The sequence below is a fragment of the Numenius arquata genome, chromosome 4, assembly GCF_964106895.1.
Source record: "Numenius arquata chromosome 4, bNumArq3.hap1.1, whole genome shotgun sequence".
In the NCBI taxonomy this organism is placed as follows: Eukaryota; Metazoa; Chordata; class Aves; order Charadriiformes; family Scolopacidae; genus Numenius; species Numenius arquata.
The window spans coordinates 20427753-20571931 of NC_133579.1; the positions used below are offsets into that span (position 1 = coordinate 20427753).

The 144179-nt window shown below is 41.5% G+C and overlaps 4 protein-coding genes across 4 annotated transcripts in view; 2 read left to right on the top strand and 2 right to left on the bottom strand.

The window, feature by feature from the left end:
• Positions 1 to 6181, top strand: part of TYMS (thymidylate synthetase) — a 9789-nt gene extending 3608 nt beyond the window's left edge. Inside the window, exons 4-7 of the mRNA XM_074146552.1 lie at positions 822 to 923; positions 2092 to 2267; positions 3775 to 3846; positions 4877 to 6181. Coding sequence (XP_074002653.1) covers positions 822 to 923; positions 2092 to 2267; positions 3775 to 3846; positions 4877 to 5014 — 488 coding nt within the window. The 3' untranslated portion in view covers positions 5015 to 6181. The remainder of the gene's footprint in view (positions 1 to 821; positions 924 to 2091; positions 2268 to 3774; positions 3847 to 4876) is intronic.
• A 967-nt stretch (positions 6182 to 7148) lies between these two features.
• ENOSF1 (enolase superfamily member 1) lies at positions 7149 to 22057 on the bottom strand. The gene is given in 14 exon segments (XM_074146794.1): positions 7149 to 7252; positions 7441 to 7602; positions 11953 to 11994; positions 12643 to 12787; positions 13876 to 13963; positions 14070 to 14122; positions 15531 to 15613; positions 16045 to 16083; positions 16286 to 16358; positions 17372 to 17397; positions 19817 to 19895; positions 20262 to 20392; positions 21008 to 21026; positions 21992 to 22057. Coding segments are annotated over 14 exon segments (1110 nt in total).
• Positions 22058 to 25403: 3346 nt separating this feature from the next.
• YES1 (YES proto-oncogene 1, Src family tyrosine kinase) lies at positions 25404 to 116666 on the bottom strand. Its single transcript, XM_074146795.1, is given in 18 exon segments — positions 25404 to 28639; positions 29369 to 29500; positions 30081 to 30234; positions 30589 to 30665; positions 32980 to 33159; positions 33437 to 33592; positions 33814 to 33963; positions 34152 to 34255; positions 36949 to 37047; positions 38206 to 38305; positions 42531 to 42803; positions 75447 to 75488; positions 75491 to 75559; positions 75562 to 75817; positions 75819 to 75884; positions 75886 to 76060; positions 76062 to 76265; positions 116572 to 116666. Coding segments are annotated over 18 exon segments (2541 nt in total). The 3' UTR covers positions 25404 to 28430.
• A 1507-nt stretch (positions 116667 to 118173) lies between these two features.
• On the top strand, positions 118174 to 123293 carry ADCYAP1 (adenylate cyclase activating polypeptide 1). Its single transcript, XM_074146721.1, has 5 exons — positions 118174 to 118232; positions 119186 to 119293; positions 121313 to 121447; positions 121956 to 122051; positions 122894 to 123293. Exons 1-5 carry the CDS (start codon positions 118174 to 118176, stop codon positions 123078 to 123080), a joined length of 585 nt encoding a protein of 194 aa, XP_074002822.1. The 3' UTR covers positions 123081 to 123293.
• Positions 123294 to 144179: the final 20886 nt, after the last annotated feature.

Sequence of the window (144179 nt, forward strand, 5' to 3'; positions counted from 1 at the left end):
CGTTGGGTGAAGTGTAATATCCTGTGCTATAAACGATTAAAGTTCCCTTCTGGCACCAAATCCTATGGAAATTTAGTTTTCATACATGGCCTTGTGAGTGCTAGATGGATGCATTTATTCATCTGTCAAAAGCTTTCTCCTTTTGAGCACGCAAAGAATGCCAGCACCCCGTGGTACTGGTGTGTGTGGGGGTGTGGTATTTTTAAAAATTTTTATTTATTTATTTTTTTAGAAGGAGCACTCTAGCATGCAAGTGTAACATCTAGAAAAGCATCTTAATCCGGAAGCACAATGAGCAAATTAGTTTAAATACCATGAATGACTAAATGGTAATATCTTGCCTGTTCCAGTACAGCTTTTGTTCTGTTTAGGTAACAAGTCATCATGAATGACAAAGTAACACGCTTTGTCCAACTAATTTTTTTGTATTGCAACTTTTGTCTCCTGGGATGTAGTGTTTATACAGACTTCTTATTTGGTCTTAAAAAACGTCTAGTTGTTGAGGCTTGGAATAAAGCTTTCTAAATGGTCCTATTGCAGTGGGTGCTGAAGGTACTCAAAGTACATTAAAAGAGGAGGGGGGGCATACAAAAATACCATTGTGAGAATTTCATAAGCCTTAGAGCACTCTAAGGAAGACCAAGAATAGCCTGCATTTGGAGGGTGCTAACTGATAAAGTTAATCACTTTCAAAGTTACAATAAAATCATCAGAGGTTGTCATTTGGGTATCGCTTTTCAGTGGGATGTGGGCTGGGCTGTAGAAAACTTATCACGACTTGAATCTGTGTGGCTTAGATCTTATTTGTTATCTTTCTTCAGATTACTCCAACCAAGGAGTTGATCAGTTGCAAAAAGTGATTGAAATGATCAAAACCAATCCAGATGACAGAAGAATCATTATGTGTGCTTGGAATCCCAAAGGTATTGGACAGCAGACTTTAAGTGAATGCAGTTGCACGTTTTCTTGTTGTATGCTAAACTATGTTCTAATCCTGTGTCAACAGTCAGTTCCATTGGATAACCTTGCTTATTCTACATATAATTACCAGGAATGCAGTAAAAATGGCCAGGGGTTATAAGCTTGTTTCTCTTCCCACTTCATTCTCATGTTCAGACCTCAAAATTTTTGAACCTTTACTTCAATTTTTTTCTCTCCAGGTTAAAGTGAGGGATATACCTGGCTACCAGTGACTTTGAACAAAGACAGCAACTCTTATTTTAAAAAGGTTAAAAAAACAAAACCAAAAAAGAGTGTACCAAAGCGATATGTCTGTTTTTTAGCCATATAATAAATTGTAAAGTTCACAAAAAGCTTAAAACTAGAGAACAAAAATATTATTTGTGTTGTAATCATTGCCTTGAACATAAGTTGTCTAGATATCCATTCGCTCTGTAGGGCTACTTCTAAGTCAGAGCTAGTGCCAAAGAATGTGTAGCTTCAGCATCAGTAGATCTGTGCACACAAAAAATCACCCAGCAGTTTCCACTCGTGTCTCTGAAAGGGGATGCCATATGCTGTTGCTGTAACTTTAAAGGTTAAACATTCTCAGATATCAGGAGATGCCTGGTTAAAGTTTTCCTTAATTGCACTATCTGCACTTTTAAGTGTAGATAAGCACTCAAAAGATCTTTTGTTTTCTCATTTTATTTTTTTATTGATGATTGCTTTTATATCTCAACAAGCAGTAGAGGCATGTTGCAATGGGAAGAGAGTAAGATGAAGCAGTTGGAAGTCGCTTTGGGGTACATGCTTGATTTTGCTCTTAATGTCTTCCTTTAGGGAGATCAACTGTCTCGCTGAGGTGAGTAAAACTAAACTGCTGTGCAGCATTATGGCATAAATCTGGTCTGTGGAATATTTGTTTATGACTTTTCTGGTCATACAGCCCAGGAGACAGCTTGTCATGACCCAGACTTAATTGCTTAGGCAGCAGGTGCTTTTCAAAAGAGAGAAAGCAACAGAATGATAGTTGCAGTTGGATACTGTATCTCATTAAATGCTGTTCAGATTTTGCATCTTCTATATTTATAACACAGTAATGCTGTTACATTTTTTCCCCCCCACTCCCTCCTGTACTGCAATTCCTAGATATTTCTCTGATGGCTTTGCCTCCATGCCATGCCCTTTGCCAGTTCTATGTTCTAAATGGTGAACTGTCTTGCCAACTCTATCAGAGATCCGGAGATATGGGACTAGGAGTGCCTTTCAATATTGCCAGCTATTCACTGCTCACGTACATGATTGCCCACGTCACAGGGCTGAAGGTATGCTATTTAATCATTTTACTTAATCTTGTCTGAGAAGTGGGGAGTTGGACTAGATGATCTCTAGAGGTCCCTTCCAACTCTGACAATTCCATGAAGTGAGGGTCTAAAAGATAAGACTCTTCATGTCGTGTCCAAGAAAAACTGCAATGAACATGCTGTTCAAAATCTTGCTGAAATATATGTAAGAAAGGGCCCCATGAATTTAATGTGAATTGTTTCTGGTCTGTATGGGCAGTTAGGATCAGCAGTGTAAGAACTCTTAAATTCAGGTCAGTCAGACAGAAGATCCTCCAGGTCTTTTTAACTGAACATGTCAAAACTGACCTGTTGCGCTAGTCTACTTGTTAGAAATCTGAACTTAGCACTTGTCCTTACGGGATAAGAACATACAAGTGATTAAATTTTGTAGCATGTGTTTTTTATTGGAAGTGAACAGTAGCTCAGTGGTTGCTGTCAAGGTTCCAGTTTGGATATTCTGCCCACCTAATTTCCAGCTATGATTTCAACTGGGTGGTTTTTTCATTTCCTACTGTAGATGACTCTGTAGAGTGGCAGTATGTGCTCAAATAGGTACTGCTCTGACTCCAGAGCTGTATTTTGCAATTTGGCAGAGTAATTTAAACATACCACAGTCTTGTACAAGTGGAATCCCCCCTTTCTTTACAGCATGTAAAAAATTGTACTAGCAAGGCCATTTGGGCCTGAGTTCATGCTACCAGCAACATGAAGGGGAGCTTAGAATAGGGAAAAAGGGAAGAATTGGACTTCACAGCAATTGCAGGCGTACGTAAGAAATTAGGCCAAAGTACTAGAAAAAGTTAAATTTGATGTTATGTCCGTAAAGCAGCTGTTGTCCTTCAGCAGCTTCCTCTCACAGCTTTGGTGGTTTTTAGCGTAATATATTATGCTAAAATGTCCGAGGCCCAATCAGTGAGAAGCCAGAAAAATACCTGATAAAACTTACCTAAGTTACATTAGATTGCTCAGGGGCTGCTAAATCACAGAACTTGCAAGATGGCAAAACCCATCTGGATGCTTGATAAGTGCTTTGGGGTTTAGCCTGTGACTGACACCTCCACTGCCGCAAACTGCATCGTTTAGTAGTGGCTATGGCAACTAGTCTGGAACCAACTTTGGCAAATCCTATTTATTAGAAGTGCAGTGGAAAAGCTGTATGTCACTTCCCATCTGTTTCCATCTTGGTGAGCAGATGAGTAGTGCTCCATTCATTTACCGAAGCTATTATCCTAGCAGGATTTCAAAGATAACTTTTTTTTTGTAAGCTAGTGAAAATTTCATTATACTTTTCATTAATTATGCATTAGTCTGGGAAGACAGTGTCCTTCAAGGCGTGCAAGGATGTCTTGATGATCCAATCTAGTACAGAAGCTGCAATTCTACACTAGATGTAAGATGCTAAGAGTCAGGACTGTAAGCATTGTAATGTTGTGCTTTCTTGAAACCTGACTATTTGAAAACCACATGTATTGTCCTTTCTCTTCAGCCTGGAGAGTTCATACACACGTTAGGAGATGCTCACGTATATCTGAATCATGTGGAACCTCTGAAAGTTCAAGTAAGTACTTACTCTATATTCTTGTTTCCTTTTGTCTTCTGCAATGCTTATCCAATACAAAGTTAGCTTGGTATTATAAATATCCTTTTGCAAATACTAGTTTGTGTGGCTTTTTTTTCCTCATTTCTACCCTAATAATTGTAGTACCTTAACTTGTGTTCAACTTGGGTCGCAAACAGAAATACAATACAAACATGATTAAAATGTACATCAGTGAACTATTCCAGAACCAAGTTGGAAATCCAGAATCTGTACCACTACTTTTGATTTCTTCATCCCAAAACATGAGCAACCCGGTCTTCTGAGTGGTGTCCCTGCTTCCTGGCAGGAGAGTTGGAACTGGATGATCTTTAAGGTCCTTTCCAACCTAAACCATTCTATGATTCTAAAAATTAGAAAACCGTTTCACCTAATACAGATAAAAACAAAATAAAATGTCTTTGTAGTATATCAGAAAAGGATAACTTATCAATTCATAGAGATAATCAGTATTGCTATTTGGCTGGAAAAAGCTATGTTTTCTTCAGGAAGTAATTTGTTGCAGTAGGAGCAAATAATAATAATTTTATTTCATTAGACTTAGCTTGGACTTAATGTCCTGACCATTCGTATGGTTCAAAACCAGTCAGAGAACTAGTTATTGGTTTGGACACAAATGTTCTGTGAGAAACTGCAGCATATTTGATGCTCATCGGGGTCAGAATTTCCAACTTAGTTTCCTGTGGAAGGAGTGTAATTTGTAACCACCAGAATTGCTCTGCAAACTGGAAATGCTTGCAGTGCATTTGGATGATCAGTGAATTCACTTTAAAATTATGCTGCTGCTCCCTATCAAAATACTAAAGTAGATTCCACCTAACTGGATTACAATTTTCTTTTTTTCTTTTTTTTTTTTGAGAATAAGTCTTCTTGGGGAGGAGGGAAAATCTACATAGTGTAATCTGAACTGAGATTTATGAGATCTAATTTTTAATGCAAAATCTCTGCCTTCAAGTATTAGCTTTATACAATAAGCTTGCTTTTATTTCAGCTTCAGAGGGAGCCAAGACCTTTCCCCAAACTCAGAATTCTTCGTAAGGTTGAAGACATCTGTGACTTTAAGGCAGAGGACTTTCAGATTGAAGATTATAATCCCCATCCACCTATTAAAATGGAGATGGCTGTTTAATGCTATTAACCAGCTTCTATTAATGTGGAAATGTACCTAAGCTACTTAGCTGTCCTTAAAGTTACGGGGTTTTTGTATACTTCAAAAGATACATACTTTGTTATTGAAAAAGAAGCTGATATTAGTAGACCGGTACTGCCTTCAAGTACTAATCTGAGGTCGTACAGAACAGATGATTATTTACTCCTGCTGTACTATGCAGATGCTAACCCAGTTTTAAGTTGTTACTGAGATAGTTTTCGACACCCTGTTTCAGTTACCAGTGGCCACTTCTGTTACCGTTCAGTTATTATGTGTGAGTAGCACTTGCGTACATGCTTTATTTAGTAGTGAAAATAAGAACTTCTATGCACGCCAGAGGGTTCCTTCAAGGTTGTAGAAGGCTTTAAATATGTTCTAAAGAGTATTTGTTTAATAAAGCTTTTTTAAAAAAAATCCTTTGGAAGGGACGGTGCGTATTTAATTTTAGTATGTTTGCTTATACTTAGTAGTAAATAAGAGTTGGAAAGCAAAGGTAAATTCTGTTTCACTTTAGGATCTTGGAGGGTGAGATCTAGCAAGGAAAAACAAACTCAAGCTTCCCATGGTCTTCATATATGAACCAGGCAAGATGACAAAAGATGTTGATGGAGCCTTGTCTGAAATGCAGTCTCTGCATAACATCTCTATATCAGCATTTGTTTTGTTCCACAGCCCTACGTGAATGATGATGCAAATCAAAAAGAGCTGTGGTTAAGCAGAGGTTACCAGGTAGTACTAGTAACAATCTGTTTGTCATCATTTAAGACCAGATCCCACAGAGATACAGACTAATTTTGCAGCCTGGAGTAGTAAAAGGTAGAGACAGTAATATTTATAGGATTGGAGCTTATTAATTAAATCTTAGCAGAATTGAGCTTTCATCTCTCCTTATCCTTGCAAATTCTGCAGTAACTTCAGTCCTTTTAAAAGTCCTTTTTAAGAATTCAGCTATGTATAGATCTACAGTTAATATTCAGCCACAGCATATTCAATACATATTTGAACACATGGAGAAATGCATAGTAATTTTTATTTGAAATGTCTTGATTAACTTTTAAATTCAGTAAACAATGGTAAATATCATTGTGAAATGGTACAATTTGAGATAAATCTAAGACTTTAATAAACCGTGCTTTGATTCCATTCATTCACAGGCCTGCATAAGAGGACTTGCATCTTTTTTTAAACCAACTGATCATAACTTTCAGAAGCACATTTTGCATCAAAGCAAGGCCTGCTGAGAGAAGGGGGCGTTCTTGGACTTACTTCCGGACGAATAAACTGTCCCAGCAGCTCCCTGTCCCTCGCACTCCCCAGCTGATGACTTAAGGAACTGTACAGGTGGCATTAGAAGTCAGTTCCTTACCAGCTCTGCATATACATGGCATTTCTGAGTCCTTGCCATTTGCCCTGACTGCTATGCTCATTCTGCCTCACAATTTGGCCTTGAAGAGTGTCCTTTCTTCTGTTACTCCTCCGAATGCATCCTTTCATCATTCCCCCACTTTCCAAGGTCAATTCGATCAACTTGGAGATGGCAAAGAAATTTCTTACCACATTGCTCAAATACCAGCTCCCTCTATATTCTACCTTCTTAGACAAGCTTTTCTAACCCACTTTATTTCTGACATGTTGTGATACATTGCAAAATTGGCCGTACTGCAATACCAGAAAGAATATTAGTTATCTGGTCATGATAGATGAGGGGTCAGAAAAGAAGGAACTGTATTTGAATTTTGAGACAAACACCTACCTGAAGAGCCATCAAAATCAATAGCTGTTAATAAGTCTGACTTGGCGAGTTTGCCACTACAGTTACTGGCATCTGTGAAGTGTTTGGGACGTGCCTCTGCCAATGGCAGGGGCGTTAGAACTCGATGATCTTTAAGGTCCCTTCCAACTATGATTCTATGAATATGGAATACAGCTCAGGTTTCAAGTACCTTTTTCAAAACCACCAGCTGTTGACTTTCACCTGCTTGAAGTTTAGTTCACATTTCTAACTTCCTTTTGTAGCCCACAGGTAAGTGGGCTTGTGGGATAACAAGACAAATGCATCCTGTGACCACCATGTAGCAACATTTTTTAAGAAAAAAAACAATCATCACTGTAGTCAATATATTGCTGGAGTATTTTGCATAACTAACTTGCTTTCAAGGCTTTCGGATACTGGGCTATAATCAAATATTATCAAGTGCTGGACTAATTCACAGAGATCCCCCAAGTCCATACTAGAGAAAGTGTCCAGTACCAACACATGGAAAGCCCTTTGGGGCAGCCCTACAGCATGACATGAAACAAAGACAATTACAGCAGTGCATGCAAGCTTACGCTCATAAATCACAAGCATAACAGCTGAAGAAACTAATCAGAGTATCTTGGAGGGTGGGGAGAGAAAGATTTTCTCAATGCTGCTGCATTTTGCAGAGCCTTACGCTGGAACATTTTGGCCATCAGCAGCACAGACAAGTTTTCATTCACACTTCCCAGCCTGCAGCTGTCAATTTGGAGATAATTTGAGGCCTTAGCTTGCAGAAACTGTTTAAATATCGCTCTGGTGTGGCAGCATATGGGAGAAAACAAAAAGTTAAGACCTGAAGTCTCCCAGATTAACATATTAAAAGAGCTGCTAGCAGCTCATATAAAAACATTTATACAGTGTCCCTCCTGTGTGTCTCAATAAACCCAAATTATTTTAATTTGGGTTTAAATGAGAGCTCACATGAGAATTTGAATGAAGTGAAGTTCAAGGATGTTGCCAATATTAAAAATAATCAGCCAATATTAAAAATAAACTTGTAATGTGAAGAGAGCCTCAAACTGCGACAACCTAACACAATGAACTGAGGTACGCTGAAAAAAAAATCACTGCGTGCCAAAGGGTAGAGTTGTACTGGAATGAGTTTGGAAATTACTGCCCCTTAACTGGATGTTGAACCAGATAAGTGAAAGTGAAGCAAAAATGCCAGGTGAAAATGGCTCTTCCATTCCAGGACAAAGACAGGGGCTTAACACCTTAAAAAGGTGGCTGAGTTTGTAGTGAAACCACCGTGAACGCTGGTACGAACTGATCAGGCAGCTCTGCCAGATAATTGCCTCACAGACTGGCTCAAAATCTCCTGAAGATTTAGGCTCCTTTAGGAGCCAGCTCACCTGTCTCTGGTCACACAACCGTGTCCCCAGGCTTGGGATACACTGGGACTGGACTGTCTTAGCCCAACTTCAGCATGGTCATGACTGCACAGCTTTGGGATGTGCTTGCCTATGTGAATGAGCAGATATTCCCATTTTGAGACAGCTGAAGAGAATATAGCAGTGATTCTGCTGTAAGAAACCATTCCTCTTCTGGAGACCAGTTCAGCCAGATGATAGATGGCCTTGTAGACAACATACACTTGGATAAGGGTCAGGATTCAATTTCTAGCTGTGCTACAGATTTCCTCTCTGGAGCTTGTCTAAGTTGTTCAGTCAGTTCAGGCCTCACATTAATTTCCCGTGTTTGTAATACAGATAATAGTACTCCCCTCATTCACAGGGAAATTCTGTGGATAAATACATTAAATGCTTATGTGGTTCTCAGATGTTATAGTGAGAAGAAGAAAATGGTTACACAAACCATGAAGTAAAGCCAGTATTCAGGACTGGGCTTTCCTTTGTAAAGCAAGGCTATACTAATGAGCAATTCAAACCCATCCTAATAGATGTTCATTATGAAACAACCCTCTCTCCAAATTAAGTGTCCAATCTACTGGTAGAGAACAGCTGAGAGCAAGAAGCTCAATGAAATATGTTAACAGCAGGGCTTGGCACCGGAAACAGTCAGCAGAGAAACTACGCTAATGTAGTCACTGTTGTCTCCAGTTGCTGCTGAGAACTGGGAATTTGTTAATTCACATTAATGAATGTGAATGTGTAGGTTTGGTGCAAGATTTGGCAAAAAGATGGGTGCAATGAAGAACAATTTACTTTAGGTTGCAGACTGGTATTCTAAAAGGTACCAGTTTGTCTACTGACACCTCGCTATTTATGATATATCGGGGAATTAGTTCTGGTCTTTGGACTCATTAAGAATATTTCATGTGAAAAGTATTTAAATACAGCTTAACGCAGTGACTTACTACTAATGCTAGCAACAAGTTTCCTTGGGGGAAAGGAAAAGTTTCAACCTTATGAAATAGCTGCATATATACCGGCCAAATTCCTCCCAAGGCCAGACAGGGCAGTGAGTGCACTGACAGGCCTCTTGTGACCTGTCTCACCTGGGGCCCACACCCTTGGCCCGTGGGCCTTAGTTTCTGCCTGGGCTGCATTGCAGGTGTACCTGCTTCCAGCTGCAGTACAGCTGTGGACGTGTCTGGCCATGGACCAACACCCTGGCCTGGCCTCCTGACCATGGCCTTGCTCTGCCATGGCCCTGCCTGGCCACACCTTGAGCTCTGTCTGACCTTGGTTCCCCTCACCAGGCCTGATCCTCCAAGCACAGCTGGCCTGGCCTGGCCGCAGCCCATCCCTATCCTTGTCCCCAGGAAGGTGCCCAGTGCTTGGAGCTGGGGCTACCCAACTCCCACCCACTGACCCTGCTCCTGACTGGAGGTGGGCCGGGCTGGGCTGGGAGGCCTCTGACCTGCTGCCCCCATGGGGACACCCGGAGGCTCGAGCTCCCCTGGGAGTAACTGGTCCCTGGGGCACCCTGCCAGTTCTCTCAGGCTGTCTCAGGCCCTAAGCCAGCACCACAGAGCCAGACCCATGGCTGCTCTGAGCTTTGCCCTACAAACCTGGCCTGGCTCTGGTCCCTGACCTTCCCACAGCACTGTCCCCTGCCCAAACCTAAGCTGGGGAGTAAACCCCTCTTCTGAAGGGCTTCGGGGCTCTTCAGGGGCCATCTGAGAATCATAAAATAGTTTGGGTTGGAAGGGACCTGCAAGAGCATCTGGTTCCAACCACCCTGCCATGGGCAGGGACAACTCCCACTAGAGCAGGTTGCTCAAAGCTCCATCCAGCCTCGCCTTGAACACTTCCAGGGATGGGGCATCCACAACTTCTCTGGGCAACCTGTTCCAGGGTGTCACCACCCTCATAGTGAAAAATTTAGTCCTAATATCTAGTCTAAATCTACCCTCTTTTAGTTTAAAACCATTATCCTTCGTCCTATCACTCCACTCCCTGATAAAGAGTCCCTCCCCATCTCTCCTGTAGGCCCCCTTCAGGTATTGGAAGGTCACTATAAGGTCTCCCCGGAGCCTTCTCTTCTTCAGGCTGAACAACCCCAACTCTCTCAGCCTGTCTTCATAGGAGAGGTGCTCCATCCCTCTGATCATCTTTGTGGCCCTGCTCTGGACCCGTTCCAACAGGTCCATGTCCTTGTGCTGAGGACTCCAGAGCTGGACGCAGTACTCCAGGTGGGGTCTCACGAGAGCAGAGTAGAGGGGCAGAATCACCTCCCTCGACCTTCTGGCCACACTTCATTTGATGCAGCCCAGGATGTGATTGGCTTTCTGGGCCCTTTGCCCCCACCCTGATAAGCCTTCCAAGCCTCTGGGGCTACTCAGGGTCTGCCTGAGCCCCCCACCTGGTTCCAGTCCCCCCTACCATGTCCCTTTCCCATTTCCCTGTCCCTGCCCTGGCTCTGTGTCCCCTGAAGTGCCCCTCACACCCCACAGCAATTAAATCTCTCTTCAACAAGTTCCATCTGAGCCCAGACCTCTGTTGGGTGGGAGGACACATGGCTCTGGGGGGTGGCTGCCAGCAGGGCACTGAGGGCAGGAGTGGCCTTGCTGGCCCTTTCCAGCCTCACTGGATGCCTCCTCCCCTCCACACCTGCCCTTGGGACTCATCTCAGCTCAGGCCATGGGCCTCAGTCCCTGGCTGAGTTACCCCCAGCTGTGACTGTCTCCCTTTGCACTGCAGCTGTGCCAAGCCATGGACTTCACTGATCCAGACCCTGAACTGTGGGCTGACAGCCCAGGTATAACTGGGTCCGACTTCATCACCATGGGCAGGCTGGCAGCCACAGGGCTGTGTCTGACTCTGGTCCCTGTCCCTGGGCCAGACCCCGCCCTCAGAGCTGTCTTCTCACCATGACCTTGTCTGGCAACCTTCTCAGTTGACTCTGGCTGCTACCCCCAGATCTGCCCTGCCAGACGTGCCATCGGCTCCTGGCTCCCCAGCCCTTCCTGCACCCCTGACAGTGCCCCTGGTGTCACCAAGAGGGTGAACTACAGCTTGCTAAAACATGATTTTCTAGGATCTTGGTCTTTACAGTTGAGCTAGTGCAGCATAAATAGAGTTGATACAAGAAGAGAAGGCAGGAGCCTCTCGACTCTAAAAACTACTCCTTCATATAACCCCTGCAAGGTCATGTCTACACATGCACTGGCGTGCTGAGCAAAACACTCACTTAGGCACTGAACGGCAGAGCAAACTGGGAGCTGTGATAATTATCCTTGGGCTACAGGGAGTATCAGCTTCAGCAGCCCTGCAGCTCCCTACAGACCACATTGTCCAGCCTACACTGTTGTGCACAGATGTTATCCATGTTGTCTCATGGAGCTGCAGTGTGCTCCACAGAGCAGCATGGACTTACTCTCTGTACACTTGCTTCTCTGCCTTTCACATGGGCAATCATGATCATGGATGCATTCTTCCCTATTTCTCACTAATGTGAGAATTTGAAATTTTGGCTGTTATTCTCGTAACAGAAATCATGTGTGGGAAGAATGAAATGGAGATAAGGCGAAGGGAGGCAACCTTGGCAGGGAATAGCTGAAATAGATACCAAGTAATTTTCAGCTGTAGTGTTTAACTCTAGTGAGAAATGTAAAGGAGTTTTGGCACCAGCTCCAAAGGTTATGCAGTAGTTACATTAAACAAGTAGTAATTAGGAAAAAAGCCCAAAGCACTTACACATACACTCACATGTTCTCTGGTTGCCACACCAATTCCTAGCAGTTCTAAGGCCTGCAAGGAAATAACAAACATTCAAGACTTGCTTCTGGTTTTTAATTCCCTGCAGAGTTACTCAGTAGCATAAAGGATGGAATAAGAGTTGATTCAGCATACTGTTTTCTACTCATTTTATAGAAAATGTAACACATGTTATAAAACTTTTTATTGATTTCTTTTTTCTGCTTTCTCTGCTCCACAAGCAATGTAAAGAATTACAGAGAAGGGTGTGCAGAGCAGTAAAGAAACACACATACTGTACATCTGGGGTTTTAACAGTGCTGCTAAGTATAGTGTGTTGGGAGCACAAATTCTGAACCGAACTTCCAATTTCACTGGAAACCACACTTTTTTTTTTTAAAAAAAAGTCCATTCACATTTCATGCTAAGTATTGGCTGCCTTCCTCATGCAGGCATTACAGTCCTTTTATGTATTTTTTTTTTAGAAGCAAACTATTTCTTAAAACTTAAGGGAATACAGGTGCAGAATGTGTGTCAAGGTCCTGTAGCAAATACATTTAATGGCACCTGAATAACTAGTTCAACCCGAACTTTGAATATATGAAGGAACAGTATCAACATTACACTACAGTATTGACTGAAGTCACCATATTATTATTTAAATAAATAAAAAAAAAAACACCAACACCAAAACTCTCCAAACTTTGAAATGGTTGCATGTTCCATCTGGATGTGCATATCCTCATCTGGAAAAGTTGGCTCCTTAATCCACAAGGGTTTCAACTCACCTGGTTTAGTGACCCATTCTATTACTTCCTTTATTTCCCGTTGTTGGTTTGCATCCAGCTTCTGGGAATAAGGAAAATAAGAGTTAAATACACTGAAGGATTCTATTGACTTTTTTTTCTGTCAAACTCTCAAAAGAGCTGCAAAATTGACATGAAGTGATAGAAATTCAGGAAATAGAAAGGAAATGAAAAGCTGGAATTGCCATTCTGTCTGTATTGTGCTTTTGGCCACACTTGCACTGAGTTGCAATGACTACAGCAATATCCAGACTAGGTTTGAACCAAACGGATCAGGAGCTGTAGGAAGTAGAACAGTCTTCTGTGGGAATGAGTATATCTTGGCAGCATATACTTGAGTAAAGCCCCCTAAAACATGAACATGACTGCCTGAAATTTTCAGCAGAAAAGCTTCTTGACAGAAAAATGCAGTAGTTTAAATAAGGTGAGTTTCTCAAACAGCACTTCTCTCCCACACAAGGGAGAATTTTTCTCCCTACCAAAAGGGAAACACCTGAAAACGACACCACAGTTCCTTTTCAGCCTCTTCACGTCCTTGCCATCCTGTATTCACAGAGTTCCTGGTTCGGCTTTTCATGATATATGGCATCCCACTTCATCCTACTGCAGCAACCAGAGTAGGCTGGTAGCTGTGGTGTGTCATGGAACACATGGGGCAAAGAATCCAGCCCATAGCAGTCAACAGAGTAACATTTCCAAATCAAAATGTGTGACTTCCATCTAATTATTCCCTTTTATCCAAATATTTTAGTTTGAAAAACTTATTTTCCGGTTTATTCTTGGCCAAACATTGCTGAAAAAATATTAACAGGCTTTTCTCTGGAGGCCACCCTGGATATAAAAGGCACTTTAAATCTTCTAGAAGACAGTCCTGGAAGTGGGATTCCCCCACAGACTTGACTGGAAGTTCTGGCACAGAAATACAGGATGAAATTCTTAGTGATACATCTTCTTTGGTCATGTTCAATACTGCTCTTTGTTGATATATATCAACATTTGTTGCCATCATTATTCAGGATTTGAAGAAGGAAGAAAAAAATATTCCTCAAGGACCTTATATAATGAGAGATATTTCGTCTAATGGTTTGAAATAGAAAATAACATCGTTTAGTAGCAAAAAGTGATATTCACCATTATTTTGTTTGGGCCAATATTTTTACGTACAAATCTGCATCTGCAGATATCATCCTGCAGATCTGCACCCACCTTTACTTTGAACCTAGATGCATATTTGGAACAAGCTATAGATCACTTCTGAATGATTAATGCAGCTGTAAACTGGAATCCATAAACGAGAATTTACAATTTCAGCATCACTGTCTTACAGAAATAACTTTCTTATTACTTCTCTTCCCTTGTGAATAAGCTTCATCCTACTCTGAAAATAAAACAGCAATGTTTTTTTCATAAATCAATGGAAACACGTTTATCTTCATTTGTGATCAGCCCTCAGCTTTGCCATACCATTACTGCTTTCCCTGCAATGCAGCATTATGCAGTAGTAGAAAGGGGAAGTGTCTGAGAGAGATATGGAAGCAAAGTCATCACTGCTAACTGAAAGAGTTAGACCGGGTCTAGTCCATCTGTTCAAAGTATAAAACACAGAAGAATAACAATGAATACAAGTGTTTACTATATGTTGTCCAGCCTTCTCTCAAGGCCCGTGTACGTAACTGCAAGCAAAGTTACATCAATTATACACAGAATCATAGAACATCTTGAGCTGGAAGGGACCCATAAGGATCATCGAGTCCAATTCCGTGCTTCTTGCACGACTACCTAACACTAAATCATATGACAAAGAGCATCCTCCAAATAACTCTACCACACTGCATCTAGAACAATACTAATTTACTCATTTTCAGAATAAGAATAAGCTTTTTATTTCTTGCCAGGAGGTAGCAGAAAACCATCAGAAAATGAGATCAGATATATGAAAAACATCCAGCTGAACCAAACTCCTCAGCCCAGTTAAGTGTAACATATGACAAATTTTTCTAAACCAGGTAAGAACATCCCATGACTTGGCATCACTATTCCTAGATACACCAAGGTGTTTATTTCCCAGAATATAAATCCCAGCTGTATTAACTAAATCCGACACCAATAAACTGTCAAAAGCTTTCACAGAAAGCCAAGCGCATGCAATTCTCTCTGGCAAAAAGGATGCTGCTTTACGAAGGAAGCTAAGGACAATTTCAGAGTATTCCTCAAAGCCAAGGCAACCAGAAGTTCTAGAAGAAACCAGCAATTAACAAACTTTTGGGGCTCATGTTGTCTATGGAGGAGACATCCCCATTTTTCATCTATGAAGTTACTGCAGGTTAGGGCACTGTGCTTCTGAACACAGCTGTCCAAGCATAGACTTCATGTGTCTTCATTAACACTCTTAATGACCACACTTTTGGTTAATTCATATCACTCTCCTGAGTATCCCTATGTGCATAAGCTCCTTGCTTAAACCAACACAGCTGCACCCATGCAAACTCCCTGTTATGCACAATATACTAACATAAAGAGACTTCCATTTCTATCTTAATCCCTTATTCTCAATACTCATATTCCTTAGGTATATCCTTGATCATAGACAGGACTGCCTTACTAGCAAAATTGCTTAAATGGCATTGGGCCTGCTTTTTACCTGCCAAAATAGGTCTGCAATGTTACATTTTTACTGTGTCAGCCAAACTCCTAGCATTTAGAAGCAAGCAGTGAGAATTGTCCATCATCTGTTAGCGTTTCCCCACTTCACGTAATCTTACTATTGTAAAATCAAACATTCAAACCTGTTTTAACTGCTGATCTGAGTAGCCCAGCCAGGATCAGGATCTTGTATACGCCAGATATCCATGCTTCAACATTTGCTGTTCTGAAGCAGATGAGGATGGTTTCAAGTCAAGCTGTGTTTTAGTAAACAGAGGATTATTTTGTTAAATAGTGCAGCAAAGAATGTTCTGTGGGGAAACTGAAGGATTGGAGGTGTTTTGACTTCTTTTTTTCCTTGAAAGCCATAATTTTAATCAAATAGATCAATTTTGGTGAATAAGCCCTTCCTTTTTCTCCGTAGCCATTTCATTGCAAGAGAATTGCAAACCAGAAGAAGCAGAGAACAGCTTGATTTCCTTGCTAACCCAACACAAAGAGTTTTATAGCAAAAAGTTACCCCTGTAGCACAAACCAAATGTCTGACTTTGCACTCCTGGTACACATGAGAAGATGTTAGCAAACAACAGGCTTCATCTCACACAGTTCCCTTCCCATTCTCTAAGAGATGCAGAGTACAGATCTGTTTAAGCTCACCCCTTTCCTTTTTCCCAAGCAGGCCATTTTAGAGTATTTCTGGAGGGGAAGAAGCATAAATATTAAATTACACCGAACAACAACTTTTTCTTACCCTCCAGTTTTCATCGTTACCTGTCCTAGTCTCACAGGCTGGTAGTGTATTCCTGAGTGAGCTACTCCCACCAAAGCTGATGAGACAACTGAAGGATGAGGAAGGTGGAGGGTATCAAAGTCCAGCTTTGAAGGAAAGATGGTTTACCGTAAGCTTCTTCATCTGTTAGCACATCGGTAATATATCTGAAACCCATGCAGAATAGCAATTGTTTGGCAACCTGATTGAAGGATGACATGGAAAATCAAAAAGCATAACATAATAAAACAGTATGATGAAAAAGAGATTAAGTAATGCTATTTGAGGAATGACTGTCAGTCTTTCCCCTAATTCTCTGAAGCAAGCGGGAAGTTGAGACAGCAGATATTCTAAACCTTCTCCCCAACAGCCTCATCAGCCTGTGTTGCACTGCCAAACGTGAAGTGTGTGCCTAATTTCATGGCTGTGAGTAGTTGAAAATAAGCCCTTTTCAGCTTCCTTTTAAACTCTGTCCAAGCAAGAGTGAAAAATTAAACAGGAAAGCCAAGTCACACTTCTCAGCTGTCAAATTAAGTCAGAAAAGCACCCCAGTTGTCACACCTTCTGCTCTCAGGGGAAAAATAAACAGATTCTTTTAGAACAGGCTCTTTTAGATCTTAAAACTGAACAGAATTGCCCCCAAATGACTTCAGAAAACAGATCAACACACAAGGTCCAAGCATTTGCTCGCAGACAATGGTAGCATATACAGTTCAATTTTAGTTTTTAATTTTCGGTAGTTCATTTAGTTTTCACTAAGGAGTTAATTTTTTGGGGAAAAAAAGCCCCCAGCAATTAAAAAAACAGTAAATCAACCCCCCAATTATCCAGACTTGAATAAAAGCAGTTCCTCTGCCAAATCTTAAACAAAGACCTACAGATTAAAGCACAATCTTTAAGTACACAGCTTCCTATTAGCAGTAGGCATCAGTTCCCAGTGCCAGCTATGACGCTAGAGCCGGACAAGACAAGCTGTACAGCTTCCCTGGAGGAGGGGCTGGTGTGCATAAGGGTAGACATGTGAAGAGCAAGTTGGGAGGGAAGGACACCTCTGAGCAGAAATTTACACCCACCCCCAGGGAAACAGCTTCTGTCTGAAATGAGCTGTTAAGATTACTTCAGTTTGGACACCAACTAAAACATTTACTTTTCTGATAGTTAAAAACAATAGGGCACAGTTGCCTTTGGACTGGAAATATAACAAGATTTCCTTACCATGTTGACTAGTAACTTCCACATAAACTAGAAAACAAAACAAATTAAATAACTGGAACCACACGGATGCCATAAAATAGATAACACACAGATGTTTTTTCTTTATGAGGAAGTGTCATGAAGTGCAAGTATGTTTACATTTGTCATACAGAATTAATTACTGACACCAGAGCAATGTGGTTCTCAACCCCAGGCAAGAACACTTGACACTTTTCCCTGTAAGTCATTAAGGATTGAGCATCCTTCTTAAACCTGATTTCATTATGGAAGCAATATTGGTGGAGTGATTATTAGAAAAAAAAAGCGCCCCATACCAGCTATCTGAAATGGTGACCTTCTCTCCAGCCCCTTCACTTGCTGGAAATCGTCATCGTACAAATTACTCTTTCAACATATAAGATGTCTCTTTGTGAATTTTTTGATGAGCCTCTTTTTGGGCTGTATTAAGGTCTTGGACTTTGGCAAGCTGAAGGTTGCTTGTTGCTTTCACAAGCAATGATACGTGAGGGCTCAATCCAGGGGAGTAGAAGTGAGGAAAGGAATGGATGCTGGCAGGCCCGAGCTGGTGGGACTCAAGCCTACTGTCCCCTGCAAGCTCTACAGACATGTCCCAAGCCACATGGTACTTGAGTGTGCACAGCGGCGACTCCAGTCAGTGCTTAGCTACAGCTTTTTGCTGTTCCTGTCCTCTTAAATCAGAAGGTCTGCAAACAGCAAGCATGTCCAACTGTGCCTCTCAGGATATGGCGACAGCAACATTGTACCAGGTATTATTTGTCCTTCTGCAGGGATCTGAAATGTTAGTTCTGAACTAAGACTCCACCATACCAAGGATTTTAAATTCACAGAGCAAAAGGCCAATTTCTGACTGTCACAACTTAAAGCGTTACCTGGCCTACAGGTGTGGAGAGATCCCAACCATGAGTTTGTAGGATTCTGTACTGTGTAAGGACACGGAAGCTTTATTTTCTATATTTCTCTAACACAAATAACACAAAAATCACCACAAGCAAGTATACCACCAGAAAAATAGCCACTAGCAAACACACTTATGATTCATAAAATGAATATGAATGAATAGATATCAAGCTATTACAAATTACTACAAGCAATCTATATATAGTATCAATCAATAGTATGGTATCAATCAATAGTGTGGTATCAAACAGTATGGTAGTAGAAGCCAAGTAGCTATATACTATTATAGAATACTACAGCTTATCATTAATGAACCAAATTTATCAACAATATAACAGCAGATATATTTATGATATATTACTTATATGAATATATATAATATCGATATGAAGTGAATTAGACAGATTTCAGAAGGGGCCAAACCATCCCAAAAGTGAGGAACAAACAGATCCCAGAGGGGGACCAACCATCCCCAAAAGAGGGGAGGACAGAGCCAATAAGACAGTAAGCAGAGTCCCACTTCCAAAATGATCTGCATCACAGCTGCTGGTTTCAGCTAGGCATCACTGGGAAGAGACCAAGAGTTCATAGAAAGTTTGTGTGGGATTCAACTGGGAAGTTCTCAGAAAAAGAGAAGCTTTTTTTAATATTTCAGAGACATAAGAGGGAGTAGGACATTGAGCAGCCAATAGATGCTGTTAATTTCTATTTTTCATCTGTAACAGCCAATAGATGATGTTGGTTTCTGTTCCTTCCTTCAGAGCAATTTTATTTTTCAGACTATTTTCCACCTTCTCAGATGAAAAATTGCCGTTACAGTCCCTTATTTTGCACTTATCGGTGGTATCTGTGGATGTCTCTGGTTTCTAGGTACCCTGGCTACACTTCAAAGAAGCCAGCTGCACTTTTGAAGGATGGTTTTTTTATGGTTCATAGGGTTAGTCCCTAGGCTTGCAGTTCCAGGCTGGCAGCCCTTTGTCTGTCAGTATTTTTGAGTAGACGATATCTTTTGTTCGGTAATTTCCGCTTCTAACCAGGCCACCTTTATGGCTGCTCACTTCACTGCCTTAATAGGCTATTTTTAATATCCAGTAACATGCTAAGTATACAAGATTTGGCTCCCAGATCAACAGCATATTCAGTAGGGAAGTGGCTAAAGGATTAAAATCTCCAAGTACGAAGGATGAAATCAAGAGAAAGGCAACAGAGAAACATCTAATAAGCAGGGCTAGGCAAAAATCTTTTCTTTCAGAAACGTCAGAGCTCCAACGAAATGACTCTGAAATGTTCTGACCAATTCCACCACTAAGCAACGTGCAGTTGCTACAATTTTCCATCCTGCAAAAATTAGGTATGTGCAGAGTCACCAAGAACTTGGCAATGCCTGTACTTTATTTGACATTTTAAAGCTAAACATATGTATAAATTACTGCAAAATCATGACCAGATGTGCAAATGAGGGCAACCAGGAGCAGGGAATCTCTCTGAATTAATGAGCGTTCCTATATTGAGATCCCATGAGCGTTATCTTTCCCTCTCACTTGGCCCACAGAGCATCCAGGACAGCCCCTATGGCCAAGTGCACAGCTCCCTTCTCTGGTCCAATCTGTTGAGCAAACAAACGTACAGCCACCAGTGTCACCCACAGTGGTTTGATACTCACCAATGTCTCAGTTTCTGTTAAGTGGTATTTTGTTCGCCAGAGACTGAAAGATCACACGCCTGATAACACAGCAAGGGGAGAAGTCACTGGTACTGGAGAAAAGGAGGAATCTATATTGGTTAAAAGTTACAAAAGAAGTAGATGCTAAAATGTAAGATGTGTATCAAATACCCACCTGGAAATCTCTGAGTGGTCACTTTCACACTGACTTGCCTTAGCACCAGATAGATATATTCCCAATTTTCAAGATGAAAAATGGAAATATTCTGCGAAAATGCACGTTTGTTACTATCCTTTTCACAACACCACCCCGATGGGTCTTAACCAGCAGAGCTGCCTTTCACCAGTGAGCGCTCTGTAGAAGCCTCCAAAGTTGTTGACAATTCCTCCCATGTCTCTATTGACCATGTGAATAAAGAAAGCCTCGAGAGCACATATGACTGCAAAGCACAGCAGAATTTACTGCCTCATTACAGCCAAATGCCTGTAACAAAATGACTGTGGGCCCTTTCCTCAGCTGATATTTTGAGAAGTAATCTTTTCTGACAGTCTGTGGATCTGAAGTATCAGCGTGGAACCATTCACTTTGCACCCAGATCTGGGTGGCCACTGTCAATTTAGTTGCATCGCCATGTTTTATACTTGCCTGTTTCCAGATGCTGACCCCTTAATCAAAAAAAAAAAAAAAAAATTTACAAAGGGTTTTTAAGATGAAGAGTTTCTCCTGCATCACCTCCCACTCCACAGAGGAAGAAAACAGCTACCCTAGACTGACAGCCCAGAGCACTGTTAAAAAGGCAGAGGCCATCAGATCACATCTCCTCTGAGGAAAACAGCATTTCTGTAAATGAGAGAGCCTTCGTATACGCTCCCTTTCAAGCAACTGCTGCATCTAAGAGACTTATTTTGGTAATTGCAGTCATGTTCAAGTTCTCATTTCCTCATAAGGCATTCTGTTTCTGGCAGTGGGATAATGGCAGTTGTGGTCCAGCTGTTTCAAGTTCCCAAGACTAAGGGCTGAGGCTGAATTCTGATTTTTTTCCAGTCCCACATACCACTATTCAACGTCAACATCTATTCCCAGCAAGGGTTTTTGTTAGGGTAAACCACAGGCAAATCATGTCTAGCAAACTGCAGAGTGTCAGAGAAAGGACAGACACAGTGTGAAGCCTCGTGCCAACCATCCTTTTGTTTAGCAGCATGGAATAAAGAGAGTCTTAAGAAATGTGACACCGTGACTCCAATTCTGCGAGGTCTCCCCTGTTCAGGGTATTTGCCTGAGATCTGAGAAACCAGTGTCTGAACCTCAGTTTTGTAAGAACCTTTTTGTGTGATTCTGGGCAAGACACTTTACTTGCCTGTGTCTCAGTTCCTCTGCTGTTCCTACCTGCAGTGTGGGAAGAACATCCCATCCCACTTTTCTTGGATGTGATGAATCATGTACTACAGTGGCTGAGGTCATTTATGTATCTAGGCAGGTTATACCAAGCACATTTCACTCATGGTGACAGAAGGCTTATATCTTATATTATAACAGACCAGGTGATACACAGACTCCAATCTTAGGCTGACTAAAGATAATGGTTTATCCTTAAAGAAGCTTAAAATAACTGAGGATGTACTTGCCAGATTGCTAAGTGATTTTTAAAAAAATGTAGATGTTTCTGTAAGAAACAATTTTAAAGGTAGATTGAAAGAGGAAAAAGCTTGATATCATCAAGTCACAGGTTTTGTGGGTGTTCGGCTGATTGCTTAAGGGGTTTTGACACATTCAGCAGTGTCAGTGAAACACCAGACTCGAGTGGCAAAGAAGGAATTGCTCATTCTATGGTCTAGGGCACCGACTGGATTAAAGGGCACTAGAAAGCCCTTCTAAAGCACTGCTGCAAACCAATTACATGTGGAAGTTACATCTCATATGAGAAGGGAGCAATGAGTACTGCAGAGAAACTCGCTCATGTGCTTACATCTCAGCTGCATCCTGTCGTAACAAACTGCTTTGCCTAACAAAAGCCTCCTGCCTGCCTGGCCGTGCTTACCATGGTGTCCAAGATGCGGCAGCCCAGTGAGCTGGGGAAGCAGATGCCGCTGGTGGTCACTGCCATGGTCCCCAGACCTTGAAGGCCGAGGTCAAGTGCTTACCCATCCATGGGCTGTCTGCGTGGTGGCTAGCTGCTCCCCAGGGCCACTTGGGCTAGCCCCAGGCTGAGCATGCCAGGCACTGGCATGGTTTTCCACCACAAGCTCCATGCTGTCCTCACATAATGATTGATATGACGGCTCTGTGGCTGCCAAGTTGCTGTGTGGGGCTCACAGGCTTTACCCAGGTTTTTCCATTTTTTTTGGAGTAGCTCAGGTGTCCCTCATGGTGCATAATGGGAAATTACAGCAGGCTTTTCTTAGAAAATCATCTCTCCAAGCTGAAGACCAGGAGTCAAGGTTGGTAGGTGATGCTAAAACCTGCCTATCTGAAGGGAAATTCCCAGTAGACCAAACGCTGTATCCTGTCTGCTGCTCCGTCGCGGTTTTCAACTTGATCCTGGATGAATCAAAATACCGCTTCTTCCCTTGCCTTAATTTGCCACCCAGAGATACTAAAGCTGATCTCATTTGTGAAGTGTTTGAGAGTGAGGAATGCTATATGTTAGGTAATAAGGGTTGTTGGGTAAGATGGCAGATGCCTTGGAAACCCCGAAGAGAGATGCTGCCTATCAGTAGGTTTCTGCCTATTTCCTGGTGTAACAGCGTCTGTTTTGGGTTGAAGAACAAACGCGGGTTGTCCTATTTTGCCGATAAACCAAGAGCATTTGCACAAGGCAGGCTGGCCTGTCAAGGTCGGTGTGTATCCTGCTATCTTCCTGAATGCCATTTGTCCTCCCCAGGCTGCAGAGAGGATCATTCCTTCTCACCTTAATGATCAATTGAACTCAGGGGGCATATCTATTGCTAAGTACACACCCACTTGCTCTTCAAAACACTTAGTAGCAGTCTCAAAAGGCTGGGGCCGTTCTAATGATGGTGGTGCCAGATATTATATTTAGCCTATTAGCAATTTATTTATTATAACCTTAAACCCACTGAAGGTATTGATTGAACTTTAGTTTCCTATGGAAAAAAATTTCCCTTGCAAATGGTAGTCCTTTGATACAGGGAGCAAGATTTGAAGCACGGATTTGGATGCACTAAACACTAAATCAAAATGTAAATACAGAAACTATTCCTATTGCACTTGCAGTCTTTTAGCACAAAGAAAAGTATATATATTTATGCTAGTCATAGGCCAATTTGAAAGATGAAGCCATTCCAGAAGTGAAGAGGGTAATGTAGAACGAAATCAAAGCTCCAGTGAAACTGATACAGATCTGACAGTGCTATAATAACACTGCTCAATTTGCCAGGCACCTTCCATTTAAAAAAGAAAATAAAAAAAAAAGATGGTACATAAGGCTGCTAGAGGCTTCTAATCTTTAGTTCTGGCATTCTCATATGTGTTAATGAGAATGATTAGTCACATGATGGAGAAATAATAAACATCAGTTGTGGTGAAAAGCAGGCACCTAGGCTAGAACTGAGAGGAGAAGAAGGTGGGTAGAGGGATGTAAGTCAACTAGTCGCCAGCTTCTACTCTTAGAAATGTGAGCCAATGCTCCTGCCTTTTCTTGGGAACTCTTCAGAAGGACAGAACTACAGACCTGGCCTCCTTGCTAGGACTGAGCAGGGGTTGCCGTCCAGCACAGTCATTCACTGTTTGACAACACACCTTGCGCATCTCTGTCAGTGGCGTATTCCACAGTTGCTGGAAGAGCAGGGAGCCATCCTCACTGTTTTCATAATGAAACAGTCAAATGATTAGATGTTCTCCTTATTTGCGCCACTTTTATCACAGGAGTCATGCTGAACTGAGATTTACCCTTTTTTGGTTTGGAAAGAGCAGAAATGCCTCCTTACCCAGCAAATACAACCCTGGTTCTTCCAAACACTGAAGCCAAGAGAAGGATCATCAGCCACGGAGCCCCTGGGAGGCTGCCCCAAATGTGAATAAATGTGGAGGTACTGAATGAACGGTGAACACAGCGGCTGGCACCTGTTGAGGTTCAGGAACGAAGTGAGCTGTTAGTAGGCATAGGGTGGATTTTCAGGCACAGATCTACCCGTTTCCCAGTATGTACTTATCAGTAGCCTCAGCTAAGAGCTCAATAACCTAGCAGCAGGGCACAAAGGAGGGGTGTGAGGTGCTCCTACTGGGAGTAGGTTTTGGATAAAAAAGGGAATGCTTCCACAGCAGCTTCAGTGTTGTTACATGACTGATTCATCAAGAGTGCTTGTATTCAGGTTTCCCTTTTAAATTTCCAGTCTGTTCCTCAGACCCTGATGAGTTTAACTAGGTAACTGTCCCCTCTCCTTTAAGAACAACAAATCAAAAGCAACACGATGGCTAACACACGTTCTACTCACTTGAGGTAAATGAAATACTAAGAGGAGATGGACAATATTCTGTAAAAGTACACAGTGTTATGAGTACTTTAATCCCCCAACAATAGTGGTTATTACAATTTCACAAAAAAAAATATGCCTTGAAATTAAAAGAGAATGTTAAAAAAAAACAAAACCAAAAGAACATGTTACCTCCAAGAAGCACGTTTGCATGTAGAACTGACAGGGAAAAGAAGCTCAAAGAGTAAGACCAGTAAAGAACACAGGTCCCCTGGGTAATGCTTGAACTCTGTTCAGTTCCTAGGCATGCCATACCCACATGGAACGGAGGGAAACCCAACACAAAATCCTGCATCCACATACACCCACTAGGAAAGAAATACCAAGCTACTTGCCAGAGTGTCTGAAATGCCACCACTCTGGGGCTGAGCTCCAGAGGCAAGCACCCCCCGTCAGTTTGGGATCCAAGGATCAGTGTCCATCCCAAATCAGTTATTCAAATTTAGTCTTAAATTCCTTAGCAAGGTGTGAGAATTTGAATCTCCTCTGTTGCAATGAAGTGCTTACCCCAAGTGCTCCTGTGCTTTAAACCCAACATAACTGGGTAGCTCCGAGTCCTGTGTGTTGGGGGAAAGTTGGCACAAATACAAACATTTACAGCATCTTCGCAGAAAATTTAAAAACTGAGTTTATTGGATTGAATAGATCAAAATAAATAACAGAAGTGGGGGCTTATGAATTTTAGTTGTTTTATATTCATTTATACTCATTCCAGTTGTGGATAATGTGTTTTAGAAGAAGCAGTATTGTAGATGACTATGTGTAAGATAGCATTCTGGCTTGTTTCTACCCATCAGCAAACTCCAAGAGGCTTTTTTTTTTTTGTTAAGGAAAAAAAAAACCCACAAAACACACCTTTCCAAGGCTACCTTTTGGTGGTAAGAACTACTCACAACCCTAGTGAAATGACAGTTCAGTGGTTACAAGGATAAGAACACACAAGGTTCTTTTCATAACGCTTTATGCCAAAATAGGGATGTATTTTACCTAAATAGTAGGATTGCACACATTTTTATGTTTGGAAGTTAACTCAGAAATATTATGAAAATATTCTTAAAATACTACAGTTTGAAACAATGCATGACAGAGACAGTCTGCAGGCCTGGCATGCAGAATGGGTATCACAAGATTCTGATGGACAATGGGGAGAGCACAGATCAGCAGAAATTACATGATTGTTTGTCATTAAAAATAGTAAAACATCAATTACATTACAGGAAATACTAAAAATACAGTAATCTTTGCAGTTCGTAGGTTCTGTAAGAATGGTTTTTAGTGCTGTATTAGTTATTATTGAAACTCAAAACAGTCCCAGCTCCTTTAATCTACAGCGGCACTGTACATACATGTCAGGATTTGTGGTTTGAGTTGTAGTGGTCACCGAGACAGGTAACATTCAATGTAATTGAGATAAACCATCAGCTGTCACAGGAACAAACGTTTGAAATTCCCTGAAAAATTGCACGGAAGTCAACAGTGGCTGGAAATACCAGATAAAGCAAAAGAGAGGAAATGCGTTTGCCCTACAGCGTGGCAGTGAGCACCAGCTGAGAGCCTACGTTGGATTTGCTCTCACAAGAATCCCAAGTCTGTCTGTCTGTCCATCACAGGGGTTAGTTTTAAGTCTAAACAGAACTGTCCTAGCCTACTCCTGCCAAGGACTTCTGAACTGCTCGAGAAAATGACTCCCTTTTCACAGCAATAATGCACCATGAACTCAGCGTCTTGTATGAAAGTACATTAAAATAGTTTACAGAGGATAAAGATACACCCAAAACTCAGGAAGGTTTTATTACCCTCCTTTTCCCCTCAATATGGAGGCTACTCTGCTTTTGTCCCCCTCCCGCCTTCCCCCCCGGCCCCCTCAAATAAGCAGATGCAATCAAGGAGAAATTTATTTTGAACCAATTCTGCAAAACAGTTCAACAATGCCATACTTTATAAAAATACTTAGTTACATAATTAAACTTATTACTATTTATATAAAAAGTGTGAATGTGAATTTTAAACTCTGTTAGGGTAAGAACCACATCAAGGTCTTCAGGTGAAACAAATAAATTTTCATAAACATACAAACTCTTTTGGAGAAGTCTTATAATACACAACCATTTACAATGAACACGTTCATTAAGTTAGTGTTTTATTCCTTTACTATACAAGTGTTATTACAATGAACTGTTCCATTCAGTAATTAAAAATCCAAACAATGCCAGTGTCAGTTTTGGCATTTTTTGTTATAACTTTTAATACATAAACTCATATGATTGTGTTATTAATTTTAAAATATTTAGAAAAATTAAAATGCCATTGTATTTTTGGGGTTTTTTGATTTTTTTATGTGTTTTTTTTTTTGTTTTATTTTTGTTTTTCTTACATAAAGCCCTTTTAAAATTTGATAACCACAGATGTATAGGTGATGAACAATGATGAGGGAAAAGGAAAGATGATGGCACTGTTTTTACAAAGATCTGTTTGGTAGTTGGATTCAATGTAGTGTAAACCCATGAAGAATGTTAAGTTTAGTACCAGAACTACATTACCAGCTTTTCTGAAACTCACTTGTTGGCTAGCTTTACAATGATAATATGAATTCCAACCTGGTAGCTAAGTAAGAGTTTAGTGTTTCAAAATTAAAGTACATAAGCTTGATCAGAAATTCAAGAACCTCATGCAAATTGTTGAGTAAAAGACATGATGTTATTGCTTGATATGTCAGTAGCCAAAGAAAATAAATCTAGATGTAGTGTCAGCTGGGCTGAATGCCAGCAAATTTCAATGTCACTATATTCGGACAATATTAAATATATTTTATCCTTTTAGTTTTTAAACTTTCACATTTTCGTTTGTTTAAATAGTTCTGAAGGAAGGGCAGAAATGGGAAGAGTAACTGCGTGTAAGTGTGTCTTAATAGTCAAGAAAAGCAAAAGTGCAATCAAATCCCTGAACTAGTGACAGCTAGCATTGGTGGCACCCACCCTTGTTAACACATACAAAGCCACATACACCAGTACCAAACCTGTCTCTGAAAAAGGACTAAAAAGCGGCCAATTACCAGCTTCAGTCTTGCTTTCCTGGTGAGCTTTGTTCAGGTAGTCTTCCCATACAAAAGCTCGCTGTTGGATTGGAGCTTAAAACATTAAAGGCTTTCCCCCCCGATTGTATTACATAGCTTCAAGTTCAAATATCACCATACTTTATCAACACAATTTTATAAAATATTACCTCATTTTCTAGTTACCTTCATTATTCTTAATTAGCTATGCAGAAAGAAAAAAGAAAAATCTCTCATGCTACTTTCCAGTTACATTAATACAAGTATTAACACAGTGCATTACGCTCTCTAATTTCACTATTGAGGTCTACCATTTAGATCAAGTTTGTCATTCACTGTTCCAATTTCTCTTTTAACCTGCCTACCCTAATTAAGTCCATGCAAGAGGAAGCTTAAAGATCAAAGCTATATATCAAATACAGTTGTACCATCTTTTTTTTTTGGGAGGGTGGGAGGGGGCCACACATGTATTTTTGATCACAGAGAGTTTTACAGAACTGGAATAGAATTGCTTGGTCCCACAAAGTTGTTCTTCTTTTAAAAATGTCTTACCCCAAGATCACTAATTCCAGACAATTCCCTCTTTAGTAGAATGATTATCAAATGTTGGGAATATTAAGGATTTGAAACATTGGTTTTTCTGCTATTGTTCACACCAACACTCATTTTTCTACCCCGTATTTTCAGTAAGCTTCCTTTGGACCCTGAAAATAAGTTGGGAAAGAGGAAAAAAATAAAAACATGTCATTGGTAAATTAGATTATAACACTTGAAAAGTGGTTTTGTGCAACTGCATTATGAAATTCCAGTTTGCCATTAAGAGCATGCAAAGTAGCGAAGATTTTCTTTCCTTTGATTCCTTATAGACGTCAGGAATTCTTTGCAAGTCTTTTACATTTGGCAGAATTGTGCACATTATATAGACTGTTGGCTTATAAATTATCTCCAGGCTGGTACTGTGGTTCTGTAGCAGTAAAGTAGTCCTCCAAGAAAGACTGTATATATTCAAATGTTGGTCTCTCATCAGGGTCCTTCTTCCAACACAGTTTCATTAACTCATGGAGAGACTCTGGGCAGCCTTGTGGGCAAGGCATCCTATATCCACGTTCCACTTGTTCCAGAACTTCCCGATTCACCATCCCTAAAAGGAAAGCATGTCAGCTCTGAATAACATTATGCAAAGAACAGATTCCCAAATCTCTCCAGCCACAACACACATGAATCTACCATAGCAGAACCTTTAATGAACACATTTTATAATGAATGAACTTTTTACATTTTGCATTAAATACATTTTCTGAAAATTATTTCATTACATCATTAATTCCTCAATATTTGGTCCTTCTTCCCGTTGTATACCTTCTAATTTGTATATTTTCCCCACTGCCTTGGAACGGTCCTTTCAAAAAAGAGACTCGAGCACAAATATTTTCTGCCTGCCTTCGGTTCCATTCAAGGACCACTGGATTTGAAATCAGGCCAAGAAAAAGGCATTTTATACCTAACAGAACTGCCTTAGAAATGCCAGTCACAGCAGAATATCTGACAAAATGTTACATATGTTTAGTTTCAAAAACTGGTCTAGCAGGTTCACTCTACCGATGCTCACTGTAGCCTGAGAAAATGTCAAAAGCAGACATTTCAGGAACAGACAGATAGGAAAACACAAGGATACCCACTAATCTGAAATGAACTATCAGTCGCATTTACAAATGTAGCTTTGTGAACAAAGGAACCGGTGAAGCATGACTAAGTTTTTGTCTCTGCTTGTCAACTGTGGGCTCTGAATGAAGGCAAAAAGTACACAAGGTAACTTCAGAAGAACAAAACACCGCAAGGAAAAGAAAAACCTATTACATTCTCCTCTTACCTGGATATGGCACTCTCCCCTTTGTTACCAGCTCTGTCAGTAAAATTCCAAATGACCACACATCCGACTTGATTGTAAACCGACCATACAACGCTGCTTCCGGAGCGGTCCATTTAATTGGAAATTTAGCTCCTGCAAACGTTGGAAATATAGATGCTCAATTTTCCCTCGCTTATGCATAATTTCCTTACACTTTGAAGTATTTTAAGAAGAATACTGCACTCAAAAATTTTTTACATTTTGCTTTGTTGACAAAATTCGATGTGGTTTAGTCTTTTAATATTTCAAACTGGAAAACAGTTTCAAACTAGGGCAGAAACTACTGGCTACAATTTCTGGAAGCACTTAAGACATCTGGGATGCTTAATTAAATATGTTTCAAAAAAGGGGGATGATTTTCAGAATCTGATGAGAGACCTCTCCGGAATCTCAGCTCTCTTCAAACCATAGCAAGTTTTACCCTCCCAAAATAACTAAAAGCGCTTTTTGAAAACAGAAGCAAACTGCCAGATAATTTTGAACATTAAAAAGGTAACTAAAATTGCACTTAGGAGAGAGGGGCAACTACACATAGCCGTGAAAGCGCACTTTTATGCATAATCTTTATTAACGCAGACAGCATACACAGATGTGTATAGTTATAGTAATGTTATAGTGTTAAGTAATTTGAAGGTAACTGGTCTTACTTATTCAGTAAATAAATCGGTCTTACCTTGTCTTGCAGTGTACTCATTGTCCTCTATTAACCTTGCTAAACCAAAGTCCGCTATTTTACACACAAGATTGTCTCCTACAAGAATGTTAGCTGCCCGGAGATCCCTGTGGATGTAGTTCATTCTTTCAATGTAAGCCATGCCATCAGCAATCTTAAAAATAAAGTTTTATTAAAGATTATTTTTCATTACTACATACATTTCTCCCAAGCATTAAGCTGTACCCCTTTATTTTAGCTCCGCTCTCATTGTATAAGTATAGGAAGTATAGCATAGCAAGGGCTTGTGACAGCACCGATTAGAGTGCATCTGGCTATACAATAATATCAGCTGATTGGGAACTAGACTGTTTCTTTTTGACAAATTACAAGCCTACAACAGAAGATGCACAACAGAACAGCACGCAGTAGCCAAAGCATTCAATACTTATGTTTAGTTGATATCTGATACAGATTTAAATCTCCTCTCTAAGAACAAAATACAGTTTTCTTGGTTTATACAATGTACCTGAGCAGCCATGTCGACCAGCTGTGGGAGTTTTAAGTATTTCCCTTCTCCTTCTTTAAGGAAGTCTAGCAAGCTGCCTGTAAAAGACCACACATTTTGGGGATTAAAAAGGAAAAACCCAAAATATTAACTTCACCTGAAAATATGAATGAGATTATTTTTCTTAGACATTATGATTTACATATTAATCTCCCAAAATATGTATTTGAAAAGCCATCATTTACCAGAATACATGATTCAATGACTCCGCCTGTAGTTGTCTCTGTCCTGATAACTAGTTAGTGCAAGTTTTATCCAAGGGTTTTGGAATCCATTTCAAATAATTGAGATAACTAAGCAATAATAAAACAGACTGCTGCTGATGATTACATGGCAATACGCAAGAATTTTTCCACAACATTCCTGGTATTAATGCCCTTCCAAGCTGGACTTTTTTCCACAGTGAGATTTATAATTAAAGAACAAAAAACCTCCTATCCATTACTTTTTCTGCCAGCTCCAGTTGTATACTAGAGAAATTATTCTGAAATTGTTGCTTTTAGTTTGTTGCTTTTTTCTTCCAAAGTATCCAAAAGTATCTTCCATTCTTTACGATATTAGCTTCTTCCACTTATATAATGCAATTGTGGCCAGAACAATACAACACGAGTAGTAACTGAAATCAGGACCTGCGCTCCTTTTAAGACAGCAATCTTTACACAAGTTGTAAAAATTTGTCTGTGACATAACAGCTTTCCCTACAGGTCTTATTGTGCCATAAGGGTATAGGAACACGATCTCTTCCTTTAGAAGCTGATGAAGACTGAGAACTAATCAATCTCATCGCAGTCAAAATTACAATGGCAGAATTATGAGTGTGGTGATGGTGGGGGAAAAAAACCACAGAACTGCAGATCTTGCAGTGGATTCATGGCTGTAGCTGTGAATTAGATACCTCCAAATGTGGGTTTAGTCACTTGTATTTCTGCATTGAAAGTAAAAGTGTGGCAGGCCAGACCCACACCGCCGCTGACGTTTGTTGTGTGTATTTGCACAGACTTTTTTTCCCATCTCGGTTCATGAGCTCAAAGGACCGAAGAGGAGCAAAGATTTCGTTCTGACCTCTAGCAACCTGTCGACATTGGAAAAAAATTCTGGGTACTGTGCAATTCTTACCTACCTCCTTTCCTTGTAAAAGGATTTGGGGGCGGGAGGGGAGAAAAATAATTTTGTTCTAATGACTTTCAAGCATGAACAACCAAATACGTTTTATGTTGTTTTGGTAAAATGTGAGAAGTTTTTCAAATGAAAACAGAGGCTTCCAATAGCATTTTGAATCCATAACTTAGACAAACATACAACTACTTTTCCAATTCTTCCAATTCTTTTGCTTTTACAAGGTAACATCCCAGTTCTGGTTTTAATCTTTACTTTTTTTTTAGGCAGAATGCTATAAAAAATTTTTTTTATCCTGATTGTCTTGCTAAAACCTGATTTCTGAACTATGAAAACTGATTTTACCTAGAAGCTTTAAGATTTGACAGAGTGATTGTCTAGTGTTATTTAAGAACAACAACATAGAAGGAACTTTTTGTATTTTCTATTCCTTTCTATTGTTTCAAACTTATACAATGCTTAAAGCACCCATCCAAACACAACACCCCCTCACCCCACAAATTTTGTGGCAGTACTGAACACAACTATCCACTCTCTTGGACTTTAACATTGTTTTTATTTCTTAACAGGATAGCAAAATTTCTCTGCGAGGTGAACAGAAGTCTGCATATTATAAATCTGGAATAATTGACTTGAAAATCTGCTGCTTCTTAACACTAATATGCTTATGATGTCTATTTCTACATTCAGCCTAAATCTCTAAATCTCTGTTTCAGCACAGGGGGAGGGGGAAACTATATACAGCAAGGGAAGAAGGATGAAAGACTGAAACCAAGGAGATAAAGGAGGGAGTCTGGAAAGAAAATTCTCCATCTTTTAAAAATTTACTATTACACTGCTAGAAAAGAAAAACTGAACCCCCCCCCCAACCCAACTGATTCTGTCACTGTGAGCATGATCTGTCTACAGGCAGGCATATTCTTATAATAAGATTCCTAGCTATACCACCCAATTTTAAATGTAACAGGCAGTACATACTAAAAAATTAGGAGAAAAAAAACCCTAATCTTGTGCTTGTAAGATTAGTAAGCGTGACACAGATGTGCAAAAAAATCATGTCTCCACCCACAATCTAAATCAGAACTGCTTCAAGTAGGTCAAGCATTGCTCATTTTAATCAAAATTGCCACTTACACTCTAGTCAGCTTAAACCTAACGTTGATTAAACATTTAATTTGTTGCTGGGATCTTAAATAATCTTTTAAAGGCAGTATCTTCAAATTATTCTGCACACACCTTTTGTCATGAATTCAGTGACGATGTAGATCGGTTCCTCCGAAACAACAGCATATAGCGGAACAAGCTTGTCATGTCGTAGTTTCTTCATGATCTGAGCCTCCTGCAGGAAAGCTTCTGGCATCATTGTACCAGGTTTTAGTGTCTTGATCGCTACTTTTGTGGTTCCATTCCATGTTCCTAGAGAAACAAGTTAGATGTGATTCTCCCCTATGATGCCAAAGAGGTTTTCTGCTGAAACTGTTTGCTTTTTGCTTCTGTTTTGTTAGCTAACAGTATAGTTATAAATTTAAGCTATATTGAATATTATTTTTACCTTTACGTGACTGATCATAATTGGTACTTCTTCTCTTCAGTTCTTTATCAGATTATCTTTTCAGATCCCAATACCAATTTACTTAAAATATTATTAAAACCTTCACACGAACAACTGAAAGGTGTCACATTAAGCTCTTACCCATCCATACTTCACCAAAACATCCTTGGCCCAACTTAACTTCCAGCCTTAAAGATTCCCTAGGAATTTCCCAGGCATCTTTTGCTAGTCCCTGTGTTTGTGGTTTCACAGTGGGACACACAGTTGTTAGCTTATGACATAGCCCATCAGCATGTTCTGGAAAATGGAAAAAAAACCAACAACTTTGTCATTCAGCAGGGGTAAGACTATAACAAAAGTAACATCCTAATGTTGATAAAAAGCACTAGTCCATTCACCGTTTGTTGAAATAAAAAAGAAATCTTATAATTGTGAATTTAAAAAATGAGTTGCATACGCAGTTTTTCTTCCCAGTGACAGGCAGAAGATAGGATCGGGAGTCTACAACTTGGGCTTACCTCTGTAGTGTTTCACCAACTTCTGTAGAGATTCAAATTGTGCTCTGGTTGTGATATAGTATCCACCATTGTCAAGTTTTCTGATTTTGTAGTGTTTCACATTATCACCTCTGACCTCATCCCAGTCACGTATGGAAAGGGAGTAAGCACCTAGGAAACAAGTCATACTTGGTTCTTCATCAAACATTTAAAAACATATTTACCATATTTCTCTAACTATCATTATACATATACATGTGTGCACATGCATATGTATGATATGATAGACATAAAAATGGTCATTATGTCCACCTTGGTGGTGGTGGTGATGGGAGAGAGAAGACAAACATTAATATTACCTTTAGTGGTTTCACTCTCTCTTACTAAGAAAATACCACGCTGGTTCCCAGGATTTAAAAGTAGCCTTTCTGCATCCTTCCTGCCCATCTTACCAAAATACCACCTAGAAAGTGTCAAAGGAGACACGTATAAGTAAGAGCTTCCTATGCCTTGTTAATCATATAAATACAAGATTTAGAAATATCAAGCATTGACTGAACTACTAATATCCCAAAGGAGTTATAGATCAACAAAAGTAATGACATCCATATAACCAAAAGATTAAGATGACTTATTGCTATAGGACTCTCATTTCTGCTGTTTGCAAAATACACATACCGAGGCCTCTATCTGCAAATACTCTGTTTTTCTGATGGTTTATTAACAGCCATCAACAGTACTCATCAGGGAAGTAACACCTTCCTTCTGGTTAAGAAGTTCACAGGTCAAGCTGAATCAGGTGACAATGAAATACTGTTGGTAGCACACTCACCACACTGCAGCACCAAAACTACCTTCTCTAAGATGTTTCGGCTATATGTTAGAAATCCCAGTAATAATGCAAAGTGGGTGTGCACAAATATCACCAGATCACAGGTTCATTCAGGTTGGAAGGGGCCCTTGGGAAGTCTCTAGTGCAGCCTCCTGCTGCAAGCAGGGTCAGCTGTGAGATCAGACCTGCTCGGGGCGTTGTGTCCACTCCAGTCTTGAAAACCTTGAAGCATAGACCCTGCACAGCCAAACTGGGCAGCCTGTGCTCCTGCCTGGCTCTCCTCACAATAAAAAGGTTTCTTATATCCAGCTGGAACCTCCCCTGTTGCAATTTCTATTGCCTCCCATCCTCCTGTGCCTCTGTAGAGGGAGCACTTCCTTCTGCTGATCATTTAGCAACAGCCCTGTGGTAGGTATCATTAGTCTCTGAGTAACAATCTTTGTTGCATCATTCTGATATGGCAAGTACACAGATGTTTTAAAATACCAGCGTTTTTTCTTTCCTTAAGTTCTTTCATAAAAGGAATTTCTTCTTCTATGCTCCCAAAGCGTGTTCATCCTGATGAACAGCTTCCACACAGCTCTGTTCTGAGCCAGTGATAATTTTAAGGTCCATCTCCCAGCGAATCCCCAGTCTTTGTAATAACACTTATTTCTAACTGTAGTTTATTTTGACTGCATGCTTCAGAAGCCACAAAGTGATGCAAAGTATAAATTCCAAATATTTTCATTTGGCCCTGTCATAGTATCAAGCAAATCTGGCTTCATGATTGTTGGAAGAAAAGCAGTATTGGAAACTGCTGGAAAACAATGGTTTTTTGGGTGAAACATTTTGTAGGGGGGAAAAACGTGGGTAAGGATGGATCATTTTGTCCGTGAGTGAACAGAAAGGCCTGTGCAATCACTTGGGAATTTGAAACTTATTCTAACTTTTAATTGTATTTGCAGTTTGACTGTTTAAATAGATGTGCAAAGTTAGAATCGATATGAAAGTACATACAGTTGAGACAATTTGGATGTAACTTACAATCTTATTGAAGCAAACTAGAACCCTAGAAGTTAATTACTTCACATGAAAATGCCTCTTCCCCAGACTACAACAATTTACAAACTGTATTGTTAAGTGCTGGTTTATTTCATTACCTATAAAATAATACTAGGGTTTACTTGTTCTTTTTATGAGCATTAAACATTTATATTATGGTATCATTCAAAATGCACACGGATAATATGGATCCTGTCAGAAGCAGTTTGCGATATAAATGCCTTCAGAAATTTATAAGACCACTTAAAAAAATCCTAGCAATCTGGGGCTGTGTATTGCTTTTGCACTTGTAACTCCAACTGCAATCACAACACAAAATCTATAAACGCTATCAAAGCCCAGGGCTAACAAATGAACTCTAAAGCAAATGAACTCTATTCCAAATGCTGTGGCAATATTTAATAAAATTAGCACTAGGGTCTTTAAAATAGTAAGTTTAAAATAAGCTTCCTCACTCTTGCCTCTAGTCATCCCATAAACCTATGACAAAATCTCCCATCTTGGTTTGCCAGTCTTTAGGAGCAATACTTTCTTTGCAGAAACACTGCATTCTTAGTCTCGTATATTGAAGCAAGAGATGTGGAGCTTTGTATTTCTACTACAGCAAATACAATTAATCCCTTGGAACAATTATAACCTGAAACTGTACCCCAACTCATAGTTCCCACAATAACTTTATGTGATTCTGTAAGCATTCTGAGATCTTTGTAAATAAATGTAGGAAGTACTGGTACCCAAAACAATACAATTTTCCCAGTTTGTATAGTCCTTAGTGTGCCTAACAATTTTGTCACCAAAAAAGTTGCTAGAGATTAATAGATTAGCAATAACTGTCCACACAAATGTTTTTTTAGAATATGAGTTTAGGTGCTACCAAGGATAGAGCTGATCTTGAATTAGCGTTTAGCTAAGGATAAAAACCTAGAGTTGATGATGTGTGAACTCTTTTAACTAAAATGCATCCTTTTTTTTTTTTTTTATATGAAATACAGTGCATGTCCCCCAATTCTTATTTTCATTACTGCATTGTCCCATCTTTTCCCATTTAGCCCTACATATAGAAAGCAGGCATAAAACATTTTCATGAGTGTCCACCTCACCCTTACTTATAATTATACCTTTGACATCATCCAAGTAGGACTGCTATCCTTTAATTAGTAGTATTATCCTACTTTACCCTTAAATGTTACATATATACTGAATTAAAGGAAGAATATCACCACAGGGCACAAAGTATAGAATGGATACTGAGAACAGATTGACAGGATACAACATCTTACTCTTCTGCTTGGATGGAGTCTGCAGGAGCTACATAATTGCTGGGGATGTAGCCTGTTTTTCCTGTAGCAATGGATCTTGCTTCCCACCAGTCTCCTTCCCTGCAATGCAACATTGGTTATCTCTTCCATACATAAACAATACATCATTCTCTAGCAGCTATAACATCCTCACATACGAAAGGTACGTTAAATTTAGGGAATGTGTTATTTTAATTATGAAAGCATCTAAAATAGTTTGCACTGCACCTAAATATATTTTTCTTTCCATTGTAAGCAACACGAGTGCCTCTTAGTGGAATTTTTTATTTTAAACATTTTTGGGTTTGTGGGTTGTTTTTTTTTTAATGTAAAAGGAATTTAACTATATATGCAAAACGCAAACTTACAACAAAACATTTTATGGAAGGGATGTATAAATAAACTTCCCAGTTCTCTAGTCTTCATCTGCCTCTCCCAGATCATTCTACCTGTATGCTGACAGTGAGCGACAAATGAAGCAAGAAGTCAGCTAAGAAAATTAGAGAACTGGATGGTTGAAAACTGCTACATGTATGGATTAGAACTATTAACACGGCCAAAAGCTGCCTGTAAAGAAATGACCAAGGTGAACAAATAACTTCCTTTTCACTAGACTTCTAGAAATCAGGCCGTAATACTGTAACACTGCTGCAATTAAAATGGAACATCAAACTACTCCTAAGCTACCCGAGGGTGGATTTACTGTGGAGGCCAGCTAGACACATTCCACGGCCACACGTCCCTGCCTAGAGCCAGGGCTCTTGCCTTTGGCATTCGTGGTGCAGTTGCTGATGGCTGCGCCCACCTCCCCATCAGATCTGGAAGGGAGGTGGGATCAGATATGGAAACCTGTCAGAGAGAACCTGCAGGGTGCAGAGCCCGGGATGGGGTGGGACAGTCTGTGTATCCATGTCTGCCGCCCCATGGTGGGTAGCTGTGCCTCCCTGCAGCAGGGAGTGGGAGGGTGTAACCCAACAAACTGAGAAGGAGAAGGCTTGTGGCTGCCCCAGTCACTACAGTCCTGCATCTGCACCCAAAGGTGACCTCAGCCTGAAAGTTATTGTCTTGACAGTATCAATATTTTAACCCCATTCTTGCTGAACTCTCTCATTCAAGAAGATAAAAAACCCCCAACACATCTACTCTTCACTGAAATAGGACATGCAGATTTCAAGAAGAGTTGAGGATCTATTTATTCCAAACAACAACCAAGTGAAGTCTGTGAATGAGAATACTTACGTGTTATTTATTATCTGGAACCGTTCACCTTTCTTAAATGAAAGGTCATCTGTAGTTCTAGCTTCATAATCATATAAGGCCACAAATACAGTAACACCACCTTAGGAAAAAAACAAACATCAACGTGTGATATAGCAGTAATGCTGCAACACCTGATTTAAGGACTCGTCCATGAAAAAAACTCATCAATTTTTACTTGGAAGCACCTAAACACTCTGGGTTGTATCTCATATTGGAAGCTGGATCAATAATCAGCTCATTTCTTAAGACAGAGGAAAGCCTATAAAGAGATATGCTAAAAATATGCTTCCACACCACAAAAGACAGCTAGATACATCACAGGAAGTACATTAATAATTATAGCACTTATATACAGAAACCTGCACAAAACATCAGCAGTAAAAAAAGCTGGCTTCTTTATTAAGCTAGCTTCTTGTTAAGGAGTGCAATTCTAGAATTCTACACCACCACAACAGTCAAGCATCAGCCACTAATTTTTACAGAAGTTTCCCGTTGAACTTAGCTATAAATAACCAATGTGTTCCCAACTTTCTGGGGTGACACATCAAGACCTACTCAAGGAACTGAAACAGAAATAAAAGTATTCTGTTGGGGACAAAGACACCTTACGACTAATGATTTTTTTTTTTTTTTAACTCCATCAAGTCTCCCCAGTAGTGAAGCAGACCTTTGCTGAGGAGGATCCATCAGTGCATGACTCCGGAGAACAAGGACCGAGATTTGTCACGGGATGAGCAGCTGCACTCCACCAACCCTAAGGAATTTGCTTCCCCATCCCATTTCTGGTACAGGGCATGTTGCTGAACATGTCCCACAGACAGGTTACACGCGTGAGAGATAGATGGGCAGAAGGCTCCTATACTCACAGTAGAAAAACATTTTCTATACTTAAAAGAACTGATCTATAAAACCAGGCTAAAAGAGAAAGAGGGACAGGAGAACAGGCTATATGAGATGTACAAGCTACAAGCAAAAATAAAGAACTATGTACCATAGCTGGAAGAAAGTTAAAATAGCAAATTGCAGAGGGGCAATTCAGAAAGACTTAAGCTCTAGAAATGCTATTTCACAGTCTAATGGGGACGTTTAGGAAGCCTAATGATAATCCAAGCAATAACTTATTTTTAAAACTATAATATTAGATTTCTAACATGCATATATATGTACCAGGATATACACGGAAGACCACCAACAGAAACATGTGGCAATTAATTTTAGATGTTACAATAACATGACAGTGATCAGAAAGAAAGAACACATGATGCAATGGGTATTGTCTACATCTAATATTCTTTTACAATGTACGCTTTCTGATGTAAGAGCTCCTAATCACTTGAATATTTTCATTTGATTTAGAGTCTTCCTGTGATTACACTATCTCAGCAGGCCACAGCTGGAAATGAATTTACAGTTCCTCTAGGAAAAACAGAACAAAAAGTCCCCACAGGAGGTTAGAGTAATTGAGGGGTTTTTTTTAAGTGTGATTTATGAACTGAAAATGAATTAGAATATTCCCTAGAAGTTAACAGTTCCTAATGTAAGTTAAAAATCAACACATTTCTACCAATTTTTGCCTGTATTACTATATTACTGCATTATTTTGAAGACAAACTGCTACACGGAGCAAGAAAATTGTGGGGATGTATACCATATTCACACAAACAGAAACCAAATGTTACAGAAATAAACCATCCCCAGAGAACTCTTCAGCAGATGAAGAAAATCAATACTCTCAAGTCACAATATTACAAAAGTCGTTAACCGCATATAAAGAAACTGGGAGATTCCAAGAACTTCCAAACTGTCCAACATCTAGAAAGATACTAACGTGGCAACAAGCAAGCGATTAATTCCTCTAGACAGTGTAGTACTAGTCAAAGCAATAGATTCAAATGTAAACCATGCAATAAGAGAATTGTCAGTAATTATCAATATTTGTGTGCTTTTCATTATTTTTAAAGAAAGAATTGGAAAAGCTAATATATAATCCTTGGAAAGTTTTGATTTCAACACTTTAGCTACCATAAAACCTCTTTTTATTCTCACTAACAAGAGAGAATAGCAAAGAACAATAAAATACTTCAGGAGAACAGCATCAGCACAAAATGTTTTAAACGGATACCGCTCAAATGATCTTTGAAGTCTCTTCCAGCTGTTTTCTTCGTGAAGGTGATCTAGTTTAGCTGTTCAAACTATTTGTGATTTTCAGTAATATTCTAAGAATTCAAAGTATCTGATGACTGAGAATGTGTAATACAGGAACAGTGTGACTAACTCAAATTTCTTCTCCTTTTCTGCTCTAGAGAAATAAAAGACAGCTCAACTCTTTTCAGCCGCACTACAGACCACGATGACAACCATATCATCCTCCTGTCAGACATCACTGATGGACTGGATAAGTCCTACTGACACTTATGTCCTGTCCGACAAGCCCATCTATTCTCCTCCCTTGTGAAACAAAGGGCCACAAAATGTGATCCAGTGTTTTATTTGTCACAAATACAGGAAGCTTACAGCCAGATGACGTTTGTCATCTTATTTATTCACAAAAACATCCAATTTTGATTGATCTGAAAATTGGTACTGAACGTACCAAACAACTGCTGGTACATTTTTAAAATTTTTTTTTATTTAATGCGTTTGTTTGTGGATGGGCTGGTTTTACAAAATGAGGAGGAATAATTACACATGTAGTATCATTTTACCTGATCCCAAAATGATGGGGGCGTTCACCCAAACCAGCCTGCCTGCTGATAACTGAATTCACACTGATGAGAGATTTCATGAAAAATTTCTTCTGCTGACTCTGGTCCAAGATATAACATGATTAACTACCAGCAGGAGCAGGGACAAGCAAGAGAACATCCCTTCTGGTCTCTGCAGCAAAGGATTTGTGGTACCTGGGTGGGGGCTACATCTTCGATGTCTGGTAATACCCAGGAGTGCCTGCAACACTGCTGGAGATTACCACATGAACAAAGAACCAGATCTAGTAAGAAGAAATATAGAGAAGTTCTTGGAGGAGATGAAGCATGAAAAACTTTCCTCAGTGGAGCTAATGAATAAGAAGTTATGCTGCCTTTCTTTCATTTCTGCATCTGTTCATCCAAACCAGAGATTCAGAAATGGCTAAAAATTTTTCAGGTAGGACAGATGCTCATTTTAATTATTTGGGTTTTAATGATTCCCAAAAAGGGAATACAAAGTGATCATTACCTGACAATTCATATTTGGTTTCCCGAATTGCTTAATGTCAAGGCCACAGTGGGTTTTTATGGATCTCAAATTTATTGTGTTTAAAAGAATTGTGTAATTGTGCTAACATTAGAGGTTTGTGGGAAAACTAGAAACAGAATAAGAAGGAATTATTTATCTTGTTTTGTGAAGTGTCTGTGCAAAGCTTCTAAAAGAAGTTCTTCTTTCCTCTCTCAAAAAAAAAAGAATTAAGCACAGCTTCCTCTCAAAAATAGCCAGCAAAACTAGGGGGATTGGAACTAGACGATCTTTAAGGTCCCTTCCAACTCTAACCATTCTGTGATTCTATGAAATTAGCCATGTGCAAAAAATCAATGTTTTAAAATGAATTTTTAAGATTTTGATATAAAGGTGGGTTTATAACATCAAACACGCGTATCACTTTAAAATGCTGTATCTTCAGAGACTTTCCATCTCAGCCAAGAAGGTCTCTGAGCCTTGTAAATTCTATTTTTATGTTTTCGATTTTGGTTTCAATATGACCCCCAACGATGAGAATTCTGCTCTTTTTGTTTCACACATCTTATTCATATAGTCAAGTACACAGAATATACTGCATATCCTGTTTAGCTTCATAAATGAACAGATTCCGTGTTGCATTAAAGTAACTTACAGGTAATCAAGTAAGTTTGAAAAATCAGTTTAAAATTTAAATTTCCTGAACTTGAAGTGTTTTTCATTTTGTACCTCTCTCCAAACGTTTAAAGCCATTATCACATGTGCATCCCCTTCAGCAGCTTAGAACAAACTACTAACACAATTTTATCAAGTATTCCCATTACTGCCTTTAACAAATCTTAAATTTCCCTGTGCTGTGATCCTACCTCCCCAGCAAAAACAAAAGGCAAAACACCAAATCCCCAAGCCCCAGTGACTAGTGAATATGGGCTGAATTATTATCTAAGCAGTAAAGATATTGAAAATCAGAAATCCCTAAAAGGCACTTTATTTTAAATTTGCAATTTACTTCTGTGTGGCAAGGGGTCATAGCATTTTTTTTTAATATGACTGTCTAATAATAATAATACATCATTTTCTGTAACACTCACCTGTTAAAGTACTAGGATATGGACTTGGCACAGCTGAAAATGAAGATGATGCTCCTCCAAAAGGTGTCATTCCTGAGGGCCCTCCAAAAGGAGTCATGGAATGACTATTAAAATTAACTGCTGATCCCTTTATTGATGGTGACTGTGTTGCTTGGCTGGAGTCTGATCCATAATGGCTGACATGGGAAATAACAGGTTCTGGAGTATTATCAGGTCTGTATTTCATGGATGGACCTTTATCTTCTTTGCTTTTAATGCACCCCATGGTTGCTTCTGTGAGAATGAGAGGAAAGAATAAGTTCATCTCTATGTTGCATCCTTTGGTAGTTAACACACAAGATTCCCCAAAAGTTACTGAAAATGCTGATTTATTACTGGTTAAAAAACCAAAAACAACCCCCAGGAATTGCTCCTATGTGCAGTTTATAAAGTCTGATGAAAAAGTGTTCTGGAATAAAATCTAAGTTATTCCTAGACTAGAGAGGACATTAATTATTTTCCCTTACAACACACACACTAACAGCACATTTGGATTATTCTTCATCCCAGTTTCTTGGTGGACTGTAAGCGGTAAACAAAGAAGCAGCAGCAAAAAAAGGGAGTTGGGCAACAGATGAGGAAAAGACACTGAAGAATTCTATAGCAGGGCGGAAGGGGAAACAGAGGTGACAAAGCCCAAGCCAATTATAAGAAGCAAATCCAAAGCAATTATATGAAGAAAACGAGTGGGGCAGACCTGCTTTCTTTTTGAAGCACCTGTGTGCTGGTGGTATTACAACTAATATCTTTAAAGATGTAGAAGAGTTTTCATCCATTGCCAACACCCCAAAATACAACTCACAAACAAACCTGGGATATGCACGGCCACAGAATAGGGTTAAGCTCTACAGTCTAACTAGAAATAGAAAATAATTTAGAAGAGTAATTACAACATCTGTAGTAGTTTAGAAACTGAACTGTGCCCAGACAGGTGACAATTTGTAGCCCTGATGGCCCAAGACTGCTCCCAGCTCCCACTACAGACAGACTGTGCCAGAGCTGTTTATTAGGCAGACACCTATTACCTGCTGATGGAGGCAATCAGAGAGGAGACATGTCACCAACAATTAAAATTACTGAGTCTTAAGAAGTCACCACCTGCCATTTATCAGGTGGTGACAACTGGTAGCAGGCATTTTCTGGCTTACCCCAGCTGGGAAACAAATGAGGAAAAAACCAGGAGTCTCTATTAGATGCAGCACTAGTCTGGCATGAAAAATCTTATATTCTTGGGGGAAAAAAAAAAAAAAAAGTTTAAAATCTACTTCAGCTTCAAAAGGAGAAACCTCCACAAAAATAGAAAATCAACTGCTCCACGTTCTTCAATGAATCAGTTAAAAAAAGTAAACAGCAGCAGTCTTAAAGTATTAAAAATACATTATTTGATAACTACAACAGTTTCATAGACTCTAACTAACAATTAGGGAAAACGTTTCCCATTGTGTGTCTAACTATTTTTTTTCCTTTTAGATTCTCTCTTACTTTGTTAACTATTAGACACAAAAATATGGAACAAAGTAAATCTTACTAAACAAATACTTAATATAGTCACACTGAGAGAAACCAATTCCCTCCATATAACTAACTATTACAATATTAAAGATACTGTAATTTCTCAAGAACCACAAATCAGAGTTCCTTTAAAGAAGAAGGTCCGTAGCCAGTGAAACACCATACAGAATTTACTGCTCATAAAATTAAGAATATTCACTGTCAATTCAGCCCCTAATTCACCCATTTAGATGTGGTGTTGGGGGATATGATATAGGGAAGAACTTTGTAGTGTAGGGTAGACGGTTGGACTCGATGATCCCAAGGGTCTCTTCCAACCTGGATGATTCTATGATTCTAATGCTGTAATGCAATACAATTACTGGTGCAGCAACAAAGTCCAATAACTGCATATTTACAGGTCCTGTCTGAGAGTTTTCCACAGAATAAATCATCACAAAAGCACATCATATCCTTTTTTTTTCACTTCTGATACTATTCTTCCCAACCTATTAATTGTGCAGAAATGTTATGAAGCAAGACTCAAATACATGCATGAAGAACATGTCTAAATACCTTACAAAAGAAGCCTTACAATCTACAGTAGAAAAGCCAGCTATTAATTCACGATACAAGTCAATCAACCACCCAATCACATAATTTTAATTTCTCTGCCCCTGCAAAGAAATGCTGAAATTTGAACCATTTTGTTGGTCATGTGGCTGCCTAGTGTGAACTCTTGCCTTACTTTGAGGCCTGTTTCTCTGATTCTCTTTAAAAAACTGCAATCAAGGTTTTCTGCTGGCACTGAATACAAGTCTAATCACCTCTGCAAAAATCTATTTGCTCATATATTGGCTGATTCCCTGCCTTTGGTTGGAAGTTAAACATCACACACGATTCAAAAGACTAACACACTACTTACATTAATAAAGTGGATTAAAAGGGAAATGTATGAACATTTGTACAATTACGTGTTCAAAACAATTTACGAGTTCGGTAAAGCTGCTGGATTCTGCCCAGGGTATTGCTGATTTGACCAAATGGCCAATGACAAGTCCACCCCGTACTGCAATGATAACTGCTATCACCCGTACGTGCTCACCCATTAAGCTGAGCAGCAAAAAGTCACCAGTGGTATTCTTGAGCGCTGCAAAGAAAAGCCCTTATTGAAGACCCAAATTCATTCTAGGGAAATAAGAGTCAGCCTCTCCCTTTCTTCTCCCTTCCCCAGCCACTTCACTGTCAAGGTAATCTTCTTTCAGGGGTTAAAGAGATTAACAGAGATTCAATCAGCACTTCAAAGACAAAGACATCCAGAAATAAGCAGTCGAAAATTTAAAAGCTCTACTTTTATAACTGCATACCCAAAAAACAAAATAAAGGAAGCAAACTCTTAGCTTTTAAAAATCAAACTTACTATGGAACTTACTATAAAACACTGTGTATGCATTTATGAGGAGGAATTAAAGGAATGAGGGTAGAGAAGATGACATAAGCCAAGAGTGAGTAGTAGGGAAAAGAAAAATGATTGCCTACGCTATGGGGGGAAAAAAAACAACGACTTATTACTGTCAGTCCTGAAATAAATTACTGGATAAAGAAAAAAATCCCTAAGCAGCTGGTATGCAATAGTAGATTTGATTATTCTGATACTTTATTTGTTATTAAAAATGCATGTAACTGAAATAACTTACAACTATTTTTATCACCCTTTGTCTGACCAGCAACAAAATATTAAGGAATATGTTTCTGTTACAAAAGTCATGGTTCTCTTTCTGAAGCACTGAACTCTTTTTAGAAACGAGAAGTTCCAGTTTGCTGAGCAGAAGGCCATCTATTCAAAGCAATGCTGGCCCAAGGTATGCTATTCACAAGCCACTGATCCATTCCCATTAAGTTAAATCATTATTTTAGACCAGACTGGTGTTGGAAGCAAACTACTTGAGTAACTTCAGCTTTCAAACTTTCTTTGAAACAAATACTCTCCTGTAGGTTCTGATCAGCATGCCCACGTTTGGTGGGTGGCTTAGGAGTCAGCTCCCTCGAGGTCTATCAGGAAACTGTGTTCAGAAAGGCATGGACTAAAAGCACTGATGTCTTGTTCTGCTTTCTAGATGAAAACAATCCTACGTTAGAAGGTTTTCAAGAAGAAATAGAAGCTAAAATGATTACTGGAAGGACAACTGAAGGTTAGCAGGATGCCCACAAAAATCAATAGAAGAATGAGACTACTCCAAGAAGTAGTCACCAAATGAGATTTTAGTGACATCTAATTTGACTTGGGCTTTTTGGAGAAGTCATACAAAGAGCAGAAGTTCATTGTCATTCAGTACTCTGCAAACACCTCAGATAATGACAGAGGACCCTTAATAACCCCTCTGCCAAACAAGAGCTCCAAGAAAGTCAATGTTGCCCTCTTATCCTCCCAACTCTGCTTTATAGCAGAGTGCTGGATCACAAGGAAAGCTTTGTTCAACAAAGTTGAAAAACTGAAAAAAACCTTGAAATTGAAAATTGAAAAGTGTGGCCAGTGAAGTCTTCACGTTTGGTTTTTTTTTGCCAGCTTTCTTTTCAGAAAGATGACCTATCAGCCCAAGAAAAAACAACTATTTCCTCAAGAGCCATCATATCCTAGGATACTGACAAATGGTTCCCTCAGGACATCTGCAGCCTCATCCACCCAGCCTGGACACAGGGTGTCACAGGGGAACCACTTCTTCATCCAATGTGTCTTTGCTCTTTCCATTTGATAGTTACAGAAGTTATCTACTAATTGGTTCCTTGGGACACAAGGTTCTTGGGAGTGCTTCAAGAAAGGTCTCCTACTCGTGTGTAGGAAGATGCTAGAGCTTCCTTTGAAAGAGGCGATTTTACGTCAGGTGGATAAACTGGCAATCTGATACAGCAAGCTGCCTCAGAGCAAAGCAGTCTGCAAATGTCTCTAAACGCCATATTAATTTTCCCCCCATACTCTACCCATCAGCACCAAGATTTTGAGGGCTAGATGTTAGTCTCTGAAACCCCAAAGACCAAACGCTGGGAGAGCCTCATTTGTTTCACTTGCACTAATGGATTTGGTAACAAAACCCACTCACTAGAAGAAAAAAAAAAACAAACCAAAAAAACCCAAGAAAAAAAGAGGAGTTTCCTCTTGGGGCCAACTGGAGGTTCTCTTCCAATCTTGCATTTCTGTTACGATATAGCACATCCCCAGATGCCTTCTGGAGACTTCATCGTGATGTAAGACCAGGAATGACAGCTGCATGTGGCCATCCCGATGTTCCGCAAAGGGAGAGACACTGCAGGGAGCTGCTCTCTTTTCAACCTCTAGGCTAAACTGGGTACTAAAACCATGCAAGAAATAAATGCAAGAGGTAGGGAAAAAAAAAAAAAAAAAAAAATCACTAAGGGGAAGGGGAGGTTGCAACATTTCTTTTTTCCATTCCTTTTGATTTCTGAAATTGTTCATACAGCCAAAAAGAGCACATGTCATTTTTCACCGTGAATAAAGATTCAACTTAGAAGAACAAGCAAATCAAATCTCTTTCCAGAAGGATAAAGCAAGACTGCAAATATCCTCCTGCCTAAAAATAAAAATCCCAACAACTTGAAAAACAATCCCCCAATGCTACATAACATAAAAAATAATTTCATTTGAGGTACACAAATTGCTAATAAAAAGATGAAAGAAAACATTGGAAGATTTCCACTACTACTCTACCTTCACTCTGCAGTGTTAGCCAAAAAAAAATTAAACTGTTTCTATCAAGAAAAGAAGGACCTTCACTTCTAAAATGTGAAACAAATGTCTTACAAAAAGGTCCTCTTAACTTTCAACTAAAGCCATGATGTAAAGTTATTAAAATTTCATGCAATGATGAAGACAGGATATTCTGCGGAAAGTTCGCTAATGGACCCATTAGCTGACGGCTGACTATTTGCTCACACGAGTGCAGAGCTGGCTCCGTCTGTCACCGGAGACACGCAACCTACACCGGCTTTTCGTACAATAGGCAAACAATGCAGAGCATCCGCCAAACAGCTGGTTTCAGCTGGTGGTATCGAAAACTCATTTATTAGAAGTGACACAGACTGAAAGAAACAGAGATAACCAGAAAAGAGCCTAACAGCCCCTCCGGCCAACACTATAGCATCCAACTAATTCAGTCCATCCTTAACAGGTCACTGCTTTGGTATGAAAATATGGGTGGGCTTTCTTGGCTATAAAGCAACCTGCCATGTTTGTAAAGGAAAATAAACTAAGGAATTGCCCTGTGTTCTTTGCAGAGTATAAGCAATTTTTAAAAAATTATGCAGTTTTAATCACGTGATATAATTTATATTTTATGAGCTGTCATAAACTGCAAAGTTTTCTTATTTTGTATTTTATTTTATATGAACAACCCATGGAATTTCGAAGAATGATGTTCTCCTCAATTCAGTTTTATAATTAGCAATAACATTACTGTAAGGAGACCTCAGAGAGTCTGTATCATTACGCATTTAAAGTGCAACTGACATGATCTTGTAATTAATGATCTAATAAGGAGCAAAAAGTAAAGATAAAAGAAGCAGCATTAAAAAAAAAGAGACACTGAAGCAAGGATTTAGGTTACTAGAATTTCAATGTTTACCACACATCTTCGTGCAGTTCTACCCAGGACTATTACACCAGCACTGTTAGACCTTAGGTTGCCCGTAAACCAAAAATGTATTTAAAAGTTAAGAAACATCCTCTTTATCACTAACTAATGCAATCTGAAATTTTTGATCCTAATGTTTCTGCGGACTAAATCCTGCTTATATCACGACTATACAAATATAATCAAGGAAAAATTCTAGGGCTGTTGTGGCAATGCTTTCAATTTCACAGAAGCAGAACAAACCCCAGATTGTTTGCTAATAAAGCTACAGCAAACCCAGCGTAGCAAACAGAGGACTTTGTACATAGAGAGAAAAAACAATGAGTGAAAAATTGTTTTTCTAGTTGGACATTTTGTATTTCAGAGTTAAAAGCTGTTAGAAATACTACATATTTCTGTTCTGGCTCAGTTTTTTTTACATAAATCAGAACTTTAAATTTGCATTAAATTAATGGACGAGTCTCATCTTTCTACTGGAGGAGCTACTTACCTGGCTGACAAGATCACTACAACAACTGTGCTCTGAAGGAATACCAGATCTCAAAGAACTACCTGGAAAATTAGGATAAGCAGATATTGCATAAAAAAGAATAGGGTCCTTCAATCCTTCCATAATGTCTTGACTTTTTTTTGGAATGGAGGACATTAAGTTTGATGGAAGCGTGCTTCCTCCAAGACTTGAACGGCTTCAGATGTGGAAGACTTGCTTGAATGTATCAGACTTAGGACACTGTATCTATGAAGGAGACTGAGGATTTCCACTCCAATTTGAATTATCCCAAACAAAAGCCTCTCTCCTGAAGAAACATCTATTGTCCTTGTTGGAACTAACAGGTAAATAAAATAAAAATAGTTATTACTATAATGATACAGATTTAAACATTGTAAGTTTCTGTTCTAGACAAGGCTTCTGAAAACCCGCAGGAGGTGAGATTCACAGCCAAGACCTGGACTGAGATCTTCCAAGTGCGACTGTAGTGACCTGACTTTTAGTCTGCTACATCTGAGCAAGGCTTTCTTGTCAAAGATATTCAAGCACCTGAAGAAGCGTATTTCCATCATCAACCTCATCTTCCAGTTGCTCACATGAGCAATCTCCACTTCACCTGGAAGCTGCCTACCCTGTGTGCACAGCAACAGAAAGCACAAAAGAAAGAAGATACTGGGTGGGGAAAAAAACCCACAACCGCAAACAAAAAATTGACAACATCCCAAGGCCACCCGTGGTAGCACAGAGCCTTGCTGGGGATACCTGGCAGAGAGCCTGAGGAAGCTCCTTCCAACTTCCACAGCACAGCAGAGAAAGTATTAGTCAAATTTAAACGTTTAATGTTAATTTTTAAAAAACGTACCAATTGCTAAATAGAACTTTTATTTAAAAGTTTGTTTTCAGGATCCATTCTGAATTTTCAGTGACTTTTCAAGCATGTTGTTCACATCCAGATAGTGTGAAAAATAATTTGTGCTTTCCTGAACATCCAACAAAAAACCTGCCAACAAACCTAAGGCAGATGATACAAAATGGGTACTCAACACTGATGCATTAAATTTCTTTACTCCAGCAGTCAAGATCACAAGGGAGAAATTAACTGAAACAGAATTGCAAAAGCAATTTTATGTGCTGAAATATATAATACACATACACGAGACCATTTTTAAAATTTAGAGTTACAATGTCTAGCCATACAATTTCAAGTCTTTACCAAAGACATTTTCTCTGACAGTAGATGATACCACAGACAAAACAACCAATATATTGTCTAGACAGCATTACTGCTGCGCCATTGTCTTGAACATTTAAGTACAGTCTATAAATAAATGCAAGCAGAAAAGGACAATTGAGTTTTTTCAGTGTAATAGCAACTTTTATTAATTTGTAAATAATTACAAGCCTGATATATTCAAGATGTCTGGCTAAAAGATTGTTTCAGATAACAATAAGATGCGTGTCATATCATGTCAAAGCTATCTAGCCTATTTCAGACAGAATTTAGGAACTAATTTATAAACAGAAAGATTTTGTTTTCATTGAATCCTATCTGGAAAACAACAAAAAGTACGCCTGGTATCACAGAACCTTTTTATATCTTCAGTTTTCTATTTAAGTATATTATTTATGAAAAAGATGCCTCCAAAAGTTATTTAAAAAGCAACTCTTCAATATTGTTTACTAAAGTAAAGCAATGTTCTGTTTTCTGGATTTCACAGCAGGAAGCATGCAAACTGCTTTCCCATGGGACATCTGCTTTACAGAAAAGGTGAAATAAAACTTACATGGTAGAAGAACAATTTGCAGCACTTTTTTTCTGAAAATTTAAGAAGTCATTTTTTTCAAAGTTCAACTACAAACTACATTTGAAAAAAATGGACTACAAAATTTGCAAGCTCCCAGAAATTCAGAGATACTGGAATTCATATAAATCTATAGTATTTTTAATTTTCTCAACTGGGCATAGGGCTGAAGCAGCAATTACAAGATGACAGAGGAATTCAATATCAGCAAGAATCCAGTTGCAAAGTCATTTGGTCTCTGTTAGTCAACTTAGAAATATAAAGAAAAGAACAGTTACGGGAATGTAAAAGATTAATTAAAAAAAAGCCTCTAGAATAAATGACTGCTATATCCACCCAAATTATAGGACAGGAACACTGTTAGGGAATCTCATGGAACTTAGACTTAATTAATTTGGAGTGTGTTTGACAAACCATTACTTTACATTTGCACATACCTGCTTTGTAGAAATGAATTTTCCCAGCTACTGTTTGCCAAAAGTCACCCTAAGTTGAAAGTAAATTCCTCTTTATTCTCAAGCTATTTTATCTGATATAATTGACATGATTAGCATGTTAACAAAAATCAGTAATTAAAGTATTTAAATCCAATTACTGACAAAATGTTGCTGCTCATTTATTCAAGGGCCATATACCCAGACCTCCTTTAGCAATTAGCTCTTTGCTGAACAACAGGAATTTCAAGAAGCCAGCTGGAAAATATCAACCTTTTGACTAAAACAAAAAGTAAAAGTATTTATAAACAATTACAATCCTACATGTACACTGTTCTTGATGATTCAATAGCTTGTGTTTTCCTTTGTACATAAAAAACAAGTGAAAAGTACAATTAAATTGTAAAGAAATTCAAAATTAAAAAAAAAAAGTGTAAGATGACACCTGCTAAATAATACCCTTATTAAAAGGGAAGAGCTGCATAATGTTTAACTAAACAAGAATTACTACCCTAATAGCTATCATTATTACTGTTATATTGCTTTCTATACTGACAGATAATAGCATTCATAGACAAGAAGACCAGAAGAAATTACGTTAATTAGCTTGTTAGGCATCTTGCACAATAGAGGCCATAGGGCTGCCCTAAATTAATTTCTCTTTTTTATGTTTTTGAAGGTAAGCATATGATTAAATTAATTTAATTTCAAAGTGACCTGTTATGGATAGTCCTCCCACAATGGACAAGTCCTAAATTTTAAACACAATAACCACTAAAAGTACATGCCTCATGTCCCATCTGAATTTAATACCAACATCCAGCCAGCAATCCTGTTACATGCTTGCCTTGGAGCTCCTTTTCTGTTCCCTGTGTTGAGTGTGTAGATCATGGTTCTATTCAACCTTTCACCTTGGCAGGTCTAGTCCCCCTAGCTAGGAAGTGGCTTTCTGATCACTCCAACCACCTCATTTTCTCCAAGTTCCCTCAGGTTTTTTCAGTGTTTCCGTTTAACAGGGATCACCAGGAACAGACATGGTATTCCAGATAAGGACTATTTCTTCTTTCATAGCATCACAGAATGGTTTGGGTTGGAAGGGATCTTCAGAGATCTTTTAGTTCCAACTCCCCTGCCATGAACAGGGACACCTCCCACTAGAACAGGTTGCTCAAAGCCCCATCCAACCCGACCTTGGGAACACTTCCAGGGATGGAAAAACCACAGCTTCCCTGGGCAACCTGTCCCAGGATCTCACCATCTTCGTAGTTAAAAATTTCTTCCTTATACCCAATCTAAACCCACTCTTTAAAACTGTTACCCCTTGTTCTGTCACTACAGGCCCTGGTAAAAAGCCTCTCTCCAACTTTCTTATATATTGAAAGGCTGCAATAAGGTCTCCATGGAGCCTTCTCTTCTCCAGAATGAACAACCCCAACTCTCCCAGTCCCTTCAGGAAAGTCCTGGTGTTCCAGCCTTCTGACCATTTTTGTGGCCCTTCTCTGGACCCACTCTAACAGGTCCGTGTCTGTCTTGTGTTGAGGGCCCCAGGACTGCATTGAGTCTCAGAAGAATGTATACTCTCCATACATTCATCCTCTAGTCTGTATTGATATTGGAGATTGTCCTGACCCAGTGCAGGACCTTGCAGCTGGCCTTGTTGAATTCGGGAGTTTCACATGGGCCCATCTGAGATTCTACTATTTATTTTGGCAGCAGCCACCGTCCCTTATGATTCTTAGGTTTTCTTCACTACTGCTCTAGAATAGAAATAATAGAAATCCCTGTATCTTGAAAGCATAGCCCACATCCTTCTTGCTAGAAGTACACTATTATATTTAGCTGTATTAAACTGGCACAGACTCTCAATTAATCTGGATTACTCCAATCACGGAGCTGTGAGACAAATTTTTTTTAAAAAGTAGATCTATCACTCATGTGAAAATGGAGACAAGACGACATGGCAAGACTGGAGTCTCATTGTTATCCTACCTTGAGCTTCCTACACTTATCTCCAATACTCCATTGTTCTGCTCATCATGTAGCCTACAAGCACCTGGCACTACGCTTTGCAATGTGCAGGGAGCTCAGCCACATGGCAGCTCTACCTTCCAAGGTCATCTGTTTCTGCAGGAGAAAGACGTTTCTGCTGCACCTCCAGCAAGCGCACCACAGAAAGGAAGCACCCACTTCCCTCTTGTCTTGGGAGGCAAAACTGGCTTATTTGTAGGCTACAGTCACTTGTCCCCAGCCAGAATTGGCTCCTGCAAAGTAGGTGTATCCTCTGTCTTCAACAGAAAAGTTTGGTTCCAGCGTGGGCATTTCACCAGTGATTTTGTGAGCCTGCTACCAATAAAACAAAAACCCAAACAAGTTTGGTTTTGTTTTAGACTCATCTTCCACTGATTTTGACTCTACCACTTAAAACTGTTGAAAGGGCTTTTAACACAGTTCATAAAAGCATTTCTGAAAAAGATCTCAAAGACAAACTTTTCCTGAGGGTGTTCTTATTTGATGGAGTGAAACAAAGGGAAACCATCTCAGCATTTCCTGTGATGGGGAGGTTTATCAAAATGCAGCTCAAAAAAAAAAAAGTAGAAGTCTTCAGACATCTTCTAAGGGTATGTTAAAGATGACATCGGTTTTCTGTTTATCTTTTTAAACAGTTTTCCATATTAGGCAATGGGCCTTCCCTCTAATTTAGCATTTTCCAGCTCAGATTACTCCCTGCCATGCAGGCAACATAATCCAAGCGTGAACTAGCCAGCAGCATGCAAAAGACATTATCGGTCACTACTCTCTGCAGATATGCAAAGTGAACACAACTGATAACATTGGTAAGTTAGCCACTGTACAGGATAGAATTTAAAACAGGAATAAGGGAGAGTGAAGAGATGCTAGAGCAACAACTGGAGTGCTCTAAATTCTCTTTAAAAAAGAAACAGAGTATTAGTAATCAAAGAACATAGAAAAGAGCAAAAGAACATAGTTTTGATGTATTTCATGTAGGTAAATACTGTTAAACTACAATAGGGTACATCACAGCACAAAGACATCCTTCAGTTTTTATCGACAGGTTCAGGTAATTTTCTTCTAAATAGGTCAGTAAAATGCCTTGGCCATTTTGTGTTCTCAATCACTCTGGTACCTTGTTTTCAGGAGTACACAAAGTATGCTTAAAGGTTCTCTTCAGGCTAAATAACTACTGCGTAGTAGCAAATTTTCTTGCTCCTAACCAATAAGCAGAGCTTTTAGTAATACTCTTGACTCCAACAGTTTTACCAGAAGGAAGGACAATTTCCATTTTAATTAAATGTTGAAGGTTTACAGTGCTTCCACACTGAAGGGGAGTGGAAGATGTTAGGGATTCAGCAGAAGCATGAGTAAGTCAAACAACTTATTCCTCAGAAATTCCACATTATTTAAATTTTGGTCATAGGTCAGAAGGATTTAAGTGATGAGTAATAATGAAGGAAACAATAAATTAACAATATTTAAAAAGAATTAATGCTGCCTAAGAGAGAAACATTGCAATGACAAAACTTCTCTTGAAAAACAAGCAGCATGTGCAAAAGAGCTGAAATATATACCTCACTGCAGATCTGACAAGCTTCAACTGAAAATTTCAATAAAACCAAGTGCTTATTGAAAATAATTTTTAAAATACAAACATTTTAAATAATTCTATTTTATCACGTTCCCATAAAATGAGAAAGGGAAGAAAGCCTTCTTCCATGTCTCTCCTAGACGGTGGGGTAGAGGTATTTTAAGTCCCTTATGTGGTCTTCTTACTCATTTCCGTGGTTCTTCTTAAGCTGATACAAGCTAATGGTTTACAAATATGTAAAAACTCGTATTTCTCACTTCTCATAAGGTTAAATAGGAAGCTGTATCTGAGAGAAAGTTAGAGGTGTTCCCTGTCCCACAGAAACGGGATTTCTTTGCTAAGCCTCAAATCTTCTAAGCCTCAAAAACTCCTTAAGTCCTCACCAGTTTTATAAACTTAATGCTTCTAAATGTCATCTTTCAAGCAGGCAGCAATGGAATACTATCATTTTGCATATTTTTAAACACTGTCTTCTGGACTAAACACAAAATGAATTTGCTGAAAAACAGGTTCTGCTGTTCGGAGCAACTTGTGGACTGCTCGCTGCCAGAATCCGCTGCTATTCACAAAGAATAATACTAAGAGTAATAACCATGAAGCTGAGCAGAATTAGAAGAAGTAAAGCCCTGTACTTTCAGCCACCAGAAGAGTGGCATAGTTCACTGGTGACTGGTCTAAAGACAGGTAAGAGCTGCACAATACAGCACTAAACCCCATACACACAGTAAGAAGAAAGGAAAATCCAGAAGGGAGTAACTTCATTGGAACAGTCTGTAGGGAAGGAGTAGGTAGCACTTCATATTTCTACCAAATACTGGTTGTAACTCAACATAAAGAAGGGATATTGTCCCCAAGCAAAGTCCTACTCGCTATCAAGTGGAGAGCTCAGCAATTGCTCCTTATCACACAAACTGACAAGTCTGCATTTTCTGCTCATATAACACACACCATTAAATTGCAAGACTAGAGATAGAGAGAATTATCCAGCTGTTCCCAACTGGTAGAAGACTACCAGGTTTTTTTATGTCCTCTCTTGCAGGGAAAGCATTTTATTCTAGGAGTGCCTGACAACTTCTATTTGACAAATGCTCTGCCAGTGTTAAGGAAAGGTTGGCGATGTGCTTCATCTGTCCTCGTACCTTCCCGTAGGGTGTCACAGCTGTGACTTCTGACTTTTGCTATTTTTGTTAGAGATCCAAGAACTGTTTTTACATCCTTGTCAGTACAAGTAAGGAGTACACATGATATCTGTACAGCATCCAGTTCTCCCAGTTAGGAACCCCAATAATCCTTCAGTTCCAACTTTCCTACCAGTGATTTCCCCTAAGCTCATAGTGAGGAACTCCTCTTCCCTCCATGTTTGTACCTGGTGGAGGAAACTATTTTAAGGATATGGGTTTCTCTGAAATACGTAATCCGAAATGTTGTTGCAAGTTACTTTCTAGTCCTAAACTACTTTCTAGAATGGTCAAGCTGGTGTAGGAAATAAAAAAACACTCACTTCAACGTTAAAAAAAACACCCACAACAAACTTCACAGAGCTCCATCAGCCTTTCTTATACAACTACATGTAAGTATAATTAATAGGACAGAAAAATAGAAGTGGTACATTAGCAATTTTATATTTGAGTGAGGTATAAGGACAGAGTCTGATGGTAGGACTTGATCACTGTGATCAGGAGGATAAAGATGCCGCAAACTATGGCAGCATTCCCAAAAGGAAAGAAAGAGAAAAGACCAGGAGATTGCCACTGACAGGAATCACAGGAATAAAGAAGAGGGGAGAAACAGAAAATTTTCAAGCATGGCAGAGTGAGCGAGCATGGCACAGCATGAAACTTACTTAAAAAGGATACCAGCCATTCCAAGTGTTGACTCCAGACAAAAAGAAATAAAAATTAAGGAAGGTACATGCACTGCCTACCTTTTGGTCCTAGAAATTTGAAGTCTGGATCACCTTACAAAGGCTTCCTGTACAGCCAGTGGAGACACAGGCTCCCCTAAAGGAGCAATGGTTTTAAGGATACCTAAAGGTTTTTTTTTTTAATTCATCGCTAACATTTAACAAAGATTAGAGCAGAAAAAATTGTTATATGCCCTGCTCTTCTAATTATGCTACTTCCTCCTCCCTCCCCCTAAAGTCAAACCAGTTGGCAACAAGAGTATTCAGATAGCTTCACAGAGCTGGATGCTTAGAAATTAGGCAATGGGAATATACTCTACTTGTTAAGTATCAAATCTATCACAAAAGCAGAGCAGCTTCAGAAAACACAAAATATGAAACAGGCTACAGTGTGCTGATTTTAAATCTCTGAAAACTAACTCATGGTAGAAAACAATAGATTTCTACTCAATTGCTGTGCCAGTCAAGCTAGTGTCCTTTTAAATAATTCCCTAGTTCAAACTAATGACATTTATATTCAGTAACGGACTTCAGGTGGAATTCATCTTCCAAATTTAGACATCTATGTGAGGGTGAGATGAATCATGCAATGAAAGTGCTTATTTCTCTCCAGTGACTCTAAAGGCAGCCTACAGAACTAGCTCACGTATCGGCAGCCAAAGCTGGCATTCACCAACCTGTCTCCTGGTAGCTAATGCTCACATTTACGTTGCAGAGCATGCCTGACAGCTGTCTTCTGTTACTGAATCAAAGAATTAGGCTAGAAAAGTTTTCTTTCAAGATGAGAAGCAGCACTACCCTAAATTAGCTTAAGTTCCAAGTAAACATTCACAGTCACTACTATTTTCCCCCTTGCATAACAGTTGGGGGTCTGTTGGTGGAAAAATATGCACATCTTTCAAATAAAAACCCCACACATCTGACACCTTTGTACAAATTATAGCACCTGTTGAATATGAAAGAACTATTTTAAAATAATGCAACCACATATAGAAAGCTATTCAGAAGCCCATATCTTCACAAAATGATAACTAATAACTGGATGAAAAGATATTACTAAGTCTACTAAATGCCTAAAGTCAGCCTAAAGTTTAAGAATGTTTCTACAGAAAGCAGAGACATAGGATTCAAAATTGTTGACACAGTAAAATATGCTACTGAATCAAAATAATCGATTAAGATTGAACCAAACAGTAAAAGCCATCTGTGATTTGCACAGCTGTCACCTTAACAAAAGGAACAGGGCAGCTATATTAAACAGCAGCCTCTTGTTTCAAATAGCATGAATCTTCTCAAATGCAGTATTTCCATCCAGCACAAACTATGTCCTCTTAATATTACTTATTGACTTCAAGAAGAGAGGTACCTTGGTGATTTCAATAGTCACTACAGACAGAAACAAATATATTTTTATCGATAAGCTGGTCACATACAACAGAGAGATGCGGGCATTTAGCATGTCTGGGAGAGGAAAAGGCAATACAAAAATCACCGCAAAGGAGTCTGAGAGGAGAGCAGAAATAGCCAGTCTACAGACAATCCAGACCATGCATTTGTTTGATCAATACTCACTCAAAAATGCCTCTTCCTTAGAACACCTCTTTCCCTAAAAGGCCTCTATTGTGCAAGGAACACACAAAAGAGGTGATTGGAAGTGCATCCATTACACGACCAAAAAAGTACTATGCAGCTTAAAAGGACAAAATCACAGGCAATTAAGCCACCAACTGACATGGACCTGCAGTCCTAACCCTGCCCTGAACATGACACTTGCTTCATGGAGATTTTAAATTTTGGTGGCACATACAAGGTCACAAAAAGAGAAGAATATGTAGCCAGTGGCCCTGGCTAAACACCCCCTAAAAAGGTTATCACCCCATTTTGTGCCAGAGTTTGAGTACTACTGGTAGAAAGGATTCTGGAAAACAAGTAAGAGAAATTTAAAATAAATAATAATAAAAAAAATGGGGACGGGTTTTACAACAAAAGAATGGCTGTACTGAACAAGACCTAAAGGTCCATGACCATTCAAATACCCTCTCACTAACAACAGCCAATAATAGCTACCAAGTGAAGCGTGTAAGAACACAATAAATATATAGTAATACTTCCCCAGAATGCTCCCTGGGCCCCCAACAGTTTGCAGGAGCAGGATTTCCTGAACAAGAATAGGTCTTTGCATTTGATGATTCTTCTTCCATGAAACGGCAATTTCCCTCTGCACTGATGTAATGTTTAGCCTCCTTAAATTCCTGAGGCAAGAAATTCTATAGCTTAATTACATGTTCTGTTGAGAACCACCTCCTTTTGTCTGTTTTCAATTCATCAGCTGCTAGTTTCATTAGATACCTCTCAGTGTGTGCGCACTGAAAAAAAAAAGACAGTGAATAAACACTTCTTATTTATATCCTGCTGGCTACTGAACACTTCACAGAATTCTGTCACACCACTTTTTGGTCGCCATTTCTACCCTAACGAATTCATGCTGCTCCTCTTACAAAACTTGTTTCACATTTGTTTCAGATTTGCTCTTCCTTAAAACTTCAACTATGTTATTTTTGAGACGATGACAGGGATGGGGTAAGCTGGGCAGAACTATGTAAGATAACTAATTTATTTAAAATTTCTTTTTTTAAAACAGTATAATCGTTATTCTTTATTTCCTAGCCATTTCCAGTGGCAATAGTCAGCTTTGAGTTTATCTTCCTAGATGCGAAGGTAAGCTCGCTCCTCCCCACCTCCAAAAATACCACATGAAGCTATTTATGGGAAATTTCATCTGCCATTTTTGAGCACTGTCAAGTCCTTGTGCAGTGCTAGGGTTTGCCTTTGCATCTGCTACCCAACAGTAAAGTCTGTGAGCTCACTTTTCTTCCGCATCGTTTATGAACTTGAACACTCTCATTAACATAACCCTGGAGAACTGTTACATGCGACCCCTCCCTACCCTACTTACTCCAACTCTCCCTTTCTTATATTTTAGTCATTAATTTAACCACATGAAGCCCTTTCCCCCTATCCTATGGCCACTTTATTCAAAATTCTTTGGTGGGGTCCCTTGTCAAACGCCTGCTGGATATCCATGTAAACTATTTCTGTCAGATCTTACTTATTCATGTGCTTGCCTTCAAAAAACCTCCCGTGAGTTTGCAAAACACGACATCCCTTCATAGCAGGCTCTTAACTCTTCCTCAATACATCATGTTTATCCATGTTATCTTCATTATTATTTTGACTGATTTACTTAGTACAGATGTCATGCCTACTGATGTATTGTTCCCCAGATCTCTCCTGAAGCCTTCTTTTAAAAAAAATAATAGTCAGTGTCACATCCAGATTAAGACATTACAGATCATACATAAATGAATTTATATCTTAACTAGATGTTGTATTTGTTGCTTACTGCATGCAGTACAGTGATCCTTGCTTGCTTGCCATTTGAAAAGCTGTACTACTTCTAAGGGCAAAAGCAAACTCTCTAAAGAGATGTGAGTGTTGTTCTTTTCATCAGAAGGTTTAAGCAGTATCTTTGGGAAGATCAGTACATGATAAAGATTAACTGTAATAGTAATACTACAAATAGTAATATTACAGTTAGTTTTATACAAAGAACCTTCTTATCTTTCCAGTCTGTAAATGAGAGTTCCATAAATATATGCTCCTGTGCAGCAGTAGCCATTCAACTATTTAATAGCTGTCCTAATTACCAGAAAACACAAATGAGCTTCTGAAAACACAGTTATTCAATTGCAAATGAGATATTGTTCAAAGGGAAGTATAACTTTTAACATCTTGCTAGAAGACTGGAACTGAGAACTTCTGTGGAAATCACAACCAGCAGCCAGGCAACTTGAGGCAAGGACTAAACCAAGACAATTTTCAATATAAGCAAGTATTTTTATCCTCACCAATTTCATGAAGTTGCAGTTTTGTTTCACAAGGTTTCTAAGTCCCTATAAATTTCAAGTCCTAGTTCACCTAATTTTTCTTCAGCATAGTGTTGACTATTTGTCTTATTTACTCTCAAGTCCAAAAACAGAGTTGAAAACTAATGAGTCCCATCTTACGAAACTGATGAGGTGCCTTTCTGTGATGCAAGCTCAAATGCCAGGTTTCATTGTAACTATATTTCTACTGGTAAGATGTGAAACATAATAGTGTGTTTAAATCCATATGCAACTGTTTCAGCTCCTTTTTCATCTTTATATTTTGTATTAGTCTAACGTAAGTTTGTAGTTCTAACACCATCATCAGAACAGCATGGATTCATCAATTCAGTATGTTTAGTTAAATGTGGGGAGGCAAAGAAAACCAACACTTTAACATTGGTAAAGAGACTGCTGGAGCAAGTGCAGTGTTCACATCCTAAGTTTTTACAGCATTAGAAAGAAAAAAAAATTACCCTATCACAGATGTTGAAAAAACACCTTTCTGAATACAAGATGAAAACGTTTCCTTGACTTAAAAGCCTCTGGTGCTGCTCAGTCTTCCAGGCAGCAGAGAAGTTAACAGTATCCTCACCACTGTTGCCGTGGGAGTGGGGAGAGGACACAGCAGAAAACAAAGCCATACACAGACTTGATATTAATAGCAGAAAGCAAAGAAACCCAGGAGAAAAATGCAGTTGCAAAGAGTTATCTCCCCTCTTCCCAAGCTGTCATAAGAAAACTGGCAGAAACAAAAAAAGAAATTTGGCTGCCAATAAAACCAAAAATATTCTGCCTTTCAACACCTGTGCTTTGTTTCATTTCAACTACCACACCGACTGTTGTGGCCCTCTTAGCTCCCTTCATGAAAATCACAGAACAAACAGCTGAAGTTGGAAGGCACTTCTAGAAGATGCCTCCTCCAGCCCTGCTGCCCAAAGCCATGTCAATGACAGCAAGCTGCTCAGGGCTGTGTCCAGCTGGGGTTTGAGTTATTGCCAAGGATGGAGCCACCTGTTCCAGCATTCTATCACAATAAAAAAAGAAACAAATCACATTTTTTCTTATGTTTAAATAGAACTTCCTCTATTATAATTTGTTCCCATTGTCTCTTCTCCTGTCAGTGGACTCTACAGAAAGAAGCCCAGCTCTATCCTCTTTATTCTACCCCATCATATTTATACACCTAAGATCCCCCTGAGCCTCCTCTTCTCCAGGCTGAGCAGTCCCAGCTCTCTCAGGCTTTCGTCATAGGAGATATTCTCCAAGGGCTTAGTCATCTTAGTGGCCCTTCGTTGGACTCTTTCCAGAATGTCCATGTGTCTCCTGTGCTGGGGAACCCAGAAGCAGACACAGTACTCCAGTCGTGGCCTCACCAGTGCCGAGTTGGGGGAAAGGATCACCTACTCGACCTGCTGGTAACTCTTCTAGTGCATCCAGGACACCTCTGGCCTTCTTTGCCACTAGTGCACATTGCTGGCTCCAGGTCCTTTTTTGCAAAGTTGCTCTCCAGCTGGTCGGAACCTACCATATACTGGATCCTGGGGTTGTTCCTCCCCAGCAGCAGGACATGGCATTTCCCTTCATTGAACTTCATGAGGTTCCTGTCAGCCAATTCCTCCAGCCTGTTGAGATCCTTCTGGATGGCAGCACAACTCCCTGGTCTATCAACCACTCCTCACAGTTCTGTATTCTCTGCAAACTTGCTGAGGTTGCACCTCTGTGTGACCGCATAGGTCAGTAATGAAGGTGTTAAACAGGACTAGCTCTGGTATTGAGCCCTGGGGTACATCACTAGTGACTGGCCTCCAGCTGGACCTTGTGCCACTGATGATGACCCTTTGAGCCCAGCAATTCAGCCAGTTTCAGGTCGCTCTCACTGTTCACTCACCTGGCGTGTACCTCATCAGTTTGTCTATAAGGATGCTATGGGAGACCATGCTGAAAGCCTTACTAAAGTTAAGAAAACAACATCCACTGCTCTGCTCTCATCCACCCAGACAGTCATCTCTCATCACAGAAGGCAGGTTAAGCATGATTTCCCCTTCATAAATCCATGCTATGCTAACAACTCCCGATCTCCTTCACATTTGGAAATTATTCTAGCTCCTGTTCTTAATTTTTTTCAGTCTAAGTATTTTTTTTTCTGATGCATACAATACACTTACTCATTAATAGTTGCATATCTACTAATTGGGATGTCCTCACAACAACTAACAATCTCACAGTACTGTTTAACAAACTACTTATGCCAGCCAAGCACTGAAATAACAATGCTGCTTTTTTTCCCCCACAAATGTATCTGAACTAGTAGCAATGTTGTTGCAGCTGTAATGGCCTAATGATCTCAGAGAAGCAAAGAAAACACCCTCCTCCCCACCCCCAAATATACTCACTACTTACTGTCAGGAAAATACAAGTTTACGCCAGGCGTATCGCCCTATCACCATGCCTGTAAGAAATTTTCTCTACTTTTAACTGAGCATTTTGTTATAGCACCCTTGCTATACATCTAGTTTAATTCCCGTATTTTCTGAGGCTCTTGACAGACGTAGCTCCTTTTCTCAATTTCCTGGCCTCTGTGAAACAGAGACATCAGGAATGTCTGGGAGCATCTTTTCCACATGTTTTTTCCTTAAATTTTTTTCACCTTTTTGTTTCCCTTCAGAAGAGCAGCGAGGACATATATGACCCCAAACTATGCTAAGAAAAGGCCTGTGATTAATTACACTTATTGGGGAAGAAAGAATGCACAGCACCAAACCCTCTGCATTCAAGTGACAGTGTACCTAGAAGGTAAGTATCCTTTCAACTTCCACTAAAAATGCATCAAAACATTCTGGCCAGCAAAGCAGCAATGCAGTTTTCTTAAATTCTGTCCAGGTAGTGGATAATCCAGTAGCTAGTTTGGCTGAATGGTAGCTCAGCTCTGAAAGTCCTACAGTAATGGCAGGCTACAGTTGTGGTTTTATACTGTATTATACATCCAACCAAGTGTTTCAAACACATGCTGTGGCATTAAACGGAACTGGAAGAGCAGATTACAACACGAGTCCCGTATTCTTTCACCGATTTAGTGATGTACTGCCAAAAAAGGAGCCCATTTTAAAAGCCGTGTCGTACATTTGGCTAGGACACATCCGCTGCAGTTCCAACAGACCAAGGAGGATCGTCTGACAACAGTTTCTGGGGTACTAATGCTCTCTGCAGCCAAGCGGTTGACTAAAATATTTTAAACAAATTTGGACATACTCCCAATCAGATTATAACAATTTCCAGGCAGCTGAAGCCCTGGGCCAACGTTAGTTGACAGCATCCATTTAAAAACTCTTTCACACTTGTGCAAAGTTAAATCAACTTGGCACTCTCTCTGGTAGGCAATTGTTTCCTTAAAGTATGAGCACTATTCATCCAAGTGAATTGCTGCATTAAGGGGACAGTTGGCTGGCATGGGGAAGACAGGACTGATTGACAATGCGCCTTAGTCACAAAGAAGTTGCAGCAAGAGTTTCTAAAAACCAAAAAGCAGTTAAGAGGGTGAATAGATGAAGCTAGCTGAAGACGACAAAAGTACAGGATGTTTCCGGGAAGATGCTGGTGGTTCAATAAGCTTCCTAACTATGACTATTCTTAAAACAGTTCCTGTGTCTTGTTTTGTAAATTTAGCACCTCAAGTGTCTCAGAGAATTGCAGTTTACTACTTAACCCCTTAGCATCAGCTAAATATTGCAGCAGCCGCTATTTGCGGATGGATTTTTTGCAGAGCTACATATGCTAAACGGCCAAGAACTCTGGATCTGCATTCTTCCCAGGGAGGGGATTTAATTTCACACATGAAATGTCAATAAAGAAACATGGAGCAGCATTTAACTACTCATTCTCAAATTATTCTAAGGAGATTACAATGTTCCAGCCCCCTTTCCTTTTGTCAAACTTCAAAGGGAAAGTACAAGAAAGCCGTACAGCACATAGGTCAAAATAACCAGAGACTGTTGAATTAATTCCTGATCCCAACAGATATCAGAAGCACTGAAAGAAAAACTTGATACTCAAGAGTCACAAATGATGCATTTTAAAGTAGTACAGAGAATTACAGAAGTAATCACTATATTTAAATTAGTTTTTCAAATACTATTTCTTCATCATTTGCATATGCAATACAGATACCGTTGCATAAAGCATAAAAAAAGATGCCAAACGTGCTACTGTCTACTGTGAAAGTCAGTGGGATTACTCTGGATACACTGGCAAACGCAAGGGATAACATCCAGTCCAACTTTTGGTGTAAATGAATTACCCTCTTCCCAGTTCAGCAAGACTAGAGAAAGCCACTCAGGACACCAGCGTCAGGCTGCAAATACAAACAAAGCCCCCCCAAACCCTACACAACTTGTCACATAAAGCCTATTAAATTTAAACGGTACATGGGTCCCTTTCAGCTACTTAAGGATAAACTGCTTCAACATTTGCTAACAGTTCAGAAAGTGTATGAGTTTTCTCATAGTTCCTATGCCACATAGACAGAAGAGTTTATAAACAGACTCTAGTTTCTTTAAAATATTTGTAGTAAAAAATAAATGACATTCACTGCTCGATGCAGTGAATTAGTATAACTGTACTATCTATTTGGAAAAAGGACAACTTCGATTCAACTGCTAAATCAACCTAGCTGTTAGAGCTAACAGATACAATTTCATTGCCTCTAAAGGGAGGCAACACTTCTTTGTCTTCATTTTATACTCCAATGAAGTCTACTTCAATAGACTTGCCTCCACTTATCCCAGAGGACAATTTGGTCCTTTTGTGTAAAGCTAATCCAGCTCTCCCTGAAGTCAAGGGGAATTTTGCACTTGACTTCAGTGTGAAAAAGGATCAGGTCCTAGAACAGCAACGCTAAAATATCTGTGAATAAAAGTAAGTTCTGATTTTCCACTGCCCAATTAGCTACAAAACCCACCACAAACAACACACATATGCAATTGATTTGATGAAACGAACAATTTTAAAAAATTGGAAAACAAAAATGAAGAATAAGTCTAATTTCCATTTCAGTTTAAAGCACGTGAAAAGTTGTTGTACACGGCAATGTATTTAAAAAGAGAAAATAATCCCATTCCAATATTCTGACTGTAACACCATACTGTCTAATGTATCTGCCTTGTCTGTTCAGTTTCAGAGGAACTGAGGGGGAAAAAGTAACAAGACCTCAAGTCAGGAAATACCTTAAGAGAAACAACAGTTTAATGGCAGGGTTTCCAAGTTGTAGAAATCATGCAGTGGTAACACTTAAAACTTTTCAGTTCTCTGTCAGTGCTGTTAGTGTTTCCTCAAGAACCTCTTACACTGTGATCAGTCCTCTGGTTCAAAAGTTTTGGCAGGCATGTCGGCCTGAACATGATTTGATTCAGTCACCTAAATTACCTGCTTACCTGGCTGTACTATGCTCCATATAGTGCAGTAAACAGAGTTTACTCCTAAGTGTTTGTATAACAGCAAAAATAAAATAAAACAGACCTGCACAGCCAAGTTAAGTCATATGCTAACTGACCACATGCCATGTTATAATGGAAAGTTACCCTTGTGATGGCATTTTTTTCAGTAGTTATAGCGGGGAAAGAAATCTTTTTTAAAACTGTAACATCAATTTGTATTAAGACCCAAATTTACTGTTAGGATAACCTATATTAAATTAAAAAAATATTCAAACTATGTTGTTAGCCACCAAAATTTTAAACAAATTCATATCACCAAACTGGCAGACCTCATTCATAACCACATGGAATCAGAACTTGAACACCTAAATATCTGAAGTAACATAAGCTGTTACAAGCATATAGGACCTCCCTCCCCACAATTAATATTATTTAGATATAAGTTCACTAGAAACTGAGAAACATTTAGGGAAGATCAGGTTAAAAGACAGAGGAAGACTTTCGTTTGTATTTTCAAAGAAAACAAAAACTTGCACATAGGAGAGCTATTCATTCTAACACCTTAGAGGTTTTGGTGACAAAAATAAATTAATAAATTAAAGTTAACATTCCCTTTTGTAAATAAATCCATCAGATTTAAAACAAAATGTGTTTTGCATTTAGAATTATTGCCTCCTATATCCTTATCTAAAAGGCAACTTATTATTAACTTGTACCTTAAAATGTAATGCTGGTTATTTATATGAATTTCAATCAGGACTTCCATTCAAATGTCACTGAACACAAATTAGGAAGAAAAAAAATATCTTGCATATAAATTAGGCTTTCATTGCTTAAATAATTATATATATAAACCTTAAAAGAATTATTAAGACACTTTATTATTACATTAAACACACACGCATAAAATCCACGCCCCTGGCAAAAAGCTAACAAGATTAGTGTAAACCTAATATATAGTTAGAGTCAATGTATTTTACTGACTAGTAAGACTCAGCCTCTTTCTTTGGGAAAAGAACGAAGAAGCACAAGCGCAAAACTAAGTTAAAATAATAATTTTAAATAACCATATAAAACCAGGGTGTCATGCTTGTTAACGTAAGTCACTTTGTATTAACTTGGCTATGGTTTCACCATGTATGCACCAAATTTAAATAGTATTCTCATGGTACGTCACACATGCTAAAGCGGGAGGCGGAGAAGGTAATCAGAGTCCCAGATTTAATAACCAATGCAAATTAATTCCAGAATATTTAAATACACCTACTTTGCATGAACAAGTCAAACGTTTCCAAGGAAATGATTTTTCATCTATAAACTATCACTTGTCTCATTTTACGTACATCATGATAGCCTGAATCAATCAATTCTACAGGTTTCTACAGCGTACAAGCTAAGAAGTATTTCCTAAATTGAAAAAGGAGATTGATATCTTTAGCAAATTACATAATATATATAATTATTCAGCAAGCTATTTTGAGAGCTTATCACTTTAAATAACCTCAACCACTATGATTTATGAATTGTGTTTTAAGTGTATAACCACACTTAAAATACAGTACAGAACTGTACTTGAAAGTAAAAAAAGTATCCATATTACTATTGCGTCTTAGCCTCTAACATCATATACAAGTCAGCATTTAATTTTTGTGTCTTCTAAAGTTGAGAATTTTGTACTTGCATTTTGCTCACTCATTTGAAAACCACAGAACTAAAAACAAAAAACAAACAAAACACCCAAACCCAAACCAGAACCCTCTTTTCCACCCCCTACAGAATGTTAATACAATACTTACTTTTCAGACTTGAAGAAGTGTGGCTGCTGAGAAAAGGAATTTTATTCAGGAAAATTTCCCCAACTGACTAGTACTAACAGCTCAGGAATTATCCTGGTTTTCCCTTATCTTTCCTTCATAGGTAATTGTTTTCAAAATGAATAGTATTTTGCTCTATCCTGTAAGTGTTCCTGAACAGAATATTTAACTTTGCTAGGAAAACAGAATTAAACATGGATGCCCACAGCGAGACTAGTACTCTCTTTTTCTGTTTCCAATCCATGTTTTTTGTTTAGGTATGGATGAGCTGATCTGGCCAATACTATTATAACCTTTAATAATCCTTTAAACAAATATTTAACATTGGTATCAGTTAAACAACTCCCTCTCTCTTTGGTTTGTCATTCTATTAATGCATCTTCTACCTAGAAGTTAGAGGGGGGAAGCCCAAAAACATAAAACGTACTTTGGCAAAAATCCCCAAAATCACATGCCTCAGAAACTAGAGAGCACACTTGCATTTTAAGATATTACTGCTGGAATAAAACCTGGATAATTTTTATTTAAAACAAGCAGAATCAGAACTGCCATCTGTTGCCAAAAGAACCCATCCTGAAATTTTCCCTTTAATGAAACTGCCAAAAACTTTTCTTGAGACATTCAGACTTCTCCTGAATTGAGGGGGAAGGGGAAATAAAAAAGAAATATATTTTCTGAGATGGGCTTTTGGCCTGATTCATGACAACTGTTCTTTCAGTAGGCTTAAATTAACGAACATGTGCATCAATGAGGAGAGCACTGTTAAGATTTAAGACAAAAAACAAACAAGAAAACCACAAATCTTTCATCTCCACGCAGTATGGGACAGCCTTCTCACAAGACTGATACACAACTCACCTGGGCTAGTCATAACGCAAAGTAGAAAATGGTCTTTGCCCTACGGATCTTATCTAAGCCTTGAATAAATTTGCGTTAGGAAAAAGAAAAAAAAACAACCATATTTTCAGGTTCACTTGTCTCTGAAGTATTGTGAGATTTTCTATTAAGAGAAATTACCTACAAGCGTGTAAGATGCACTATTACATATGTTTGCAGCTTCATAATAGCATCAAAACAAGTTCACGCCTCTAATGAAACGTGAAGTACTTCAACCGAACTAGTGGAATCAGAATTAGTCACAAATACTAAATACTACATAACAACAACACCAGAACTAGTGAAATATTCTGCTGGTACATTCTGGTTTCAGCTCAAGAAGTTACAGGAAAGGGGACACAAAACACTCACTTTTATCACCATAAGGTTTTCTCCCATTTCATCTCACCCTTGCTTAGTTCTCACATGAATATAAATGCCATGTCTGTATAGATTTTTAAAATGTGAAGTTTGCTATTAGGTTTGGTGCAGATTTTTAAGATGTTTGGAGACCACTGTTTTATATAAATTTCATACCAACATGTCACACTTAATTCTCTGTTTCTAACAGACTAACTGTGTTAAACTTTTAACTGAAACACTACAAATTCTGTCTGTTAATATGCCTCTGGAGACCATTGTTTGGAAATCAGGAAGACAAAGTTTTAATCTCAAACTACAGACATTCTGAAAAACAGTATCAGAATCAAGACAAAGAAAGGAGATACAAGAGAACTCAAAAAAATAACTTGGAAGACGTACTACTAAACTTACTGATTTTTTTTAAACACTTTACAATGAAATACAGAGCTTTTGTATTTATGTTCAGATTTCCTTCCTCAACCGCAGCTCTTTATTAATATTTTTTCCCAGAGTTTGGCAAATGAATGCTAGTTTCAGATTAATGTATGGTTTGAAAGCGAGAAGATTTTCTAGATAATAATTCTATCTTAATTTTTCAGTGGAGTATGCTTTGACCAAAACCTTAACAGCGTTGTTCATCTTTGAGGCACGTGTTCATTAAATTAAGCCTATTGCAAGACCAGCTGTTACGAATCAGACCAATAGTCCATCTGGCCCAAACACCTCTGAGTCAGACCAGAGGTTCACCACTGGACCCCACCATCTGAGATGCTAGGCAATACTGGATGCTCAGAAAGGGAGCCTAAGAACCAAGAAAGCCTGTGGCCGTGCTGTCCTTGGCACAGCCTTTTAGCTTCTGGACTTTGGGGTACTGTTGCTGGCAAAATAGCGTATTTGTTGAACAACCTAAGCTGGTAAAAAAACAACCAGAAACAGGAAGAGTGTGGAAAGGAAGAGCAAAGTATACAGACTGACTGTGAAGGGTTTGGTTTTTTTATTCTTCTGTGGTTACAAGTGTCAGTCACGATTTTAGTTTCCAATAAAATGTTCTTGAAAAGCAAGAAGATACACATAACAACTCAGATCTATTTCTCTTTTGTCACATTTTAAACATAAATATTAATTTTGTTATCTAACCATACTTAAAATAACTTATTAAATCAGGATTGTTCTGTATTAATTTGTTTTAAGTCTTCTTTTCCTGGCTGACTGCCAAAACAGTTATAATGCTATACAATTGCAATACACAAGAGATTCATAGTACCCTCTAATTACTCTTTAAATACCTCACACAAGCACTGCCTTTTCTTACAATCGTGAGGGAATTAAGCACGGTTGAAAATTTCAAAACCTTTAGCCCACGTACTGTATTTTTCTTCCCGAACCTGAACTTTACACGCACCATCAGAAAGTCTGCCTGAACTACGGGCAAACATTTGGGCAGGGAATGAACACGAACACCGTCCTCCACTCTGACCCTTCTTTTGCTACGGGGCCATCAGTCCTGGTAAGCATACCCGAGACCTGACCGCATTCATGTGCCGTCATTCACACCATGAATAAAACACTATTAACTGCCACAGTTTTGCAAGACTAAAAGGTGCTTTGGGCATCTGCGAACAAAGAAAATCAACTCCATTGAACCAAAATCTTCCAATATGAAGACTGACTTTAAATACCTGATTAACGCCACAAAACGCTCCTGAAAGTTTCCCAAGAAACAAGCTCAAGGCCGTGATCTGCAAAAAATTACCTATGTGGGCGTGTTTACTCAACAACTTCATTGTCAATAGAAGTAAATGAAGTTATTCACTTTTGTAAGCCTGGTCTAGCCGATCCCAAAATCTGAACTGAAGGGGTGGCTTGAAGCTTCTGAAGAATCATTTATTTTTCCCAGACTTCTCTAGGCTTCTGGTGTGAAGAAAACCACAGAAAGATGTATCTGAAGACACAGAAGTTTTTTATCCCCTGCAGTACCAATTTGAAAGACAAATTATTTGACGTTCAGTAGCACCATAAGAATCCAAAATCTACGCAAACATTTAAGATATAGATGCAGTCAATAAAGGTATTTATTAAACTCTCATAAAACGCTATTATAATAGCATTTGCCTTCCAAAAATATGAAGATAAAATACTGCCAGGTTAGCAAAAAAAGTTACCTAATTTCCTATGCAACATCTTAGAGTACTCAAGAAGCTGAAATACAGATGATGCCAGCCTGAGGTTTTAGCGGTCGTTACTTCCTGGGCACTCTCCAGGCATACCCTGTAACATTACCTAACATTACAGTCAAGAAAAATCAAAACAAAACTCCAGTCTCAGCCACAAGAGTCAACACGGCCAAGGATCTGCTTACTGATGATCCCTACAGCAGTATCCGGCTGGGCTGTGAGGCTCAGATAAAAGCCAGGGCTAACAGTTCTTGCAGGAGACCCTCAGCTCGGGGACTCATTTCAGCTGAGTGTGACTTTGATCCACTGACTTCTGGGACGTAGCATGAAACCCGGTGCCCTATGCAGGTGCCTACCCCAAGCGACAACAGAAAGAGTATTCTTCCATCCTATTTCCAGTTATCCTTTACATTTTTAAAGAATACGCGTTTAAATCTAAAGGGAACAAAACTCATGCATAAGTAATAAAGTTTACTTACTTAACTTCTAGCATTAATATTACAATCGTCTTGATCTCTGATGCTGCAATCAGCCGTTCATGTTAACTTTACCTAAGGGTGCAGTCCCACTCATTTCAGTAACTTGTTTCGGTGCCAGTTTCTGATTTGACAGCTCAGTACCACTAAGCATAAACCTCCACAGGTGGAAATGGCAACAAGAATGACCTCTTAAAACCTAAAATTAAACTTGTCCTACAGTTAGTTGACAGCATCTTTTCAATACGAATTTTTCCCTACTAAATTCAGCATACATGTGGGAATTTGTCCAGGTTTGCCTTCAGAACCTGGCAATTGATAATACAGTCTGGAACCCTACAGCTCTAAGTCACTGGTTTGAATGCAGCCAGGGACTATAGTGACTGAAGGAGGTTACCATATAGCAACTGTAAAGCAGGTTGTAGTAAAAAAAATTATCATCATAAAACACATCACTATAAAACAACATCCTACCGGCATTCTCAAGGAGAACAAAAATGGAATAAATACAGAGAATTGTACTTGTATTTGGAGGTGGCTTCTCCAGAACAAAAAACTAAACCATTCTGTTCCAGTAGTTTGAGAAACTACATTTCTCCTTCACTAATCAATCTGTTCCACTGACTACCAGAGGACTTCCAGTACTAGAAGCCCAAAACCTTTCACAAGGACTTCACAGAAACCACAGACTGTATGCACGGAAGGTGTCCCATCTGAAAAAGGCTGCTTGATGTGACACAGCAGAATAAGGACGCATTCCTAAAGCAGTCTTTCTGTTAATGCTGACACCAATTTTTAAATTAACATCAAGGTAGCTTACTCAAACTGTGATCAAAGTACGAGGCAAAACAGTTGGATCCAAGTAGGGAATACAGATGAAAGAATGTATTTCTTTTAACTAACGATTTGAACACAAGGAATTATCTATTGAAAATATACAGCTTTTGTCTGCAGACAGTGCATATAGAAAAGTAAAATAATACAGCAACTTCATTCATAAAGTAAACTTTGACCAGATAAATTGACATGTGCCACACCGCAGACTTTCACAGCACTGTCACATGACAGTCATCATTTATCAGAGCGAACAGAGTGCCAATTTCATTCTTCAGGAGCTGCAGGAAGTATGCAAAGTTCAAAATAAAGAATATTCCTCTAGTGTGGAAGTGTCGTTCTCTGCTCTGCTACATGAATATTGCTAAAAAAGCTAAATTGTAAACTGCAGTTTTTCAATAATTCTGTTACACAGTATGCGGCACATGACAGATTTATTAAGTATTTTTCTAGTGATTTCAAATAACATAGAGATTTAAATATACTTTCAATTTCGTTCGTTTGTTTCATAGCCAAAGAACTGTTGTTAGGCAATAAATATTCCCCTGAAAATCTCTCTTTATAATACAAAATACAGATTAAGCCTACCTTGGGCTCACTACTCTCGTTCCAAATGGAGTTCTTCAGATTTCAAAGAGCGGTACTGGGCTCCAGATATTAAAAAGTTCTTGAAAACTGGATCAGTAGCATTGTGAGCAGCAAAACCAGGGAGGCCCTATTTCCTGCACCAATTTCCAGCTTGAGATAAATGTTGACCTGAACTCTCCAGTGTGCAGGTTAAGAGCTCTCTTCTAACTGGCGTCCCTACCTTCACAAATTTTGTAGAAATTGCTCACCTGGGAGACCTCTACTGCCAAATTTGTTTGAAATCAGCTAACAGCCAGAAGAGTTATTAGAGGGACTAGCGGCACACAGGTACTGCAGTTGCATTTGAGCTGCACCTCCTGAGGAAATAAAGCTAACGAAACCTATGGAATAATTACTGGCAATCACTGCTACCAACTATTGTCATCTTTTCACACATCTGGTATCCAAAATTCAGCACAGCGCCAGTGCTGCGCTCCTGTTCCCATCACAGATGTTACCTCGTCCCAAACTTAACCCTGACACCCTGGCTGTGCAAAACCCATCCAACGTCTCCACTCTGTGCCCATCTTGTTCAGCAGGAACCTCTTACAGGTAAATTTACAGACATGCAACAGAAAGATGAGTGGAAGTGCAAGGTCGTGTTGTTTGGAAAGGAACATTCCTTACATCTACAAAGCCTGTAGAAACATAGTTATGGCGAAACTGTACTACCTACTGACAAGGATACTGCAAGTGTAATTGATAAGGCTATTTTATTAGAAAACCCTCTTCAAGGGCTTACTGTCCAAAAATGAAAGAAAAAGAACCTGAGGTAAACTTTCATATCTTGCTTCCCTGACTAAAGGTCAAATTTGCTTGCAAAATATACCTGGTATTTCATTCAGCTGTCTATGAATTATTTAGAGAAAGACAATACAACTTCCTTGGCAACATGCTTCAAGTTTTAAACTGTTTTTTGGATCATGCTGCCAGCTGAAGAAAATCCACATATCTATTTTTTAATTAACGACCAGCCTCTGCTTAGGGTTAAATCCAGCAGGTACGCCTGAATACACCTTCTTAACAACCACGAGGTTTAGAAATAACCTAGCTTTCCCAATGCAAAGTGGCCTGTACCCACACCCATACCTGACGTCTGGACGGGACCATACTGAAATAGATGGGATTATTATGGAGAAGACACGCCAGCCCTTGGCCTGAGGGATGCAGGGATGCACACACAACTTTATGCACGGGTCCAGGCAGCCGAGAAAGTTACACGCAGCCTCTGCAGCAGCGGGGCCCTGCCTGCGTCCAAGATATTTATTTTTTAATTGTTAAGGAGGCTTGACGAAGTGTGATGATTGAACATTCAAATTAATGACTCAGAAATTTAAAGCAGTCGTCTCCCTGCTCGACGCTGGGATACAAACCAGAATAGCGAGATAAAAAAAAAATTAAAAAAAAAAAAAAGGAGAGAAAATAATTCCACGCAGGCCAAGCTACAGGCGACTCGCGAGTCAATTTCCTGAATTTCAAATCAAATTCCTGAATTTTCCCTTCCCGGGAGCCGAGCCGGGACCGGCCGAGCACCAGCCCGGGCGCCGAACGCCGCCACCGGGGAAGGAGCGAACCGCCCGGCGAGGGCGGCAGCCCAGCGGGAAGGGGTGGCCGAATCAGCCCGGCGGCGGGGGGCAGGCCTCCCCTCACAAACTTACTTCCCCTCCGCCCGCCCCCCGCAGCCAGCCCAACCCAGCCCGGCCCCGGGCGGTGCGGGACGCCGCGGCTCCCTCCCGCCCGCCCGCCGCCGCCCGACCCCTCGGGCGGGGGCTCGGGCCCGGAAGAAAGTTGCTGAGAAACTTTCTGTAGAGGAAGGGGCTGGGGGTGAGGGACGCCCCCCACCCTCCCCCTCACCGGGGCCGCCCGGCGGGGAGAGGCCGGGGGCGGGCGGTCGGGGCCTAGCGCCTCGTCGGGCGCCGCCACCGCCGCCATCGCGGCCGCCTCTCCCGCGGGGCGGGGGAGCGGGGACGCGGCCGGGTCCTCACCTGCCTCTCCTCGGCGTGGCGGGTGGGAGAAGGAGGGGGGGAGGGAAGGAAGCGGGGGACCCCCCCCGCTCCTCCCGGAGCCGCGGCGACCCGGGGAGGGAAGGGGGGGAGGAGGGGAAGGGAGGAGGGACGAGGAGCAGGAGGAGGAGGGAGCCGGGCGCTCCGGTGCGTGCGGGGAGCCGGAGCCTCGCTGCGGGAGGGGGAGGAGACTCCCCGCCCCTACGGCCGGGCTCTCCGGCGGGCACCGCGGGCTCCTCCTCCTCCTCCTCCTCCTCCTCCTCCTCCTCCGCGGCGCGCTTCCCTCCGCCCCCGGCCCATGCGCCCCGGGTCCGGCTCGACGCCCCTCCCGGCCGGGGTAGCGGCCCCCACGCTCCGTAGACGGAGGCCGCGGGGAGGAGCCGGGCGGCCCCCGCGGAGCCGGGCTGGCGGCGGCGGCCCCCCCCGCTTCTCCTCCGCGCCGCCGCGCACGGAGCCAACATGGTGGAGGCGAGGGAAGCCGCCGCTCCCCCGGCGGCCCCGCGGTGCGGGGGTGGCGGGAAGGGGGCCGGGGCTTGCCCTGCGCTGCCCCGCGGCTTTCTGGGGTGAGGCGTGGGCTCAGGGCAGCCGCCTACCCCCGGGTTTGGGGAGCAGGGCCCCTTGTCGGGGTAAATACGGGGAGGGGTAGGGGGGCGGCCGAGCCGCTTCCCCCCGCTGTGAGGGGCGGGTGGCGGCGGGAAGCCTCTCGGCGGGGAAAGCTGAACCTGGAAGAATTCGGCAGCGGAGCCCTCCGGCCTGGTGTGGGAAAGGCGAAGAAAAATAACTTCATAACTCCTCAGGCATCTGGAGGTGGGCCACGGCTTAGGCTCGGTAGAATGTCATTTCTTTGGGTCAAACAAGGTGCAAAACGGTCGTTGTGAAGCGAGGGGACCGCAGGAGACCGAGGGACAGCGGCGGCGGCGAGGGGCGAGAAAGCTCCGTAGTGCACCACGGAGCAAACCTGTCCCCAAACCCTGGGCAAACAGAGGACAAGGCTGTAATTAACGCACCGGTAACTCCGCCGTATGGTATGTTACGGGTTTCCCACTCACCGCAATGCCAGAACACGGCGTTTTGCATTTTAAGAAATAAATAAAAAAACCAAAACAAAAACCAGCCACATTTGTGTCGAGGCAGGCTTCACGGAGAAAGGTGGTGCAGATGCATCTAGTCTTCAGAGTTGCAGACTGCAGGAAGAAGTGAAAGACAAGGAAAAAACCCCAAAGAACCAAAGTTATTGGAGTTTACGTGGGCAAATCAGCAGTTCTCATTCAGCGTTATCTTTTACTGTTTTCAGCTCTCTTAATAGTCAGATTTGGCACTGGAATAGCGTTTAGGTCTCTTGCCTCTTTATTTGGTTCAAAGGCTGAATATAAAACTAATAGTATTGATCGCTAATGATAATCTAATATAATATATTTTTAATCTTAAAAAAAAGAATGGAACAGGATGCCAAATTTACCTTCCAGGCAATGCTGCAGTGTGAAGCCATTTGTATTTTTTATTTTAAGATAAAGCAAATACATGTATTTGCTTTTACAGGACCATAAATACACTAGAGCAGTTAACAAAATATAAAAAAAGCACAAGTATTTTAGATTTGAAGGCTCCTCACCATAAATCGTACTCATGTAATCCTGTTAGAGTGGTGGAGTTTATCATGTTCCTGTTCTGTCAGGAGCCTAAATCACATTATACAGAATTGATTTTTAATTTAGAAATCAACAGTGAGTTTTACAAATGGACCTGGGTGATGAATTACTTAACTGAGAAGGAGTATTTGCAGACTGGGGAGATCTCTGGATCTGCCACGGCTTCATGGCACCGGCTGGGCTTACGGTGGTCTTGAGTGAGAGCAAAGTTTCACTTCCAGTATCAGTTGAGGGGTTTTTATACACAGGGAAGCATTGCTGCGTGGTTAATTTTACAACACAATGGTAAAACTTGCAGAATGAGCCCTAAGTATGTTATCATCTTCATTATGTTTCAAAGTTACTCATTTTTCTTAAGAAATTTTTCAGCATTGGGCTAAAGCTTTTTATATAGAAATATATATATTGGCTCTTGCCAGCTGTCACTGTAATTTGACTTCTAGGTTCCAGGCCCGGGGTTGACAGATGGGATTACATAGCTCTCCTTTCTCCCAGCACCTGACTGCTGTGTGGCCCCAAAAGGGTTTGTTGTGATTCTCTGTCACATCTCCCATTGCTTTCTCTCCTTAGGATCAATATAAGGAATGATGTGATGAGTTTCTGAAATACGGAGCCATTAACCGTGACCTCCACTTGCTGTCTTATGTGTACGTGTGCCATCGGCTGCCATGGGTAGTGCTGGTGCTGCACCAGTGATCGACTTTGGTTGATAGTGGAGAGACCGGCATGCTTAATTTCAAGCACAGTGTGATTGAAATAGCAGCGCAGTTGGGGAGAAGACGAGATGACCAGTCCCATAATTGACAGCAAGCTCAGACTCACACCATATGGGTGTGAAAGAATAGATGAGGGTTCGAGTCGGGAGTCTGGGAGGCTAGACATGCCTTCATTGCAGTGGAAAAATTGGCTGCTTCTTAAATTGTCTTGCACTTGTCACTGATAGTCTGAGTGTTCCTCATTTTTATAAGGAAACATTGAACAGGTGACTTAAACCCCTCAAACTGCTGGTGGTTCAGCCCGTTTAATCCCACGCTGGAGGGGACTCAGGGCGTCATTGCCACCTTCTGCCTGCGAGCCAGTCTGCAACCTGTCACCAGGTTTTACCAAGGGAAAGCTCCTGTACGCTGCTGCTCTGCTGTTACTGAACAGGCTCTCAAATCTTGCTTTAAATTAGTACTTTTTACTTTGTCCAGGAAGGGGAGGGTGCAGCTGCCCTCATATGCTTTAGTATGGTTGGAATATGGTGTGAGGTGCTACCACCGTAGGGGTTCGTCACTGCCGTTTGCTGGGTGCAGTTTCCCAAGTATCCCTTCAAACAGGCTCAGCATGCACTAACTCCTCAACTGTGTTGTGTTCTTAGTTGTTGTTAACGTCCTTTGAAAGATTTATGCAAATATTACAGGCAGAATGCCTTCCTAAATGTAGGCTATCTTTTAAAATTATCTGGATGGGTCTTTGAGCAACCTGCTCTAGTGGGAGGTGTCCCTGCCCATGAGAGGGGGGTTGGAACTCAATGATCTCTAAGGTCCCTTCCAACCCAAACTGTTCTATGGTCCTATGATTCTATATACTTGAATTAATTTCTGAAGAAGATCATTTTTACAATCCTAAATGTTTTTTTTTTTAGTTCAGATTGCTAAATGATCAGTAGGATTAAGTACATACTACACCAAATGAAGTATTTTTAGGGATACAAGAATATAAGGGAATACAAGAATAGGGATACAAGAATAGGGAATACACGTATAAGAGCAGAAAGAAAGAAGGAGGAACAGAGGAATAGAGATGGAGGAAAGCAGACTAAGATATTTCAGGCATTGATGTGGGTTCAGTGATTTGTGATTGGGGAATACAGGACTTGTATCCTGAGGTTTTGAAGGAGATGGGCAGATTGATTTTTCTGAAGAGCTTTAACAGTACATGCCAAAGGTTAATCTATGGTACACATTATAGTAACTTGGAAACATTGAGACAGTCTTGAAAACACTTGGTGGGATTGTTTTCCGATAAATTGGAATAAACAGAAAAATATTGTGGTCTCCTGCAAACAATTTTTTCTTTTAAAAGAAAGAAAAAGTTTTTCTGAATCTAAATTCATTCCTTCATTTTGAGAAATAACTATGGTAGTCAAGGCCTCATCCTAGCTATCACTTACTCTTTAAAAGTGTGGAAAACAATGGTATTTTATGGCAGCATCTCCTAAAATTCATGGGCCGAGTTCTCATTGCTCACCATACAAAGGGCAGTTCTTGGAATTAATAAGCATTAGTCACATGCTTGCTTTTAAGCACTTGTATCAATATTTTTAAGAATAGGGAGTTCAGCAAAGCATGGATATTTCTTTTGAATCTGAGTAAGTGTTAGTTGAATCAGTGGGTAGTTTTTGTTACGTCATGTTAATTTCTTCAAGTGACGCTGTTAATAAAATCATTGATTTTAAAAAGTAAAACATCTTCCTTGGATATAATGCAAATTACATAAGAATATAGTAATTCAGTAAAGAAATGGAGTGCTAAGTCACTGCGTGATGGATCTGTCATTGTTTCCTATTCTGAAGCAAGTGTTCTATTTAAGCTTTATGTTAAACTTCAATATGTTTTTGTCACAAATGTCCTGTTTTGCCTTAAAATGCTTCTGCATCTCCAAGTGGCTGGGATCTTTGTGTTTGTTGTGCACGTCTATTTGCAAGATTAAATATACCACTCTTTCTCAAATAGCGTTTGTGTTTGATCTTGTGTAACATGAGTAATTACGCATATTATACTTTTAGCAAGTATGTGGAGGGTTCTTTTTGAAAAACATTGATTCAAGCATTGTTTTCGAAAGTATTTAAAGGTATTTTTGAAAGCATGCTAGACTTTATCTTGGAAAACGCTGTACTTCCAAACCTGTTGCTATTTACATTTGTGTCACATCCAGTTATATCAGACACGCTGGATTACATTGTATAATGAAAGCCGTATTGCTGTACTCTAATCTTTATCTCTTTATATCCGATCTCCTTTGAATTGCACAGGAGTATTGCTTATGGTTACTTAAAATAACTACTGCTTTTGTTTCAAGGGCAGTGCTATATATGATGAACACTTAACACTCAACCCTGCTTTGGCAGCAGCTATGCATCCTGTATCTTCGGTTCTTGCGTGATTTAATTTGGAAGCTGCACAGATACATTCTTTTTTTTTGTTTTTCATGTAAATTTCATACTTGAAAAATCTGAAGTCTGTGAAATCGTACATGTCCATAAAAAGTTTAATGCATTTACTTGGGCCTCTGTGCTCTTCTGAAAGATTTGGAACGTGTGCTCTCCTGCTTACAAAAGGGGTTGTGTACTCTTAGTCTGAAAGGAAAGGGACAAGCAGTAGGAAAAAAAGAAGTACGTGTGGTAAAGCTGACCTGAGATGACTTTGGTCCTGACATCACTACTAGAGTTGTCCATAGCCTTTAGGAGACTTCTGACCTCATTTGATAGGCAGTGTAAAGGAGCAATTCCTGCAATTTTGGGAGAGTGGCACATATATGGATTGGTTATACTTATTTTTGTGCTGACTGCCTAAGATATTACAGTGGAATAAATGCTTAGTAATGTTATTAGCTGCAAAATCCAAGTTAATACAGCATTTAGGGAGTGCTGCTAGGGGATTCTGCATCAAAGTCTCCTCTTTTCCAGGGCACCCTGAATTTTAGCCCTTGAACACGTCGTTGTGGCGCTTTTATACATGACTTCAGAAAACGAAGCCAAGTGAAACAGAATTCAAGAACTTGCTTTTTACAAAGACATACTGTTGGACCAGCCTCTCCTCTGACCACCCCATCATTCTTGTCCCTGCTGTATTCCCCATCTTATCCTCTTCATCGTCGTTGGTAGCTAGTTCCTATACTCAGCCTTGCTCCAGACTCTGTATGGTCCTTTCCTTCTGAGCTCCCACCCTGACTAAAAATGGACAGATTCCTCAGACCTTTGCTTGCCCTTTATTATGCATTAATGTCTAACAGATCTTCTGAATTTTTTGTGCCAGGTTGTTATTCTTACCCTAATGTTTTGAGGATAATTGTCACAATCCTGGGCACCAGAAAGCCTTCCTTCTTAATTTAAAGATGAATGTGAGAGTTTATTACTTTGGGAATATTTCCAGAAACAAAATCATCCCCTCAGTCTGGGATGCCAGAGAAATGTGGAGCTTCGATCAGGATGGGGCTGTTCACTGTCGAGGTGTTCACCGTTACAGGTGGATATAACTGATCACCATTTAGAGATTTCAGAAAACTGGATGGGTGTCAGATGTGTGGGTTTTTTCTCAGCATGCTCTGTATCTCTGTTTCTCTCCTATCTTCCATTTTCTCATCACTGTTCCTTCAGCTGGAGGTTACAGTCCCCTCAGGTCTGCTGGCCTAACTACAACTATGGGTTTTTTCCCTACACTTTTCCACCAACAGGACCTTTGTCAGTTTAAGCGTCCTAATAGTTTTCTAAAAAACAAGTTTATGTTGATGTGACTTTGTAGGGAGTGACATATATACAGCTGTGCTCACTGACATGAGGAAAGCTGTAGCAACATAGAGAGGAGACCAGTGACTCCTTATCCCACCTCATCTGCAGCCAGAACAGTTTGAATTTTCTGAAATTTCAGAATTTAGGGAACCCCAATGCGATTTCATTGATAGACGAGAAGAAAGCAGTGGTGGTGGAGAATAGGAAAGACTAGATGACTCTATTTTCCTGATGTTTAACTGTTACTTGGCTCTGCATCTTTCTCAGTTCCCACCCCACTCCAGATAAATACCTTTGGTTTCCTTATCACTGTCTGCTTTGCTCCCCTGAAGCAGCCAAAGTCTCTTCCATTCTTCCCTGAGAATCTGTTGTCAGGGCAAATGAGAGAGTCATCAACGAGGCAGCTGAGGTAACAACTACTCAAGAAGAGGCACTTGTGGAAAACCTGGGTTTTAAAATCTGAAAAACACATTAAGAGATGGAAGAAGTCTGGGTTTATTAAACCTTGGCAATTGCCTGCCTCACTGCTCTGACACTTGCAATGTGAAAATCTGATGCTTTCTCATGTTAGAAGGAAGCAACTTTGCCAGCTGAGTTGTAGAGAAGCACCTCTACTTCCAAACTGGACGCAGTTGTTTGAAATTTAGCAAGTCTCCCATGCAGATGTCTGGGATGTGCCTTTTGCGATATGTGTTAATAATACATACACATCTGACCTGATGGTAAAGTAACCCTCTGCACAGTCTCACTTCACATGTAGGGGCTTAGTAGATCTAAGGTGAGTTCTCCAAAAACTCTATCTGGATATCCTCCCACAAGTCCTACTCGCCAAGGAGGCTGGATATGCTCCCTTCCAAGCTTCAAAGGCTAAGCCAGCATTTCTGTGATTCTGTGATTTCTTTGCAATTAGGTAGGAACGCAGAGCTGGAATGGACCTCCTACCACGCAACAACTATTGTAGGAAAGTGCTAGCGGCCCTTCCCTTCTCCACCCCTTAAAAAGAAAAAACATACAGGAATGAATAAATAAGGAAGACTCTGTTTCCGAGTTGCTCTCTTTTGTTCTGCGGGCTCCCAATTTGTCCTGCTGTTTTATCACCGTGCTTCTTGGGCATCTGGCTCCTGTGGGGGGAAAGGAGCAGAACAGAACCCAACCTGAGCCCCCCTCCATGACTGCTGAAGCTGGTGATGATACATACGGTTGCTTAGAACCTCTTTTTTCACATTCTTCAAAAGGGAAAAAAAGGCTGCTATAAGGGTTCAGGAGAACTAAGTACGTGTCATCAATTCAGAACTGGAAGTTACAAAAAGAAATTTTTTTTTTTTTTTTGAAATGAGAGTTTTTACCACCATACGTTTCTCCAAATTTTGAGCTATTCTTACAAAGGGACCTGGCAAATATTCCTTTCTTTTTCTTTTTTGAATACACAAATAATTGATCCTGTTGTTTCAGAGAACTGTAAAATGTTGGAGGGAATAAAAAAATCTTTGATTTTTTTTTTTAAAGTAACATCATATTTCACTCTTTTCTTATGTTTCCTACATTTCATTAAACGGTTTGTGGAACCCAGATAACATTGCATATCTGGTATTTCATTCTTGTGGAACAAATTGTAAATGATGGGATAAAAAGATACATTTTTCGTTCTCATAATAACAGGACAATGCTAGTTAATAATATGCAGACAAATTTAGCTAAAGAAAAGGAGAAAAATACTAGCTAAAGAAGAATACTAGCCAAAGAAAAATACATGGCATTAAAGATTCTATTAGTATGGCTCACACGCTGCTTCCTTCTGCTTGTTTTCCTTTCACTTTTGGTTAAAGTGGGATTTTCCAAAGCGCAGGAATTTGCTTATCCTACTCCTTGTTCCTTCAAAATAGAGCCTATTGCAAATCAGACTGTGTGTTCTACATTATTCCATATTTTTGCTCTTGTTTTTTAATTGGGAAGAAAAATAAAACATGGAAAGTTCAAAAATATTTTGGTTTTAAAATGTGGGCTTGGGACATCTTTGATGCATCATCATAACACAGCTAGAAGGGACTCTATTGTTCTTGATGGAAAATGTAATCCCTTCAGGAATCCCAGATGATGGGGGAAAATGAGGGACCTAAACCATGACAAACTCCTGATGAGTAATGGCAAACCATCCTGAAGCAAAACATTTAGATTCGCTTGGACAGTTCAAAACATTTTGGATTCTTCTTTATTTTCCCAAAGGGACATTACATTGTTTTGGCATAACCAACTTTTTCCTGTGGAAAAAAGTCAATATTACAGAAACCGCTTTTCTATTAAAAACCATGAACAGAAAATTCTGGAGCAGCAATAGAGGAAAGCAGTCAAGCCAAACCCAAGTGTATTTGAGAATGTCCTCCCTAGAGAATCTTACAACTGCTCCAGCCTAGCAATAAGATTTTTATATGAAGGTAAGTGTATTTCATAGACACCAAACGTAAGGTGATGAAATCCATGTGGCACGACTTAGTATGTTTCAACACATTTAAAATAGGATGTTTCGCAGAGGCACTCAAAAACTCTGTTTGTTTTAAAAATGTGATAGAGGCTGGTGTAAGGCTTGGGCCTTTGAGGTGAAAAATCACATCTGAGATTTCACAATTGTTTTGCTAGGACTAGGCACTTTTTAAAACTTTAAAACTGCTTTAAAAAAAAAATCTTTGTCCACAACGCAAAAGCATGTATGTTTAGAATCATACTTTTAGCTTTAGAAACACACAGCAAAATTCATTGTTTAATATTTAGAAACATACTGCTAAATTCCATTCTAAAAAAATGGGCACAAACCTCTTTTTAACAACAACAGCAAAGCATTTTGGGGAAAGATATGGGATGTGGTACTATTACTGAATTTTTAGTATATGAGTAGTAGGATAACCTGCCAGGCCATTTTATAGCCTTGGCATTGTAAAAGTGGCCGTGAGTCACTGATTTCCTCGAACTGATGGCCATCTCAATGTCTGTTTTTCAAGGCAACTTCTGCTTTCAATGTGACAAACTTTGTCCTGGCTTTTTCTGTATCAGGGCAAGCTTCGTCTTGACAATAGTGGGTAGAAGACGGAGCCAGTTATTTCCCATTCCAAAAGTTAATCACATGCTTTTCTGAGTATAATAAATGGGTAGTTCACCGAGTTTAAGGGCAGAAATGACCAACAAACCAACCAGTGTCAAGCGCTCTGAATGTCTATCACCACCTCTCAGATTTCAGCCACCCTTGAGCCCCGTCACTTGTGCCAGACCGAAGTGTCCCACATTGATCAGAAGGCACAGAGAGAGATGGGGAGTGCACAGCTTTGGGTGGCATGGGCTTAAGTGACCGATGAGCAGGTAATAGCAGAGCAACAAACCAAATCAGGAGCTTGATGGGTGTTTGAAGACGACTGTTGGCATCATGCCTGTTGGCGCATGGGTCGTTTCGTCAGGTATAGGATCTTTCACCTGGTTCTTGGAGGCACATATCATTTTTTTTTGCTCTTTGTCTGTACAGCTCTCACAATGGGATTCTACTCCCCATGTGAGGCTGTGAGGTACTTTCATAATAAAAATGGCAGTAATATAAACAACCTTCTCCAGTCCAACATGCAAAACAACCACTAAGAACTCTGAGCTTCATCACCCACCAGAGACTGCAGGGTGAGCTGGTGAAGGGCCTGGGGTCATTGCAGGTTTATGCTGGTAAAATTGGAAAATGCTTTACCTGCTGCATGATGTATCTGGGAATGTCTGTGAAGTCAGATTAAAATGGAGGAGTGGATTTCATAGCTGAGGGCCTCCCCTTGGAGCAGTTGTGGCTCTTCACTAGCTCAAAGAAAACAAATTGAAAGTGGACCCCCCCCGAGTTTGAAAGGTATTTTGAGTGTATTAGATTCTTTAGTCAACATCACCTGACAAATAGTGCTGTTTATTAATATATTCAGTGTGTTTCAGTATAATTTTTCACATCTTTCACCGTTCTTGATGAGTGTTTTTTTTTTTCTATAATTATTTTGTTAGTCATTTCTGTAGGCAGCTAGGCAGCTGTTGCTGCAATCCATTTATTAGTGGCGGTTGGCTCTGGATTTAACAAAATGCAACTGCACCCTCTTGTGGAAGCTGCTAAGTAGATTATTTTGGTTTCCTGGTACCACCTGGTTTATTTTTTCTGAACAAGTCAAATAAAAACAAATAGCAGAAGTGTCCTGAGGCCACACGGCAATAAAGCTTCCCGGAGAACTTCAAAAAAATAAGCTGCAACTTTGGAATGTCTGAACTTGGACAGCCTTTGAAGACAAACTTCTGTGGGGAAGACTTTCAAAGGCACCCTGGGAGACCTTCCTGCCCTGGGCTTTTGTGTGGGGATCCCTATCATAACATATTCTTCAAGAGAAACAGAGTTGGTATGGCTATATGCATAGAAACGGTACATTTACAACTAAGGACAACAATTCAATATGAGTATCCAGCATGACCTGAAAAATAGTTTGCGTTCATTCTCTATATGTGCAAATCCATGAACACAGATATTGGTCTCCCTGTATGCTCTGATGGAAATACTGCGTGTTCTTGAAGGCAAATAATGCTAGTGAAGGGAGTAGGTCAGGCTGCACATTAAAGGTTTAACTTTGAACACTTGTAAATCTCAACATGTTGGTTTTTTTCTGCAACTCCTGTGGACACTTTATTTAAAATAAGTGCACTTAAATTCATGAATGCGTTTATACTGTGGTCTCTGAGGAGTGGTGGCAAGGGAAGCAAGAACTCCTTCAACTGCTGAAGCAAGAATATTGGCATGTCTAACTCCCACTCTGCAGTATATGGGCTCACAAACAGAGGCTCATACAACATTTCCCTTACTTAAAAATAAAAAAAATAAAGAAAACTTGTTTACAGGAAATTAATTTTCCTGCAAAAAAGCCTCTCCTTTTTTTTTCTCTTTTTTTTCTTTCTTTTTTTTTACTGTTAGTGCAAAGACAAGGAGTTTCTGACTAAGATAAAATGAAGGAATTATGGGCTTTATAAAAAATAATTCATCATGTCCTCCATAAGCAGAGATACTCACTGAGAAAAGGGTAAAAATGCCCCAAAAGTAACAAGCTATTTGTGAAAATATCACTTTCCATGAGTAAATTTTAAAGAAATGATACTGAAAAAATTTATGTAGTTATAATGCACAAAGTATCCAAATGTATTAAACTCCCATGTAAGCAGCAGCTGTTTTTTATGGGCTACAGCACTGCTATTTTTTCTCAGAGCAAAGAACTAACCCCGAGCCTGCTCTGAATGTCAATTAGAAAGCTGGAAGAATTTGTCTTGCTCTCTGCAAATGGTTAATTAAAAGAATAAAAAAGAAAAAAATTGTGTTACACAGCATTTGATCCCCTATGTAGAATTTAATGAGGTGAGTCGATTTGCATTTTTATGTCTGAACATGTTCTTGCACTGCCAGCATGTCTCACCGAGCGGTGAAATACAACCTATCGACACCTCTGGGTGGGGTAGCAGAATTCAAGATGCTGGTCTGAAAGTCGGATTTAAGGAGTCCTGGTCCGATACTAACACTGCCTTACCTGTGACAGGGCTTCTGCCCTTTCTGAAATGCCACGGCAACCATCACAGTGTTTAAAATTTGTGTTTCTGCTTGCTTCTCTGTTGGGCTTCTGCTCTGTGCTTCAGAGGGCCCTTCGCCATCCTCAGATGGTACGTGCTTCTGCAGTCAGAAATACGGCACTTTACCCCAGATGGGGATATGAGCGTCATTTTAATATCTCTGTTGGATATTTGCGCTCGTCCTGTGTGCTGTACTTTGTGTATTTCTGGCAGAACAGTGGTAAGCCTGGCACGGCGCCGGCTGACCTAGGAGGAGCAGCTATGCTTACAGGTCTCCGGAGGGGGCGGCTCTGGCCAGCTTTGGGCTCCGTGGGCTATCACAAAGGGAAAGAAATAGGTCAAGTGCTCTCGTGACTTTTGACATTGTAATTCTGTTACGTCTTTCCACAGGGCATGCAAGTACAGGCAGGTGGATGGGCAAAAAGAATTACGAGCACTCTCATATACGGGAAAGCTGCTTCTTGGACTTCAGCGTGCATCGCTTCATGCCTCCGCCAAACACAGAAGGGGTCCTTTTATCACGCTTCAATCCCGGGAGCTTGCTCCTTCTCTGGAGCGAGTACGGAGGTGAAGTTTATGCAGCTGCATCCTTCTTTCAAGTTAATTGTATCACTCCGAGCGCTTCAGCTATGATCCCACACTGCAGTGCCTCGCGCTTGAACCAGCCTGCCTATTTCCCTGGGCGCCTGCCACGGAGGTTACCTCCCTGCTGAAATCCTGGCATGTTACCTAGTCCTCTGTAATCTGAGTTTCTTCAAGCTCACGTACCCAGAATTAGCTACTGTAGCCATACCTCATGTCTCCGCACGATTTCAGATGATTTCCCAGTCTCCCTTGGGGAAAGGAACATGTCCAGTCTCATTTAAAAAAACCATTGCTGAAAGCCAAGGATCTACAGACAGATTCAAACAGTTCCCGTGTGGCTAATAAATAATGAAAAGCCATTTTTGAACTCCTAGCACGGATCCACCACTCATAATCCTGAGCATCTCTATCAAATACAACCCCACAGGTATGGTCCCAGCTCCTCATCCCATACTCCAAATGTAACGCCGTTTTCAACCCTAGTTTTAAAGAGAACTTAGCTTTAGGTTCTGCTGGTCTTGTGAAATGCAGGAAGCAAAAATTTTCGGTCCTTTCCACCTAGAACCCATAATCTCTGTCCTAGAATAGCTACAAAGTAGTGGCTTCCATTTCTCATCATTAACAAATCTGCTGTGCCAACAGCACTCTTCCTCAAAAGGCTTCTGTCCTTGAAAAATCCATAAAGAAGCCCAGATCTTCATTTACAGGCAACATGAATCTTACCAAATACCCTATTTTGCCCTCCCGCTTAAACATTAACCATGGATCCACACTTGTGCTCTAGTTAAGGTAATTGGGTGTTCCCGGCATTAGGCTTTGCAAACCTCAACAATCAGCAAAACTCAGCTTTTTGGCTCATTTCTTCTGGAACTGAAACTCAAATCTTAATCATCCCCCGCTAGATGCAGCCTTCCCAAATCTTGCATGCATCACTCAACCTTCCCAGAAGAAGCTCTTACCTACCACCATGCACCCTCCAGGGACTAGGAATGAATGTGATTCATTTGTCTTGGCACTGCTGGTGAATTTAAACTCTAATTGTAATCCTTACTGCATCATGGGCCCCAAATCACCAGCTCCCTATGTCTAAAAATTGTCCTTTCCCACAGTAACCCCAGCCCTTCTCCTCATGGATGCTGCAGGATCTTGATGAATTTCTTCATTCCTTGCTGTCACAGAAATGGGACAATGGCTGGGGGTAGCAGTTTGAACAGAGAAGGGTCAGTTCTGAGCTTAGAGTTAGGATTGCTGATGAAGGGTCTGGAGCACAAGTCTTATGAGGAGCGGCTTGGGGAACTGGGGTTGTTTAGCCTGGAGAAAAGGAGGCTGAGGGGAGACCTTATTGCTCTCTACAACTACCTGAAAGGAGGTTGTAGCCAGGTGGGGGTTGGTCTTTTCTCCCAAGTAACAAGAAATAGGACAAGAGGAAATGGCCTGAAGTTGCACCAGGGGAGGTTTAGGATGGATATTAGGAAAAATTTCTTCACCAAAAGGGTTATCAAGCATTGGAGCAGGCTGCCCAGCGAAGTGGTTGAGTCACCATCCCTGGAGGTATTTAAAAGATGTGTAGATGTGTTGCTTAGGGACATGGTTTAGTGGTGGACTTGGCAGTGCTAGGTTAACGGTTGGACTTGATGATCTTAAAGGTTTTTTCCAACATAAACAAATCTATGATTCTGTGATTATATGACTGGGATAAAGATTTGGGTTTTGAAAAAAAGTATGAAAATCTGTGTTTATTGTGTATTCCTACAAGAACATTAAATCTAGAATGGGAACTACTGCTGGTAGGGGACATTTCAGAATAACAGGATAGGATACGACATGTGTCCTTGCAGTGAAAGCTGGAGTTGCAGCTAGAGATTCAGAGGGAAAGGGCTGATCCAGAAAGGTAGCAAGGGATGGAGATGCTGGCCACAACTGCAGATTAAATTCTGAGCTCTGATTAAAGCTAGGGTTAGAGTTTGGCCCTAACCCAGGGCTTAAAAGGGCTGAAAAGTCAGATGACTGCTGGATCCAAAAGGTGCATGGGGTTAAGCTGTGGACTGACCCCGGTAGGAGAAAATAACTCACTGTTTGGGTTGGTGTTGGAGGGGATTGGTAGGATATATGTAGATGATGTGGTTGGGTTAGGGTGAATCTTAGGGTTTGGTTCACAGTGATCTGAAGAATTCAGGATCTTCTAAGACCTATAGGACTTTGATGAGGAATGAAGCAAGGGTAGGCTGGATTTAAGTTTAGGGTAATAAAAGCTAGATAGCTTGGTCTATTCTGGGATAGAATAAAATTAGTTTTATATCAAGGATTTGAGATTAGGTTTGGGTTCAAGATAACAGGAACTGAAGGGTTCATTTTACTGCTGAATTCTGCAAGACGTACAGGAAAAACACGATCTGTGCTGGCACATAATTTATGGCTCATTCAGAGTCAATTAGGAGTTTCTGGATGATGGTTACGTGTAAGGATTAGGACACTGAGGGGTAAAGCACTCAGTTTACTTCAGGTTAAGTGCAGCAGCAGATTTCAAGCAAAGAAACAATTTACGCTTAGTTCTAGAGTTACATTTAAGGTTAAGTACAGCAGGACTTAATTTCTTGCTACTTTGGTACAAAAGAGCTTGGTTTCTTGGTGAACCTGGCAAATGTAGGTGCTAAAATGAGGAGAAGTCTTAGATTGGGGTTTAAGATTATTTTGGTTAGTGCTTGCTTCTTTCTGTGTCATCTCTAACAAGGAGGGCAGGAACCTGCTGATGGGTTTTCAACTATTGCATTTTTGGTGAAGGAGAGATTAGGTTGGACAAAGCCAATTTTGATGAGTGTAAAGCTAGAGCTGGTTCTGAGAGAATATCGTTTGTGATCCCACCAATAAATAATATATGTGATCAAAGGTATTAGTCAGATATCAGGTATGCTGGCTAAGACCAGTAGGAAAAACAAACACACCTGTAAAAAAAAGTGTTTGTGCAAATCAAACATTAACCAGTGTTCTCAAGGTCCCATACAGGAAACACACAAACACATATGCACACACATATGTATATACACACATATGGTTAATTGTATGGGCTCTAAGAAAATGGAGGAATTGAGGCATCACTGTGGGAAGATTTCAGAAAATCAGAATATTTAATCTCAAGGCCTAGCTACCAATTTTAGCAAAGACAATGGCTACTACTCGATTAAATTCTAATTAAGTCCTGTAGTCACCATCATAGAACTCAGACAGTAGTAATTACAAATTTATTTATAAATTTTCCACAGTTAATTTGAAATTAAAACACATTCACCCATCTTTCTAAGTATTCTGAGTTACATCTCCTTTTAACAATGATTCATGATGGATAAGAAGTATCACACATAAATAATAAATTGCATAATGCACATTGCATAGAGGAATGCAGTAGCCCATGCACTTATACAACAAATTTTGTGGATAACTTGGTTTGGTATTTATAAAATATTCTAGTGGCCCTTCAAAACTGTTAAATCAATATTTCAAGAATAGAAATTTACAAAAGTGCTTAGAGTGATTCTTTCATACTATTTTTAATAGCACACTTTGGAGTTATATATTCGATTTCACATGAAGACCACAAATCAGTTTATGAACACATATTATTTTATACCTCAGAACAGAAATCTATCATTTAGATTTCTTATAAAGCCTTTATTCAAAAGCCAGTAGGATTTTTCGCTTGCCATTTTTGGGTGAAGACTTATATTCACCAACAGGTAATCCTACAGCCTGTAAAGCAGTCTCACCGACCTCAGTGGAGCTGCTAATGAGAGAACATGCTCTTGAGGAGAACATACCCTTCAACAAAAAGGAATGTAACTTGGAAAGTACCGAGATGAAGTTACAACCTTGTCCTCCTCACTGCAACAGGCACTTTTGCCTTCAAATATGCCATTACATGTATCACATGTGCTTGTCCTGTAGAGCTAAATAGCAGACAAACGCATAAAAGAGAGGGAGCCCTTTGTCATCTTTAAATGTGGAATAAAAAGCAGCCTATCGCTGGGATACGTGCTCTAATACTAGACTACAGGGCTTGGGAAGGAGGGGGAACAATCTAGCGCCCTGTCTGTCTGTAGTGGCTCTATTTTTAAGCACAGCCTTCAGGAGTTGCACCGCAGGCCACCATTCCCAACATCTGCTTATTCCTTAAGGCTCCTTCCCTGCAGAGCTTGCTGCCTTGGAAGGACCGCGACAGCTGCCCTGACACAGATTTTAGGTGGGAAGCCTGGTCCAGAAATCTGTGCTGGTCTGTTGATCTGGTGCAGCATCAGTAATCCCGAGAGCAAGGTTTCCTCCCTGCCTCCCTCTCCGTGACTTGCTTGAGTCACGGGAGTTCTCCTGTCAATCTGAATGATGCAATTAATATTACTTAATTTTTTTTTTGCATGCCTCTGTGCTTTACAAGCTGCAATTATAAATTATAAATGTCAATTGAATGACACAATTAAAAGAGTGTACCATTTAATATAACAGACACTTTCAATTTTAAGAACTCATTTCAATATGAGTTTCTTCCAGTAAAAGATAATGGATGAGGACAAAAATATATGTTTTGCCAGGAGATTTCTAAAGATTTGCCCAGTTTCTTTTAAAAATTCCCCAAACTCCAAGCTGAAAAAACAGAAATAAAATAAATAAAAAAATAAAAATAAAAAAAAAAATAAAATCTTTGATTTTTTTAAATATATGTGTTGAATTTCTAAATACAGAGGGGGTTTTCCCCATTCTTTTTAATGGAAACTTTTAGAAGCAAATATTTTCAAGCATCCTGACTAGCTCTAACTTCAAAGTGGACAATTCAATTACATTACAAGTTATGGCCAATTACATTTCCAAAAGGAGAACCTACACTAGCAACAGAGCAGTCCAAGGACAAGTTGGCTCTTTAATATGGCATTAAAGTACAGATGAAGAACTGCATCAACCCAAACATTGGCTACATGCCGAGGGCTTCCCTGGACATGAAAAGAAAGGATGAATGCAGGCTACACACACAAGCAGCTCTACTGCAGACCAAGACAATAACCAGTATTGGACAAGCTTAAAAATAACTCCGCTAAAAGAAAAGCCAAATACTGGCTATGTTTGCACAAACCAGCTCATGCCTGCTCTTCAAACTTCTATCCTGGAGATGCTGCAGTTCAAGGAAGTTCTTGTTTCTGAGCACATTGTCGTATTTCATAGCTGTTTCTCAGCACCTTGTGTCTGTCAGTCTTTGGGTCCCTTATTGCACATAGAGTATTTATAAACTGTCTCTGTGAACGCTTACAGATTGCTTCAGTTAGTTTGTCCCTCCAAGGAGAAATTTAAGCAGATTTTCCTTCTTTTTTCAAAGCTGACCATTGCTCACTGGGAGGCTATTCTCTCAGGTGGGAGGTGGGACTTGCATTGGGAAGCTCCTCTCAGGTGGTTTCCTGGAGGCTGCTTGTTGTGATAAGCTCTCTTTTTACCACTACCCCATGGCAACTGAAATTTTCATAACATTTGTAAACTTTCATGGGAAACTCATATGAGGATTAAAATAAAATTAAAGAATCCTTTCCATGCTCCAGAGCTCTTGTTGTTGGAATTGCTGGAACAAGTGGGATGAATCTGAGTCGATTTTCATACTAGGCAGGTGGAAGACACACTGGTCCCAAGAACCAGGCCGGCTCACTGAGCGGGTGTCCACCTCCCTAGTCTGTGTGACTGCCTTCTGCTATTTCTATGGTTTGTGGGAGACATCTTGTGGTCAAAAAGCCAAATCACAGCGCCTGCAGAGCCTAGTCTTTCTTCTGCGAAGGCTGAGAAGAGTAATCAGACTTCCACTGCCTTCCAAGCATTTAGTTTTCTTTTCACTGCCAGGGAACAAGGGAAGTAGAAGTTATCCATCTGCCTGAAGGGGCTTTTTGAACTAGGGCAGACTCTCTGTGCTGGGGCACAAAGGAGCGTTGAGGGAGGACCTGTGAAATCTGCTGCAGCTACCTCGGAGTCAGATGTTTCTCAGATGAGGTGATGGCCTTGCTACCAGTGTGCTTGCCTGCTTGCAGCCACCTCTCTCCGGCATGGAGTCCAGCAGAGGGCCATGAAGATGATCAGAGGGATGGAGCACCTCTCCTATGAAGACAGGCTGAGAGAGCTGGGGTTGTTCAGCCTGGAGAAGAGAAGGCTCCAGGGAGACCTTATAGAAGCCTTCCAATATCTGAAGGGAGCCTACAGGAGAGCCAGAGAGGGACTCTTTGTCAGGAGATGTAGTGACAGGACAAGGGGTAATGGTTTTAAACTGGAAGAGGGGAGATTTAGATTAGATATTGGGAAGAAATTCTTTACTGTGAGGGTGGTGAGGCACTGGAACAGGCTGCCCAGGGAAGCTGTGGATGCCCCATCCCTGGAAGTGTTTAAGGCCAGGCTGGATGGGGCTTTGAGCAACCTGCTCTAGTGGAGGTGTCCCTGCCCATGGCAGGGGGGTTGGAACTTGATGACCTTTAAGGTCCCTTCCAACTCTAACCATTCTATGATTCTATGATTCTATGCTGCAGAGCATGGGAAACAAGGCAAAGCACGACAAATGAGAGTGCCTTCATATTTAATTTCAGCACAATACTTTTTCTGTGACACTGTGAAGATGGACATCATTCAGTCAGTCACCTAAATCTCACTTACAGCTGGCTGTGGAATTAGGGTGCTACCCAGCACTTCTACCAGATAAACACAGTGGGGAGAGTTCCACTGAGAGAGCCTGTTATTTAAAGGTATCTGTATTGGGAAAAAAAAAGTAGATTTAAAAAAGCATAAAGAAAAGCAAGAAGAAGGAAAATAAGAACACCACAGGGAAGCAGAAAGACAAGGCCGTTCTAGAATTTTGTATGATTAGTAATATGTATCTGTCTCTGATGATAATTACAATTATTGCACAGTTATGTAACAGTATTTCTCATTTAGCCTGGCCTTATGCTGTGGTAGGTGCCATTCAGATACACATAGAAAATGTCAGTACTTGCCTCAAAGAGAGTATGAGCTATGAGACAAGACAGACCATATGAATGAGAAAAATAAGTGGTTCCGACTGACAATTCCGTGATTCCGTGATTGTGAAGGGGCGATGGAAGACATAGTAACAGTAATAAAAGGATGGCTGCAATTCTAAACTTACCACACCATGCTGTGCTATTAAAAGCTTTGTGTGAGAGCAGAGAAATAATGAGTGTCCACGTTAGGCGAGTTGGGAACGATAGCAGCAGCAAAAGGTAAATCCTAGAAGATGGGTAACAAACGCTGACTACAGGAATCATTCAGTAGAAGCTGTCTCAGGCCAGGCAGTCTCGTAATGAGACCATATAGTAATCATTTGTCCCAACCTGTTATTAACCATGGTGAGCAAATCTGATTCTTGAAAGAGGGCAAGGAAAGAAATCATGACCTTCCAGACCCCATGAAGTCACAGTTTATTAATAGAGCCTTGCAGAAGATGGAAATTCCATTTGGCAAAGGACTGGCCACTCGTTCTCATTAGCTACAGCACCAGTGGCTTCACAATTTTTATGCAGAAGGGTATTTCATAAAGGATTAGTGTCAGGTCGACCTGGATATTTCATTTTGAGATGAGGACATTTTTGATTTTATTGTAAAATATAAAATTTAATCAACAGCCCTTAAAAAAAAAAAAAAAAAAGGAAAAAACCAAACCTTGGAATGTTTCCACAAGTGACAAAATGGCATTTTGAAAAAATTTCACAACTCCTCTCCCTTTTTGCCCCTTTGTTGAATAAAACTATTGCCGTTTTGCAAATGTGTCAATGATAATTAAAGTGAATTCTCTATTCCAACATTGTTTTCCCAACAAGCTCTCTTAACCAGCTCTCACTTGTCTTTCAGAGCTAAATTTTGTCCCCTTCCTTGAAAATTGACACAATTAATACTTGGCCTACACGTATACAGTTGGAACAGTTCTGCACACACTGCCTCACAAGACAACAGCCCTTCTGCAACTGAATGTAAACTACACATGTGGGAGCTAGTCCCTCTCTGGCAAGATCTTCTCTTGGAGCAAGACTGGGGAAATGGCACAAACACAGGCTGGTCCTTCTAATCTCCTTGGAGCTCGCTGTGGCCCTACATGCAGAGTAAACCTGCCCTGATTTAAATCATAGAATCACAGAACCATAGAACAGCCCAGGTTTGAAGGGACCTTGAAAGATCATCTGGCCCAACCTCTTGTGGGAAAGGGAGCCTAGATAAGATTATCTAGCACCCTTTCCTCATAGGGCAGGTTTTCCAGCCCTTTGATAGTCTTTGTGGCCCTCCTTTGGAACTCTCTGCTGATTCATGGTCGGCTTGTTGTTCATCAGGACTTGCAGGTCCCTTTCAGCAAGGCTGCTGCCCAGCCACGCTGGTTTGAGCCTGTACTGGGCTCTTTGGTTTTTTTGAATCTCTGATGCATTTGCCTCTCTCAATTGCTGAAACAGCTGGGAATGGCTGACGTGAAAGAAAGGCCTGTGCAATCCAAAATCTGGCTCTTCTGAAATGTTCCTTGTGCTAGGGGCTCCAGCAGAGGACCAGCTGTGGCCTGAGGGCTTTTCTTTAGTTTCATTCCATGTGCCTCTTGGCCATGGTCTTCTTTCTAGCCAGCACTATCATTGAAATGGATGGCCTAATGCATCTGAAAGGCTTGTTCAGCCCTTGTCCTTACCTACCCAACGGTGGGCAGATCCACATCAACTCTGAGCCTTCCAAGGAGTCCTTATAAACTGCAAGAAGGGAATTCCTGTGTCTCAGAGATGCCTGTATGCACTCCAGGGCAGCAGACTTGCAGCATAGAGCAGGCAAGATATATTGCTCTGATGTAAAAACTGAGATGTAGCTCTTTGCCATTCCTATTGCCAGCTAGTTCAGAACTGAAGAGGAACATAAAAATGGCAAGCGCTGATAGTCTAAACTACTTTCTTTTGACTCGGTTTGTGTAGAATGGGTATAATTTTTCAGTATGTAATTTTCTTTTTGAAGTAAAATAGTCTCTGTAACAGTGAAATTGTCCCTTTCTTAGTCTTCTCCACAAAGCTCTAAGAATAGACCAAAAATAGATGCTTAAAATCCATATATCATTTACAAAAATGATTTTTAGATATAAGAGTCCTCAAAACAAAGAATATAAGAAGTGTTTACACTTGGGTCCACTAGGAAATGTTGCCTGTGACTTAAATACAAAAGCTATGCCTGCTTGGAAAGGTGACAGATTTTGTACTGTGGTCGTAAGATCAGCAAAGTGACTGGAGAAACACAGGCCTCCATGTAAAATGGTATTAACACCAGTGCAATTTAAGTACTCATACCGCAGTTGCCCTGCAGTGTAAGCCCAGCTTCATTCTAGGCAAGAAAGTAGATTTGCAGCTATGTTGCTACATTGGTTCAAAAATTCAAAATATGGGTATGTTCTTGGATTCAGGGTATTTTACTTCAATTTTCTACACTGCTACAGTCTCTGCTAATCTACATCAAGTCACTGGGTCTCCATGCTACACAGCTATAAATGTAAGATAAATATGAAAGGTGAATATTGTAAAGTATTTAAGTAGAATAACAATTGTCCCCTTTTTTCCACAACAGTAATTAATGCGTAAATTAACATTTTGTAAATATTTACATGTAAATATTAAAAGCTACAGTACAGACTGAATTTTGCTTATAAACAGGCATTGCTGACATGGTGTTAACTGAGAAGGATAAGCCTGATCAAACAATTAGCTTATCTCTTCCCTTGCCTGATGAAGGGAGTGTAGCCAAGATCAGTGTGGAAAGCTTGGATGCTATCTGTCTGCTCTGTTATTTCCCATCCACCTCAGTAGCAAAGCTGTAGTTTAAGTTAAAACTGCTTGGCAATCAGTTCTGAGCATGTTTGTCTTCAGGCCCCTGCAGGGAGCTTGGCACCAGCTTTTGCAGTACTCAGTCTCTGGGCTGCAGCATGGACTCTGGTTATACTTGAGGGACAAGTCAATAATGCTGATAATATGCAGATGAAGAATTTAGTTGTCATCCACAGAGGGCAATTTTGTATTGCTCTGTATACCAAAGCATCACAACAAAGGGATGAAATGGGCAGAAGTTTCAATTTCTGAAAAGCGTCGAACTTTAAAATTCTAGTCACACTAAAGAGGCTTTAGAAATAAGGTGGAGGGGGGAGAAATCTTAAAGTCCAATAGAATAGACACTTGATTAGGCACAACTCGTAATTAAGCTGTAAAATTCATTTCACATATCTAATGCAAGTCAAAGGTATAAAACAGTTCAAAATGCAATTAGACACTGTCACAGGGAAAAGTCAAACAAGGACAGAACATCAGAATAAGGATACACTTAATAGCTCAATAATTCCTTAAGACACAGACACCCAGAAGCTGCAAGTGGATGAAGAGAAAGTATCAATATCAGCGTGCTCTGTTCTTGTATTCTTTCCTAAGCAGCTGCTAGCAGCTGCTGTTGGAGGCAGGCAAGCAGGTTTGATGGACCACTGGTCTGAGACAACACAACTGTTTTCATGCTCTTACATCCCCAACTCTGCTCACTACAACTCTTAGGTCCTGTAGTGCCAGAGACTTCAATCTGAGTGTCCTGCATCACAAATAGACTCTTCAAAAGTGGGTCTGCATCTGTTTTCATACAAGTATTCTAAGCAGAATGGTTTTCATAAGAAAGCACAGACAGTTATAGAATCTATAAGGTCTTGTGTGACTCCTCCAATGTCTGTACAAGCAAATACCAGAGTGCTCCTAGAAAAGCAGAGCAGAGTATCAAACATATCTCAGTGTGGTCTCTGCTATTAGTGTTTCTGCACTAATGGTGATCCTCTCACCAAAACTTTGTCTTAGAGTAGGGGAGAACCTAGATTTTGACAGCTGCCATTTTCTGTTGACGATTCCTTAAACAATTGCAAACACACCTGATAGTTCCTTTCAAACACATAGTCAACACCTATTGCATGAGCATGGTGAAATTTCTGTACAGCGGTTTTCTCACAGGAGACCCATTGCTAATGTAGTATAAATACTGCTAAAACTGAAGGCCTGGGTCACATAGATTGTACTAATCTTGGTGAAAATTCATTTTATGGAATTATGCCTATTAACACCAACAAAACTGTGAATCTGAAAATGGGAAAAATGCTAAATACAAACTCTGCAAAGTAACAGCAATTTTTTATGTATTATGTGTGTATGGAAAAGAAGCCAGCTGATTATTGATATTTTGCCTGAAAAAGAGACTATTGAGGGACTAATTTCTGGTAATATTAAACGTGGTTTAAGTAGATTTGACCCCCATAGATCAATTGCTGTTTTCAGGAACTGAATACCCCATGTGACATAAAAGCATTCCCACAGGAATCTATTCTTCTCTACCCAAATGTCATTATCTAAAAATGGATAAAGATTATTTGCATAGAGAACTTGAAGAAGATATTTTTCAGCTATTACAATGCCACTGGGATTAGCGCTTTCAGAAGAGATGATTTCTTCTTCCTTTTATTTTTCTTTTAAATGGAAGAATAAGTCAACCTCTCATGCTGAATTGTATCTTGGTTTTATTTTTTTGCAGGTAAGCACCAGCAAAATTTTCTGCTCTTCACAGTTTTGTTTTAATGCAAAGGTATCAAAGACAATCCTTCTTTTAGAAGTGGGAAAAGCGAAATATGGTTTTGGTGGGGTTTTTTCAGAGTGCCACTGGAGGCTCATGCTGCAGAATACACCTGTGGCCAGATACAGTGTAAGAAAAATGGATAAGATACTGTTCATAGCCCTAAAGTGCAAAAATACCTTGCTCCTAGCAGTAGTAGAAAAAGAATTCATAGGAATTTAATGTGTTAAGAACCTCAATAAATCATCTTATCTAACTCTTTGGTGAATGTCACCAAGTACATCTAGGCTACTGGCAAAGATGTTCATCAAATTATTCCTAAATGCCTTGAATGAAGGCGGTCCCTCAGCATTTCTCTGTACCTTGGTCCAGAGACTCATTGTCTTTCCTCCACAGATGTAACATAGCTAATCTTTGCTGAAAATCAGTGATGTATTGTTGACGGTCTTTCAACCACTCAATAGCACTCTTGTTTTGCTGAACAGCAGCCCATAGCTTGTGCTGTACTCCACATGAGAATGCATCCTTCCTTCTGGGGGAAGTCAGCATGTCCAGAAATAAGGCTCTGCTGTCACCTTATGTAGATACACTGAGACTTCCAACTCCATGAAGGGCTTGTCAGCCAGGGCAGGCTTCAGCCCTTGCAGAAACACCGGTGGGGATCAGAGAAGCTCCCTGAACCCCACAGCTGCTTCTCACTCCTGCTGAGACCTCAGGGTGCCCATGTGTTCATTTCAATCAAAGAGATTGTTTGAGAAGACTTGCAGACACCCAAAACCCCCTCAAAATTAGCTTGGTCCAGAGGAACTGGAAGGGTGAAAGAAGCAGGATTGGGCTTGGAGGGTCTCTGGCTGTGGCAGACATCTTGCTGCTGCCGCAGGACACACTGATGGGGACCTCTCAAAAGCACTCACCTCAAGGCTGTATTGCAGCTTTCCTCAGGGAAAACAGCTGGAAAATCCAATGAGGTTTGCACACTTTGGAAATCCCAACTCATCTGCCTATATCTGTGCAGATTATCTCCCTTCCTGCCAGGGTGCTGCAGGGGCTGGGGGCTCCCCAGGGACCATGGCGACACCTTGTGAGATCCCTCAGCCTCAGAGGTCCTGTCAGCCATGCCCTGTCCCATGTCCCCAACCAGGAGCAGGGCAGCTCTGGGGCACCAGAGCACCCCTAACCCTGGCCATCAGGCACCTCCCTGGGGGCAGGGACAGGCTGAGGCTGGGCCAGGACATGGACCTGTGGGTGTCCCCAGCTTGGTGGGGTCCATGGTTGGGCAGGGCAGGGCTCTGGGGAGCTGGAGACTGCCCTGCTGCAGCATTGCTGGGGCAGGGGCTGATAGTCGTGGGGGACTGACATGGGGTTATGGGCAAGGTGGGGGGAAGACCAGGGATGGGCAGGGACAGACAGGGCTGGCACTGCCTCAGGGCAATGGCATTGCTTGGATTTTAAGGCTTTCCCACCTCTCCATCCTCAACTAGTTACGCTTCTGGCACTGAAAGAGTCTGACTCTAAGGCTCTTGAGATTAATCAGTTTGAAACAGTACTTTGGCACGAGTGCCATGACTAACACACTCTTTTTAACTATGTTTTGTGATGCAGAGAGTTCGCTTTCCATGAGAGAGGAAATATGGTCCCTTTCAGTGCAGAGTTATCCAACTTTGGAGGGACACTTGCTCAAAAGCTCTTTCTATGTGTTATGAGATTTGGAAAGTTGAAAAATTTCATGCTGGTAAAATACCTTTACAGCCATATATTTTTCTGAGGTGGGTCACATTTTAGCAGCATGCAAAATGCTGGAGCAGCAGTTGCAAGTTGCTGGGCAGCAAACGTCCCAAGCACACCTGAAGGAATGACACTCGCCTTTCTCTCAAAATTGTCTTTGTGCTATGCAGGTGTTGTCTCCTTCTCATGTCTTTTCATGAAAAACTGTTGAAACTAAGGTCAAATCCCATCACATTTCTCTCTGCTGACTGGAAAATTTTCAGGTTGTGTCAGATTTCTTTCGAGGTTTTGCCAGGATTTTTGGGACAAGCCATGACAAAGAGACAAGTTTTATGTTCCTGAATGTCTTCAGACAAAATCCAGGGACTTATTTGTTTCTTTCACCAACAAAGAGAAGTTTGGTCAACTCATAACTTACTTGGTTCAATATTTGGCTAAATGAGACTGAAGAAGTGAGACTAAATAACTGAATTCTCCCTTCCGGTGTGAAACAAAAAAAGTTTAAAAAAGTGGATCGGAACTGCCAAGAGCAGAGCCACAGTTCCGCCTGCCCACTGGTGTGGGGATGAATCACAGTCCTTTGCTCCCTATGAAGCGGGGGCTGAAGAAAGCCACTCGTGACTACAGGAATACAGCCCCCTGGGTAGAAGCAGAGCTTCTTTCAAAACTTGGTTCTTAAATTTCCAAAGTTGCAAATCAAGGTGAGACATGGTATTCTGTCAGCTGGCAATTACTATTTTTTGCTCTCATCTCTAGCTTTGTTAGTTGAAATGAACTGGGAATTGTCTAGACTTCAAGCTTGTTGTTTACATTTACTTGAAAATAAATATCTTGCCTTTAGAGACTATTATATGTCTGCAAAGAAGTCTATTTTTCTCCTGATGTCGCAAAAGTAATTTACTGGAATAAGATAAATTTTTTTCCCGGAATGATGGTGCTTAATCATTTTAAGCAAATGTGGGAAAGAACTGTCATGTGTCCTTTGCTTTGTAAAGAACCATTAAGCTTTAGACCTATTAGCTTTTGTTAGGAGGTTCCATTTGTCGCTCTTTGTAGTCATATAATGAAATATTTATTGAAAAAGAAGAAGTAACTGTTAACTCCCTTCCATTAGTAAACAAATGTCTCCTTCACCTTGTGAAAATGGAGTATGGATGGTTCTTCAATTAAACAACAGTGGGTACACAGGTTTGCTGAACATATTTTAACTGAAAAGTGGAACATCTGTTCTGCCTCTTAAATTTCCTCAAGGAATTTCTCTTTTAAGCTATCACAGCTTTACATTCTGCCAAGGATTTTTTTTATCACTCTGACACATTCAAAATTGCTAACCTGAGGTCCATCCGAACTACTAAAGTAACTACAGTATCTGAAGGATTTTATACTTGGTTTTCTATCATCTCAAAATTTGTAAGCATCTGTTTTCCCATAAGTATGTGCACAACTTACATAAGTAATCTCTTGTGCCCTCATACAGAATTCATTTGTTAATAGTGTCTGATTTCCTTTTAGACATTTCTGTTTTGTGATTCTCTACATCTTTTTATATGTAGCTTCCATTCCAATATTAACTGACACTGCAGTGCTGTTTTATAGACTTTTATTTTGCTATTAAGATAAAAAGTAAAAAAAAAAAAAGAATTTTTTTATTTCCAACAGTTCAGGTGCTTAAGAGAGTCACAGACGCTTTCAGCACATGCCTGTGTCAAATTATTTCTCTAATAATGTGTTATGATTTCTTTTTTCTGACACACTGTTTCTTTTGTATGTCATTGAACATATCAGTTTTCAACTACTTACTAAGAGACAGATTACCAAAAGGATTCAGCACCCACCTGCAAAAAGATAGTGAATTTCAAGACCTGAAAACCTCAACTTTGCAGTACTTTAGTTCAGATTTTCAAATAAATCTGGCATCCAGTTCCAAGTCCATGAAAATCTGGGCACCTCTTCTGATGCCCAAGTGGGAGATGGATATTTCTGAGAGTCTATTCACATGCACTCATTTGACATCAGGCTGCTAAAATACAATGTATTGTCCTGAATGAAAGATGACTTAACAATGTTAAATTAAACACAGTCAAATAAGTCCTGGATTCCATTAAAAAAAAAAATCTGTTCCCGTAGACAGGAATCACCCAAAGCTCTGACAGTCTAAGCCTGTATTACATCTGAGTGATTTCTGATACAGAAATTAATAACGTTAACCTTTCATTAGACATGGCAAATGAGTCTATTGTGTAAACTCCAACTCCAGCAACACACCTGAGCCTGACCTTTAAAACACCTACCCTTTCAGTTGTGGCTCCTTCTCAGTGTCACCATCAATCTCACTATTTGCCTTTCTGACTTTCATCATCTGTCTTCATTGCAAATGTTTTTGGTTGGGGAGAAATGGCAATTGAAAGTTGAGACAGTGAGGGGCTGAAGAAGTATCTCAACCAGAGATATTCCTGATCACTTTAGGGAAGAAAAGTCCAATAGCACCAAGCTACATTCTTTTTTTGCCTACAGAGAAAACTACTTCACTTGCTGCATCTGATGCCTAAGGACTTTGCTTTTTAATTCATACACCTTGGCTAAACTTTCAAGACATGAAATATGAGTAAAAAATTCAGCATATTAGAATTTTTTCTTTTTAATATTTTGGAACTTCAAAGCAGACTCCAGGTGGTCTAAATGTGAGAACTGGGACCTCTTCATTTGTAAAGCATGTGGAGGAAAATATTGATATGCTCAATTCTCCTGTTAAACAGGGAATTTTGCAATTCTGCTTGCTTAGCTGTTTTCTCTTCCCCTCTCTCAGCATCTTCTGTCAGTAATGAAATTAAGTGCAAATGGAAATTATATGTCTCAACTTTGAAGCACAGTGTATAGAGAAAAATCTTCTTTTAAATGAGAATGTACCGCACTGTCAACCCTTCCTCCTCTTCCATCATGATGAAACTCTGTCCTGCATTAAAGACGTAAAAGACCACAAATTATTTTCTTGGTCTTTCCAACTAGCAAATCACTGCTTACTGAATGGCATTCTCTCCATGCGGCATTCATGGTGGTTTCACCACCTCAGGGCTGAAGCTTTCAGTGGAAGTGAAGAAAAGCATCTACTGCTAAAAAGTTTCCCAGTTCAGATTCCAGGTCAACAGAAGAAACATTCACTTTATGTTTAAGCTTATAATAATGCCATGAATGCAATAAAATTTGTAAGTATGGAGTTCTTTCATCTTTAAAGCACTTTATAAATATTAACCAATCTTTCCTGAGAACAGTTTCCAACTAAAGTTATGTGATTAAGATGAAGGTTCAACATATTGTTACAGAAGGGTATTTTTTCCAGACCTTGTAATAAAAGAAGTGTGTGCAATTAGCATATAAAGTGAAATATGGATACGTAAATGTCATTTTTAATACCAGCTGACCCCCACTGCAGTTATAAAAATAAAGATATATGCAATTTTCATGTGAATTTTACTGTTCTTTTCTTATATAACTTGATATTGTTTCCTCCTTAAGGCCTTCGAGAGGATTTACAAACTTGTAGGTAAAAAAAAACACTTCATGCTCTTCTGTCTGCTATGAAATAAAACATCAGCAATGCTCGATAGGCTGAGGAATCGGAAATGATAGTGCTGAATGTGAATTCCCTGCAGGAGTGCAAGCAGCAGGAATGACTGTTTATCAAAGTTGAAGGGAAAAAAATGTCCATACAATTTGACCTCTGTTTCAAGTGGGAACACCAGAAATGCAGTAGCTAACGCTACAGTAATAGCGTGGGTTAGCTAGCAGGCACAAATTTGGCCAGAGACGTTGGACTTGCATTTAACAGGAAACATTCCCTGTGATCTGTAGCTGGAATTTGCCAGTGAGACCAAGCCTTATTAGACCCCCAAATCATAAAAAATAGAAGAGAAAAAAAGTCAGTTGAGTGCTGCAAAGTAGTGTGGTGAAAGAGGCAGAACAGCAGGCTTGGAGATGTGGAGCTGATCTCCCACTTTGAGACCAATTTCCCTCTCTAATCACAGGGAAAGCAATCTCTCTTGTACCTACAGTTTCTCATTCGTGCCTGACCTCTCTGTTCAGATTGTGAAGCCTTTGGATGAGAGCCGTTTCAAACAGGTGCACACAGTGCCTGGCATAATACACTGCCTGTACTAGCCGGTACATTGTGATTTGGTCATAATAAGAATAAAAATGTGAGGGGAACATTGAGAAACTCTCTGTCAGCGTAATAAGCTAATATTGGAAGAACATTTGCTGTTCTTCGTTTGTTTTAGAGTAATGTAAGCTAGAAATGTGAACGAAACAAACTCATCACCTATTTAGAATACATAAAGGTTTTTGCTGGTTTCGGAAATTTACTTTTCAAGCACCCTTTGATCAAATCATGGGTGCGAGATAAAGCTAGAACTTTTTCTTAAAAACAGATTAAAGCAGAATGAGTTCTAGTAAATGGTACTTTGAGACTATGTGCATGTTTTTTTGCATTGGAAATAACTAAAAAAAATCGCCCATTTGGGAGAAACAGATGTGATACTGCAGTGCTTTTCTAATTTCTGAACTACTCCTTTTGTAGAAGGTGCCTTGAAAATCATAAACTTCACAGCTGGCATGCTGGTAACCTTGTTTTGTTACCCCTCCTGGCTGGTAATTCTGAACTGTTGTTGCTACATGCCGTACTGTATACTGGCTACCACTATATATTTCTGCTTTTCTAATTATGTTTGCATTTCTGAGGAATAACTACAGTGAAAGAATTTTGGACCTCAAGCAGTCACCCACATTTAGGACAGTGTAATCAACCCCCTGGGAAGATAATACAGGAAAGCTTGATTGCTGGTGCCAATAGGTTTTCTTTTCCAGGTCACTGCACAGGGTGAGGCCTGGAAGGTGGGTATTTTCCATTTTGTTTCTTTTTCTAGTCATTAAAGAGGCCAGCTTAGTCATGTCCTTATTTTAGATGTTTCCACATGATCCAGAGTTAATGTTCCTCAGATGCAGAATGTTCCATATGGATCCTTTATATTCTTCACAGGTTAGGATGTTGCAGTCCTCGTGTAGTTCTTCAGGATTTGTATTGCAGTGAGATGAGAGATGAGGTCATTTTGCTTATTCTTTGGAGATGTTATTTTAATCCTAAAAAAAAAAAAAGTCACTAAGTTGAATTTTGTATTACGCACTTTGCGTTTTTTTATAACTATGTCTTAAGAAAGGATATTCTCCAGTCATTGCCTCTGAGTTCATAACAAAAGGTCAAAATATTAAAACCCTTTTGGGATCTGTTACTGCATCGCATTGCAAAGTAATTGTTATTGACAGGTGTCAGGGTCAGCTGTCAACCTGAGCTCCAAAGTCTTCACAGACTGATTAGTTCTGAACATCCGAAATTTCATTTTTACTAGCTGTCCAGCCAGGTTGGCTACTCTCTGATTGCCAAGGCATTGATGTGAGCTGTGGACGGCCCTCTTGTTCGAGATTAAAAACTCTTTGCAAAGCAACAGCTGGTTGCTGTTGACCATAAGACCCATGGTTTTATCTCTTGCATGATTAATTCTGGAAGCAGGATATTTTGGTCCAGGGTGATTAATTTTTAGCCATTAACATCTTTGATGCTTCCTATTGAATGAACAAATAAAAACCTTTTTAAATATAAAATAAGCTGGTGGTTGGTACTATTCCAAAACACTGGGCTCTTCCTACTGTAATACTAGTTTTTCTCAGTACAAAAACTGACTGTAGCACACGATTCCTTCTCAGCAGTAGCAGCACTAAGATCTAGTTTTTTCTTTCTTAACTGCATGCTGCAGTGACCAGAGCTGTAAGTAACCCCCAAAATATGGAAGACTGGTAATTTATAAACTAATTGCCTGTTCTGACTTGCAAATTCCTATGCTGAAATTGCTCTATAGGAAGCATTTATACAAGTTTTACAGTAATGAGATGATCAGAATGAGAGCCAAGGGAGAAGTTTCAGGAGACAGAACTCCGAGTGCCCTCCCCTTTTTAAGAAAAATGACTTCTCTAATTGCTGAGAGATGAACGGGGTGAAAGTGGTGGCTCATCCATATGTTTTCCCAGAGCCAGCAACGGTAGTGCTGTACTTGAAGTATATGAGATGGGCACGTTGCTTTCTGTGTGGCAACTTGCCTCTTAATATCATCAAAAGCAGAGGAAAATCTGTGTTAGAAAAATGATCCTTGTGCATCCTGTCATCCAGTGCTGGATGCCAATACACGTGGATAAAGGGTAAAGGAGAAGAGGAAGAAAATACAGCAGAGAGTATTGACCACTTGGTGACGTGACCTGGGCCATGGGCACCACATGCTAATGGGACTTGTACTCCTCTAAGTATCTTTGGTAAATTTTCCCTACAGCATTTTTATATAATTACTGAGGCAAAGATCCATGTATTTGAATATCCATTTTGTGAAGAACATGTTTACAAATTGTTCTAAAAATTGTTATGGGAATTAATCTCACGATACATTTTCTTACTCATGCAATTACAGAAAACATTTCTCTGAAGCCTGAGAGCAGACCAAGCCTGGAAAATTAAAAAAATTAAGAAGTGTCTTTCAGAGTTTGAAGACTCAAGTACTTTTAAAGGCAACTGCTGTCAATGCCGCTTTTGTGTTGACAAAATCCTTTTAAAAGGTTTTGTGGTGCGAAAAGCTCCTTTTAGTGGGTTTTCATAATGCAGTGGGAAAGAACAAGAAAATGTTTTTCTCACCATGGCCAGCCATGGAGCTCACTTAGAACATTGCGTACCCAAACTGGGAGGTGATTTTCCGTGCGGCTCGCGGGCAGAGCCAGCGGGATCGGCACTCGTGCCTGCCCCCGCTCACCTTGGAGACCCGTTTGCTTCTTCCAAGTGCTCCTCAGGATGAGTCAGGCCTCTTGATGTGCCTGAAGAAGATACTCAGGGTGAGGGGTTGCACTGCCCGAAAGCGATGGATTGACGTCGCCATGGCTTGCAGGAAGCAAAGTGCTTTTATTCTAAGAGCGTGTCTACGGAGCAGAAGGAGGGGTAGCATCCCCCTGTGCCAGCCACAAGGTGGCACAACGGCTTTGCGCTTCCTCCACGAAATGTCTGCCATAAAGTAGCATCTGGCCACGTACTCCCACTGTGTGCTCGTCCCCCTGAGTCTGTAGAGCTGTTTATGGGGACTCTTAAGGATTGTTGTGCGCAAAAGCCAGGGCTGCGATGTCCTTGGGGCTGCTATTTCTCAGTCCGGTTAAATAAAGACCAGCCTGGGCGTACGCCTACTGCTGCACAAATCCTCCTTTCCTGTTGTCACTCAGGTCCCCTACCGGAGGGCCACCACTTTCTGTCTTATAGGGTCAGAAGACACCTCACAAACACATAAAATGTTGAGCCCCTGGCAAAGTTAGCCAGAGCCCCAGCGCCTGCAGGTGGCAGCGTACCCTGTGCCCACAGCGCTCAGGTGGCTGCAACAGGTCTTACGCAGTGAGGGCATAAGAGCAGCAACAAGCAGCAGATATTCCCAGTTCAGCTCTTCTAATATTGCTGCTCTCAACCTAATCTGTAGCAGATCCAGCAGCCAGCAAAATGAGAAAAATCACTGACACAGGAGGCTGCAACCGGCTTCTGCACCAACACCTCACTGACGCTACAGTGGGAGTACAACTGGGTTTTTCTCCCGCAAATAAGCCCCTCTTTGGGATTTATTCGTGATACCTATGTTGTGTATGATGCATTTGTGACATTTAGCAGGTTGTGGATGGTTGGGGGTGGACGGGACGGGATAGTAAAGGACAGGATGGATGAATGCTTCTTGTACTGCTGCAGTGCAAAACTGAGTGATGAGGAGGTGATAGAAAGAGAGGGAATCTGGGGCTGGGTTATGAAAGAGTGTGTCACAGGGCTTCTTTGAAATACATTTATATGAACTTTACTGTTCTCTGTGCAATACTGCTTCTGTCAGAGCCAGGGTTTTCCTTATAACATACTTTCAGGTGCTTTGTAGAAATGATGTTTAGCAGCTGCTATTGGAGGTACAGCTTCTGCAGGTCCCCTCAGGAAAGTTTTCCTTTTACCCCTGCCTTAACATTTCACTTAGAAGACAATCCGAAGGTGAAAGATAATGTGAAATAAATGGTTTCTACACCTGGTACTATGCAGGTGCCATTAACAGCCCAGTCCAGAGGAAGTCAAGCATTCAACGTTCCCATTCATTGTAATTGCGTATTTAAAACTTGCTGCATTTCTAACCAGGACCTCAGGCCATCTAAGGATATAAGTGACATGTAATAGCCACTGGGAATTGCAGGTATGCAGCGCTCAGCAAGAGTAAGGCAGTAGCTGTAAGTTAAAGCAACTGTAAGGGCTTTGCTCACAGATCTCCGTGGAATTAAAGAGCTGTACCCAACTTCAGCTCACTTTGCTTCTTCCACGAAAATGTCTGAAAAGAGAAAACCACAACTGCCTCTCCTTTGCTCTGTTTCTTACTAGTTCAGAAAATTTGAGTTTAATATGTCTGTGACCTTTTAGTTTTACATCGCCTAACTGGAGCAGAGAAGCTATTTTCTTCTTCAAGATGAGCTTCCCTCTCATTGCAGGCTCATTTAGGCTTAGGACTAATGTAGCACAGCACAGAATACCACAAGGATTTCACGTTTTGCAGTGCTGTCCGCTGTTAACCATTCCTAAATTTTACATCCATGAATCATGCATTCTGGGGTGGTTTGTCTTCCATGCTTTACTATCTATAGAATTAGGGAGGAATGATCCTGAGAAAGTATTTACAATAGGTTTAACTTCTTAAACCAAATGCAGACTTTGAAAACAAGAGGAATCACTGGGCATTACCCTTCTCTTCACATCCTCATAGCAATTCATGCTTTTAGTCTGGGGATCAATGCTTGGGAACTTCTGTCATCTGTCTAACGCACTCCACTGACTGTGCTGACATTACCTGGTGCTGTGTTCCAGAACAGCAGTGCACGCTGTTGTTCGTTAAGAAAAAATATGAGGAAAACTCGTGATTCAACTCTCCCTACTGCCTCTTCTTCCCCCAGGAAAATCAAGGACAGACACCAACTATATTGAATGTAATGACTAACGGTATTGTTCACTAATCAACACTGGAAGATGGGGAAAGATTTCTTTTGAAGGACAGCTTTTGCTCTGTTGCAAAGTCTCCTTTGATTACCTTGTTCTCTGAGGATGAGTAATGTGGTTTTAATTATTTTTAGTTTAGTTCAAGGTTATTAATCATCTTCAAACTAACAACAACTACAGGAATTCACTAGTGTTTCATGTCATTCACTGTACATTTTCTTTTTTGGAGACAGTTTTCTTTGCCATTCAAGTGATGCTGATTTCCGCATGCACTGGTGGAGACCATCACCCAACAACTGCTATTTTGGGGACAGGGACAGGACTTTCTTTAACCAAAATCATTCTTTACAGGGACTGAATACTAGACTCCCCTGAATCCATGACAGAGCTCATCAGCAGATATTTATAGATTAACGGCATTGAGTGTTTGGAGGCAAGGGAGATACACCTCTTGAGTAGTAAACCTCCACTGCTGGCAAAAAATTGGAGTCAGATCACCAAAAGTGATTGTCTGACCTCACTGAAGTCATTAGGACCTTTGCTTTTGACATCAATGGGGTCAGAAATTTATTTTAGAGCTATTATGTTTTTTAGCTATGCGCTCCCAAGGAAGTCACTGAATTTGCTGGATTTCATACTGTACTGGGTAAAATAGATGGAATATATTAATAAATATATGCCTTATAAGAGCATTGTGAGATTAGTAATAATGCTTTTGAATGAAAGTCATTACATAAGTATAGCATATTTTATAATAATGAAGAACCTACAGAATAAGTATGGGCATATCATCAGCAGACCATATATATTCAAAACAGAGAGGTAAATGCAACATAGAAATGTGTCTCCCTGAAGAGTGCTTATTAAAAACAAAACAAAACCAAACCACGAAAAGAAACAGAAAAACAAGCTCCCAAAGCCAAACCACCTTTAATTGTTAGCATTAGGTAATAAGACAATGTTATTTCTATACTTCATTGCTCATACTTTTTGTCTATCATGTTTCAGAGCAAACTCTTGTCACCCCCACATTTTAAATCAGAGAAGCTAACTAAAGGTCTTTATCCAATGGTAAAACATTCATTTCAGACAGATAAAACAAAACCAATTAATACATTTTAGAACAATCTCAAGTGTTGCTGAGACTTAGAAGAAAACTTTTTGCTCTTGAGTGAAATATGTCAGAGAATTACTCCAAATTATATGCAATTAATTACTTTTTCTGAAAACCCATATGCAAAGTCAATAATATACTTGCACTTGGTAGCAAGAAAGCCCCAGGAAAGGGAATTTCACAACAGTGAAAAACACCGTATTAAAGTTTCAGGATTTTAAACATACACAGAGTATCATAAGTTATTATTTTGTTGTTACTATTGAAAAATCCAGTTACCCCTGGAGATTTAACATAACTTTAGGGGTCAAAAGAGAAGGTTCCGTCTTGCAATGTCCAAGCAACTTCTGGTTGTGCTGAGCTCGGTGAACTCCAATGAAATTCAAAGTGGACCAAAGGTAGCAGTTTTTATACAGTGAGCTTGATAGACACATACCTGGAGTTATGAAATCACATAGGAGTTTCTGCAGACAATCTTCTTTCCTAATGAGAAAGGTCAATAAATCTAGTGCAGGTCTGTCTGAAATCAGTGAGAGTCTTTCCTGTGGCATTACAAGGGTCAGAGACCAATTTTTGACATTACAAGAGGCCATTACGAACATCCAGTCTGACCTTTGCATAAAGCAGGGCAAAGAATTTGGCTCAATAGCTTGGGATCTTTTAGAAAGACAGAAAGCCTGACTTTAAAGATTTTCAAGTAATGGAGATTGTAATCCAATTCTAAGTTATTAATTGCCTCAGCTGTTACAGAAATACATTTTATTAGAGAATAGAGATGGATCAGGCCATAAGGCCACACACAGGAAATTCTTTGTGCTACCTTTAAATATAACAACTAAGAATCACCTGTTTCTCTTTAGGCTATGTAGACCCAAGTACTTTATTGAAGTTAAATGAATAAAAAAACGTTTAAAAACAGTGATGCTGCCTTATAATCACAGGCTTTGGCCCTTAAGCATACGCCAGTGGGTCATGCCTGCAGTTAGGTATTCACTCCATGCTGTTCGATTATGGCATGTTTCAGAGCCTGGGAAGCCCAGAAACTGGCAGTTAAAGGCAAGTGAGTGCTAAAATAGCCCCTGGTCTCACACAGATGGAGAAGTGGCTGTTGGGGCAGGCTGCTGATGGAGAAATCAAACACACGGCCTCGCTGGGGACAGCCGCCGTGCAAATGTCTCGGTGCTCTCTGTGAGCCCAGTTACGACAGTAGCCAAAAAGAATGTGCTGGCTCCTGGCCCCAGCGTCTGCTGTCCCATCCACTCCCAGCACAGAGGCCACCAAACCCAGCTCTCTGGTCTCACCCCACACCCTGTATCTTTCTGGAGCTATGCGTCTGGCTGAGCAGCGGCCTTCCTGTGCCACTAGGCACAAAACGGAGACCTAAATAAACTGCATGAAGGGCTCCCATGCTCGGGGCAATTTTGGCTGTGGGCAGCAGGGACTGCAGCCCCGCAAGGCAGATGCTGCACTGCAGGGTGCACAAGCCACCGAGGACAGGCTTCTATGCCCAACCAAATGTCTTTTCTCTCTTCCTTAATGAGACAGAGTTCATTATTCTCTCATCACAAGATGCGGTTCTGATTGATATTTACTGCGTGACCCGTCTCTGTTGTCTTTAGCGTGGTTAATTGGAATTATTGAGCGGTGCCCGGCTCCGGCAGGCTGGTATTCACCCCTGTTGGGACAGTCCTCACCTGCCCACCCTGGCCTGCCTCTGCGCAGCTTTGCTCCCCTCAGACTGAATTAAACCGCACTGTCAGGAGCCAGGGACCCTTCAGCAGTTTTCCAGCACAAGCAATACCAAATTAGGGTTTGGTAATAGGCTGCACACTGTTTTGTAATAAGAAAATATGGATGATTCTATTTATTCCCTCTCGCTCCTGTGATGATAAGAAATGTTCTAATTCATTATTAATTTGTTCCAACTATTTCTGGTAAATCTAAACTATGAATAACTTTAGCTATGCCATTAGCAATACCTCAAAACTACAGATGGATTTTAGTTTCTCGACACAGTCACATGGCAGTCCCACTGTTTCTAAAGGTGTTCCCAAAATTCTGTCACATTTGGGTACAAAACCAGTACTTGCCGTTCACACTGAGTAACAGCTTCACCTAAACCAACCTGGAACACAAAGATATTCTGGCCATTATTTGTCCAGCATAAATCATTGCAGCTTGGCAGCATTCCGTGAAACTTTATATATTCAATCTGCCTAAGGATTTACCCACCCCTGAACACTGGACCAAATGGAAATGAGAGTGGCAATAGACCTAGACCTGCTGCCAGTGTTAAAGGCTTTTATTCTGCTCTGTGGACTAGCAAGATCTTTGGTGGCATTTTGTAGGTTGCTGGCTTTAGTGAAGAGTAGGCCTTTGGAATATTAAATCTTCAAAAGGTGATTTTTTTTGTTGTTTGACTTTCATAATTTATTTCTCTTTTTCGTATATAAATGATTGATCAAAGAACCATTGTCAGAAAGCATCAAGAAAAATCTTTTTCTTCTCTTGTAGAATATGAATTTACTTGGATGAAAAATGGGAGATTTTAACTGAAAAAGGGCAGATTTAGATTAGATATTAGGAAGAAATTCTTTACTCTGAGGGTGGTGAGACACTGGAACAGGTTGTCCAGGGAAGTTGTGGATGCCCCATCCCTGGAAGTGTTCAAACCCCCTGGATGGGGCTTTGAGCAACCTGGTCTAGTGGGAGGTGTCCCTGCCCATGAGGACAGGGAGGGTGGAACTAGACGATCTTTAAGCTCCCTTCCAAATCTAGCCATTCTATGACTCTATGTGTATCTATTGGTCATCCAAGGAAATGCTCTGTCACATGTATAGTGTAGTGATACCTCCTTGTGGAACCAAGTCCACTGTTTGATCTTTCATTTGTCTAGAAAGTGCTTTTCTTGCCTTTCTGTTTGGATGGGAATGACTCTTCCTTTACCTCTGTGTTGTTGTAGTCATCTGGCTTCATTTACTGAAAAGGAGGAGGAGGAGACCCACCACTTAAGATTGAACACTAAGCTGCTGCGTGGGCAGTCCTGCAAGACACTGGAAACCCTCTGGCTTTATGAGCTCTAAGCAGGGGAAGAGTGGGATGACTGCACTCCCGGTGCTCCCACGCAGCTGCCCTGGGAAATACTGTTCTGGCTCCTCACTTCAGAAAAGAAAAGGAAAAAAAATCCTAGCCCTTTTCCTCAGGTGGCATATACTTAAGAATGTTTTTTAACTGTTTGTTTGATAATTAAGATGATAAAAGGCAGCAAGGAATTATCTGGAAGACCCTCACAAAGACTTTACCAGTGCTTGGTGGTCACCTGAGAAGAGGCTGGCAAAGGTCCCAGCCACCAGGCATGTGGTGTCTTTCATGTCTTGAGATAGTTGCAGTCCCAATGCTGTCCCTGGTTGTTGCTCTCTGTTTTTTCCATAGTTTGTACCTCCTGCCCGGAACATCCCTGAGTGTGGGATGGATTATAGCTTTGCTTCTCTGGTCTGCAACAAACATGAGGAAGCACACAGGGGTATAAGTTTTCCACAGTGTGCCTAAACATACCACCGCTTTTACTTAAAGAAGAAAGCACGAGATTTAATAAAGGAAAAAAAAAAAACTTTGCAAATGAAGTGCTTCAGTGCTCTCTGTCCCCGAGTCAATTGCAATCTATTCTCCTGGAGGAAAAAGGGACTTTCTTGCCTTCACCGCAGGTGCCACGTCTCAGCTGGAAGTGCTGAAATGTCCATCCACCAAGCCCTAGCTTCCCCTGCTTGAGCTTTAATAACTTCTGTTCTTCTGCCAGGAGATCCCTAATTAGCCATTATCAGATGACCACAGCTACACCTGAGTGACTTTACAGAGGAGTTAATCTCCCCTCTGACAAGTCCATCCTTCCTAGGAACTAGCTCTCAGGAAGGAGGGGGCTGGAAAGTCAAGAAAAGATGAAGGCTGGTGTTACATTCGTAAAGCTGATGTAGATGTGTACTCATCGGCAGACTGGTGTGGTTCCCCAAGCCATCCCTGTAAGAAAGGAGGCCTGAGGAGAGATAATAACAAAATAGGTGATAAATCCATAGTATGTGTATGTGTGTGTGTGTGAGAGAGAGACAGCTGGGCTGGCAGGATTGTTTGCTTTTGAGAAACAGGAATTAATCCTTTTCTATATTGGCAGAAACGCAAGTGTCCTTTCATGATAAAATTACGTATTTCAGGCCAGTCAATCTTCCAGGTTCCTTTTAAAATACTCAGCTAAGGTGGAATGTACTGAGAAAATATGAATATAGTAGCTGGACATCCGACAAATGTGCATGAGATATCACCCAGCTCTATGGACCAATAAAGTTCCTGACAGTTTGATAGATTACTCGTGGTATTTTTTATAGAAATATGCATAATTATGGGATAAAAAAGAGGTTTTCTGAAGAGTGGAAAAGATACCCATTATGGTAGGTAATGGTTTCTTGAATTAAATCTATGGCAGTGGGTTTTAGAGTAGTCAGTCCCAGTCAGGCTTAACAAGGCTCAGAGGATGTAAGCTCCCCTAGAAATATCTGTAGAATTATAATGCTCTAGTTAATAAAATAGATATTTAAAATAGCATAGTCAGGTAAATTAAAAGGTCTAATTTAAGCTTATAGGAGAAAGATGAAGGAAATTCTGCCAGTGAAAAACCTACTTTTCTTCAGATGCTGCCTTAGGAGTTTGCCTTAGAGGCAAGTATTATAAACCTTAAAGCCCTCTCAGCCTTGAAATTACAATTATCTAGTAATTTACTTATAAATCTGGAGATCAGATTTAAACCTTTACTTATTCAGCCCAAACCGCAGGCATGTCACGCGCATATTCACGTCGCACACACACACACACACGCACCTGTGAAGTAGACCGAGATGCTATATGAGACTTTTATTGGCATGAATCATGTGAGTTACTCACCCTAAGCGAGAGCCTAGAAGCTGTTTTTGCAAACCGCCCTGCCATCACTCCTGCGTGTGCAGTGCCACCGGGCCACTTACATGGGGTCTGGAGCTTCGGGTCTTTATTTTAACAGGAATCTGTGTCTCTGTGCTGCTGGTACCCAGTATTTCAGGCACCCTGGTACTTTCTGCAAGGATCTGGGGGAGTGGGGAAGGGAGGAGAGGAAATGAGACAGCGTAAATAAAAAGTAGCTGAAAGTAGCTTTGTTATTTTTTAAATTATGATTTTTTTTTCCTGTTCTTTAGGTGGCGCCCTCCGCTCACGGACGATCCGCGCTGGCGCGGCGCCCGCCGCTCCCTGCGCTGCGCGGCTGCGGAGCGCAGGGAGCGGCGGGCGCCGCGCCAGCGGGGAAGCCCATCGCGCCGCTCCCTTTCTCCTACCGGAGACCCTTCCCAGTCCTCCACGCCCGACACTGGAATGACAACTGGGAGAGAGTCCTGCTGCGTCCTGTCCCTTCCCGCCCCGGCAACGCGTCGGTGGTCATTTGTACGGGAATAATTCATTCACGTTAAATTTCCTTTATCTCCGGAAAATAACTGCAACCTTAAATGCCCATAATAGGAATGTAATTGTATGGTGTGTTTTTTGTTGCTGTTGTTTTTGAGAAATCGATGTGGGCTCAAATAACTCATCTGAGCATGTTACACCAAACCCATTCAAATAGGAAACAGGAGAACTAAATTATTGCTGCTTCCTGAACTCTCTGCTTATGATCCCAATAATTAAAATATGCAGTAATGGCTCCTGCAGCCTCTATTTCTTTAGGTAATTCTCGGAAATGAAGGGCTGGTTTTCGGCCGCTGAGGGAGGGGGGCGCGGAGACGAGCGCAATCACAGCGGCCGGTGGTCCGCGCCCGGCGCTCGCCTCATCACTTGGGGGAAAATAATCCCGGCGGCGGGGAACTCCCCAGAGAAGGGATTTCCCTTCCAATCCCTCCGGCAAATCAACTTTTTTTTTTTTTTTTATCTTTTTCCTTTTTTCATTTTTTTTCCCTCATGGCTTTCCTCTCCCCTCTCGCTCTATCCAGCGCTGCGAGTCGCACATCTGTCTCTTCACAAGGCTGGGAGGGGTCCAGCCAAGGGGCTGGGGGGGGAAAGAAGCAGACCCCACCGCCCCCGGGGGGGGGGGGGGGGGGGGGTCAGTCCTCCGCGCCCCGCGGCTGTGGCACACGCGGAGCGGTTACGGCGCTGCTGGTTTCCCCGGGGTGGAGCCTTGCGTAATGAGAACAATATTAACATTCCTTTAAAAAAAAAAAAAAAAAAAAAAAAAGAAGAAGAAGAAAAAAGAGGGGGCTCAGGAAAAAAAAAAAAAGGCACTCTTATCCCCAAACGTCCGTGGAAGTGGGGGTTCCGCGCCGGGGCTGCTGCTTCTCAGCGCCGGGCGGCTCCCTGGGGGCCCGCGCCCAGCGGCGGCCCCGGGCCCCCGTGCGGGTGAGCTGGCCCCCCGGAGAGACGATGAGCAAAGCCGCGGGGGAGCCCGCTAAGTCCGGGGACCCCCACTTCCCCCCCCCCCCCCCCCCTCAAACCACCCTCCTCCGCCTCCTGGTCCCTTCCCACGGCAGGTAAAACTTGACCGCGGCGAGCATCCTTCTAGGTTTGTGGGATAGGTTGTGGGGGTTTTCTGTGTGTTGCCGTTTGGTTGTTGGTTTGGTTGGGTTTCTTTTTTTTTTTTTTCCTAATTTTTCTTTCTTGGGGGGTGGGGGGAGAGCGTGAGTTGGTGTTTATGAGAAGCTTTATGACTCCTGATAAGCTCATCTTTGAGGACGACACAGAACTATGTTCCTTGAGGAATTGGGGTGGTGACGTCTTTTCTGATACCCGATTATTACGTGACTGGGGAAAAAAAAAAAAAAGGCATTTGATTCATGAATAAAAATCCGGACACCACCACGGGGGCAACAAACAATATTGCCCGTCCTCTAAGGTAACAAGCAGGCAAATGTTTACGAAGAGGGCTCTTGCTGAAGCGGGGTGTTTGCAAAGATTTTGTTGCTAATTGCGTATCAGACGGAAGGCTGCGGAAGGCTGGTCAAGTTTGGAGCCACCGAGCAGGAAGAGAAGAAGAGGAGAAGGCTGAAGGCGCTCAGTGAGGGGAGAGATCTGGGGAAGACAACATCGCACGCAGCCCGCGGCTCCCCGCCTCCGCTCCCTCCCGGGCTCGCTCGCTCTCTTCCCCCTTCCCCTGCGCTCCCTTCTCCGGCGACATCTCGCTCCATCCCTCTTTCTCCCTTCCCTTGCAGATTCCACTCCAGATCTGTGCTGCTACCTGCAAACTTTTTTTCCTTTATCTTTTTTTTTTTTTTTTCCCCCTCCCTCTCTTTGTTTTTGGAGTGGATTCCCCTAAAACCAGCAAACAACTAACTGCTGCTTTTGTGTCTTCTTCATCCCGCGGGTCCTTCCCCCATCGGAGGGGCGATGCCACGAGAGTTTTAACTCCTTTCGGCCGCAACTTGGGAGACAGCTCTATTTTTACCCCCATTTGGGGTCTTTTTTTTCTTTTTCTTCTTCTTATTTTTTTTTTTTTTAAAAAAAAAAGATCTGCCCTTTTAGTTTCGCAGCCAAACGCTCTTAGTGCCGGGTGTTTAGAGTTTAATGGTAAGGACACGAAGTGGCTCGCCGGGCCTTCCCGCAGCGCTCCCGGGGCGGGCGGGCACCGACGGGGCGGGCGGCGGCGGCAGCGCTCCGCGCCGGGCACCGCTCCGCGCTTCTCCGCGCCGACGTTCAGCTGCCCAGAGCACTTGCCCCCAGGGGCCGCGCTCCCTCCCTCCCCCGCAGGCTCAAGCGGGGGCTTGGTGGGTCGTGGGGTGTTTTTTTGTTCGCTTTTTTTTTTAAATTTTTTTTTTTTTTGACAGCGGTTTTCCTTTCCCTCCCGCACAGAGTGGCAATGTGTAGCAAAGCGATCCTAGCACTCCTGGTCTATGGCATAATAATGCACTGCAGCGTCTACTGCTCACCTGCGGCCGGACTTCAGTACCCGGCGCTCAGGTAAGTCCGTTCCCCGCCCGGGGGCTCTACCGGGACCCCTTCAGGCCCCCGCTGCCCCGGCTTTGCTAAGGGCAGGGGAATCGTATCGGGGAGGAAAGTCGAAGAGAACGGGGGAGGGGGGTGACGACTCACCAAACGAACTTAAGCTGTGTGCCCACCCCCTCCGCCCTGTGAGAGGAGCCGCTGGGAGGGTCAGGCAGGGAGGGGGAGGGGGGGTCCCCTCGCCCCCCCTTCCCTCCCCAGCTGCAGCACTGGCTTCTCCGGGGCCGCTCCCTGGGATCCCGGAGCGGTGGGGAGAGGGAATTAGGGGGGCTGCACTGCTGCGTCTCGGTGGGAGCGAGCCGAGGTCCCGGAGCACGTCGGCGGGTCCCAGCAGCTCCCCTCCGCCTACCCACTGCCCTGCACGGCCCCCGGCCGCTTTCGGCTGCCGGCAAGCTCGCCCAGGGTGAACGGCGAGATTCGCCTGCCCGGACCCAGGCGGGAGGCGGGGGCGGGGGAATGCACCGTTGGCTGCAAGCGTGCGAGAGCTGTCATGGCTCGTGTAAGCAGCAGTGGACTTGATGGGAATTCAGTCTCTTCCCTTGTTTACCTGTCTGTATACGACCTCCCTTCTCAAGGGGGAAAGCGGCTGGCACAAGGTTGTTTGATCGTCTGCGTCTGTTGGGAGTTTTCTTGCTTGGGTTCCAACGCAGGCTGATGCCTGGGCTGTCCCTTTCCACCTGGCAGCCGGGGGCGTTTGGACCCCGCTGTGTTTGGGGCAGGAGTGGGGGGACCCCCAGAGGCGTCGGCAGGAGCGAGGTTCCCATGCTGGGCCGTGGCTGGGGGCGCAGGACACCCGCCCCGAAACGGCCGCTGGCAGCCTGGTCCCACCCTGCTTGTAGCCTGCTTTGGGCCATTGGTGTTGCTTGACTGGGGGGTAGTTTTGGGCTCGGTGCTTTTGTCCTGCCCCACCGACGCTTGGCTCTGTTCCGGGGTGCCCTACGGGGGACACTGCTGTGCGGCTCAGCTGTGAGCGGGGGGCGATGCCGGGCGCGCAGGGCTGTCCGAAGAAGGTGTCCTTTTTGGGGCTCCGAGGTGTCCTTGCACGAACCGGGAGCCCGTCGGGGCTGGCTGAGAGCAGCCCCCTCCCGGGGGAGAGGGCCTGCGGGGCAGCGGACTCGGTGGCCTGCGGGGCCATTAGCCGGCAGCAGCAACCCGGCTCTCTCCATTCAAGCGTTTGAATTAGCAGGAGTGAAACACTTTAGCGGCATCTATTATTAATACCTCCGCTAAAGCTCACAGACAAAAATAGCTGCCTGTAACATACAATGACCTACATCGTACTGCAGAGAGGGAGGCAGAACGGGAGGGGGGGAGCTGGGAGGGGACGGACGGGGACGGGGACGGACTGGCGAGATCTCAAAGGGCAGAGGCACCATTCAACGAAAAACACGGACAGACGAAGCCCTCCCGCCTTCCCCCCCCCCCCCCCCCCGCCGACCCCAAATCTGGCGGGCGCTGCGGGGAGGAGCGGGGCGCGGCCCCAGCCCCGGCGGCTGCCGCTCACCGCCCCGTCTCCACCGGGGAGGCGGCTTGGCTCCCGCCCAGCCCCTGGCACACACACACGTGTGTGCGTGTGTGTGCGTGTGTGTGTGTGCGTGTGTGCCGCAGCCTGCACGGCTGTGCGTGCGTGCGCTCCGCTCGGGAAGCACCAGCCGTGGCTGTGGCAGACAGGGGCTGTTTCTCGGGACCGGGGGGACGGGGGTGAGGGGGGACGTTTTGGGGCTTTTCTCGGAGCACGTCTGACGGCGGGTGTGTTCCCTCCCCCGTGGTCCTGCCCCGCAGAGGAGGCGGAGGGCGGGGATGGGGAGCGGGCGGGCGCAGGGAGGGGATGGGGGCAGACGGACGGGGCTCCCGGGGCGCCCGGGTCGGCTCCTCCGGGAATGGCCACCGAGGCAGCCGGGAGCCGGTGGCGGGGAGCGGAGCGGAGGGCCCCGCCGAACCCGGCTGACTCCTTTCCTTTGCCGCTCTCGTTGGCAGGCTGGAAGATGAAGTCTATGACGAGGACGGGAACACCCTGCAAGACTTCGCCTATGACCACGAGCCCCTCGGTATAGCGAATCCGTCCTCCGTGATCGGCGAGATGTACACCTTGTATTACCCACCGGAAAAGAGGTGACTGCAACTCGCGGGGTGTCAGGCGTGAATTTTGAGCCGGGAGCAAAACGGGTCTGGCCGAGCCGATTGGGGAAAAAAAATAATAATACCCAACAAGCCATCAGCAACCGAAAAATATATAAATATATATATATATATAAAAATACCGAACCCAAACAAACTACCATGCTGCTCGGGTCCCCGCGCCCAGTTTAAAGCCTAGACGAAATGGAAAGGCCGCCTTACCTCCAGCAGCGCGGGGGAGGGAGCGGGGGAGTCGCCTGCGGCGGGTAGGGCTAGCGATGCTCCCGCAAACGGAGCAGAAATGCCCAGCCAGCGCGGAGCCGAGCAAGTGCGGCGGGGAGGGGTCTGGGTGGGGAAGAGGGGTCCCGGGGGACGCGGGGAGATGCCGCCCTCCGCTCGCCGGCTGGGAGGGACGGTCACCGCCGCCTCCCGGGCTCCCGCACCCCGCCGCAGCCGGCTCCCGGGCCTCGCCGCTCATCCGCGGGCTCTTCCCTCCGCCCAGGCATGCCGATGGGATCTTCAACAAAGCCTACAGGAAACTCCTGGGCCAATTATCCGCCAGGAAATATCTGCACTCCCTGATGGCCAAGCGGGTCGGGTAAGGGTTTCTGCTCGCTCTTTTCCCGCGGTACGCGTCGGTGCTGCTGGAGCGGAGGCGCTTAAAAGGCCGCGGCTGGGAATTTGTTGCGCTGTGAGTGGCGCTGGGGATGTGTGTGTGTATCCGGCTCCCCAAACCTCCGCCGACCCCGGCCGCGGCTCCTAGATCGCTCCCGGAACGGCGTGAGCCCGGCTGTCAGCGCAGGCTTTCACGGAGGTTTGTTTGGTTTAATATCCTCAGGCATATATATGTATATATGTGCGTATAAATATATGTCTCTATAATTTTTTTGCAAGCGGGTGATTTAAAATTAAGAAGTTAGGCAGCCTCCCCGGTTTGCTAGGCGCGGGGGGGGCGGGGGAGGGCTCGGGGGGGCGAGCAGTCTGTCGGAAGCGATGACCGAGGGCTGGGCTGAAGCGGGGGGGACTCGGGGACTGCAGCCCCGCTCACCCCCAGGCGCCGGGCGGGTCTCCCCGGGTCTCCCCGTCGCCGGCGAGGCAGGGGCGAGCCCGGTGCCACCCGCTGGCCTTCAGCAGAAGGTAACACGTTAATAAAGCCCCGGGGAGAGCAGCTTTCCCTGCTGCAATGAATAATTCATGGCGGGGAGATATTGTCTCTGCCGCCGCCGCCGCCGCCACTTGCGCGCACCGCGTCGGGAGAGGGTTTCGGGGCGGCCTTTGTCTCCCCGCGCATCTTCCGCGCAAACGTGTTGCGCGGGGGGCAGCGCCTGCCGCGGGGCTGGGCAGGGCCGGGAGGAGGGGTGGGAGGGGGGGGCGGTGCGGAGGGGCGCGGAGGGGCGGAGCGGCCCCGCCTGATGCAGCTGTGCTTCTCGGTGCTTGCAGCGGTGCCGGCGGCGGCCTGGGGGACGAGGCGGAACCGCTGACCAAGCGGCACATAGACGGCATCTTCACGGACAGCTACAGCCGCTACCGGAAACAAATGGCTGTCAAGAAATACTTAGCAGCCGTCCTGGGGAAAAGGTATAAACAAAGAGTTAAAAACAAAGGACGCCGAGTAGCGTATTTGTAGCGATGAGTAACCAGCCACTCCTGTGTATACAAAGTCCTGAGAGAGAGAGAGAGAGAGAGAAAGAGAGAGAGAGAGAGAGAAAAACCCAACAACAACAACAAAAAATCTAAACAAAAACAAAAGTCATTTCCAAACTGACTGAACAATCACCGCTCCTGTGTTATCTAAACATGTATTTATGTATGAAGTAAAGCCATTAAATGAATATTTTGATAATAATATTGTTTTTCTTTTGTACAAAAGCACTAGAGAAACGCACAGATCTACTTTGTGGACCAATCATTAAGTTATATATAATATATAAATATATATATATAAATACTACTACGAATACTAAAGAACAATTCTTCATATAAAACCTGCACAAGAACAAGAATTCGCCTGAGCTGTTTATGTTTTTATATAAAATAAATAGAAAAAAAGACAATCATTGTTTTGAATATTACTCCTATTTTTGTAACGGAAATTAAAAGGATAGTATTTTTATCCGCGACAGGGTCGAAGACATTAATTTTCACCATTTGCTACTGTACATAGAGAAGGATGCCCTGCTCCCAGGGGATTATGAGGAAAATGATTTGGGAAAATTGGTGAAGCAGATTCTTCCCCCCGGTGAGTCTCAAGGCAGGCTCCTTTGCCACTAGCCTCTCCGAAGGGGCACCGTCCCCTTTCCTCTAGATTTCGATTTTTTTTTTCTCCTGCTTTCTTTGATTCCAGTTGTATCTGTATTAGCGTCTCCTCAAACAATGAGCTTAGAGGATAATTCTCTTGTGAAAACAGCTCGATCCAAATTGTGCATTTCTGTTGCCTATTGGAGGGAGAAATAGGTAAAACAACAACAAAATTTCACAACAAAACAAAACAAAACAAAACGAAAGCCAAACCCAAACCCCCAACCCCTAAATCCCGAACCAGCAGCAAGGATAGTAAGTACTAAGCCCCGTGCACTGCTCTTCTGGCTGGCTGGGCAGAGTCGCAGAACAAAGCGAAAGCAGAGACAGGACCCGTTTGGGAAGAGTGGGAAAGTGAGCGGGGGCGGGCCCCCGGCGCGCCCCGGTGCCGGTGCCGGTGCCGGTACCGGTACCGGTGCCGTAGAGTCGAGGGAAGACGAGGCGATCCCACCTCCGATCCGCTACCCAACTGCCCCGGGCAGCTCGGTACTGGACCTGGATGCAAAGTACAGTGTGTTACTCTCCAGTGCTGTCCATGCTTCTCATCATGTGTAATGAGCAGGGTTCTCGCCTTTGCATTTTTCGGTCGGAGTTGCTCTTTTCTTTAATTTTTTTTTTTTTTTTTTTTTTTTAATAGACCCTTCCGCCTCTCATCCTCTCTTCGCACTTTTCCGAGCTCTGTTTAACCCACCTGAGTCACCTTTTTGGGTTATGTTCTTTTGGGGAAAAAAAAAAAAAAAAAAGATTGTGAACGCTCTCTCACTCCTTTGTTCTGTTTTATGCAAGCTCTTATTGTACAAGTTTAGGAACCCCTGTTGTAGCTACCACTAAAGAATTATGCACTACTACGAAAGTTTTTGTTCCTTGTTTATTGAGTTTGGAGGTAAAATGTATTTTTCTACATTCTGGCTTATTGCTTAGTAAAATTTATTTCATAAAACAAACTTTTGTCATAAAAGAATGTGTAGTGTTCACCTGTGGTCCGGTTTCTAACGAGATAAACCATTTTCACCTCATCTTTCTATGTACGGACTCCTATCTTACCTTCCGCCCGGGGGACAGTAAAGCAGCAGCGACCCCGGCCGGGGGCTGGCCCCGTCCCTCCGCCCGGGCAGCTGGAGAAGGAGGACACGTAGGTACCTGCTTCCTTCCAGCTCACCACACAAAACCTAAGAGGAGTCTTTCCAAAGACACAAAACGAGCCCCGCATTCAAGACGTCGGAAAGCAACACCCCCCCCCCCCCCCCCCCCCCAAAAAAAAAAAAAAAAAAAATTTAAAGTAATCGCGGGTAAAAAATAAAACCCTCTCCTTTCCCGGCCGGGCAGAGCCGCCGGGGAGAGGAGAGAGGGGTGGGCAGAGCCCGACGGGGCGGGCAGGCGCTGCCGGCACTGATTGTCCGGGCTGCCGGTGCTGCCCGCGCTGCCCGTGCTGCCCGCACTGCCGGCACCGCCTGCCCGGGCTGCCCGCGGCACCTCGCGCTGCCCGCTCCGCCGCCGGTGCGGGCTCCTTGGGGCGGAGGGACGCGGGGCGCAGTTTGCAGCTTTCGTGCCTTCTCTTCACCTTGTAAAATCGCCACGAGTTCACACGGATGGCTATTTAGTGGCCCTACGATGCTGCAACACATCGGCTTGCCTTGTAGTCGTACTTCTTCTGTTCTTTGGCAATGGGCAGTTTGCTGTGTTTGTGTCGGCTGTGGTACAATGACATAGGGCTCTCTTGACGTTTTGTTTATGACCTTATCCGTTAGAGTTCAGTGGCTAGTCGCAAGCATTATGACGTGATCACCTAGGTTATTATCCTTTGTATGATTTTATTTTATTTTATTTTATTTTTTCAGAAACGCCAACAGCCTTACCAAAATTTGAGCAGATCTGAGATACAGTCATAGTTTAGGTAGATGTTAGTCTCGGAGAACTTATTTTGTGTGCAAATGAATATAAAAAGAACTTAAACAAAGTATTATTACACACATGATATCTATAACTAGGACTTTGATAACTGTTATATAAAGTGTGTAAAGTTTGTATTAATAAATTTTTGTAAACAATGCAATTTCGTCTAATGTTTGGGGGAGAGAAAACTAGAACCTAACAGTGAAAGCTGCATTTAATTTAATTTTTTTTTTTTTTTGAAATTAGTTAATTTTTAAGCAGCGTTGTTCTAACTTTTCATGTCTGGGATATCTTTTTATTAACTCTCCACAATTTATCATCAAATAACCTCTAACATTTTTACCGATGGTTACTCTTCTGTTCCAGTAAACTAAACAAAACTGCTGAAATAAAGAGCCTAGTTCCACACACACCAGCTCAATAATACTCTCTAAAATATGCAAACCAAACGAGTCGGTGCCTATCGTCCATTCCTCTAACAATTCCTGTGCTTAGAAGCCGTTTATTTTAAGCGGAATCCGTATGTTTGATGAGATCTTCACTTAATCCGCTTTTAATGAACATTCCATATGTGATAATGTGCTCCCCGGCATCACCGGGTTTGGGCAACGGCAGCATCTTTCTTTGGATTAAAAATGTACTGGGCTGTCCAAAAAAATGATACTGTAACACCACAAAGAGTTACTTAGGTTTTACAGGATAATTGGTGGCTACAACGAAAAAGCACAGACAGGCAGGGTGGTTTGTCGGCACAACACGGAGGTCAGGATATCCGACCTTTAATCTTCACTTTACTTTAGCAATAGCTGCTTATGTTTATTATTTTTATTGTAGCTCAGGGACTTTATTTGAGTATGTTGGAAAGTAACAGCAATTTAGTTTAAACTAAACTCCATTTCCTTCTAAGATCATGCAATTAAAAACTAAAGCACAGGAATTAAATGACAATTTCCTAGCAATTTATTTTTCAAAACTCTAAGTCCAGGATTTGAAACAGACTGGTCCTATCCTCTCTGCCACGAATTCACCTTCCAAGCTAGGTTCAACAACAGCATTTCACTGACTACCTGGAAAACACTGAGAGAACTTAGAAAGCTGGTGGGCTAAGTGGTATGTGTTAGGAGTTAGTGCAAAGCGAGATAAAAGTTCTGATTAAATGCAGATTGGGTCAGAGAATAATGCAAATAAAAACCTTTTGGGGGGAGGGGGAGAGGACGATGATTTCTCAACCTGATAGCTGAGAAACTAACTCACCTAACTGCTGTGACGTTTATTCAGTAATTGTGCAGCGCTCATACATATAACCACACCACATTCCTGCCCATCTAAACTGAAAAGGTGAAAAGAGATCCAAGCTGAAGACCTTCTTGGTATTGGTAGGTAAAGGAGGAAACTTGGCATTGGTCTACCTGAAAAATAAGGTCATCTACTTCAAGTTCTGGCATTTGTTGAAGATGTGAAGAAGATGGAAAATTTTGCTGTAAATGACATAGAGATGGTCCTAGCCTCACTCTGCTGGAATTCCTCTTTACCAAATCGAATATAATTTCATGAAGAAGCTCTGCTCTATTCCCAGTGATTTAAACTGCCACCTGAAATGATACACTTGGAAAATGTGCAATAATGAGTCTTATAAAGTGAGTTTTGTGGGGATTGCTGATGTTCTGTATGCTGCTATACAGCTAGCAGCAGAAATGGAGAAAGGTGGCTGAGGAAACATGAATGACTAGACATGATTTTGGAGCCTTGCATTATAAAAACCTCCCGACATTCAGTCAAAGTGGCAAACTCCAGTCAGTAAAGGAGGCTGAACAGAGCAGGACAGACTGCTTCAGATTCCAGCCCTCAGAAACATGGTGCAACCCCACATCTGTCACAGAGCATCAGAACCAGAAGAGCCTGAAAGAATCAATTTCTGTAGAGCCCTGGTGTAAACTCAGCTGTGGCCAGCATCTGCCTTTCACAAGATTTGCTTGTGAGGGTGGTGACCTGCCCTCAAGAGGCTTTCAGGCTTCTTCGAAAAACAAAGTTCATCTATTGATTGTGTACATTTTCACCTAGAGTTAAGGAAAACAGAAAATCAGGAGAAAGTTTGATCTTTTGGGGGCTTGTTACTAGATATTTTTGCAGCTTAATTTCCAGTTCCAGGCTAAATAATTTAGTCTTTCTTCTGGAAAAACTTTCAGGGAAAGCACATCCCTGAAAATTTTAAGGACCTCATGCTTAGCCTCTAGAAGTATATGTCCTCTTAACTACACTCATAGATTTTTAAGACCCAAGGGGACACTTATGATCATCTACTCTATCTTAGATAATACAGGGCATAGGATTTCATGGAGTCCTTCATTTAGCATTTAATTTCTGAGTGAGCTGTTCTGTATGACAGCAGTATTGATTGCAGAACTCACAGGAATGGCAAATTTGCTGGACAAGTCGTTCCAAATGTGGCAGTTAAGCACTATGTTCCTTGTTTCAGTTTGTCTCATATTTAAGTCTGAGATTTGTAGCCTACTGAAGAACCTCTAATGCCTGTAGATTATCCCCTCCATGTAGGTAGCCTTAGGCACAGATTTACTCTCCTCTATGCCCTGTCTTTGAGGTATCAAGACTGATCTTTAAGTGCTCACCATGAAGGAGAGCACTTAATCCATAAGTGGATTCTAAGAATCCACTAAGAATCCATAGATGGGATTATTTCTGAATCATTTGCATTTATTAACATCCTTGCTAAAGTCTTGAGACTAGAAATGGTTACAGTACCCAGCAATGACCACCTCAAGGATGTGGCAAAAAGTAGTAACTTTCCTTTTCTTCCTCAGGGGCTGTTCATTGCTAAAAGGGTTGTATTTGCTCTCTTGGCCATTTCACCATGCTGGGAGATCACAATCTGTTCATAATCCTTTCTCACACCTACCTTCTTTTCCAGGTGATAACTTCACATGCACAGAGGCCCTGGCCTGGAAGTGACACCATCATTCTTGCTTCCTATTTTGTACTACTTTATGTTAAGTTGTCTTAAGGCACAATATTTTTCCTGCGCAATTACCATGTTTTGTCATCTCAGCTGTCACCTGGCACCCATTCCTGCCACCTTTAGACAGAGCAGACCCATTCTAGCAATGTCATTTGTGCATCATGATACACGGGCCCAACCCAGCTCTGGTGTAGATCTGTGTAATTATTCCAGAGAAGGATTTGGCCCAGTATAAGCGCAAATCCTGGGACAGAGCAAGTCACAGTGACTTGTAGCAGGCTGCTGGCCAAATCTCATTCTTTTGCACTTGGGTTACTAGAATCAGTCCCACTCTGGTGTAGCTGAGGGCCATTCACTCTAAACCTGCATGGAATGCCTGGAAGTGCTTTCTGCTAAAACTGACCGTGACTCAGTTACTTACCTGGAATCTGTGGAGGAGAGAAGTAGTATCTGCTGCATTAGAAGTAATGTGATTAAACTGCTAAGGTAGAGTAACTGTAAAACCTAATGCCTCTTTTGCAATAGTTAGTTAACTGGCTGTTGATAGGGTTTATTCAAGCCTCAAAATGGGATTCAGTTTTGAACAAGGATATTTAAGAATGAGAAATATGCTAGTTTACAAACAGTGGAGACAAGCATCCTATGTTTGCCATTTATACAAGAGTGCTTGTTTTACAACTTTGATAATGAAATATCTATGATAGATAGATGTATTGATCTCTGTGACAGAATAATTTCTTTATGTGGATCACAGAGTGAAGACCTCTTTCTCTTCAGGCTCTGAGATGAGTTTCAGATATTCCACTTTAAAAAGAACCTCATGGAGATTTATGGCAGTATGAAGTAGAGAAGTTGGACAGAAAAATGGCAGTCACTTCTGCTTCTTCTGTAGTGTCCTCCAGCATCTCAGTACCAGGATATGAGGAATTGCATAGGTATAATTGGATGGGAAAGGATCTAGCATGAGCATTCACCTCCCAGATGACATTCCCAACATGGAAATGTGAACTGGAGAAAGGAGAGGGATGTTGAGAACGAACAGTTTTACAAGACAGGGAATTTCCATTGCCATCTTCCGTGGATCACTCAAAGCAAGCATCCAGGTAGGAGCCTGTTTTTCTCATTTGCTGGATCAAGTACTTGGGAGTGAAGGGCCCACTGACTTCAGACTGATGTTAAAGGGTAGAAGCACTTTAACAAAAATTATGGTTTTTTTCCTCTTTGTTACATGTTTCTGAAAGTCTTGGGCTTTGTCCTCTGACTCTTTGCTTATACCGGAAAGGCTGGTGAGCCTCATACGCTGCCCATTTTTTCAGGGTTAATATGCTCCTCTGGTAGTGTATATCCAGTGTGGTATGTATATTTATAGGTGGAGAGGGCAGACTGAGAAAATAGTTGCCCAGGCTAAAGGATTTACCATTCAAGATTTGACAACAGATCTAAATATATATTCATTTTGGACAGATTAGATTAGACTCAGCCTATGGCTGATCTCTGTTTTGACATTTATCTCCATGGTGAGAAGAATGGTTACTTTTGAGTGGTAGAGTGATGAATAAATGACTGCCTTTCCCTCAGGAGTGGAGATTAGTGTCACAAGAAATCAGCCATCATGTATGTTATATGCTGAACGTGTACTCAGCTCCCACCGCTCGGATGGGATTGAAACTTCCCTGACAGTTTGAGAGAATGAAGAGTGCTTGGGCGGTGTGGGAATCTGACTGCTCTGAAAATGGTTAAACTTTTAATCAGTTGTGAGCTCTTATGTCACCAACAAAATAACAATATATGTAAATTAAATCATGAAAATAGCACAAAGGAATCTTTCTCTCCCTTGCTATATATATATATATACATATGTGTATATGCACATATTTCTAAATCAGACAAAAATGATAACACATTAAAGTTCCAATATTTATGTATTGGCCATAGCTAAACTTAGGCACAACATCTAATTTACACTGACGTCTTTCTTTAACAAGTTTTGTAAGACGAATGATTTAAGTTCAAGGAAGTGCAGTGAGTCATCTGCACGGTGGGCCAGTGGCTGAGCTAAGTTTAGAATCAAGGGGAAGTTTGGATCTTCTGGCTCTAAGTTTTTCCCTTTACATCTCTGCTTTTCTCAAACATTCTCCATTCTCAGTGCATTAAAAAAAAAAAAAAAAAAAAAGAAACTTTCTTCACAGTTTCTTTCTTTTCTTTTCTGACTTGATTTTTCTATGTACCCTTGATTCTCCGGTCTTGTATGATAAATCAGCAAGTTCAATTTAATGAGTTGATCTAAGGTTTTAAAATCAGGTTGCCTCATGACCTTGCAAATATTACCTTGTGACATCTCTATTTCAGGAGAGCTAAGATTAAAAAGCATAAAAGAAAAATGAGGCCTGTTCAAGTGATACCTGAGCAAAGAGGCGTTCCCCAGCTGCAAGGAAACAAACCAAGCAAAGCCAAGCGAGGCCAGCCCAACCCAGCCCACCCAGCCCAACCTCTGTCGCTACCTGCCTGCTATAAATATGTACACAGAGTCATCCAGGTTGGAAGGGGCCTTTAAGATCATTGAGTCCAACCATCAGCCTAACATTACCGAAACCACCACTAAACCATGTCCCTAAGCAACACATTTACACGTCTTTTAAATACATCCAGGGATGGTGACTCAACCACTTCCCTGGGCAGCCTGTTCCAATGCTTGACAACCCTTTTGGGGAAGAAATTTTTCCTAATATCCAATCTAAACCTCCCCTGGCACAACTTGTCCTATTGCTTGCTACTTGGGAGAAGAGACCAACCCCCACCTTGCTACAACCTCCTTTCAGGTAGTTGTAGAGAGCAATAACGTCCCCCTTCAGCCTCCTTTTCTCCAGGCTAAACAACACCAGTTCCCTCAGCTGCCCCTCATGAAGACTTGTGCTCGAGACCCCTCACCAGCTTCATTGCCTTTCTCTAGACTCTCTCCAGAATCTCAATGTCTTTATGCAGTGAAGGGCCCAAAACTGAACACAATACTCAAGGTAGGGTCTCTCCAGCGGTGAGTACAGGGGGACGATCACTTCCCTAGTCCTGCCCACCACACGTAGTCATTCTCTTCCGCTCTCTTTCCTCCCAAGACCTTCTGTGTGTCAGTGACTTTCCTTCCAGGCCAAGGGAATCATGCAGGTTATGGGACACCATAGCCTGTGTGAAATCCGGCTCATTCCAGAGGCACCAAGAGGTGCCTCTGAAAACAAACTCTTGGCCAGAACAAGGAAAGACCAGTGCGCTTCCTTCATAAGCAGGCTGCGGCCGGGTTACGAACCCATTTCCTCTGCACCAGGCCTGAGATGCTCTTCCTGTGCAACACGGGTCAGAGCCTCATGTATTCCCTCCCACTCTTGTGGCATCTCTCCCCAGCATGGTCTGACAGATAGGTATTGCAAGGCACAACCCATCTCTGATACAAATCTAATGGTTAATCTGCTTTTGTACAGCTTCTATAGATTTTATCTATTTTTTTCTCCCTGGGCCAATAAATATACAAAAACTAAGCGAGACTGGCCAGACTCTTTCAGACCACGGTTTTTTAATGATTTCTGGTTTCCCTAGCTGGTTGGGTGCATTGCTGTGTTTTGCATCAGGAAAGAGTCATGACACAGCTGAGAAGTGATTAAACCGGGGACTTTGTGTAGCACGCTGTATGCAGACAGGTGGAACATTTATACTGAAAGGAAGCAGTTTTCTGATTGCGTTTGACTTTGCTATAATAAAATGCAGTTATGTTTTATAACAGTTTCATTTCATTCTAGTTATACTGCAATGACAGCCTTATTACACCACTGTTTTTGCTTTTTGCTAAGCTTAGTCATTGTTTAATCTTATAAACAAAGAGTCAACTTCATGCCCGATAGTTGTTGCAGCTCACGCTCCTGAGCCCTAGCACAGCTGGAGGTACCATCGGATGGCGATGTAAAATCAATTAGATAACCTGGTCATTATAAGAGTCCTACCGGGGGACCCCAAACTGTTCTTACTGTCCAGTAGAGCTGGGCTTTCAGAGAAAATAAAAATTTTGAAATCTATTTGATCTATTGAAATCTACAAATTATCAATTTCAGCACTGAACAGGAGTGCAACTGCAGATGCACTTTGTTCAGCCTTATTCTACCAATAATGATGGTGTTAATGTCAATAGGGCCACACACAGAAGGAAAATGCCCCTGAATGTGTGAGCTTCATCACAATCTGACCCTGTCTTATTAGAGATGACTTTTTCAGCATGTGCAGTCTTTTCATGTTCCAGATCAGTGATTCCTAAGGGATGGGCTTCAGAGTCAGAAAAATCACAATACTTCCTTGTAACTTCACAGTGAGCAGCTGTCACTCTGGTAAGATAAATGCCACCTTTTATAAACTGCAGTTACTGTTCACTTTTCTCCACTCTCCTTACATCTCTGCTTTGACCTAGTCTGAGTCATTCTCTGCATGGGAAACGTCTCTTCCTGTGGGTATACATATGACTGGGGTTGTGTACTGATAAAAGGGGTATAATGTGTCCTCTGACTCTACAGCGAAATGCTTCTGCCTGGAATTAGGATGCTTGGTATCACAGTGAAGACACAAACCAGAGGGATTTTGTTAGATTCCCCTGCTATAAGTAGATGCCAGGTGGAAAAATAGCCTTTAAATGGCTTGCCCATGCACCTGCGTGGGGATCAGTGGGCACAACTTGGGAGTGCGAGGCAGGAGCAGAGGGTGTCTGAAGGCTATGCTGCACCCACTGTGTGGAAACCTTGAGAAGATGCCAAAGGGGAAGAACTTGGTTTCTCCATATTTGAATTGCGAGAAACAGGCGTTGACTACTTTCCTGCTCAGCTCTAATGGCAAGAGCTTAAGAGTATCCATATGGATCAGGCCAAAGGCTGGCCCAGCAGCCTGTTTCTGGCAGTGACCAGCAGTTTAAGAAAAATCTACAAATTAGGGCATGCAGAAGGACCATCTTTTCTGAAACGAGCATCTGGCCACCAGTAAATTAAGAACTTGCTATGCAGCAAGCTGCCTTTAAAGGACTGTTTAACAGACCAGGTGGACCTCCATCGATTTGTTCGCTCCATTTTTACATCCACTTTTATTTTTAACTTTACTTTAGCAATGAATTTCCCATTTTAATTATGCACTATGTGCTCTTGCTATTTGATAAATGACATTGTTATATGTGTGATTGCCCCTGAAGACACTGAGTATCTATAGTCAAAGTGTCATTTCTTGTATATTCCCAGGCAGGATACATGTTGGCAGTTGTTGGAGGCTACAGAAAAGTCACAGCTCATTAAAAAAACCACATCTTATCTCAGCTATTCTTTCCTGTCCATTCTTCCAGTCTTCTTTAAAATTTAGATCTTTTTAAAATTTCTTGTTATGACTTACAAGTTATTTCACTTTGCATTTATAGCCAGTGCAGCTACTTTTTATGTAGTAGGAGCATTCTGACTTCTGCTTCTATAACAATGCCTCTGGAAAAAGTACCATGAGAAAGCATTGCATGATAACTTGGCCATGCTTTCCATATTGCTCCAATGCCTGAGTCTGAAATTTCTGAGTGAATTTTTTTGCAACTAACCACAAGTAAATCAAGCAGTGTTTCAGTATAATTTTGTAATACAAATCTGTATATTTGGATATTAGCTTTAGCTGGTTCAGCAACTTGACTAAGAACTTCCAATGATTACACTGAAATCTTGAAGAAATCACATAATCTTTCACCCGGTGTGAGACTGTCACCAGGTTGGTCAAAAACTTGAAATGTTTTTGTTTTGAACAGTTCTCTCTTTCATATGTATACACACCCAGTTGTACAGAAACGATAGCATTACCATCTAGGGAAAAAGAGATACTGCTAAAATACCTGCCGAGATTCAGAATACCCAAAGGATGTCCTATGTTCATTTGTTCATCAGATGTGCTATACACCCATTATTCCTTTGAAGCTCACTGAGAGCTGCTGCTGGTGCTTACTGCATTTTGTGGCTGAAACACTTTCAAGTACAGAATTCCCTCTGGCTTTTGATGACTTTTTGCATGCAGAGCAATCAGCCCAGGCTCATTGCTGTAGGAATCTGAAAGGGGCAGGGAAGTGCTGCTGCCTTACTTTGACCACTTGGACTTAGGATGCTCCTCATCGCAGTGAAAGACATAGAATCATAGAATGGTTAGAGTTCGAAGGGACCTTAAAGATCATCGAGTTCCAACCTCCCACAAGACCAGGTTGCTCAAAGCCCCATCCTGCCTGGCCTTAAACACTTCCAGGGATGGGGCATCCACAGCTTCCCTGGGCAACCTGTTCCAGTGCCTCACCACCCTCACAGTAAAGAATTTCCTCCTAATATCTAATCTAAATCTCCCCTCTTCCGATTTAAAATCATTACCCCTTGTCCTGTCACTACATCTCCTGACAAAGAGTCCCTCTCTGGCTCTCCTGTAGGCTCCCTTCAGATATTGGAAGGCTATAAGCCAGCAGGAGTTTGTTAGAGTCTGGCTGCCTTAATCAGAAAAAGAATCTGGTGAGCTGAAGATGTCCAGATGGGTTTATAAAGATAAAAATAACAGGCTGTGTCCTTTCCCCTATGATGAGAAATAATTCCACATTGGCGATGCTTCCACAACATACCACCTGCACTGCCACCAGGGCACGTTCCATGGCAGAGAGTCTCGAACGATCATGAGCAAAGGTGAACAGGACTTTGTGAATTCAGCAGGAGCTCTGTGCTGTGACTCAAAGAGGGAAATAGTGTTGCAGAATTAGAGGGTACCTCCAGGAAAGAGGACTCGATCCAACCAGCAAAGCCCGTTGGTACTGGGAAAACTTCAAGTAACGTGGCCAGGGAAAACTTCAGGTAAGGCTTTGGACTAGCAAAGAGCCGTGCTTCTGCACTGAGGTCCATTCTGACAGTGAAGCACACAAATCAAATTGTCTTGTGCTGACAGATCCATTGCTTAGTTGAATACCTTATATCAACCATCACAGGAAAAACCAAGCTGGCTATAGGGTGGACTTCCTGCTGTAATGAGTGTATAATCCTGGGTGGAAAACAAGGTTGAATTCATATCAGATGAATCAAAAGTGACATATACATGGAGGTTAGATCAGGTGCTGGGGTTTGTTAGGTTTCCAAGCTATCAGAAAGCCATCAGATCATTTTTTAAGGACCTGGGGACCATTTCCTCAAGAGTTTTAGCAGAGAAAGGAGGGAATTAGGAGTTCTAGTTCTGCTGGGCGTAATTGTAGCAATGATGTGAGCTCTAAACCAGGTGCCTTTCCCCAGCCCTCACAGCTACTTGCACTCCCCCATCAGCTTTGCAGCGACCAGGCCCTCTCCTCTCCTTCTCAGTCTGCATGTGGAACAGTCTGTGAAATAAATTTCTCCTTCCAGCTGCGGTGAACATTTTCAATAAACCTTTTGCGAAACCCTCAGTCTTCCCAGTCAGTGGAAGAGAGGAGAGAGCTCACTGGGGCTTCCTTGTTGTCCTGCAGCCTTGCAGGGCTGGAAGCCACATGCAAATGCAGCAGACGAGCACTTGCAGATGGTACTTTAATGTGGACTTTGATGTAGAATGGTATTGAGCATGAATGCTATTCTGTTTAATGAAGTCTCAGCAGGGAAACCTGGAAGGAGTCTCAGCGGACCAGTACTGCAGGGGTGGCCTGATGCCTTTGCCAAAGGTATAGAGGGAGGGTGAATGGCCCTTTGGTGTATGTGCTGCTCAACAGGAAAGACGAAGAGTAACCAAACTTAGCCTTACAATTCAGGTTGTGCTCTACAGAGAGCTAATGCAGCACCCACTTGTATCGATTATTCTGACTCTGTACAGACTGCGCAGATCGTATTTTAGATCTTGGTTTTTAGCCTTAATAAGTATAAATGACACAGGTTTGCTGTTAACAGGCAACTTGTCTCTTTGATCTGAGTGAAAGCAGGGACAAGTTGCTGGGCAGCTGTTGCTCCTGGATCACTGTGCTTGTCATGATAAATTTGCTTTGTAGGTTGGTCAGGTAGTACCCTACACCTGACATTGAGGGCTGGAACCTCCAGGAGGAAGAGATGGCTCGGTGCCGGAGACAGCACTGTGTTCATGTATCTCCCACCCAGCAGTACAGATGTTTGAAATTCACTGGTGTCTCTCTTTCTCCTGGTAACATACACCATTTTTCTGTGGCCAGGCATCCGCTTGATTGCCTAAACTCCTGACATAAGCAAACATTTGGCTGTTTGGCAGAATCTACAACCCAGATGTTACCTCACCTACTTACTGTTCAGGATCTCATCTTCTAGGCATGTTTAGGAGGGATGTTACCCCTGCAGGACATAGCATCAGGCAGAAGCCAGTGATTAAGCTGTGAGCTGAGGAAATGGGGGTCACATCATACTGCTACCCTGCCCCCCCCCATTGCATGTTTGGCCACTTGCTTTCCCATAAGAAAGGCAGGGAGATCTTTAATAACCTGCTGTCCCTCAAGGAGCAGAAAAGCAGAACGTTGCTTTGGCTGTGGTTGAACCGCAAGTTAACTTTTTTCCCATGTAATGTCTTCTTTCAAAGGCTGTTTGTTAGGTTGTAGAGTCATATTACACTCTACTTGTATGAAGAACTGAGTTGGAGGAAAGGGTCTTCTGTAACCAGAGGATTTGGAAAAAGGTAGGAAAAATATTTGGGAGAAAGACGAAAAACAGCTATTTATTATTACATCGTTACTGCTGTACTTTAATTCTTCAGAAATGCCTTCTGTAACTAACAACTATTTCAGAAGAAGTCACTTTATTTTAAAATTCGCAGTAGTAAGCAACTGCAATTCCCATATGCTATTGCCTGTGTTACTGCTGGGCCTTAGTCCTATGTAGTTAAATCTATTGCAATGAAGATGCATATAGTTATTGACTTCATTTTTCAAGGTTTGACTTTAGAAATAAGAGCTTCTTTTATATCTGCACAGTATCATCAGGTCTTTGTACTTTCTCTGAGCCCTGTGGATTTAACCTTCCTTTTTGTTTGCAAGTCAATAATGTTTATACTTTCTATTTTTAACATTTAATTTTTCACCTCTTTTAGAAATGTGTCAACAGACAAAAATACACTTAAGCATTTCAATGACCAGCAGAGTTGCTGGATATTATCAGGTATATCTGTCACTGTTCAAGTATGAAGGTTTATATTTCCTTATTTTATAAATATATCTAGCAGCAGTTTCTGTGAGGTAAATGCACACATATCTGCATATATCTATTTATCTCTGTATGTACTTACCTATCATTCTTATTGGAGTAAATATAATTTTGTTTCAATAAAGAAACAAATTTGCAGACACTTCAGATTTCACCAATATTTGTTATATTTCCTGCAAAACAGGAAGAAAACCTGCTATTTTTCTGCCTGATTTTGATTTCATTTTCTAGAATCCTATGTCCATTTACAATGGAAATGCATATTAGTACACATGCAGAAAAAAAAGAGAGAGAAATCTCGTAATTTGGAGATTGTTCAGGAAGCATCAATTCTGCAGTACTTTCAAATAAGACTCTTGATCTACAGCTTTATGTTGCAGAATTGTATCTTGGCTGGATAAGCTTAATTCTTGTTTATGTGATAAATAAAAATATTATTCGAAATTAGTATAAATGCAAATTGTAACTATTTTGTGGCCTTCTTGCACAGCCAGAGAAGTGTAAAAGGGTTTTCATTTGAACGAAACATTGCACGCTATAGTATTGTAGGGAGAGAGATGCCCTGAAGTTACTGTTTGTCCTTCATATGTGTACTCACCAGCCTGGACATGCCTGGCTCTAGGATGCTCTGTCTTTGCCTAGGCACATCTCTGGCAACAGAGAATCGAAGCCATGACCAGCCGAAAAGCTGCAGCAATGTGTGGTAGAGCTGCATTATCATTTTATAGCATGTATAAGACATGACATTGTTAACAAGTGTTTTGGGGCACCCCAGTACGGGCACTTGCTCAGAAACACTAAACTGTGGGAATTGCTGTTATTAATATTCTAGAGAACATGCTTACAAAATCAGAATATTTTATTCCAATGTATTATTTTTACTATTTATTTATTACTTGTATTGCCATAGCAACTAGGATCTCAGTCACAGACAAAACCCCCACTCTGCTAGGAACTGCACAAATAAGAAAAACACATGAGGAGCTCATATTTGCATTAGTAAAGTGTTCTTAATTTTAAAAGGTCTCTGAGGTCACACATGCTACTGCAGACAATAAATGTAAAGCAAGTTCCAATACAAACAGATAAATACAATCACAATCAGGCCCTCAGTGATAACTTGACTGTCTGCTGAAACTCCTTGGAGAAATGCTAGCATTATCAGCAGACCTTGAACCATGCCCTTAAGGAAATAAATTCAGGCTCTATCAAGCCAAGAAGGAAGGGCCAGCCAAGGCCTCACGCTGCAGCACCTCCGCAATTACTGGGAGGATGGTTAGTGGGAACATCTTCACTGATCTGTCTGAGCACGACCTCTTCACATGAGGAAAGCTATGCAACGCTCTTTGGTACAGATTTTGGGCTTTAATGAACCTGGGACCTGGAAATATTCCTTTCTCCATTAGCTTGCCATTGACCTGAGAGGACCTTCATATTCATTAAGAAGAAAAGTTGTCAACCCTCCATAAGAAACTATCAGTCTGTGAATCCCATAGGGAAGCACTACAGAAAGGACCATGATTACACAAAGCAACGACCTTCTTAAATTCTCCTGCATTTCAGAGAATATCGATTCCTAGCATGGTATTGAGCTGTGTAATACGAATGCTATTTTATATTCCAGAAATGCTAGCTCTGTTAATGCCTTGAAATCTTCCTTCAATTTTTAGTGCCCTAAGTGGAAGCTGATTAACTCCTTCCCTTACTTCAATATCTCTTTATTTTAGTTTCTCATTTTTTTTTTCCCCTCTCTCTCGTTTTCAACCTTTTTTTCTGCAGTGTGTTACTGACACAACTTGCTGCCGAGTGAAGACACAATTTATTTTGTCATTTTAAGGCAGGGAGTTTGCACAATGCATGTAGCTTTGTATGATTTCAAAACAAATACAACACAACATGTGTGTGCTAATTAAACACACCATATTAATAACGTGGCACCGTGTGGCCCTCATAACTCCGGCAGCTGTAAGAAGAGTCCTGAGGGAGGCATATTTCTTTGGACTGAATTGCTGTAAGGATCTTTGCAGGGAGGCTCTCCATTTTTTATTTTTTCTAATGGCATGATGTTTGTGGGGGATGTGTTCTCGTCTAATAGTCTAACGCTGACAGCACACTGCCCCTGCCCCTTTTCTCTCCACGCTAAATTGCTGGTAAACCTTCCTGGTCACCCTGTAAAGTAGAAGAGGGAGCTAAAACCACAGTGTTTCCAACCAGCAGGACCTCAGGAAACGGGAATGTTGGCAATATTGTTGCAGAGGTGTGGGGGGGGATTCAGCCGGCGTCAAGTCCTGCTGTTTGCAAGCAGCTTCACTTATCACCCGGGAGAAACGGGAAGGCAGGGGCTTTTCTCATCCATCCCCGGTGTGAGCCGCAGTGCCTGGAGCCTGGCTTTGTTCACAGGCACAGCTGGCCAGCGCTGCAGGCTGCACCCGGGCTCCTCGGAGCTCTTGCTACAGGCTACAAGCCTGTTAAAAGCACCTTTTGAAGCTGGAGAGGGGCGTAAGCTTTCTGTGAAGATGTAGTCAGGGAGATTTGCTCATTTTCTTCTCCTTTTTAACAAGTATGGATTTATAAGTAACTTGATTTAACTTTCTGATATGACGCAGGCCTTACAGAAACAGATTGGGCTCCTCTGCTTGAAAAGCATGGCCCTTTGGATACCATAAGGAACAATCCTATATTTTGCCCATTCTGTTGTATGGTAAAAATATACATACCAGAAAGAAACAAAAATGTTAATCGAAAACATTACCATCACAACTGAAGGAGGGCAAACCTTTGAGGTTGGTTCATTCTTTATTTGGACAAAATGCCCATTTCTGTGTATGAGGGTTTTTAACTCAAATGCCCAGACGGTTTGCTATTAATGGACAAACCAAAGGAAAACCAATTCAGAATTAACGCTAGAAAATTTTCAAGGTTAAATGACAGCATTAAGCTCTCATTTTGTATCTGCATGTGCCTACCGATTAGGTAGCTGAAGTCACAAGTTCTGTCATATATTGGTATAAAAGTTTCAGAATGAGCCTGGAGGATTAGGGGAAGGTGCTCTCAAAACTGGACCCTAAAGTTTCCCCAAATGTGCAGGAGAAATTGAAGTCCAGGCAGGTGAATAGCACTGATTTGAGTAAAGAGGGACAAATGAGTGGACAGGCTGCATGCGCTGCACGGTTCAGCTCTAATGGGCTGGGATGAACATAGTCTCTTTTCTTTCGGCTACCTTCTGCTTCCATGCCTGGTGACTGCCTTTTGTGAATATTTTTAGGAGGACAGTTCAAAAGAAAGACTAGGAGGCCGACATGCTAACAGCTTTGGAGAATATTTTTGTAAGACCCTTTTAGTTTTAGGCATTGGCTCAGGTCTGACTCTGGAAAAAATTTGCCTGCTGGCTGTCCTGAGCTGTTACGTTTGGGTATCTGGGGATCATTTGGCACACTCTGTCATTGAGTCCTGACCCGAGCTCTCTGTTACCAACACATCTTTGAGTTTCAGTCATTTCCATCTTTAGCTTTTTAGGGATACTTCTGGTGGCTGACAGATATTTTGTAGCTGGACACAGACCAATGCTGCCAATGACAAGCCCCATGGCTCTTTGCCTCTGGCTTCTCGACTGTGTGTCTTCACCCTACACTACCACCTGCTGAGGAGCTGATTCAGAAGAGATGCCTCTTCCTACTTTATCTTGCATTAATTAAGCTTTCTTTCGCTCCCCAGGATACAGATGAGTAAATTCCCTTCCTTACCAGCAGAGATAGGATAAGTGGCTCTGTCGGCGCTTGGGCACACCCCGTCGGCTTCATGCAAGGGATGTTAATTCACCCCTCTTCTGTTTTTGGCCCTGAATGCCTGTTCCTGCCAAGTGTACTGTGGGAATGGGTGTTAAATGTTACTGTCACTTATAGTATACGAAAGATGATAAATACTGTGGAGACAAGCTGTGAAGAACGAAGACAAGAAGCTGATGTTTGGTGTGAATGAAGAGGGGGAAGGCTGTGAAAAGTGAAATCACATGCTCAGAGCAAAAGGCTAGGAAAGTTTTCTTCGCTGTAATATTATGAATGGAAATAGGTGGCAATGTTATATCTGACAAATTTGTAGAAGACGATGTTAGCCAAGATGGGAGATGGTGAGAGCCTGGAGGAGTATTTTAGGTTATGAATGAGAATTAAAAGCGTGTAACTTATAACTGTAATGTAAAAAGAGGGAGTAAGAATCAACGGGGGATTAAGCTAAAGGCTGTGCCAAGGCTGTGGACCTGAGGAGCTGGAGAAGAGGAAGGGCAGTGGTATTTCCATAGTGACAGAGAAAAGGGAAAAATGTCAGAGGGAAAGATGAAGAGCCCTACGCTGACCATGCCACTCTTAAGCAGATGGCTGAAACATGGAGCAGGTACTTTATTTATTTATTTTTCAGATGAGATTATCTGGAATTTGATTATCTGTATAATTATCTGTAAATGAATTATCTGGAGACAACATGAAAAGAAACAGAGACAGAGCCCAGGTGTAGAAGGCTTCTGTAGAAAACCAGAGGGAAGAACGAGGAAAATCCTTTGAAAGGTATGCTGAAAGTGCAGTTAGAGGGAAAAGAGGAGAATCAAGACACAGATGAGTCAAAGTCCATGGAGACCAGCTTTCCAAGAGGAAGAGGCTTGCAGGCAGGTTGGAGAGGGTGACAAAGGGTGTTCTGGCTTTTAAGAGGAATGATTCATGAGGGACTTTGGTTAAAAATGTGACTTCTTCACTGGAGGCCAAAGGAAAGAAGTTATTAAAAAAGGGCTTAAGACTGAACTTGATTGGAAGAGCTCCAGGATACGCTTGCAGACAGAAAAGGTGGATGGGATGGCTGCTAGAGAGGAGGGTGAAGTCAAAGGTGGTTTATTTTTAAAAAGACCCTTATATTGTGAGGTGGAGAATCCTGAGGAAATTGAGAAATAGAAATAATAAAGAGGAAGTGAAAGAGAGCCGGCTGGCTTAAAAGACAAGCTTGGAAGAAACTAGCGAGATGCTTGTCTACTTAGAATGAATACTGCAGATTATATGTCCTACATGTCCTGCAGAAGAAGAAAAGTCTTGGAAGGGAAGGAGATTTGAAAAACTTGACATTTTAAATCCAAAATAAGTTGGTGAAATTCTGTGCAGCAGGAGAAGTGTATGGTTGGGAAGGGTGAAACTGAGGAGGAAAAGGAAAAGATGGCTGAAGAAATGAATTAAAGGTGGTGAAAAGCTGTCAGCTCTGGAAAAGTGGGATTCAGTTGAAGTATAGAAGAGGAGAGGTTTTCTTTTGCCCAGGGATGTAGCAGAACTGAAGGAGAAAGGGAGGAGAAAGGAATGAATTCAGAGGGTGTTGCCCAGGCTGGGGAGAGGAGAAAGAGAGGAAACAGGAGGTGGGGATGTGCTGTGGGTCAGGAGGACAGCGAGTGAGAAAAGAAGTGAGTGGAGAGAGGCAGGATCTGGAAAACTTCATGAGCATGCGATATGAGAAGGAAGAGAAAGGGGGGGCAGAAGACACTGAAGAGCAGGAGGAGGGTTATCTATGTTTGTGATCTGGGCATGGGAACAAGGTAAACTGAGGAGAGAGATGATTGATGCTCATTTGTCAAGACAGGGAGAGGAATTTTCAGACCAGGCTGGCAAGTCAAATGGAAAAGCAAAGCTGATCTATGGGAAAAGGAATCAGATGTACTATCAACACGCTACTTGAAGATACAGAACATAGGTGAGGAAAGATATTCTATGATTCTATGAAAGCTGGGAAGAGAGGAAGAGAGAGACAGGAGTCTAAAATCACAAGAAACAGTGAGAAAGCTTGTAATTTGTAACATTTGCAATTGGGATAGAGTTTATTTCATAATAAAGTTGTAACTTCTGATACTTCTGATAATACTGTTGCCTTTATAATGCTTGATAACAATGGCTTGCTTTTTAATGTTAAGCTTAATGCTACTCATTAGTTTTTACGTTTCCTCCCAAAATTCAAATTGTCCATACATAATACATTAAAGTGATTTTCTATGGGGTCCCATTAACATTCTCCACAGAATGCGATCTCCTTAGTGCAGAGCATGTGATAAACTCATTTATTTCTAGAAGCTCCTTAGAACTTAAAAATATTAAGCTGACTGAGCAATGTATTAACTTAAATCATTAGTCAATGGCTAAGAAATAATGAAGTATTTCCTAGATCGATAGGTACCGTGAATTAATAGGAAAATATGTACCGAAGGAAACTGAATAGAATTTTTATGAATGTCAGAGTAATGTTGATGAAGGTCAACATTGAAATAGGTATCTCTTATTTGTAGAGCTGAATGTAGAAGATTAAGAACAAATGTGTAGCACCTCATATATATATATATATGAAATATAGC

Bases quoted from the DNA above. Each gene is read 5' to 3' on its own strand.
- ADCYAP1 (XM_074146721.1), top strand. From the start codon at position 118,174: ATGAATAAAAATCCGGACACCACCACGGGGGCAACAAACAATATTGCC. The intron at 118,233-119,185 runs GTAACAAGCAGG...CCTCCCGCACAG, and splicing joins AATATTGCCCGTCCTCTAAG to AGTGGCAATGTGTAGCAAAG. The intron at 119,294-121,312 runs GTAAGTCCGTTC...TCTCGTTGGCAG, and splicing joins CTTCAGTACCCGGCGCTCAG to GCTGGAAGATGAAGTCTATG.